We start from the raw sequence: 107,980 nt of genomic DNA, 5'->3' as shown, positions 1-107,980 counted from the left end.
AAATTTATTGCCTGTAAATAGAATACTTCGCAGGGCACGCAAGGAATACGTCCTACAAATTGCCAACCTTTGTCTATTAACCTGAAGCGTAGGTGTTCACGTGCCTACAATATTTTTTTTTATTTTTCTTATTCCACTACAAGTTAGCCCTTGACAGCAATCTCACCTTGTTAACCACAAGGTGAGATTGCTGTCAAGGCAGATGCAGTGTAACATGGCAGCGGGCTAATCTGGCAGTATGATAGTCATACCACTAATCGGTTTCCAAGCCACATCGCACCGGAACACTAAATCGCCTAGCGGCACGTCTTTGTACGTAGGGTGGTTACTAGCCACGGCAAAAGCCTCCCACGAGACCAGACTAGAGAAAATTCGGAAATTATAAATTTCCAAATAGTAAATTTCAAAAACAGATAGATTTAGATAGATTGCAAGTCATGGATCAATTATTGGGTTAGATATTTTTTTTTTGTAGTCATCATAACTACAAAAAAACAATGGGGATTAGGATAAGCTCCTCCGGATTTACCATCCGACGGTAATTTATAAAAATATTGACTAAGATAAAAATATAGAATAAACATTTCTTTACACCACTTGCCCGATGGTGCCATGTTACAAAACATGTTATCTAGAGGTAAATTAAACATTTATTATCATTTCGATTTAACGTTACATCGACTGGAAAATAATTTTGTAGATCGATGTGTTAATAATTGAAGAATTGCTGTGAAATTTATCTATTTGGTGTGGAGTATCAAGTTTGTAGAAATTATAAACTGTACCGTTTACATGCATACCGGTTTTAATTTTCACGAAATATATCAAACTTGCGTACCCAGCCCGCTTCGCCGGGTTAGATTTTGCTTTATTTTATTTAAACAATAAACTTACATCATTAAATTTTTAATTTAAGTCTCATAATATATTAAATCATTTATTTCTCTCAGTATTTATTCTCTACTATTCTCTTCTCGAGCGGGTGAAGATCATTATCTACACCCATGTACACCCATGTACACCCATGTACACCCAACAATAGAATATCATCATAGTAAATAAAAGCTGTATTTGACAGTTCAAAAATAGGAGCGCTCCGATCGTCGTTAAACTTTACAGGATTACTCGCCAGGTCAATCCGGAGATTTCTTGAAAGTTTCATTGAAATCGGTCCAGCCGTTTCGGAGCCTATACGGAACATACCCACACACTTTCTCTTTTATATATATATATAGATAGATATATATAGATAGATAGATAGATAGTGAAGAAGATAGATTAAGCTTAATTTTCCCATTGAAATAAATTATCCAAATCTGCTGCTAAACAATGCCCAAGGACTTCTAGCTACATCTAGTGATGGAGCCGGTGCATTATAGTAGCCTTTAGCCAAGTCCACTAACGATAGTGGACATTCGAAGTTATCACACGACTCCAAGAGGACCCCTAAGCGATGTGCTGCGTCATAGATAGCATGCTCCATTGGTTCTGAAGGAAGAATCTTCGCCATCGGCAGACTGAAAATTTAAAATTTATATTTTATCATCATTCATATGTTTTTTTTTTTAATATATATCCAAGTGCTTGACTGCAATCACGCCTGATGGTAAGTGATGATGCAGCCTAAGATGAAGCGCGCTTGCCTAGAAGATGAATATATTCACTCATTACCGGCTCACTATGAGGATGGGTATCCTTCTGCAATGTGAAGGGTTAAGGCCGTTGTGCACCACGCTAGTCAAGTACGGATTGGTGGACAGGACCAGTGGCTTCAACTTTACTTTCGGGGCACCGAGTTCGAATCCCAGCACGTACCACTAATTTTTCTAAGCTTTGTGCGTTCTAAGCAGTTAAATTAGACATCGCTTCAAAGGTGAAGGAAAACAGCGGAAAGTGCATTCCTGTGAGTTCTACATAATTTTCTCAAAAGCGTGTGGAGTCCACCAATCCGCACTGGGCCAGCGTGGTGTACTATGGCGTCTTACCCCTTCTTATTGTAGGACGAGACTCGTGCCATGCAAACCGTGCCAGTAATGGGTTGACACTTATAATAATAAAATAAATACAATAAAGGAATAAACTTTTTAATTGGACCTATGTAAGTGCATCTATTGAATTAACAAACAATCATACAAGAAGATACGGCGGAAAAATCACTGGGCCAACGTCCAATATTTCATTTTGAAACAAGTTTGAAATATAAATTAAATTATTTAGGACTCTCATAGGTTTATTTAAGGTACTTACGTAAACATTGTCCTAAATATTTCTTCGACCATGTTCCCTCCGTGAGGGACGAGACGTTGGGTCGTCTCACAAAGGGTTTTCAATATACATTGCCTGCCGTTGTAGCCCATACTGGAATATACGCATTCATTTAGGTTAAAGGCGTACATAAATTAAGGAGTTGAAACAACATAGACTACATATACGAGTAGGAGTCTTATGCTTAGTAGGATAGCAAGATTTAAACGACTAGCAATTAAAACCTAATACATAACATAACATATCATTGAAACCTTTGCCTCAGGCTGATGGATTCTGGGCTTGTATGCCCCACGAAGTATTGCTCTGTTGAATTTTTTCCACTTCCCACAACAGGTGGGTCATACGACCAACCTTGTGGAGTAACCTATTATAAAAGTCTCAGTATGCTACGACTAAAAAGTATTTATTCACCAAGAAAAAGTGGTTTAATTTTTAGTACCAAATAAAAAACGTAATGAGAAAACCCACGTAAACTAAACAACCCATTTCTGGACACAGTGGCAATGGCCGATGACTTGACTGCAATCTCGCCTGATAGTAACATAACATGACATAATATAACATAACATTACATAACTGCTTGTAATTAATGAGAAGTAGGTATTATTTTTTATAAGCATTTTTTATAAAATAAATAAATATACTACGATAATACAGAATTATAAATAAATAAATATACTACGACATTACACACATTGCCACATAGCCCCAAAGTAAGCGTAGCTTGTGTTATGGGTACTAAGATGACTGATTAATATTTCTATAAATATAATACACATAATTACTTATAATATACAGATAAACACCCAGACAATGAAAAACATTCACGTCCATCACACAAATTTTTCCAGTTGTGGGAATCGATCCCACGGCCTCAGAAAGAAGGGTCCCTTCCCAATGAGCCCCTCCGCCGTCTGTTATTCTTATAACATAAATTGCGTGTTTGCTGGAATATTTAAAATGATGTTTTGTATTTATAAATTAATAACGATAGATTGTCATTCACCCAAATAGTAACAATATTTTTTTTCATATTCATGCTACATTTATTTAGGGGGTGTATCGATTAAAACGGGCAGGTGTTTCGCGTTGAATCGATACAAAAGCACTGCTAAGGTCGACGCATGGTTCTAAAATTCGGGTCCAGGCCCCAAAATCTTTTAAACTCTTGATTCATTTTTATTTTGAAGTTAATAATAATATTATTATGTTATATATTATAATAAAAGCTTGATTATTATGAATCACATTACTAAGCAATTTATATTTTGGAGGTGCAGCAGACGAAGATAACGCCTCACGTGTATTTTTTACATTTATTCAGAACACAAATAAGGGTAAAAATTGATATAATACCACCTTCATCAATGCCAATGGTGCCAATAACACAAAAGTGAACATACATTGCACACATATTTTCATAATAAAAATACATTAATATATACATTATCAATACATACATTTTCCTTCAATTTGATACCCATTTTGAGGAAAAAAAATGTAATCGCCATTTTGTGGCGGCGGCTATCTTGGAAGTTTCAAATACAAAAAGTATGCAGCGTGCATAAAAAGTAAAGTAATCCCACTAAACAATGGGAGCGTGCGTAGTAGTGCGATATACACAAACACGAATACTGTTAAAGAATCAAATATTTTGCTTACTCACTTATCCAGAATGATCTCCAACTTCTCATACAGTTCCCGCCTACTCCTGCGCATCACCACCGGCTTCCTGTGCTTCTTGCGCCGGTAGAATAGTGCAGTCTCAGTGTTGTTTGGCAGCTCGTACGCGATGCCCCAGTTCATACCGAAGGTGAAGGTTCCGGGAGCGGTGGACGGTGCAGGTTGTCCTATAAGACCCACTGTCATACATCCTGCGCACTGAAAATCGTTTGTCATTTACTAGTTGCTCTAGTAACTGCTTCGATGCGCATAAACTGAGATCTAATATATATCTACCTATGTTTTTGTTATTTATTTTTAGTCATCCAAGATAGAACCTCAAGCCTTTGCTTGGGAAAAATGGGAATAATTTTAAAATTAACAAAATTTACGTCCATATGAAACCGTCGAAGTTTCATTTAAATTTTAAATTTTCGTCAAGTATTTTATCTGTTATTCGTTGTATTTGATGTCGTTCATTGTTGAAATAAGTTCAAAATTACTTGATTGCCTAAAAGAAGTAACTGAATCCAAAGAAGTATAACTCATATAAGTACATTTTTTACTTTAGTATGTTAGGGCCTATAAATATAAAATAAATAACAAAAACTTACCGAAAAACTCGACCCTTCAGGAAATGCAACATATCGTTTCTTCCTCGAAAGAATTTTCAAACCATTTCCATTTTTCTCTCCCTGAATCATTTCCGTGCTCAGTAAACCCAAAAATACTACAATGCATACTAGCGAAGACATATTTCAAATTTTTTTAAATAACCGAAAAAGTAAGGTAAAAAATAAAACACTCAAGAAAGTAAAATTCTAAAGTACTTTTAGCATTGGCCAGTTATCTTCTAGTATACAATATCAACATTTTATATGAGCTATAAGATGCATGACGTTGCACGTTTAATACAGTTTCCATACTAAAGTGGTTTGAACGAAAATGTATGTCAGGAGTTATGAACTTATGTATAACGGTTAAAATAATTTTCACATTCCAGATACCCAACACGTTAATGAAAGATAAAATGTCGCTAAAGTATGCCAATTGGTTGGGTGAAGTGGTCTTAATTTTGTTGCTAGGGTCTAATGGTACCATAGATTTGCACTGATGAAAATAATTACTTACTTATAGGTTTAACTGATTGATAAATTTGATGTTATGATAACTTTCTTAACTTAACTCTAAAGATACTAAAAAGAGCAAAGTTATGAACTTATAAAAAAACCTACCTACATTCAAGGTTTTGGCATGCCATTTTCACTGCACTATTTTAGTTAATTGGTAATTTTCTGAATTTTCCGGTGTCTCAATGTGACAGAAATGAGAAGATCATAATATGATCCATAGAAAAACCAACGTAGCTGTGTAGTGTCCTCAGTAGCACTTAAGCCGATGGAAGTTGGGGTCCCAAAGAGTAGCTAACTGGCACCGACAAGTGCAGTATTGGTAAGGTATACATAAGGTTCACTACATAAAAAAAGACGTAGGTAAATAGGTTTGTCAGTCGTATACAAGCAGAGCGTGACGCGTGAAAATCTCTACAAAAGACCTATATCCGGCAGTGGACGTCCTTTGGTTGATATGAACTCAAACTATTCACAATGTTACTATTTCCTGATAAAGCTGCTTAAACGCAAGTTGATGCGTTTTAACGATTTCCCATTTCACGAGCTTTTAATAAGTTTCCCATATAAACTTTTATGCGCTATTCTACAAAATATATTTCAACTCACTTTAATCAACAACCTAAATACAACGGTCGATCATTAGAAAAATGACGTTGAGATTATTTTTATATACAATTTCATCTCCTACTTAATTACCTAATTTAATAAATTTTACAATATATACAGCCTGTATTAAGGCCTTCAAACAAAAGAACAAATTTTCTATATGGATACATAAAAAGATAGATTTGGTGATAATAACAGGAAACCACGAAAACGTGTTCTCTGAAGCTAAAGGCGGGTCCGTGATTAAAACACAAAAGATTTAAATGTATGGAAAGATGTCAACCACATTTTCTTTGATGTGATTTTACACGGTTGATATATCCAATTTGTAGCCAAAGTGCGGTCGCATTTGGCGTCAATATTGGATATATCGAATCAGGCAAGAAGTTTCTTTGTAGATACTTCCATTATATTATGTAATGGTTGCTGTCCATGGGAAAGGTAATGTGACTTTGCTCTTAGTAGTGTAATCAACAGCCTATAACAGTCCAACGCTGGACTAAAGACATCTCCCAGCGGAAGGGTGTAAATAATAAACCCCCGTTTAATATTTACACATATATTATTTTGAAATTATTTCCAGTTGTGCGCCAGTTCTCTGAGAGTTGATAAAGCTGTGGGAGAAGATTAATTTTTATCTTTTCCTCGGGGAGATAATTGTTTCCTGTCCATGCCACGCGTGCCGCAATGGCAATTTGGGAATTTATAATTTCTGATTTTTGTCTGGTCCGTTCTATTGAGCGGCTTCGGTTAATACTCTACTGGCTAGTACTCTACTGTAAGAAGTAAGTCTGAATATCGTTTTATTAAAACTGTCATTTTCCTAACAGCTTATCCTGCATTATCACTTCTAAGATTGTAGCTTATAGCTAACTTGTTGAAAAAAAGGTTTTACAAATCTTTTGCACTATGAGCTGTCGACTCCAAGGTGCCACTCACTAAAAAGTAAGATTCCGTGCCGTGAGCGGTGGAATCCTTATGTTGCTGACATCCAATCAACTCGCACGGAATGTTTGTCATCCCTATTTCTTATACGGACCCGGGATGCGGGAAGCTCTTCCAGCATCCATTTTGCCAGACAAAATTGAATGCTTTTAAGATGCTGAATATTCCAAAATTAAGTGACAAAAACTTATACTAGGTATTATTAAATAAAACGCCAAATCGCTTGGTCGCACATCTTTGTCTGTAGTACAATAACTACATACACAAGATTAAAAATTCCCAAATTGCCCACGCCGGACATTGAATACGGGACCTTCTCTTATAAGACCACAGGCACTGCGCCAAGGAGGTCGGCAGTTACATGCTGTCCACGGGACTAATCAAGTTGTGAAAATTTTCGCGCGATCTAATTAAATGTAAAGGTAGCAGCATCGCAGGCTGTCTTTCCACTCCAGAATACAAGCTATTTTCTTCTTCGACTATACATTAACCTACTAAGTGGGATCCGCTTTCCTGCATATTCTAGCAGACTTTTCCCAGTGTTAAGCAGACAATATTATGACTTTCGTAACTCTCAGATCTGCGCTCACTTTGTCTAGCCAGCGCTTTTTTGGTTGGCCGCGAGTTTTACATCCAGGCACTGCAATGTTGAGGCATCAATTACCAACGTAACTTAAGCAACATGGCCGCACCATTTGAGGCCGGCTTCCTGCAAGGTTTCGCCATTTTGCCCGAGCAATGCTCATACGGACTTTGACGTCATGGTCAATTCTACCTGTCTCGTACAGGACGGATCTAAGATATCTTAAAGATTTCCATTCGACTTGCGCTTTTCTAAGACTATAAGAATATTTTCTTTAGAAAATAAGAGCTATAGCCAAATTTCGTCAAGAACAGTGTAAAGGTAAAACCGAACCTAGAAAACATCAAAATAATCAAACACACTTTCTCAATTATAATATTAGGTATATATTTTTTCCACTACAAGTAACTCTTTGATTGCAATCTCATCTGGTAGCGGCGCGTTGGTAGGATAATGACTAGCTTCGGACAAATGATCCTATGAAATCAGACTTTAAAATCTGAAATGACAATTTACAATTTGAAATTTCAGATTTTTTTAGAATCGAACACGGGAAATTTGAGAGCATACCACCACAGTGTCACGCTTGGCGAGGGAGATCGTCAAAATCCAAATATATATTTTAAATAAAACACACGTATTTGTAAACTATATTCTCCTTCTCTGTATTCATGCAGTTTAATCTTTGGAACGATTGATCTGGTTTTGACGGAAAAAGTTTCGCCAAGTCCCCGACAAGTCCCCGTATTGAAGCACAAACAGGTAAAAAACTTTGCTGATTTAGGTTGCTTTGTACTGCGGGAAAGGCTAAATCAATTTTGACCAACCCTTTTTAATGTCGTAGAAAGAAGATCTTGCAAGATGGCCTCGCCCAATTGGAGGGTTTGCCGATAATTACCACGCTGGACAGACGGTTTGGTGACCGCGGTACATGGAAATCCCCTTAGTCGCCTCGTACGACAATCGAAGAAAAAGGTTGGTGACAACTGTATCTGATCTGCCGTCACCCGCGGCAAGAAATATAAAATGGTGATTCCAAACCAACAAACGTTTTTATGTGACTTACTCACGTATAACAGGAAGTTTAATGTCCCATTTCTGAGTGAACACAAGTCCTACTTTATTAGACCACTTCATATTATCAGGGTGGGGATCTAATTTGTATACTGCTGCCGACGTAAAGCGTATACTTGAATAATTTATGAGTACGGGTTGTGTGTAGGCAGAAATGTGATCCCATTTTACTTGGCGATACTGAGGTGTTAAGATAGAGTTTAAAAACCAAAACCCAGGCACTGCTACATACTCTTTGAAAATATGATCAAGAAAAATGGTGGTAAGTAAATAAGTTCAAGATTCTTGAACATAATTTCAAGAATCTTAAACTTATTAAAAAAAAGGTAAAGTACAATTCAAATTCGCGAATACGTAACTATTAGTGTTTTATACACTAATAGCTACTTGGTTTGGCTAATTAATAATTATCAAGCGCCTTAAAATCATCCAACCTAAGTATGTTTTTTTGAGCATTATTGCGGATTTTACATAACGAGAAAAATGAAACAATACTTAAATTTACATAAACTCCATTTTTTGCTTTGCAACTTTATCGGCTCAATATTTAAAAAACACTATTTTATGTTTCGTTCATTATGAAGTAATGGGAGTTTTTTTTAATTCAATGTTCGTATTATGCCAAAAAGGGGATTGGGTGGTTTCATGAAAGCACGGAAAAGTGAAAAATGGGAATGATCATGGAAACTGATAAAAGTAGAATAGGTCTCTGACTAATATTTTTATTGAACTCTGTGTCTTAGAGTACGACATACATAATACTTAAAAATTATTGAGATGATATAGACATATTAAAAAACTGAAAACAATATTTTATAATCGTTGAGTCTGAATATTTTATGGAGCACTGGCACAAATGAGTGATAGCCTATACTACAAGGTCAGCTGATGCGAACTTGGCCTCGACTGCTCTGACAGTGACGAGTGCCTGTCACTTTATCCCTACTCCGGGGCCGACCGTCACGCGACATGCAAATCGCAGTAACAAAAGTTTCACTTCAAAAACTCAAAAATATTGTCTTAAATGTTTGTGACATTTAGGAAATCTAGTAACTACAGCTAATCATGGTTTACGAGTGCCCAAAGTTATTTGTACACTTCATGTTATCATGGCAGAATCTTATTTGTGTAGTGCTGACGTAAAGCTCACTCTTGAATTATTTATGAGTGAGGGATGTCTGAAGGCAGAACGTTGATTATATTATTTATCATGTGTATATCCGATCTGAACGGGGGCCGTTTTTACATCCTGTACTTGAATTATTGATCAGACTAACGAGCAAAAGCATTTGTCGGATAAAAAATGGCAGTGGTGTAGTTAAAAACGGTCAATTATAATTTGAACACGCTTTAATAAGCGTGACATCCTATCCTATCCTATCCTACTAATATTATAAATGTCAATGTAAGTTTGTTTGTTACGCTTTCACGCAAAAACTACTTAACCCATCCTCAAGAAACTTTGTACACATAATCTTGGACGTGTTAGAAGTACTATAGGATACTTTCTATCCCGACTTTAAGCTCGGTTCCTTTGGGAGAGGGGATGAAAGTGTTTGACGATTTTACACCATAGCTTCGACAAATTATAGCCGATTTAAATAATTATTTTTGTACTGTAGAGGTTGTAATATGTGTTTAATTTTGCCCAATCTTTGTGTAGATCTGATGAATGTGGTTGGAGATAGAGGACAGAACTTCTCAGCGGACAGCAGCAAACCCCTCATTTAAGGCTTAGCGATACTGAATACTTAAAATTTTTTTAGAACTATAACTAAATCGAATGCCACATCAAAAACCAAAATCAAACGCAGACGAAGTCGCGGGCAACAGCTAGTATATATATATCTTAAGGATAGGATTTTTATGTCTCTTGCAATGCCTACCCTTAAGTATTTTATAAATCGTACTGGAGATTCATCATTTTATATCATCTACCCCCTTAGTGCATACCCCGTGCATACCCTGTATGCACGCCAGTGAGTACAGAGCATGGGTCGTTTGGGCCGTATTCCCCCACGATGGCATAGTTCGGATTGGTAGACTTTAAACCCCGTTGAAAACATTATGAAGAACTCCCAGGCATGCAGGATGCCTCATGATGTTTTCCTGTCAAGTGATACTTAATTTCTTAAAAATTAGAATTGAAATTGGAAATCGATCGAAAAATAAGGTCGATGACCTAAACATTAGGTTGTCAGGAGTGGCGTGCATAGAGGGTTTGCACGGGGTATGCAGATCATATAAAATGAAGAAAATCTCCAGTACGAGTTATAAATACGGGTAGGCTTTTTATAACTCTAAAAATGTTTCGCTTTTTTTTCGTAACTCGTACTGGAGATTTTCTTCATTTTATATCATCTGCATACCCTGTGCATACCCTCTATGCACGCCACTGGTTGTCACTGCTACCTACTATATATTTGAAATATTTAAATTGTGACATAACTGTTGAGATATAGGCCGGACTCCTCAATGGGAAACAAATCACTTGCTACAACTGTAACAGTTAAGACCATACTTGCAATTTCAACAAGAACAGATAACTAAGAATTTGATTTAATTCATTCCTAGATGTACCCTGCGGCTTCGCCCGGGTAATTTTGGGAGGCAGCGTACTGCTACATAGTCTACACCTATAGTCATATATGGGATTTTAAGATTTTTTCACAAACATTTTTTATCTTACGTAATTTTTTTTTTCAATCAATAGTACTGTTATTTCTAATACCTCCAACAACACGTGTTTAAAGTTTCATGAAGATCGGTTCAGTAGTTCCCGCTCGAAAGCGTAACAAAAAAACTTGCACTCACATTTATAATATTAGTAGGGATTGTTAAAATTATGTGCCGTCAGCAGAATTTGTTTCAAAAAATATTTGAGAAAATACCAGAGCAAGAACTTTTTTTTTATTTATTTGAACTCTTTATTTGTATACCACAACATTTAAAATATAACAAAAACAGAAACATCGAAAGAAGTAGTAATACAAAAGGCGGCCTTATCGCTTAATAGCGATCTCTGCCAGGCAACCTTAGAATTAGGAAAAAAAAGAGGAGAATAGACTGCTGGTGGTACAAATATTAAAATACATACATGCAAATAACTACATGCTAATACATAAACTAGTGTGCACAAATAGATAAAAAGTAAATAATATAATAAATAAATAAATATAAAAATAAACTAATATATATAATAACAACACTTACATAATTAAATACTTTTAACATACAATAAATGAGTAAGTACATATATACATACTATTAAAAGTCGTTAACAATATAATGGGCCTTAACTGCTCTTTTAAATATCGCCAGTGATTTGGATCGTCGTATGCTCAATGGAAGCGCATTCCACAATTCCACAGCTCGTACGCTAAACGAACGCTTATAAAATTTTGAGGATTATGAAAATAAAATTTTATGAATCATTCTAGAACTAAAAGGACAAATAACATTTAAAAGGTGTCTCAACTAAGAGTCGTCGAGTATAATAAATCGTTTAAACTGCGACATTGTGTGTGCTGGAACCAACTTAATACCTTCTTTAAGAAGACATTCCTTTCATTTTAAAATATTATCTACTCTTGTAACATAAAACATACCATAACGTACTGTTCAGGATTATGGAAATGATGTAAGGAATGCATCTTAACTTCTTTAGCTGGATTGTAAGTAACTTACACAAAATTAATTCGGTTACTTTTAAGTCTGTTATAGATGATTTCTTTTTAATTATTATTTTTTGTTTTAATTTTAATTTAATTTAATTAAACTTTTACTTTGGGTTTTAGATTAGAACAAAACTTGTTATTATTAACATTTAGACAAAACTACAGTTCGAACTATAGTTGTTACCTGTTTTGTTTACCTAATAACAATATATAATGCTGAATTGTCGGGTCCATTCTGAACTCACAAGCGGTACTCTATGGCCTGTCTAAGATGATATACTTTACAACATCACTTAGTATTATAAGAATATATAAAATAGGTTAACATTGCGTGTCGTAATGGAATGCATCAAAATATTCACCATCATCATCATATCAACCCATTAACGGCCCACTACAGTACAGTCTCCTACCACAATGAGGAGGGGTTAGGGCCGTAGTCTACCACACTGACCCAGTGTGGATTGGTGGACTCCACACACGTTTGAGAACAGTATCGAGAACTCTCAGGTATGCAGGTTTCCGCACGATGTTTTCCTTCACTTTTTCAGTCAATTAGAAACCAGAAATCTTATCGGTTGAGCCGATAAAAAGTTTTTGCGAGACATTCGCACGTTGACTGATTTTTGTATTCAAGATAGAAGAAGACGATAAATATAAAAAAAAAGGTACATATATAGAAGAAACATACGTTATCTATCGGCTTGCAAGGTTTTGTAAAAGTTAACAGCTTTTAGAAAGAAGTATTACAGAATGGTAGTCTTTTTTACAAAATTTTATTATAATTATACAATATTAAAACCTGCAAGTAAAGTGATTATTTACATAATTAAACTACTAATACTTCAGTTTATTCAAACTCAAAACGAAATGAAGCAGGGAAAAAGGGCATTCATAGACTTGTTCGCAGTAATCTGGGTCCAAAACTTCATTGTACACATTTGCCACTTCTTCGGTGAAATCTTCTTCATGTATTGGAGCACTGGAACAAATACGTTGAGGTTAGTTTCTGATATAAAAATAATTAATGTCTGAGAATAGTATATATTATTAGAACTTTGAAACATACTGGCTAGATATGAGCCCTATTTAATAGCTGAGGTTAAGATCCATCGAGCAATCTTAGACTTGCATCTATTAGTAGACTTCGGTTGTGACTAGTTATGCCTCACCAACTAAGGCTTCGCGCCAAGCTATTTAGCGTTCTGTTAGAAACCAATCCTGTATAAGATATTGTGCTTTGGAATAATCTGTATTATTTGTATTTTCTTTTTTTATTATACATTTATATATATATATATATTTAGTTATTATATTATATTTATGATTATGCATGTCTATTTGTTTTCGAATATATATGTATATTATATAATTGCTCTATCCCGCCCTCTTGCACCTGTTCCAAAGGAACAAGTGCATGGGAGCCAAAGGTTACCTGTAACAGATTGCTTGCGGCAACAAGGCCGCCTTTGCATGCCTACAATTTATGTTCTTTTATTTTATATATTCTTTATTTTACGTATATTTTTATGTATGTGTGCAATAAAGTTTTTCTTCTTCTTGTTCTTCAATCCGATAACACAACTTTCGTGCCCCTACTAGATTGGCCCCTACCACAGAATTAAGAAAATACAGTACACGTTGTACACGGCTAATATTGAAGCATCAAAAACCACTCCACTTTGAAAGAGTTTCTCGTACATGCGGTTATTTACTTCATTCCAGTTAGCAGTGTACAGTAATTGTTTTGCATCTAATGTTCCAAATGTTTACCATAAAATGGGCAATTTGGAAAAGATTTTTAGCTAGCAATATTCCGCAGGTGTGAAGTGAGACGTGCGCGGGGCGTTTTCACTGTATTTGGACATAAAGCATTGCATGCAATAATGGTTGAATAAGGGTTCTTTATGTTTCTAATTCTGTGCCCTTTACCATGTTTGACTAAATTATCTCTGGCCATCAAGTGAGATTGCAGTCATGGCTCCAACTAGTGGTGTAATCTTTGGCAAGCATACCTTGGCCCAAAATGTATGTATGCAAAAAGTGTTTATGAAGTAAGGAAACGGTTTTGCACGTAAAAGCAAAACCTAATTTATTATTATATTTTCGTTTTAAATAATATAATATTTCGTTTTAAACTTAAAACCAAATTGTTCGCCACTTGATGCCACTACATACCACGACAATATAGTAGTACGTTTAATAGGAAAAAAAAGAAACCAGTAAATTGTTCATATCTACATTATTTAACACTACATATGTCCACACAGGTACGTAAAATAGTTTACAAAAAGCTTCGTTACGTAAAACTTGTATAAGCTTAAGCGGTACATACACTTTTATTTGGAATTTTAACACATACGACACTGTATTTGATGGTTGTTTTATTATTTGTTGTATTAAACCGATTACAATAAAGTTAATTAATACAACGAAGACTGCATTGTTTCGCAGTTTAACTCTTTGACTGCCATCCCCCGGTTATATCCACTGTTAAGGGATACAATTTACAAATTAAAATACAAATTTTTTTATATGCATAAAACTTTGTAGGTATACATGTCTAGTCATAATATATGACATGCAAATCTTAATTTAAACAAATTCATTTATGTAATAACTAAAAAACATTAAAATAAACAAAATCAAAATAATCAAAATAGTCGGCTGAATATGTAATAAATTAATTTATAAACATGGAATGTCAATTAAAAAATAACATATAATATTAGTACCTAAATAAATTATATTTTATTATCCAAGAACTCCCTTACCGAGTTATAGCATTTATCAACCAACCAGTCACTTAATTTAGCCTTGAATTTCAATAATGGAAAATCTTTAATAGCTGTAGGCAATTTGTTGTAAATCTAAATGATATTATGATTACAACTTTTAGTTATTACTGGATAAAGGTTGACAATAGGGAAATGGCGACGTTTACCCCTGTTTAAATTAACTCGTAAATTGTTTGTTTGAAAAATTTATTCCACACACATTTTATTAGAAACGGGTTAAAGGACACAAGTTACATAAACAGAGTATTATAAAAAAAAAAATTACGAAAGAATAGTATTTGTGTTATAAATACGACGGTTTTACCTCAAAGTTTATCGCAAAGATAAATAACTAGTATTTATGGCGGTTTTGGTTATTTTTCCCGCGTCCACGTTAGTAACGCCTCTTGGTGCCTTCGAGATAAACTGCGCAGTAGGTGGTTGTAATATATCAAACCAAAATCTTACAAGGGCGTTATATGGGACGGAGAATTTTATTCTCTTTTCACTGAAAGATTACGCAGTGTGTACGGCTATTAAACATGTGTACAGCGAAGCAAACTTTGTAAAAGTCGATCGATCATATTTTAATCATCATCTTAAACACAATTTGACGGCCGATTGGCGCAGTTTGCAGCGACCCTGCTTTCTGAGCTTAAGGCCGTGGGTTCGATTCCCACGACTGGAAAATGTTTGTGTGATGAGCATGAATGATTTTCAGTGTCTGGGTGTTTGTATGTATTTTCTAAGTATTTATGTAGGTATATATTTATTGACCCACCATGCTGCTCCAATGTGTGTTGGTGGCCTCAAGTGAGTATTCATCAGTTATCAAAACATATGGATAGTCCGCCAACCGTCAGGAGTGATTACAATCTACTCTGTTAATTTAAGTTCTAATCGATTAAAAAAGTTCGCCGCGCCATTTATCTGAGAGCGTGTTGAGCCATCCATTTCTCTTGATTATTATTATTATAAAATCCAATAATTTGCGGTGTCTGGGCTTGTCATCGGCGTAATCAATCATAAGCCACGCAAACCGCACTGGCTGATACGACACCGCTATTAATATGACCAATTATATGTTACTACCTCGATTGTTAGCTATAGATTTTTTTTTTTATTTATACACTTTATTTGTACACCACAAATAGTAAAAAAAGAACAATGGACATAACAAAAATAAACTTAAAAAGTAGGATACAAAGGGCGGCCTTATCGCTTAGTAGCGATCTCTACCAGGCAACCTAAGGATTAGGAAAACCAAGGGAAACCGATTGGTGGGGTGTATAATTATTATATACATACTTACGAACAATTACACACTAATACTTATCAAGATTACACATAAAATACTAATAATAATAAATATAAAAAATAATAAACTAATATATATATACTAAAACATACTTAAATATGAGTAAGAGCTGTTAATCACTGTCGTCTTTATTGTTCAAGATAATGGGCTTTAACAGCATTTATAGATCACTGGGTTCTATTCCAAATTTGAAAATTATGGGTCAGAATTTGTTAATGAACTCCTCTTTTAAAATTCTGAGTAACTATTTGTCCGGAGTTTTGGTGGCGTCAACCCAGTGTCTCGAATGGTACGTTGACGTCAGTCCCAATAATTATCACTTACATGTGATTAATTAATGTTCTACTACATATTAAAATTTTTTTCATGAACATTTTGTCTTCATAATGTATTATGCTAGTTTAGCTAGTCTAATCTGTTATATATATATTTACACATATTTATACACTTTATACATATATTTACTGTTTTGGTTTTTTCTTGTTTTCACTTTCAATTTGTGCAATCAGGACTTTATCTATCTATCTATCTGTCTTATCCGTACTATGAGCTGTCACAATTATCATCCTAAATTACATAGCTCATTGCAGTAATTGTTTTGCATCTAATGTTCCAAACGTTTACCATAAAATGTGGAAATTGGAAAGTTTTTTACCTATCAACATTCCTCAGGTGTGAAGTGAGACGTGCGCGGGGCGTTTTCACTGTTTTTGGACATAATGCATTGCATGCAATAATGGTTGAATATGCATAACTGGTCTTATCCGTACTATGAGCTGTCACAATTATCATCCTAAATTACAAAGCTCAGTTACCTTTAGAAGAAAAGCTTACAGATTTTAAGTGCTGTTAGATTTTATTACTAAACCGATTATTCATAGTAACAGTACTATAAACACGTACAATAACCACGAACACAGTTAACATGGGCAGGAGACAATTTGCTCCCCGGTGTAACTAACCCAACTGGTTCCTAACTAATTTATCTCCGTATAGTTTCATTATTTGTTAAATAATACTGACTAAGACCCCAACCTTGTTGTACCATAATAACTCAAGACTTTTAGAGCGTTAAAGGAAAATAGGACCTAGATAACCACTAGATCCCATTATCAAAATAATGTCTTCTTCACCTCATCATAGCATATTCTACTTTATTTCCCTACACCAGGCATTCATATCTTCATTAAACGGCATAGTGGTTTCACTAATTATCTCTCGTTACTCTTAGTACAGGAAGAAGTCTTTATGGTATCAATATATCTTATTGAAATAATCGCGGCCGATTGGTGCAGTGGGCAGCGACCCTGCTTTCTGAGCCAAGCCCGTGGGTTCGATTCCCACAACTGGACAATGATTGTGTGATGAACATGAATGTTTTTCAGTGTCTGGGTGTTTATCTATATATAATAAGTATTTAAGTATATTATTCATATAATTATTCATCAGTCATCTTAGTGCCCATAACACAAGCTACGCTTACTTTGGGGCTAGATTGCGATGTGTGTATTTTCGTATATACTCGTATATTTATTTATTGATATAATGGTAGTTGCTAGCCCCAACGCGTATCGAAACGGCGGACTCCTACCCGAGCTCGGACTTGAAAATAGTCGATTGTAATTTCCATATTCCACTTCTTTAAAAGTTCAAAATCAGTAGTGCGTATTTTATCTCTCAAACGTTTGCCTCCACAATGCCTTTACACATCATCCGTACTACATTTCATATGGACCCAATACTAGCACACCGGCTTCGGTGCTGAGCGTCCGAACGCATCGCCCCTTATAGTAGTCGCATAGCGAGGCGGGCCTTATGCATATATGAAAAATTAAACTGTTAAAATATATTTATTTTATAATGCCATGTTTTAGTACGTCTCTAAACTTAACTATTGAGCCAGGTTTGATCGAATTTGGTTACGAAATAAAATTATGAGTCCGATTTTACGTTCTTTAAAAATATTGTTTATTTAGTGAAGTAGGGTAGATTCATTACAAAATAAAAATGTATCATCTACTACAGCTTTATCAACTCTCAGAGCATTGGCGCACTAGTGGAAATAATATTCAAATAATATGCGTGTAATAATAAATGAGGGTAAACTTCTTGTGTTCGATGTCCCCGTGCTTTAGCAGGTGGATATGTTATTTATATCCCCTGTCAGCGGATATAACTTTTCTCTCCCGTGCCTGCAATCCCACCTGCAGGGCTACCTGCAGGTGGGATTGCAGGCAACAGGCGCCATAAATTAAAAAAAAGGCATCTTATTTATACTATTACTTTGGTATTATATAACGGCCAATTGGCGCAGTGAGCAGCGACCCTGCTTTCTGAGTCCAATGCCGTGGGTTCGATTCCCACAACAGGAAAATGTTTGTGTCAAGAACATGAACGTTTTTTTAGTGTTTGGGTGTTTATATTATAAGTAGTTATGTATATTATTCATAAAAATATTCAGTCATCTAGGACCCACAAGCTACGCTTACTTTGGGGCTAGGTGGCGATGTGTGTATTGTCGTAGCATATTTATTTATTATATTTTTTATTTATTATAGGAAAAACACAATAAATAAATAAATAAATATATTACTACCATACACACATCGCCATCTAGCCCCAAAGTAAGCGTAGCTTGTGTTATGGGTACTAAGATGACTGATGATTTTTATGAATAATATACATAAATACTTAGAATATACATATAAACACCCAGACACTAAAAAACATTCATGCTCATCACACAATCATTTTCCAGTTGTGGGAATCGAACCCACGGCCTTAGACTCAGAAAGCAGGGTCGCTGCAAACTGCGCCAATCGGCCGTCAATGGATGGATATATATATTATAAGGTCTCTTTGAAGCCATCATACAATCTGTAATTACTGCTCGTGTTATTGGCGTAATGAATCAAAAGCCCCGCAAACCGCACTGGCTAATTCGACGCCGCTATTAATACGTCCATTAATGCCTCATTGGCTTAGTTAAGTACTGTCCCTACATACCAATATTGTTTTATTGTCTCGATTTACACAATACGTTATGATAGCTCTTTATTTGCAACCTGTCTGTAGCCATAGAGACTGTCTGTAATGGCAATTTCAAAAAAATTACAAAGTTTTCTCCAGTCTGGTGAGGTCTGCTCGGCTTTGAGCGTTGCTAGTTGACACCATACCAAAAAGACGTGCCATTTAGCTATTAAAGTTTCAATTCGATGCCGCTAAGAAACCAATTTGAGTTATAGATTATACGCGACATGATCCTAACTGTTAGCCCTTAGCCTTAAAAAATTACTTACTTAGGTGGTTGAAACTAAATGCTATGTTTTAGTGCAATTAAAATATATATAATTGGTATATTTAAAGCCATTAGACATTTAGCCTAGGGGCTGTGGCTTTCTTTTCTCCAACCATACAAAGTTTTGCCCGGTAATGACCACGCTGGGCAGGCGGGTTGGTCACCTCATAACATTACCATAACGCAGGTGAAACCGCGAGAAACAGCTAGAACGATATAAAACTCGGTAGTTAACTAGCATCAGCTAGTGTAAAGCCATTGAAATGAATATTATGAATTAATCCGAACACGTATAGATAAGCGTCACGTACGCGGATTATAAGGCAATTAACTTGATACGGAGAACATTCGACATGAAAACATACGGGATTTAATACTTCGTAGAACAATTTTAATAAGATTATTATCAAGCTATTGCATAGCTTCTATCGCGGGCCTTGAGCGTGGAGACCGAATCCAAAAATTCCGTAAGGAAATTAATCTAACACCCTCCCACTCCGACCGGCACAGCGGTGATACTTTTTAGTTTTGCCATCAATCGATGAATAGCAGATCTTTTAATTGCATAAGTTGATAAAAAATGCTGTGCAATAGCTTTACCGCGGCAGTCCCCGAGCACACGTCTTTTTTAATATTATTGAAATTTACTCTCACGACCGTGTACAAGACAAATAGAAATAGTGCGCCAAAACAACATTAATATACTTACTTAAATACATAGAGATTAATTATAAATTCCCAAATTTCTTTATTGCACACATACACATACTAACAACAAAAATTAACAATAGATAAACTTGAATAATGCGATGCAACGCTAATCTATCACAGACAACCATTGGCGAAAGTAGTTCTAATAAGCAACGGGTTGGTGCGGCAATAAGACTTTGGCCCTAAAAAATATTGCAAAATATAAAATAATCCTGCGCGACTTAGTCCGACTATAAGTCAACCTTAAAAGATATTTCGATTTATCGAAACTGTTACGCAGCGTACGCAGCGGAAGCTCTCAAAAGAAAAGAAACCCCGATTTTGAAACATTATTCATTGGTGCTATGGGTCTTACCGTGATGGTATATATATATATATGGTAGGATTGCTTTCAGCACTAAAGCCGCCTTTGCAAGCCTTTTTTTTTAAATATTGAGTTTGTTTGCAAAAGTGTTTCTTCTTCTTCGTCAAAGCAAACACATTCCTAACCTTTAAAACTAATACCAAGGGCTCAGTGCAATATAAATTCGAATGTTTACAAGTATAGAACGCGTGGCGTTAAATGTCAGTGTGTACGATAATTTTACGCTTAAAATTATCGTGTGATAATTAAAATTTCCCTCGCCTTAATATTTTCTATGAATTTATAATCTTCCTATAGTTAATCCAATCCATCATCATTGTCATTAATATCCCATAGCTGGCCTCACATCTCACTGGAATGAGAGAATTATAGCATTGACTGCCACGCTACTCTGTGGCAGATCGCGTAACGTGTTCTTAAAGTCAAGGCGCATGGGTGGCCACCGATATTTTTCTTAACGCCAGCTGGTTGATACTAATAGAAAAATCAACACCAACATCTCGTGATCCTAAGCCGCAAATTCTAAGTACTAGACCACCAATGCAATCCTCTCCATACTAATATTATAAATCAAAAGGTAACTACGTTAGTCTGTTATCTTTTCTTGCTCAAACCCCTATTTTTTATTCATCATCTTCGTCCTGTGTGTTGGGACCGAAAATAATAGAGTTTTAAAGAAAAAATTTTTTTATTCTGTTTACGCCACCAACCACTTTTTCACACCACATAAAGTTTTTTTTGTAAAAGTCTTACATTTCTGTAAACTTTTTGCATGCTACTGACGGATTAACTGTTAATGTAACATGTATCAAAATAATAGCAACCTTATTTTTACACTTAACAACAGTTTTTGACGTAAATATTGGCAGTACTTGTGTATGCATCGATTTCAAAATTTACGTCATAAAATACATTTCCAGAGCATGGTACCATAATTACGAGTATAATTTAACTAGTAACTTACGTTTTAAACTAATTTTACATGCCTTTCTAACCATGCGACTATTTCAAAAATATAAAATAATTATTAGTGAAGGATTATTTTTTGAATTTCGGTTTATTATTATTCAATGTACATCTTATGTCGTATATTGCAAATCTCACACATCCGATAAAAGTATGGAAAAAATGTGAAAGGAACGAAAACCTTTAAGAACATATTGAACGTAAACACTTCAAAAGAGAATATGATAACATTGTATCTGATTGTATCGGTTTCCTAATAAGCAAAACACTCTGCGGAGCTTTTGAAAGGCACTCATGGCAGATCCTTGCGAAAGCTTCTCAGCTTTAAATAATGCCATTCAAGTAAAGTAGGAAGTTTTAGGTATTCTGTGACGTGTGAATAAGGATGCTTTTTACCTGACTGCGGTTACTCAAACGAAAGTTATTTATGTTTAAAGAACTAAGCGTATGTGTATGATTTCAGTATACTGTTGCAATTTTCAATCATTGTTATTTACTATGTTCGATAATATTCAGGAACCTTCGATTTAAGAATCAAATTTTAAAGTTAATTATTTTTATCAACCTTTGACAAAATATATTTTAAGATAGTTATTTAATTCTATTACCAAATACTCAGCAGTGTCTACTGGAATAGTAATATTTTTTTATGCTTCCCGAAAGTTTAACTAATAAAAAAAAACAAAGTTTTCGTTAAAGGTAACTTTGACATTTTTCTATAGAGAAAATTTTACTGAAATATCGTAAGCGGTTAACTATTCAGTCCGATATATTGTCAAGAATAATATAATATAATTTCTATGAAGAACTACATTGATTATTAATACTTTAAGGTCTTACCACCCTTGGCGCACGCTAAGTAAAGAATTAGAAAACTATGAAACCTATATTAAAAGGCGATTATATTTCGATATAATGTGTTAGGGTTTAACATTCACTGATATTCTCCTCATCCAATTCATACGAGAACGATACGTACACCATCTGTTGGTACAGTTTTCGATAACATTAAACCTAAATTCTTGTTGTCTAATTTCCTAGACGAAAGCAAAACTTCGTGTTGCTTTATTGTTTACCTACCTAGCACAGTGTTAAGCGCTGCGTTTTTAAAAGTAAAAATTCCAGGAGTTCCCGTCTGAGATAGTTTGGAAATTTATAACTTCTAAATTTTCTCTGATCTGTTGATGCGGGACACTTCGGTCATAGCTAGGTTGTTACCATCCTACCGCCAAGGGATTAAGCGGTCCAGTAACATGCCGTAGAACCCGATTAGGGGTAGGTAATCTATGGGTAATTAGTTTTTTGCTTGATGCCCATTTATTGGTGCTCAACTGAAGTCGAATCGGTATTTTATTAACTTACGTGAAAATAGCCCGTAAGAGGTCATGGACAAGTGATTTTCCCGGTGGAGCCAAATTACTTCTTGCTTCGCAAATACTTCTCAATATACATGCGCGTCCATTAAGGTTGTGGCTGAAAATATCAAAAATCATTATAACCATCATATATAATATATATTTTTAAGATTTGCAATAATTCTAGGACTCCCCGGACAAAGGCCTATGGATATCATCATCATCCTCATAATATCAACCGGCCCACTATATGGGCCTACCTACAATGAGAAGGGGTTAAGGTCGTAGTCCAACACGCTGGCCTGGCTCCACACACCTTTGAAAACATTATGGAGAAATCTCAGGCATGCAGGTTTCCTCACGATGTTTTTCTTCACCGTCGAAGCAAGTAATATTTTGTTTTTATTATTTTTAATTAGTGTTTTTACCTATACTTGGAGGAATTATCAATTTTATATGCCTTTCACATCAATCTTATAGCGACTGTAGCGTCATCTAGTAGGCACGTTGCAGTTTCGATCTACTTTTTCAAAGGTCCATATTACAATGAGACACGTTTGAAACAGGAGATGACACATTGCTTTTTTTATATTTTTATAATTTTTATTAGTGTTTTTACCTACACTTGGAGGAATTATCAATTTTATAAATTTTAAATGCATGTAAAAATTTTCGGAACCGACAGGATTTGAACCTGCGACTCTCGGGCAATCGCGACCTGAGCGCTTTCACCAATTAAGGTACGGCTCTCCTACCGTCGATACCGAAATTAGTATATGCCTTTATTTAGTTTATGCAAATTTTTATATGCATTTTAAATTTATAAAATTAATATTTTGTTTTCTTAAACACACATAACTTAGAGGTGCGAGCTGGGATTCGAACTCGGCCCCTCGAAAGTGAATTGAATGTCCACTGGCCTATTACCGTTGCAATGGGCTTCACCGATGGATATACTGAGTGGAATAAATAAAATGAAATACTCGTACATCTTCGTCACTATCACACTTCTGTAAATAGAATAATGATCACCTAAAAGTTTGTGAAAATCCATCAACATTCACTGGCGCATATTATACTTCTCCCAGTTCGGATTGGTGGACTCCACACATCCTTGCGAACGTTATGAAGAACTTTTAGGCAAGGTTTCCTCATGATGCTATTCATCCCCGTGTAAACAAGTGATATTTTATTTTTTCAAACATGCTATGTGCGTGTACAGCACCTCTAGCTGGGTTCAAACTCGGCCCCCGAAATTGAAGTCCACTCGGATTTCAATTGCTACTTACTTACTGTCAAAAATCGAAACCTTAAGAATGGGCCAAGCCATTTTAAGAAATACAATGTTTTTTTTTCAAGAAATTCAATGAATTTCTTGATAAATTTATGTCATGGGATAATCGACATTCCCAGCATAAAAACTTACATGCAAAACCTGAGCTTTCTGTAGAAAAAAATATTTACAACTCACTATTCAATGGCCTTCTGAAGCCGTTCCCAGAACTCTCTTTTCTGTCTGTGGTGGAGCTTTCTTCTGTAGTAAGCATTAGTGAATTTTGCGTCAGGAAGAGGGAAGAGTACGTCGATCTCCAGAGCAATGTTCCAGCCCGCTGGCGCGTGGGTCATGAACGCTTTTACAAGGGATATGGTGATCTATGTGGGAACAAATCAGTCACTTAATAAATAAAAGAACACCCGGCAAAGTTTTTTGTGGGCTTCTTCTTAGACCAGAGTGTGTTTAGAACCCTTGTAGCTTTAGTTTTAAGGTTACGAATGTAGTTATCGCCATCATCTCACATCCAGTACATATTTTTATATGAAATGTACGCATCAAAAGTATCTTTGATTTCAACTTTCTATACTCACACTCATTATCGAGAAGTTTTTGTTTTATCTTATAAAACTTTATAACTAATATAATTTATTGGCTACGTGTGAAAAGAAGAGTATTCAACTCTGGGATAGTGATCGGCTCATCTTAGTTTTCTCTTACCACTCGCTACACTCAGAATTTTAAAAGTAGCATACTTGCTTAGCTCGGTAGTTACTCTAAATTCCTCGGCAGTGACTAAATACAGCAATGCTCAGGGACTATACTTGCACTAAGGTATGTTAATATTTTTTTATATAATAGTCAATAATAATAATAAAGCCTTTTATTATTGAATAAAACTTAATTGCTTAAAACATCAATATTCAAACTATTATTTAAAACAAATGTTCCTTATTTTTCTTATCGTAGATTTTTCTTACAGTAGAGTAGATGTTTCGCAGTTCAGTAGGTACGCCCTTTGGACGAGGCCTCCTCTATTCCTATACATGCATCTCTATCACGTGCCGGTCTTTGACACTTAATTATTTATATAGCTGAATATGAAGTGCGTAAAGATTCACTTTTAAAAGCTATAGTGAACGTTAACAGCTAACCATGTGACCTTAAAGAACTCAACCTGAGTTACAAACTGCAACGTTGGTAACATAACAGCTGGACAGGAAAATCATAATCACACAATCAAACAATCACAATCACACAATCACGGTCATACAATTACAACCCCAACTAAACAATCATACTTCACACAATGATAACCATACAATCAGATTCATACAATCACAATCACACAATCACAATCGCACAATGACAATCGCACAATCACAGTCACTCAATCATAACCACACAATCACAATCACACAATCACAATCGCACAATTCCAATCACACAATCACAATCATACAATCACAATCACAATCGCACAATCACAGTCACACAATCACAAACACACGTCGCACATCCCAACGCATCGCACATATTTGTTAATCTTTCGATAAACGGGTCTAGACTTGAACCTGTATAACTAAAACTGGAATAGCTAGTCATTAGCTATCCTTGATTTTGAATGCTACGAGATTTGATTGCCAAGAGCTGTTGCCTTTTAACTCTCGCTTTATAGATATTTTGTGAATAGGAAGTTGTAAGCGACAGCTGGCAGGTGCATAGACTCACTTCCTGTTATTGCCTTCTAAAGGCACCGGACTGTGCAAATCGCTTTTGCGAATGAGCTTTCGTAGGGCTGTAACTAACAACTAATGTTAAGGTTAAATAAATATAATATACTACGACCTTACACACATCGACATCTAGCCCCAAAGTAAGCGTAGCTTGTGTTATTAGTACTAAGATCACCATGATTATCATCACATCAACCGATAGACGTCCACTGCTGGACATAGGTCTTTTGTAGGGAGTTCCAAGTTCCACGGTTCTGAGCCGCTTGGATCCAGCGGCTACCTGCGACGCGCTTAATGTCGTCTGTCCACCTCGTTGGGGGTCGACCAACGCTGCGCTTACCAGTTCGGGGCTGCCATTCCAGCACCTTGGAATTTGATTTTTGATTTGCAATTGATGAGTTTCTTAATGACAAGGTTGCTTGGAAGCATCCGGCTCCGCTTTCATCTCTCACAAGATAAAAAAATGAATGTTAAAATGTAAAATGTAAATTTTTGATGTTGGAAAAGAGCAACTGCTGAGTTTCTTGCCGGTTTCTTCTCGGTAGAATCTGCCTTCCGAACCGGTGGTAGAGTCACTACACACGGACAGACATGACGTTTCAAAAGTGCTTGTATTAGGCCTACTTGAAATAATGAATTTTGAATTTTGAATTTTTGAATTTTGAATTTTTTTGGGACCCCAACGTCCATCCCTTCTCTGAACTATGTGCTGTATATGTTATTAAGATAGCTGATGAATAGTTTTATGAATATAATATACATAAATACTTATAATAACCCTGACACTGGAGAACAATCATATTCATCACACAAACATTTATCTAGTTTTGGGAATCGGACCCACCGCCTTGGACGCAGAAAGCAGGGTCGCTGCCCACTGCGCCAACCGGCTGTCAAAGGTATTCAGAAAATAATCCAAACTAATCAAAAAAAATACTAGCGAAAGATTTTCGTTAAAAAAGACTAGCGGTACCTTATAATTTTGTCAGCTAAAAGCATCTGCACGGCTAGCATGGACAGGAGACAATTATATCCCCGGGGACAGCATGAAAATGTATCTTCTCCCACAGCTTGATCAACTCTCAGAGCGTTGACGATTTTCAGTTCCCGTGCTTTAGCAGGTGGTCATGTTATTATGTCCACCTGCTGTCAGGGGGTAAAATTGGGGGATATAATATTTGACTCCTTCCTGCCCCGCTGGTAATTTATGTAACCAGGAAGCGTACAATGTGGTAAATAGTAAGTGACAAATCAGAGAAAATTGAGAAATTATATATTCCCATATTATCCTTCCATTTATAAACCCCGCTAGGAAGGTGGAGAGAATGTTGGTTAAACTCGTTCAGAATTTTACTAAATACGTATAAAAGATCTTCCGATTGACACTTATAGCATAAAAATATATTTTTTTAATTTATTTCCGTCGGTCTGTTAACAGGAACTTTTTACGTAGAGGATTTCAGAGTGGGTTATGAGTAACCCACTCTCAGGCTACGTTTAATTTCACAAAACTACTGACGTTTTGTTTCCGAAATATAACCCAAATTTTTAGGATATCAAGGTATGTTTATATACACTGTCCTTTAAAATAATACTGCTTTACGCGTTGCTAGTAAGGATGAGAGTCTTGATAAGAAGGTTGGTGAAGCTCAGACTAGACTTTGATACCAATCCCCATTTCACCCTTTTATCTATATATATAAAAGAAAGTCCCGTTAGTTACACTATTTATAACTCAAGAACGGCTGTACCGATATGGCTGAAAATTGCTGGGTGTGTAGCTTAGAACCAGGAGACGGACCTAGTATACTGTTTATCCCGTTCGACAGTCCTTATATATATATATCTATATCCTACAACTATAAAACAAAGTCGTGTTAGTTACACCATTTATAACTTGAGAACGGATGGACCGATTTTCATTATTTTTGATTTCTTTGATTCCTGTTAATCCGGAATAGGAGAATAAGTATTAAAATACAATATTTTTTTCAAATTTAAAATCAAAACAATTATCTAGCCGTTCATTAGTAACAAATCACAACTGACAGCGCACGTCAAGTTGTCTAATCTTAAAACTGTTGATGTGACCTATAGAGAGGTTCCGGAGTAAGATAATTTTACGTATTCTACTTTATAAAGACATTGAAATGTAAAATATATTAAGGCGAAATAAAATTCGCGGGGATAGCTAGTTTTAGATAAATTATTTCTAAGTAAATCCTTGTTAGCAAAAACCGATCAGGGGTGTAGGTTGCAAAGGTTAGAGGTACGTACTCTCACATACCAGCAAGTGAAATAAAGCTAGCTTGTAGAGGAATAAAAAATAGAGTCACAGATGCTAAGAATTTTCTCGCCAGATTCATTCCCAGAGCCAGAATTCCAGACTCTTCCGTAAGCGTACTGCCATGCATGCCATCGTATGCCGGTAAAGGATTCTTTTGATAAAATTCACATACTTTGAAACATGGATCTCGATCCGCCTCTATTGGAACTCCGTAAAACTATGCAGCCTTCATACACTAAAGTTTTAAATAGTAGGGTAGGGAAGGACGCGTAACTCTCAGTTAGGGGCATTAAGAAGTTATTATCTGTAGAATCCGCACACCTCATAATTATAAGTTAAAATGCTATCAGAACTGTGTGTTAACTGTATTGTTACTCCAGTGACTTCGAATCACGAGGTCCTAGGGTCGGTACCCAGGTCGGGCCAAAAATTAACAGTTAGGCCCTTTTCTTTTCGTTTAGTACCTAAATAGTAAATTGACATTGTTCTTAGTCAAATATTCCTCAAATAGGTCCAAAGATGACACTTATGATGAGTAGATGAGTTTTTTATTTATAAAAAATATACACGCGGTAGTGAGACGATGGCGATAACTACATTCGTAAACTTAAAACTAAAGCTTCCAGAGTTCCAAGCTATACTCAGCTGGGTTTTTGCCTCCGCTCTTAGGAATGCAGGTAAAGTAGCTCCGGGTTTTGTCACTAATTTGTGATGATTATCTAAAAAGATCGGCAAAACGCATTGAAGTCGTGTGATGGGTTTCTGCGTTCTGAAACCCATGGGTCTATTTCAATCATGAAGCATCTTCATCTTGATAGAATTCCGCCGGCGACTAAAGCTCGAGCGCGTTATGTCGGGTGCTGATCCGTTTTTGTCGCTTCGATAAGTTGCTTGGCCATTTTGAAAGTTGTTAATTTTTAGCTTGATAAAAAGTTGTGTAGCCTTAAAAAGCCCTGAGCTCATCTTAATTTCCAACCCATGCTTTATTTGTCAAAATTTATTGCTCTTACTGTGATTTTAATGTGATAATTTGCTCGAGATGAACGAAGCCGCTGGAAGAAGCCAGTATTTTATATCCAATTTATATTTTATGATATCCATATCAATTCATTACATCGTAAAATTGAAATTACTACCAAATTAATCGCCGAAATACCGATTCCAATATTTGATTAGAATCGAGGGTTGTCAACGGATATATCACCGGCCAACTAGTTTATAAAGTAATGTTCATATTTAACTATTGCCCGCGACTTCGTCTGCGGTTATTTCGAGTTTTTTTAAAAAACCCACAAGAAACGTTAAATTTCCCTGGATAAAAGAAGCCTATGGCCGGAATTTTTTTATTCTCTTAATTTTATTAAAATAATTATCAGCAACTTTTTCGGGATAAATATTAGCTTATGTTCATCTCCAGATTTTGATATTAATGATATTAATGATTTTGATATAATGCCTAATTTCGCCGAGATTCATTCCTTACCGATGTTCAGCTTAACCGTTAGGCTTAACGGTTAAACTGAAAATTGGTAACGAATAAATAAATAAATAATAATAAATATACTATAATATTACACTACGACACACGCATCGCCATTTAGCCCCAAAGTAAGCGTAGCCTGTGTTATGAGTACTAACATGACTGAGGAATATATTTTTATGAATAATATACATAAATACAATATACAGATAAAACCCAGATACTAACAACATTCATGTTTATCGCAGAAACTATTTTACAGTTGTGGGAATCGAACCCACAACCTTGGACTCTGAAAGCAGGGTCGCTGCCCACTACGCCAATCGGCCGACATAACAAATACGAATACCAGTAGGTTAGTGGAAAATATGGAAATATTTTTTTTAATAAACATTCTAGTGAGTGAGTGAGTGAAGTGAAGTGAAGTGAGTTCTACTAAAAAAGATATAATGCCATTCTTTTTTTGTCGAATGATACAAAAGTATCATTAAGCAAAAAATCCTTATTATTTAATTTACATAAAGTGCAAAAGACGTTTAACTTCAAAAAGTTACTAAAATATAAGTCAACTTTAAAAAGGTTATTAAGTAATTATGCTCCTTATTTCAGGACATCGAACCTACTGTCACACGAACTGATAAAGTGCAAATTTACCCAAGGTTACTCAAAGATTTCAAAGACCAAACGCTTCGTTCGGTCAATTAATGGGTTTTCTTAACGGGTTCTATATAGTTGTCTAAGCTTACCGTTAAAGGACATTTTATAAAGTAATAATAGTTGGGAGTTTTCCAAGAATAGCATAAAGTTTTGTCCTATGTACTAAAGAGTAAAAGTTTTATTAAATCGTAATTTATGAGCTGCAAACAATCAGCTTCAAATAAGTTTAAGGGGACAAAATAAACTTGTGATACTCAGTTGTTTTTCTATTTCATAAGTAAAATTTTATAATGATTTTCAATAGGTAGGTTCCTTATCCTTATGAAAAGATTAATTTATTTATTAGTTAATTTATATGTTTGTTTATTTAAAAAGCAGCCTACTTTCTGCCTCCTAGGTAACTCTAAGTATAATAAAGGTTTAAATGCAAGATTCTCGTAGACCAATTTATTATTGTTTACACTTTATTTTATATAAAATATTTTTAATAATATTAATATCATCGGTAGACGACTTACCACAAAATTTGATCCATCTGGGAATGTAAGATGCCGCCTTTTTCTTATAGAATCAAGCGATGTTTTAACATTGGGACACCAATCTGTTTTATTCGCATTAACAATCACAAGCACTAACATAGAAACAATGGCGACAAGATGCTGACACTGCATTATTATTATCACAACAATAATTCTCTAAGAGCTATAACCAACTCAGTCTCACTGCATGAAATCTTTCTAACAAAACAAGCTCGCGTGCTTCAACATACACATATCAGTTTATTTACTGTACAACTTAGTACGGAGGTACTTAAGAGGTAACAAGCTCTTTATCGCAATTCAAAAATTACATTTTAATTTATTATTACAATTCACGTCACTTTAGGCTGTGGAACTTATGGATAGATTATGCCCCAGTGCTTCTAACGCTGATCATTCATAGAATTAGCAAATCCGTCTGTTAAGTGAGTGACCTAAGAAGCAAAAAATAAAAAGGATAGAATTAGCTTCAGAAAAAAGGAAAGGAATGGAAAGAGAGGAAGTGGATATTAAAAAAACTACTAAGCATTTTCTTCCATTTTATTTTCATTCTCAATAGAAAGTGTCAAATAAAAACCCGCGTGTTATTATTGTGGTTGGGCATCTCTTAATAATTATCTCTGTAACATCGGGAAAATAAGAAGTTTCTAACTCACAAAACCTCACATTTTCAATCGAGTTATTGGGAAGGTAAACGGATAACACATAATAACTTTAAGCAAGATGCGTTGCGCTCGGTCGACCTTCAGCCACTTTATAGGTAAATATTTTTAAAATGGATAGACTACGATGGAGTTTCATGATTATCCAATATTCTCGTATTAAACTGATTTAAGGCTAATTTTCAGCTCTCAAAATAACCGTCGTAAAACAATATTTCAATCGCGTTTCTAATTTAGACAGCCGGTTGGCGTAGTGGGCAGCGACCCTGTTGTCTTAGTCCAAGGCCATATTTGTTTTTTTAATATCCGGGTATTTGTCTGTATATTATAAGTATTTATGTGTATTATATTCATAAATGCCAATGTGTACATCGTCGTAGTATATTTTATTTATTATTTATATATAATTTCACTGAAGGAAATTGTAATAACCCAATATATACTCAAATATCAAGTAATTTTCCCTATAGTTTCCAAATAAATAATTAAATGATCATGGTCATTTGAGTGTTTTAATCACTTATCAGTTCTGTAAGATATTCTCAATACTATGATTATTTGTGTTGACAGGTATTTTAGTGGCCCATTGATTTGATCAGCTTTTCAGATAATGGAGGTTTAACAATGATGTTAATCAATTGAATGCGTCATTAGGTTGTATTGACGTAGTTGCTTGATACTTGCTTATATAATTTGCATATGTCATTTAACCGAAAACGTAGGAATCTAAGAACTCAAAGTTCTTAAGTTAATATAAATTTGTTTACATTTTGTGAAAATAAACAAGATTATAATGCCTTGATTGTAAGGTGGGTATTGTAATGGAGTAGTTTTGCGTCGTCAGATAATATAAATTAGTGGTCAAAGCTAGTATCTTGACGTTTATGGAATAAAAATATAGCAAGAAATAAAATTATAATTTTAGGCTTTATTGCGTAATGTATAAAGATGAAAAAAGATCGATATTCTCTAAAATAACTAACAATCCTAGTTGTTGTAGAGTTAGGTTCTTTAGCTAAATGACAAAGCTCTCAGGAAATTATCATGGACAATAAAAAAGCAATACTATTTGAACCCTTATAATTTAAGTCTCCTGTCTCGTGCGTTTTAAAGAAAAAGTTTTTTTTCATAATATGTAAACACTTTAGGGGAGGTGAAGTTTTTAGAACTTTATCGGAGAAGGATTTTCACGTGAGTTGCAGAAAGTAAGATAGACAGAAACGGCAAACTTATGAAAATCCTCCAAATCCAAAAAGCCAATAGATAAATATCTGGCAATGAACTTCCATTGGTTAAAACAACGACGAGGGTGATATAAAAACTGCGGGAACCCGAAAAATTTTAACAGCTGATGGTAGACGCAATACGGGTCGTACTAGATCAGTAAACAATATCACGTGAGTTGTAGAAAGTAAGATAGACAGAAACGGCAAATTTATGAAAATCCTCCAAATCCAAAAAGCCAATAGATAAATATCTGGCAATGAACTTCCATTGGTTAAAACAACGACGAGGGCGATATAAAAACTGCGGGAACCCGAAAAATTTTAACAGCTGATGGTAGACGCAATACGGGTCGTACTAGATCAGTAAACAATATCACGTGAGTTGTAGAAAGTAAGATAGACAGAAGCGGCACACTTATGAAAATCCTACAAATCCCAAAAGCCAATAGATATATATCTGGTAATGAACTTCCATTGGTAAAAACAACGACGAGGGCGATATAAAAACTGCGGGAACCCGAAAAACTTTAATAAATGAATTTTAGCAAATTTACGATCGGAATATTCAATGCGGCCCAGCATTTACACCAATCTGGTAAAGCTGAAACGGTTGTCAGTTTTTCATAGTCGCGAACCAAATTGAAATCTATCAATTGCTGTTCCTTTTTTCCCTTTGTTTACATTTACTAGTTCGATACAGAATGTGAAAAAGAGATATCAGATTAAAAACAAATTGAATAACTAACTTATGTTAGTTTTTTTTAACAATTTTTTCATTTCGATATTTGTTTTTGAAACTGATGTCCAATATAAATTGTTAGGGGAGTGTGACGAGTGCCCAAAATGTTTTGAAAGTTTTGGAAATAGAATTACCAGATCTGTGAGAGGGCAGGCAAGCTCTTCTATTCATCTATAATTGTATTGCTTTTTCTGACAGGATAAACTCTAGTTGTCCATTTAATTAACAGCGTTTATTGTACACAATCAACAAACTTGAAATGGAGATGACCCCAGTTAGCAATTGTCAGAAAAATTATACAATACAGAGCTGAAAAAAATATTAAAAAACCGAAGATCCACCTTATTGTAATGAATAGATGAAGATAAATGATAACGTCACTCTTTGAAATAAAGATACTTTTATGTTACATTATTTCGTCTATTATAAATGCTTATATTATAATTTCGAAATTGGTTATGTTATTACATTTATTTATCTAGTTACCTTTTATTTGTATACCACAACATTAAAATATTCAAAATATAATAAAAACATGAAGAAAGAAGTAGAATACAAAAGGCGGCCTTATCGCTTAATAGCGATCTCTGCCAGGCAACCTTTGAATTAGGAAAAAAAAGAAGAGGAGAATAGACTGCTTTCCTCGGCTCAACGTACGAATCTTGATGAATGGCAAAGATGGGTAAAGTTTCCGGAGGATATAAAAATATCTGATCTTCACGAAATTCTCCATACTTTAACTAAATCTAACTTATAATTGTGATCATCGATATGGTGACTACCGATGCTGAAAACAAGCAAAGCTTCATGGACGGATGCGCCAAAGCAGTATATGGATAAATACATTATGTTGTAGTAGTAGAAATGAGACTGTGATTCCCTCCCTTAAAATAACTACTTTAAGCAAACACAATTGCTAATCAGAATTTATCAACTTTTACGTGAATTCGCGTCCACCTTTTAGAAAAAGTTCTTTACTGTTAGACAGAATTAATTGCGCATTCATATTCTTTTCTCTCTCTACTCTATTCTATTCATTCGTCGGCCGTTTGGCGCAGTGGGCGACCTGCTTTCTGAGCCCAAGCCTTTGGATTCGATTTCCACAACAGGAAACATTCGTGTGATGAACATGAACGTTTTTCAGTGCCTGAGTGTTTATCTGTAGTTTATAAGTATGTATGTATATTATTTATAAAATTAATCATCAGTTATCAGTACCCATAACACAAGCTACGCTTACTTTGACAAGATCGTGTTGCGTGTATTGTTGTAGTATATTTTTATTATTATTTATTTATATTAAATTTTACGTAGTATTGATGTTTTATAGAGTGCGTCAATGCGCATGTGGAAATTTTAAGGAATATCTTTACTATTTCTACCAAGTAAAGCAGGCCCGTTCGCTGACCCGGGATGTTTGATCAAGGAATTAGACCGACAGGCTACTCCACTCATTACGTTAGTTTAACACCTTCGTGTATTTCCACTCGAGCGATCCAATTTACGCCTTACTGCTTGAATATTAATGTTGACATTTGCATTTCGCGATACGTGCCGAAATTTTCTGTCCCCAGTAATTTGTAGAACTATCTGAACTGTACACATTTCTCAACCTTCCGTAACAATTTTTATGTGCTTAAACATTTTATTTACGGCATCAAAATCGTGAACCATTTATTGTTATATCCGATTTCGTTACACCTTGCCAACTTTAATGAATATACGAAACTTTTTGATATACGATTGATTACGTCATTGTTTATTCTGTTGCGATTTTTTTTTTTTATTTATTATATACACCTTTTAGATTTTTACGATTCGGCTACAAAAAAGAATATATTTTTATTATGACTATCGACTATGTTAATAAAATTGATGTTTGCAATTTTAGTATGGTACTTTTAAAACATCGAAAATTCGAATTTCGGGGTTTGGCAAAGCAAGTCTATAGTAGTAGGTTTTAGTAGCGTTTTTTTATTGTGTAGACACATTAAAAAAACGTTTGGTAAGCACAACAATAGCTTATTTGTGAATTTAATCAAACTTTAGTAGTATTATAAATTATAATCATATTTCAAAAGTTACAAAGCATGTCCTACCATGTATACGTATAACATGTTTTCATGATTTGAATTGAATTGATATAAGTTTATAAACAAGCCCACAAACCAGCATTAAATTAGCGTGGTGGGTTTATGCTCTAAACAATATCTATTAAGAGAGAGGATGACTGCAGGACATTATTGGGCTGGAGACGATGATGTAATAACATGGACACAATATTTAATTTTAATAAATCTTAATTTTCAAATACTACAAAATAATATATATCAAATGTATTTTTTAACAGTTTGCTTGCATTGAGGATATAAACTGGGACAATCTCCTTTCGCGTTGTGGGCTTCATCGTAATCCCTATATAAGTCACCATCCGATTTACGTCGTTTCGGGAGCCTGAAATATGGAGAGGGAAGTCTTAAATATTTGTATTAGAGTGTTTGGCATCTAATTAATTAATTAATGATTAATTGATGCCGGCGTAAAGGTGATTTTCCCCTGACTTTTTGCAAGGTAATTTTAACGACTTGGGCAAGTTTACAATGCTCGGAGAACCCTAAGGATCGTTGGGATCCTAAGGTCCACAACGAGGTGGACAGACGACATCAAACGATTCGCTGATAGCCACTGGAAACAAGCGGCCCAGGACAGTGGATTTTGGAACTCCCTACAAAAGACCTATGTCCAGCAGTGGACTTCAATTGGTTGAAGTGATGATGGGAAAGTTTAGCTCTTATGGAAAGTGTAAAGTATTTTTATTGCCATAATCGTATAAAGCCGTATTGGAAACCGTTGCAGGATGTGTTTCTTGCATGCCTTGCGAAGTTTTACCCTATTTAAAGGCGATGGATATAAATTTACCATCTTGTCCATTAATGTATAAATAAAATTGTCGATTCGCCAGGTTGTTCCTATGCTGTTCAAAACCTTTTACCTGTCAGAGAGAAAGCCTGGACCCCGCAAACTGTTAAAAAGGCTGACGGTGATGAAAATCATTATATCGACCCATTGCCGACCCACTACAGGGCACGGGTCTCCTCCCACAATGAGAAGGGGTTAAGGCAGTAGTCCAACATGCTGGCCCTGTGCGGATTACCTTTGAGAACATTACAAGATGTATTTTTTGAGATGTAAACAGTTAATTAGTTATTATATACGTGCAACATCATCATCAACATTAACCTTGTATTTCTTTATTTGGGAGATAGTCATGGTGAAATTTGTAAACCCAGTAACTTTATTATTGTTTTTATAGCCAAGGTATCATTTTATTTAATTCTATGATGTCTATTATTATAAGACAAAAATCTTCTATTAATGTATATTCTACTACTCACTAAACGGGGACAATGCATTTAAGTGATAGTTAATGTTGTAGAATATCTGGTTGTTTATATGTGTGTGCACATGTGATACATAATCAAACATAGATATAACCGCAGTAAACACATAACAAAAATAAATTTACCCAAACTTTATATTCCACACCGCAAAAACGGTTGTCAAAATCCTCCACATACAAGTATAAGCACAGTCCTTTATCAAGATAAAACATAACAAATAGCATAATAAAAGCAAATGGTTGCAAATAATAAAAAAGACTCACGTAAATGTGGCTCTAAAGATTTCCTCTAAAAACGTGCCTTGGTCTGCACTACCCTTCCCAGACTCGCATAGCAGGCGTAAGACGCATTCTCTACCCGTCCACCCTATTCTGAAAAATGCAAAAGATATCGTGGTTTTTTTAGGGTTCCGTAGCTGGAGGATAAGTATATTTAATCTAACTTGTCTTATGAAAAGATTGTAAACATATCTTTGCATTTTTTTTTGTGTAAAGTATGCTTTGATAAATTTTACTAAACTAATAAATTGAAAAAATCATTATTCTACAAGTAAAGTTGTGGAAGAAATATGTAATTCGCTAGTTGGTGGTGGCGCCATTTTAAATTTAAAATTTGTCATAGTGCATTACTAGTCACACACTACTTTTTTTACAAGTCAAACCATCTCATTTCACACCCATATTGAAGGAGTTGTAAGAAAATTAATTGAATAAAAAGGTTAGGTAACCTTGGTCGAGCTAGAAACACTCTTTTTTATGTGACAAAGCTTTTTGTTACATATATTATAAGTAATCAAGTTGATGTTAACATCGAATTTCAAGTTACATGTACACGCTCAAAATATTAGATTAGTTTTATACCAGAACTTCCCCACGCTGACTAATCTATGATATGATCTTTAATGATTTATTTTTTACTACATATAATCTACTACATAATATACTTGTCAATCTATAAAAAAACATTGCCTTTATCCTAATCAATTCTTGCAGCTTAACAATCTTGTAATTTTCCGCTGCTTCTCTTAATATGAAATAAATTTTGGATGACGTTAAATATTAGATGGTACGGAACCATCTAAGTACAAAATTTTACTCACACTTTATCAACTTTGGATACACTTAAAATCAATGCATAAGCTTAGTAAATATACGAAATAAAGAAATGGATATAAAAGGATGGGCAGAAATTCCTAAAACGTAATCCTTATTGAGTTTCATATTTTATTAGTAGGCATAATCGAATTTTATTTAAGAATCAAAAATTTCAATTAAGTTACAAAATAATATTTTATTTATTGCATATAATAATATTGATAGCATTGCAATTGGGCTAGTAGAGCGGCAAACGTTGTTATTAATATTATATTCATTTAAAAATTATTTATTTTCGATTTAATATTAATATGCTCAGGCTAGCAAATATTTTCAGAATAAATGATATTGAAGATGGTCCTATAGTAATATTTTTAAATATTATTATAGGACCATATTAGTAGTTTTCGGATATTGAAATCTTTCATCGATTCATAATTAACAAGCTTGACGATGAAAGTGACTATGAAAGTGTTTGACGATTTTACACCATAACTCCGACAAATACTATAGAGGTATATGTGTTTAATTTTGCCCAATTTTTGTGTAGATCTGATGAATGTGGTTGGAGATAGAGGACAGAACTTCTCAGCGGGCAACAGCAAACCCCCCATTTAAGGCTTAGCGATACTGAATACTTTAATTTTTATTAGAACTACAACTATATTTAATGCCACTTCAAAAAACCAAATCAAACGCAGACGAAGTCGCGGGCAACAGCTAGTAAACTTATAAAACAAGTAATAATTAAAACATGTTCTTTACTTTAAATTTTAAAAAAATACGTCAAATTCAAGTAATACAAAATTATTATCTCCGTTTTTGTTAAGATTTCGCTGTATTTTCTTAGCGGAAAATTCGTATTGTATAATCCTTCGCTTTGAAAGTTGTTTGTTGAGAAAGTTGACATAATACGAAGCTCACGGAAATATGAGTTTTAATCTAGAAAAGTCCTCAGAGTAGTAGTAAAGTGGAAAACATTATCGTAGATACAGAAAAGTATAACGCGATTTTGCGCGATTATTGATGATTCTTTAAACATTGAACTCACAAAACTAATCACTATCTCGTAGATTTGTACAGAGACGCACTTAGAAGCCTCATGGTAAACGAGTAGCTTAGTGTAAGTTTTAAACTAACTTCACTGTAAATAAATACATTTTTTTTTTTCAAGTTAGCCGTTCACTGCAGTCTGCAATCTCACCTGGGATATGATGATGTAGTCTAGATAATAACGGGCTAATTTAGTTGGGGTATGGCAGTTGAATTAAGTCCATAACCCTACTCGGTATCTACGCGACATCGTACCGGAATGCTAAATTGCTTAGTGGCACATCTTTTTCAATAAGGTGCTAACTAGCCACAATCGGAGTCTCCCATGAAAGCTCACCTGAGAAATTTCAGAAATTATAAATTCCCAAACCCCACCGGGGATCAAACCTGGGGCCTCCGACATAAATCCACAGCATCGAGTTGTCAAAAATTCCGTGAATCTATAATTATTTGGTATACTTACGCTTGTATAAACGTTTCCAGTTGCCCATAAAGGCTTTGTCTTCCTCGCCGATGGAAATTGACAGCATTTTCGTCAAGGTCATCAAAAACTCTCAAACTCTTCTGTTTAATATGCAATTCTTTAATTGTTGTAACGCTTAACTCGTCTAGGTCAGCCAAATGCTCATCTACACTTCGCTTTGCAAATGCTGGATTGACGATAATTTTCCTAAAACAAAAATCTATTATCTTGAACTGTTACTTGGATTAAAAGGTTAAATAAACTTGCAGTGCAATACACTAGACCACACAAAATAAGCAATTGATATCTTGGGTATGTCTCTAAAAAAAAACAATTGTATTAAGCGAAAACTTGTAGAAAAGTCCTATTAAAGTATAAATGATTACGTAAACGATAAAAAGCTTGGATGTGTACTATTGCTCTAACCAGGTTGCTTCCTAAATATTTTTAAATGACAATGTGAGATTGTGATAACAAAAAGAACACCCGGCTAGGCTTCTTCTTAGACCAGGGCGCGTCTGGAGCCCTCGTAGCTTTAGTTTTAAGTTCACAAATGTAGTTATCGCCATCACTACTATATACACATGTTGTATATAATCAACGCATCAATAGTGCTATCTATAATTCTATTTGTATAAAGAAATATTTGACTTTGACTTTGACTTTGGTTATTTCATCACGTAAGTTGGTTATTAACACGGGCCCAATTCTCTTTTTCATTCTAATCTCCAAACCGTCACAAGCAGAATGAGTAACAAACAAATTGACAATGGAAACATTTTGTGACAAAGGAAGTGTAATTTTCACACATTTGCGTCACATAATATACCCAAGACTTTCCTTAGTTACTCTAGGCCTAATAATCTTTGGAAACACTCCATCCCTTCAACTAATTCTATGCCAAAAATCAAGTTGATATGCTTAGTAAGAGCGTGATGGACAGACAAAAACACACAAACACACTCTAGGATTCTTAATAACAGTAAGGATTATTGTAAGAAAGCTATGTGTTGCAACGAATCTAGAGCAAAATACTAGGTCGATATAGGTGCCTTAAAAGAGACAAGGAGAATGCTCTAAAAATCTTCAACTTTTCATAATTCGTGCAATTAATTAAGACACCTTAGAAACTTCACTCAGTCGATTTTCAGTAATAGTAGATTGTGCTACAAGGACATACAACATTACATTTTATCCGAGATGGCCACCTGATTACAATCTGAGCCGAAGGCGAGGCATTTCATCCTCGACTTAAACATCAACCATATTTAAGTCGAGGATAAAATGGGTATTGTGAATACGACTGAATGATTTGAATGCGACAAGAATAATTTGAGTGCGACAAGTTTACTTGTCGCACTCAAATTTTAAAATGGGCAAACGGTTCTTTTTCAACCGCAACAGCGAGCGTCAAGATACTATCCACGCATTTGTAATACAAAATAGTATGTGCAACAAGTGCGACATCGATTACCCACTCAAGCGAGTGACCGCATTCGCTTCTCTCGTGCGTTCAACTTCGCTTTCGTGGGCAATTGACAACTTGTCGCACTAGTTGCACAATATACTATTATAGATCGATTAACTCCGCCATCCATTACTGAAGCGGTTTTGTTGGAGCTCGACTTTACATTCGGGGGGCCGAGTTTGAAGCCTAGAACGCACCTCCAATTTTCTAAGTTATGTGCGCTTTAAGTAATCAAAATATCACATGCTTCAACGGTGAAGGAAAACATCGTGAGGGAACCTGCATGCTTGAGAGTTATACATAATGTTCTCAAAGGTATGTGGAGTCCACCAATCCGCACTGGGCCAGCGTGGTTGACAACGGCCTTAACCCCTTCTCATCGTGGAAAGGGACCGGTGCTCTGTAGTGGACTATTTTTGGATTGATATCATGATTAACTCCGCCAAAATACGTACTTTCGATAAGGGACCTTAGAAAGTACATTTCCTTTCTCGTCCAAATAGTATAAGAGTTTAGACACTCCGTCCCTGTTCTGTGCGGTGTACGATAATTTGTCGTGTTTCTTGAGTTTAAGGAGCAATTCCGGGTCCGTGGGCAGCTCCCACGCCAGCGCAGCGGTGTTGCCAAACCACACGATGTCCCCCAACTGGAGGTAGCCTTGATTTTGGGCACAAAATACTGAAACAGAAGATTTTTTTATTTAACTTTTCTTGGAACCCTAAGATTTTTGTTATTAATGTTATCGTTTATGTATAACTGTCTCTGAAACTCGTCTATATTGAATTTAAATGGGACCATTTCGAAATTAACTCATTTCGAACAAAAAATAATTGCGATAATCAGTTCAGTAATGACAGAGGTTAGCCCGAATATACTTAGAAAAATAACATTACTCATGGCAATATCTTCTGATGCTGAATTATTTATAAATAATGCATTTAGTTATTTTCGTACAAAGAGAGACATCAGTTACTCAATTTGGTATATTTTTATACAGATTTTTCTTTAATCTCTCATCAATATCCTATCATAGTCCACTGCTGGACTAAAGTTCTCCTCCAAAAGAGGGTTTGCCCGTAATGACCACTTTATTATAATAATAATAATATACTACAGCAATACACACATCGCCATCTAGCCCCAAAGTAAGCGTTGCTTGTGTTATAGGTACTAAGAAGCCTGATGAATATTTTTATGAATTATATACATAAATACTTAGTATATACATATACATTTTCCAGTAGTGGGAATCGAACCCACGGCCTAGGGCTCAGAAAGCAGGGTCACTGCAAACTGCGCCAATCGGCCGGCTTTGGGTAGACGGGTTGGTGGTAGCAGTAGATGGCAGTTGGAACACAGAGGACGATGCTGCCCGTTTCACCATTACATTCCCATAGACACCTCGATCGACACCCGTGGGAAAAGAAGGGATGGGTAACAACTGTATTCTGATCTTCCGTCATCACACAATTCATACCTCAGTTAAGTTAATTTAATCTCACTATTGAAATATCTGCCTTAAATTTAAATAAATTATTATATTATTACCGCAAGAATAATGCAAGAAAGTCCATTTACATACCTAATTGAAAAGAGCTGCCATCAGGAAATATCAGGAATCTTTTACGTCTCGATAGAATTCTTGTAGAATATTTTTCCTCGTCGAGACTGTTTGTATTTGGTTCCGCAGCTAAAACGATTTCTAGTGAAACGAGTATAGCGATAGTAAGACTTCTTATCTCCATTCTTAGGTCAACTCTCCATCTATAATCAATAAGAAGGTAATCAAGTGTTTTCAGAAGTAGCAGAGTTCTTCCGGGGGAGTACTAATATCATGCTTATTTCTGCTGTTACTGTGTTCCGGTGTAAAGGGCGTGGTTGCCGGTATAATTAACGGTAAAAGTAAAAGGTACATGAAGCTTAACTTAATGTAAAAATAAACTTAATTTTTTTAGATTTAATTTTTTTTTTTTTACTTTTTTGAAATTTGTAATTGTAGTTTGATATTTATTTTATTTAATTAATTAATAAATTTTTTTTTTTTTTTTTGTATTATTTGCAATTTCAATTTGATTTAAGTTAGTATTGATTTAAGATCCGAGTCTGTACATATTTGCTTATCTTCACAGTATTTTTTGTATTTTTGTTTTAATTTTTGTCATTTTTGTTATATGGGTATTTGGCCTGAGTTAAAAGCATTTATTATTATTAGTATTAACACCTACGCCTCAGGTTAATGGACACAGGACGGTACTTTGTAGGACGGTTTCTGGAATGCCCTGTCAGTTGAAAAGTAAAGTAAACTGTACAAATTTTTTCACTAAAGTCATGGGTGCAGGTTGTCTTGAATGCGAAACTAAATAGTTAGAATAATTAGAGACCGTAATTATTCTAACTATTAGATTAGAATAGTTAGAGACCTAAATAACTAAACTTAGACGGTATCTCACATTCCGTTGATCGAAGTATAAAGGGAAAATGTCGGTGAAATGCACGTCCCAGGGTCAGTTCAAGCTGCATTTTTCCGTAGTGGAAATAACAATAACTTTAGCATTATTATAAGCTGGTATAATATATTTATTATACATAGCTTAGGTTAGGCTTCCTTTCTGGGGGACCGAGTCGGTCGCCGTCACGCATTTTCAGTTGCGTGCATAGAGGGTATGCACAGGGTATGCAGATGAAATGAAGAAAATCTCCAGTATGAGTTATAAATAATTAAAGGTAGGCTTTTTATAACTCTTACTACTTAAGTTTTTTGTAACTCGTGTTGGAGATTTTATATCATCTGCATACCCTCTGCATACCCTCTATGCACGCCACTGAAAATGCGTGACGGGGACCGACTCGGTCCCCCTGAAAAGAAGCCTAACCTAAGCTATGTATAATAAATATATAATTGGCATTTCTAACTCTTCGGAGCGAAACGCGTTTTTAAAATAAGCTATTTAAATTTCACTAGCTTTAAGCACATCGTGAGGAAACCTGCATGTCCTTTCTCAAAGGTGAATGAAGCCTACCAATTCGCACTTGGCCAGTTTTGTGGACTACGGCCTAAACCCTTCTCATTCTGAGAGAAGACCCTTGCGCTATAGTGGGACGGTAAAGAGTTTATAATGACTAATAAATGACAGAATTTATTATAACTCTCGTTTGCCTTGGTACAACGTTGATACAATTTGGTAAACAATAATCGATTGTAAGATGTTTCAGGATAAAAGGTCTTTACCTTTTCTAAGTGCTCTTGAAGCAAGGTAAACCGTCATTTCCCGCCTTTATTAATAACAGCTTTTAAATCGCTAACTAAAAATTGTGGTGCGTAGAAATATACTAATATAAAAAACTAAGCAAAAAGTTTACTTTACATTCATAAACTCATGTAGGTATTATATACTTAATACTTAAATATATTAAAAAGAAAGTGTGTGGGTATGTTCCGTATAGGCTCCGAAACGGTTGGACCGATTTCAATGAAACTTTCAGGGAATCTCCGGATTGACCTGGCAAGTAATCCTGTAAAGTTTGGTGACGATCGGAGTACTCCTATTTTTGAACTGTCAAACTGTCCAATACAGCTTTTATTTACTATGATGATATTCTATTGTTGGGTGTACATGGGTGTAGATAATGATCTTCACCCGCTCGAGAAGAGAATAGAAGAGAATGAATACGGAGAGAAATAAATGATTTTATATATTATAAGACTAAAATTAAAAATTTAACGATGTAAGTTTATTGTTTAAATGAAATAAAGCAAAATCTAGCCCGGCGAAGCGGGCTGGGTACGCTAGTACTAAATAAATATACCACGACAATACACACATCGTCCCAAAGTAAGCGAAGCTTGTGTTATGGGTACAAAGATGACTGATGAATATTTTTATGAATAAATAATAAACATAAATACTTATTATATACAAATTACAGACTAGACACTGTTCATCACACAAACATTTTCCTGATGTGGGAATCGAACCTACAGCCTTGGACTCAGAAATTAAGTCAAATAAATTAAGAATACTCAAAAGACTTATAAAAAAGATGAGTTTTATTAATATAAGTGTAATTCCTGTTAGTAGGTCACTTCGTTGCTATTGTTATTTCAACAAAATAGAAAGTAGAGCCTTTTCGTGTCCCGGGGCCCGGACAAAGGGCCCTCCATTAGTGGGAGGGTTTGGAAGACTAAGATATCACGGGTTTTTATCACACTTATATTAACTTCAATACTAACAACGCAATTGTAAACAACCCTGTAAAAAAAATCCTGGTCAAATTTTATAGCGTCTTTGTTTTAAGACTGAATTAAAAGTATTCAAACTGCAGTTTAATTTCTAAAATTGTTTTCGTTCTATTTATTGGGGCTAGGTCTGGTCAATCAACGGCTGATTGGCGCAGTGGGCAGCGACCCTGCTTTCTGAATCAAGGCTGTGGATTCGACTCCCACAACTCGAAAATGTTTGTGTTATGAACATGAATGTTTTTCAGTGTCTGTTTGTTCATTTGTATATCATAAGTATTAATGTATATAATATACATATTATAGACAATATCATAAATTATTCATCAGTCATCTTATTACCCATACCACAAGCTACGCTTACTTTGGGGCTAGATGCCAATGTCTATATTGTCGCAGTATATTTATTTCTCAATTACTAATAATAAAAAAAAATGTATTAAAATCGGTAAACAAAACTAAAACCTTCTGATCCGTAATCTCACTATCGTGTAATTCTCATGTAATGTACGCATCAAAAGTGCTACCTATGGGCCTACTTGAATAAAGATATTTTTGACTTTGACTTTGACAAGCATATTGACTGCTAAACCATACGAGGAAGTTTAGTTTATTAGCTTCGTTGAAATAACGAAGAAATTGTCTAGAATTTCACTTCAAAAATAATCTAGGAAATATTTACTCCAGTAATGGGGCAGCTTAGAACTCAACTACTAATGGACCGTCCTTTGTCCGGGACGAAGGCTTTACTCTTTTATTTCGTTAAAATAACAACCTCTACGCTGGAATGGGAAAATTAACAACAATTAATCCCATTTTCAACTAACACGGCTTGCTGACTTCTGCGGGGCCTTGAATCTTTATCACACTGAAATCGTATGACATTTTTAAATGCATTTCGCTTCTGGTTTTAGGCGGCTAAAAATGCTGTACGTACACCGTTATTATGACATAAGAATCTTAAGTACATAAGAACTAGAAAATAAAAGATTAGAAAGTCTTTATACCACATGCACATACAGTGGCGTGCATAGAGGGTATGCGCAGGGTATGCAGGTGATATAATATGAAGAAAAACTCCAGTACGAGCACGAGGGAGTACGAGGGATAGGCATTGTAAGAGTCATAAAAAGCCTACCCTCAAGTATTTATAGCTCATACTGGATATTTTCTTTTGTTTATATCATCTGCATACCCTGTGCATACCCTCTATGCACGCCAATGTGCACATAGAAAACTAGGTTAACGTAACAGACGATAATGCTAAATATATACGCAAAGGCGGCTTTATCGCTTGAAGCGATCTCCTCCAGATAACCTTTGGTTGAAGAAACATGTTACACGAAACTGGATAGATATGATAACAAAATAGATTTCAATACGTTAAATTTGGCATAATGAATGAAAAATTGCGGTAAAAATAAAAATAAAATTTAAACCTGTTTATCGTAGATAAAAAATACATGATTGTTTTATTCTCGATTGAATTATGCTTATCTTAATTATGGAAGATTTTTGTGCTCCAGAGGGTTGCACTAGCTTTTTAATAAATATTTAAAGAAAGGGGAAAAAAAAGAAATGTCTATAATGTTAATGGAACTTGTAGGAACTGGGTGAACGTCAGCCTTGCAGTTTTCATACGCACCCTTAATATAATAAGGTTTCAACTTGTTTTTAATTGCTTCAGGTTTTTATTTTTTATTTCTTCTTCATAAAAATAGGTAGTAGTAATAGGTAATTTTTCTTAAACACAAGGTAGGACGTACCCCAATACCCTCTTTCCATAAGCATTACTAAATAACGTACGGTTAACGGTTAAATTACGTACGTTAAAGTTCATAAGTCTAACATTCTTGTCTAATCTTTGGTTTTTTAGGCACTTTATTTCTCTATGAAATTATAATCTTCTACGAAGATATTCGAAAATCGAAAACAATAATTAAACTAAAGTTAAAAAAAAAAAAAAAAAATTACTCTGTATAAAAAAAAAGGATGTATAAATATTTTTAATTTAGTATTTTATTTTAAAAACGTGTTCTAAATAAAAATAGTATACGTGTAAAAATAACTTACCTGATTTGTCGAAAACGGCAATCTCATCAGCTCCTTTACCTTCAGTTCTATGGCAGAACTCCAATGCTTGATTCTAAAATTATAGTTGAAGAACATTAACTCAATCTATAAATATCAAATATTGTTAATTTTTCCACTCCTTTTGTAAAAAAACAACTCTAAAAGCTATTACAAATAAAATAAAATATTGTATTAGTAGGTGCAATACAAAAAAAGAAGATTATCCGTCTCAAAAATATGTGTTCTAATTCAAAATGTGGGATTATTAAATTCAAAAATTCTTAATTCATGTAGGCCTATAACAGTCACTTATGAAGCGTTCATGCATACATGTTAATTTATTGAATGGTATGGAGCTGAAAGTTGAAACCTGCGCTGAAACATTAAATGTACTTACATTTATAAATATGCGTCGATTAAAAACCCCTTTGCTAGAATTCGATTAAATAACAATTTCCCAATGCTAAAGTTTCGTTTACTTTTAACGTTAGCAAAAGAGACACAAAGTAAGCAGACACGTGTCCTGGAATCGTGTGCACTTATTTATCACCTATAAGCTATCCAAAGACAATATCGAAGCTCAGACAAACAGCAACTGATCCCGTTCTCTTATTGGCAAGTCGGAATATCAAGTTTCTAGAACAACAAGAATAGGCGCAAATTTGTTTACATACAATTAAGGCCTCCGATACCAGTTCAGTACAGTCGGGGCAAAAGTTGTATTAACCCTTTAATTTTTGTTTTGATGACCTCTCTGGCATAGTGACGTGTACTGTGGTATTTGTAATGGAAGGCCCCAGGTTAGACTCCCTCCAGGGGTAATAAAAAAGTTCGCAAAGATATATAGATAAATATATATGTTTTATTTATATATTTGTATAATTTAAAAGATTATTTATTGCACTACCTACCTCTTTTCTATGTTTTTTCCTTTTACGCTATTGGTTGCTTGGAAGAAATCGCTATGTAGCGATAAGGCCACCAAATTGTACTCTCTTGATATGTATTTATATCTCTGTAACTACTTTTTTTCTTTGGTGTACAATAAAAGTGTATTCACTCATTCAATCATTCATTCAAAGATAAAACCTGACCGACAAAATAAACAAAAAAATTTCAATTTTTTTTTCTTATTTAGAAGCAATATAATTTCAGAGGTACTTTAAATAGGTGTTTTTATGGAATTATTTTTTATACATCATCATCATCATCTAATGATGATATGATGTTGATATGATAATTCATATCAACACATTACTGGCCCACTAGAGGGCATAGGTCTTTCACTCAAAATGAGAAGGGGTTAAGGCCGAGAACTCTCAGGCATGCAGGTTTCCTTGCGATGTGTTCCTTCACCGTTGAAGGATGTGATATTTTAATTGCTTAAAACGCATGTAACTTACAATAGTTAGAGATTCGTGCTGGCTTTCAAACTTAGTCCCTCGAAAGTTAGACATATTTAAGTAGATGTCCCATTATAATGTAATAAATATATTAAACTAGGGCGACTAACAAAATCCTATTCAATAGTACCCATACAATACGTGTTTATAGTAAACGAATTCATTAATCATGATTGAGCGAAACATTGCCACTTCGTTAAAATAAAAAATTGGCGTATAATCCAAACTCCTCTCGTTATCGTGTACATTATTATAAGGCTTCAAAAGAACGATGCCCTTTATCTTTTGTTCATCATTTTTACAAACCATTAATCTTTTAGTATTTCCATTAACCTTTAAAAATCTACCGCTCGCTTTAATACAAATACTTAAGTTAAATTCAAGAATATAGGTAAGGCATGGTAGCAAAAATAAATAATATTAGTTACGTTTTAAATACTTTATGACCGTCTAACCGTGGGTATTCTTTACATTCCGGCCAAGTTTTAAGTAATTAAAATATCACTTGCTTCAGCGGTGAAGGAAAACTTCGTGAGATAACCTGCATGCCTGAGAGTTCTACATAATGTTCTCAAAGGTGTGGAGTCCACAAATCCGCACTGGGCCAGCGTGATGGACTACGGCCCTAACCTATTCTCATTGTGGAAGGAAACCCGTGCTCTGTGATAGGCCTGTAATGGTTTGATGTGATGATGATGAGTCGTGGTATATTTAGTTCTTAGAGGACTTTGCAAGGAGAAATCTCTTAATCAGACATAAATAAATATCTATTGTTCAATCCCCACACAAAAAAATTCATGAGCATCAGCTGTTTTAAATAAAAATAAAATCTTAAATTAAGAACTCGAATTGTGCGCGCGAATGTACTCGATAAAAAGAGAAAATACAGTGAGATTTTTTTTTAGCTTTCCTAAATACTAGGCTTAAGAGTTAATAATATGCTTAAACTACTTTTTATTGCATGTGATATTACTATGGATTTAATTAATTATATTATTGATATTGAATTTTAATTTTGATTTGGTTGATTTGATTTAATTTTTAATTTATTTATTGCACGCCTCGTAAGCGAAGCATTGAAGTGGGTATTACCGTCAGTATACGCAGAGTGATTCTCTAACATAAAATCTCACTTTTTTTATTCTTTATTGCTTTTATAAGTGAATATAAATAGACAAATGTTGAGAAGAAACACTATTTTTAACACTCATGATATTTTTAAATGTCATTTTACTTTTTAAACTAATTAAAAAATTGTTTAAAAAGTTCTGTCTTGGACGTCCTTGTGTTTGTTTGTGTCCCGTATCTTGTGGTCACGATAAAGAGCGAAATACTTCACGTATCGATTTGGTTTCTTTTTTTCGTGCGGATTGGTGAGACACACCTTTGAGAACAATATGTAGAACTCTCAGGCATGCAGATTTACTCACGATGTTTTCCTTCACCGCTGAAGTAAGTGATACTTTAGTTACTTAAAACGCACATAACTTTTTAAAATTAAGTTTTACGTGCGTGGTTCGAATCCCAGCAGTGGTAATTAAGGAATTTTTGACGTGACAACGTCTTATAATTCGATGGAGCCGGCTACACGCACGAAAAAACATGACGCATGCGGCGTTACCTCGCTCTGAGGCGTTCCATTCAAGGCTTGAAGTGCAAGCGAGAGCGCGGAACGAGCGACAAAGAGGCACAGTCAGCCTCCGCGTTCGACATCTGTCTCTCTCCTACTTGAGTGAGCGATGCCTCCGCGTGGACAGCCGCTATACAATAATACATTTAAATGTTTTCGGTAAGGATGAAGTGCAGTGAAAAGTAAATGTGGTGTTAATTGTTTATAGCAACGATAATATCTATCAAACAAATAAAATTAAAATTTTCTTTTGAAAAATGCAACCATTCCATCAGTATTTTCTTACGACGTTGTCACGTTCAAGTATCGTCAGTAAGCCGACTTTACAGACAACCAATTTTTTATTTCTGAATTTTCTCTGATCTGGTTTGGGAGACTCCGGTCGTGGCTAGTTTTTATTTTCCGTTACAAGCCGTATATAAAGTCTGTAAGCTGTTACAGACTGTAATCTCACGTAAGCGGTATGCGATGATGCAGTCTAAGATATTGGTTTGTACGCGACATCGTACCGGAACGCTAAACGGCGCGTATTTGTCGATACGGTGGTAACTACTCCCACCAGACTAGAGCAAATTATGAAACTATAATTTCCACAATTATCTCTGCTTTCACGTTTTAGTTTCACGCCAGCCATAATTAAAGTTTCCAAACCAGAAACTTCCATACCCCTAACAGGTTAGCCCGCCACCTACTTAGACTGCATCATTACTTACAGGTGTGACGAAACGGGCTAACTTGTAGTGGAATAGGAATACAAAAAACATAAACTGCGCCTTTATTACAGCAGTACAAATAAAACGTTTGCACGCAACTGTACTTCCGAAGAAGGTGAATAAAAAATAACGCTTCCAATATACTTTTATTAGTTCTAATTTAACTGTACAGGTACATCGACGTCTTCGCATGCGGGGTACATTGAAGCACAGTCGTCTCGAACTGAATGAGCTTTGTCGTAACCCCTGTGATCTTCTGATTGGAATTGCGTTCCTTTTGGCAATCTGTGAAGCATAATAATTGTATTATTAAATTTTTTGTCAGCCGATTGGTGCAGTGGCCAGTCACCCTGCTCTCTGGGTGCGAAGCCATGATTCCCACAACTAGAAAATGTTTGTGTGATTCGCATAAATTTTTTTATCTGTATATTTTAGGTATTTATGTATATTATTTATGGAATATTCATCAGTTATCTTACCAGGTATTCACAACACAAGCTACGCTTGAGCCGTGGGTTCGATTCCCACAACTGAAAAATGTTTGTCTGATCATGAAAGTGTTTCAGTGTCGGGGTGTTTATCTGTTTATTATCAGTATCTGTGTATATTATTCATAAAAAAATATTCATCAGTCGTCTTAGTACCCATAACACAAGCCACGCTTAATATAATTGCCGTACACCAAACAAGATATATATATCCCAGCTACCATCCTTACAAATAAGTATCAGGTACTATGAGTAAGTGACGAATAAGTCTTCTTTCTAAGCTTGTAGCGGAAAAGATAACATAATGTTACGAACACAAAGTTACAGGACTTGGTCCACAAAGCTATATCGCTATGCTATGCTATATAAAATATTCAACAGCCATCTTAGTATCCATAACACAAGCTACGCTTACTTTGGGGCTAGATGGCGATGTGTGTATTGTGGTAATATATGTATATCTCTATGGTTTTATCTAAAACAAGCTTCAAAGGCATGTCTGAAATTCAATTCATAGTTGGTACTAACGTAAAGACAACTCTGAGCATCTCCTGCAGGAATGTGCCTTGCCGCGTGGAAGCTTTCGCAGTCTCGCATAGTTTGCGAAGAACGCACTGCGGACCGTCGCCTCCTAGCCTGGAACAAGTGTTAGTACGGTGAAATGGCACGTAAAACGTATTCTCAACTTCCATACTAATATAATAAACGTATTTTTTGAATACAAACATGGATGGATGGTTAGCTATATTCGGCTCAATTAATGCCCTGAAGAGTTACTGACATAGCTCAACGAGTCGCGAAGCTAAAGTGGCAGTGGGTGGCAACATAGTTCGGAGGAGGGATGGACGTTGTGGCCCTAAGGTGATGGATTGGCAGCCCCGCACTGGTAGACGCAGCGTTGGTCCACCCCCGACGAGATGGCGCGTCGCAGGTAGTCGCTGGATTCAAGCGGCGTGGAATTTGGAACTCCCTACAAAAGACCTACGTCCAGCAGTGGACGTATATCGGTTGATATAATTCTGATGATGATGAATGCACTGAATTTGATGAAATAATCACATTTACTAACATAGCTTTCTGGAAGCGGTGACAGCCCAGTTGTTAGGACTTAGGATACTTTCAGGCAAATTTGACTTTTTTTTGCTATGTGCGTTTTAAGTAATAAAAATATCACTTGCTCCAACGGTAAAGGAAAACGTCGTGAAGAAATCTGCATGCCTGAGAGTTCTCCATAATGTTCTTAAAGGCCTGTCAAGTTCACCAATCCGCACTGAACCAGCAAGGTGGCAACGGTAAAGGAAAACGTCGTAAAGAAATCTGCATGCCTGAGAGTTCTCCATAATGTTCTTAAAGGCCTGTCAAGTTCACCAATCCGCACTGAACCAGCAAGGTGGCAACGGTAAAGGAAAACGTCGTAAAGAAATCTGCATGCCTGAGAGTTCTCCATAATGTTCTTAAAGGCCTGTCAAGTTCACCAATCCGCACTGAACCAGCAAGGTGGGCAGTACAGGCTTAACCTTTCTCATTGTGAGGAGACCCGTACCCTGTAGTGGGCCGGAAATGTGTTGATGTTTTGTTGATAGATTTCTTGTTGTGTCGGCAGGTCAGAATATAGTTTCCCTGACCGATTTGAACCACGGTAGTCAATCTACAGAGAGACTTTCCAACTACGCGGGAGATGTTAAATGGCACATATGTGTGCGCAAACACGGATGCATTCTTTATTTCTTCACTCTCTTACGTCCGCTGAGACAACAGTTCTTACACAACTGGAGAGAGATCAGGCGCACGACGCAATTTCCAAACTCCGGGCTGGTACTAACTTATTGATAGAAAAAAACCAATACATGGGTCCGATCGGAACCCAGGGCCTCATGGTTTTCAGTCGTCGTACGAGGTGACTAAGGGAATAATATTTCGGAGAGCGGGCAGCATAGTCCTCTGTGCTATTAACATCTACTGCGATCAGCAAACTCCCATTTAACCAGCGTATTGATTATTTTTATAATTTTTTTATTTTACTCCAAATTAGCCCTTGACTGCAATCTCACCTGGTGGTGAGTGATGGTGGTGGCGGGCTAAACTGTTAAGGAGTATGGTAGTTATACCTCTAATAAGTTTCTACGTGTCATCACGACGGGCAACGTAATTGCTTAGCGGCACGTCTTTGTCAGTAGGATGGTAACTAGCCACGGCCAAAGCCTCCCACCAGACAGACCATAAAGAAGTAAGATTATGGGCATGCCCTGCCGTTGTGAGAGGATTTTAGTCCAGCACTTATAAGCTATTTACGATAGCTATTATCTTGGAGATTATTTTCAAAACGCTTTATAGGTAGATCATTTTCACGCCAGCCATAACTAAAGTTTGCATAAAAGGCGAACTGGTAAATTAATTTATCAATTATTTTGAAATATATATTTTGTTTAATTGCTACAATCTTTAATGAATTAATTAAATACACTGATGGTAATTTTACGTTCGCTATCTTAATCGTACCTACATTTCTGATGAATTAATTAAAGCCCAAATTTTAAGATTGTATTTCAAAGGTAAAGATGTTGTACCGGATATTATAAGGGGGAGAACGGAATTTTTACTTTAAAACTCAAGCAATAAGTAATAGACGGCGCAATTCAAAATGTCACCCACCACCTCGATGAGGAAAAGAAGCATGGGTTGCCTACACCAATCAGCACCATCCATGATGCCCCACTACTGTGGGTGTTGTTTCAAACAAATTACATCTCATGGATTGGAAATGAAAACGTGTAAAGCAATTTCAGAAAAAAATAAAGGATTGGAAAAGGGCATATTGAAATTTGCAGGTGAGACATGATTTTTTTTTGGTTATTATGAGTGAGTTAAGTGGTGATAATTCAGCCTTTAGGGCTTCGGCTTTCCTTCCGGGGGGCCGAGGTTGATCCCCTGCACGCACGGTTAACTTTTTGGAGCTACGTGCGTTTTAATTTTAATAATTGCTTTCACTGTGAAGGAAACCAAGAAAACCTACATGTCTGAGAGTTCTCTTTTATTTACGTTAAAAGGCGAGCGAAGTCGGGGTGGACCCTTTCTGACAGAAAACCTATCACGGAACAAGAGAAAAGTAACAGTACCTATAGGTTAGGGTGTACACAAAAAAAATGTAAGGAAAGGAAATACGAAAAGTAACCATAAAAAACACTAGATTTTAAAACTATCTATAACCAATAAATATACATACATATATAATAAGAAAAAAATAATTTTATGTAAATTATATAAAGTATACTTTCTTTCAAACAAACTCTTTTTAATTTATAATATTAAAAATTGGACAGAAGCAGGCGTTACTTTGTAGAATTCTATGATATATTATGAAATTTAAGCTTAATTTACTACACTCTGTGAAAAGGAATAGAATCTATATGGTGTAAATTATAATTTCTTGAAACGTTATACTTCATACCATACAGATCTTCGGCACGTTTCGCTCCGAATCCCCAAGAGATGTTGACTATACATTCTTAAAAATTATTCATTGTAAAGTCAAATCGTGCATACCCACATTGTACCCAGATTGCTGTAGATCTGTTTGGTGTGAAGTCTAAGGATTGAAGAAATTATAAATTACGCCATACAGATACTGCTGCTTTTCGCGGAGTATAGCAAATAAAATTTAATTTTCATAATTTATAATATTAGTTAGGATAGTATACACAAGAAGAGAGAAAGCTGTTTTGAAAAACCCAATTTAAAAACTTACGCCGTAATAAATGGCGCTAGCTTTTCATATAAATCGACTCTGCTGTGCCGATGGAACTCTATGCTGTCGCGGTCGAAGTTATTTTTCTTCAGATATTCTCGCTGCAGCTGCCTTTTGTGCATCTGCAGTCTATCTATCTTTATCTTTAATTTTTCTTTGAAACTCGTTTTATCACTGACGCTCCGTTTGGCGAACGCCGGGTTTATTATAGTGCGTCTGAAAATGAATAATATAGTATATAATAATATAATTTATTCTAGTGTTACTAATGCGATATTTCGGATGAAGGTTCGTTACTCAATCAAACAAAATGGATAAAATTTAGCTTATGTAGATTATTTATTCCTGAAAATGTACTGCATGCGTGGGATAGATTTGTTTTGTTTTTCACAAAACAAAAGATTGGCATAGATCGATCGTTTTGAGGGTTCTGTATCCATAGGGTATATTATTAGAAGTTTGGCTTGACGGACCGTTTGTCTGCCTGCCTGTCTGCCTGTATGTCAGTCTGTATGGCTGTGTGCTGTCTGTCTGAAACCCCGCATCTCATGAACTGTGATAGTTAGACAGTCGAAATTTTCCCAGATGATGTATTTCTTTTGCTATAACAACAATATTTAAAAAAAACGATATATATTTAGGGGACTCCTATACAACAAACGTGGTTTGGTCTTTTTTGTTCAATATTAAATAAATAAATATACTACGACAATACACACATCGTCATCTAGCCCCAATGTAAGCGGATCTTGTGTTATGGGTACTAAAATGACTGATGAATATTTTTATAAATAATATATGTAAATACTTGTAATATACATATAAACACCCGGTCACTGAAATACATTCATGTTAATCACACAAACATTTTCCAGTTGTGGGAATCGAACCCGCGGCCTTGGACTCAGAAAGCAGGGTCGCTGCCCGTTGCGCCAATCGGTTGTCGATTGATAATGGCAACAGGTAGACACTTTAATATTCAAAAAATATTGAGTTATGTTATTCAGTAAATAAATTAAAATAAATATTTAAGGGGGCTCCCATAAAACAAACGTTTGCATAGATAATGCCACGGAACCCTTGGTATGCGAGTCCAACTCGCACTTGGCCGTTTTTTAGCAAAGTAGTTCAGGACTCAGAGCATAACATTAACTTACACATCAAAATTTCGACGCAAATAAAGTCGCGTGCAAACAGAAACAAGATATATAATATAAATATATTACGACAATACACATATATCCATTAAGCCCCAAAGTAAGCGTAGCTTGTAGGTAATAAAAAAAGTAACCAAAAAATTACTACTTTTTTTATTTTTTATTTATTCATTTATTTAACCGAAAAATACAAAAGTGTCATATTGAAAGGGTGTAAAACATAAACTCTTAAGAGTTTTACCGTTACACACTGCGCCATCAACAATCACTGGTCGTATATATAACTACATGCTAAATTCTAAAATTATATTTAGGTACTAAGATAATTGATGAATAATTTAACTACATATTACATATCATTTAACATTACTTTATACTACATACACACGAATTCGTTGATTCACTGGAGGTAGTATTTATTTAGAGCGATTCACAGTATCGGTTCGTATCAGTAATGTGGATAGGAAACGTTTCATGCGAGTTGATTGGATGTCATATCGGATATGTTATAAGGATGATATATAAGGATTTAACCGTTCACTGCGTCTCGCTGTTTTATGGAATAATGGTGACAGATTAACTACATTGTAAAAAATAAAGTTATATTTTGTTTCTAGAATAGAATAGAATTTTTTTATTGCAACACAACACAATAGGAAAAACACAAGGAAAACAGTAATAGTATTTAGTGTTAGGGTGCAAAGGCGGCCTTATCACTAAAAGTGATCTTTTAAAGGCAACCTGAGCGTGCGAAGCCGACGAAAAAGTGGAAAGTGGGTGGTACATAAAGGATGTTACAAAATATAAAATAAACTTACATGAACATACACATATTACATCTTAACTACAAAAATACCGATATAAATTTATATATACTATAATAGATATTCATGCTATTATAAACTTACATAATACTCAATTAAATAGATAAGCAATAATTTTTTAAGCGATGTTTAAACAGGTGAATAAATTAGGAATGACGTATTTCCCTAGATTACAATTATATTATACTAGCGTACCCAGTCCGCTTCGCCAGGATAGGTTTAGCTTTATTTTATTTTATTTAAACATTAAACTTACATCATTAAATTTTTAATTTAAGTCTCATAATATATTAAATCATTTATTTCTCTCCGTATTCATTCTCTTCTATTCTCTTCTCGAGCGGCGAAGATCATTATCTACACCCATGTACACCCAACAATAGAATATCATCATAGTAAATAAAAGCTGTAAAATTCAAAAATAGAAATGGTCCGATCGTCACCAAACTTTACAGGATTACTCGTCAGGTCAATCCGGAGATTCCCTGAAAGTTTCATTGAAATCGGTCCAGCCGTTTCGGAGCCTATACGGAACATACCCACACTTTACCCTACTTTCTCTTTTATATATATAGGAGATAGATAGATTAAAATAGTTCTAGATTAGTTATTGTTCATATTTTTAGTATCTTGACGACCTCCTTCTTGTTGTGGCCTTATAAACGGTGGTTCCGGGTTTGATTCCCGGCAGGGTCAATATTGTAACTACCCCAGCCGGAAAATCAGCTTGCAGTGAATTAAAAATTGGAACAAAATTTAAATAATAATAATAATATAATAATAAAATTTTATTTCAGGCATAGCCCGTATAGTGTGCACTTAACAGTTTTTAAAAATAACATAAAATGAAGCACAAATTAAATTAACAATAATAATAATAATAATAATAATAATTAAAATTAATAAAATACTAATAATTAAACACGAAACAAATATTAAAATAAATAAATATAATGTTAGAATAATTATAATGTTAAAAACCAATGGATTCAATGTTATGGGCGATGAAGTAACGTCAGCTATAATTTCTTGGTGTATATAATACATAAAAACTATTCGGACTATTAATTGGACTACTTAGGGATTTTAATATTTAAGGACTACACATGAACAGTTCTTATTTAGAGCTACACTTTTATTAAAAAATTCAAAATTCATTTTTAACAAGTAGGCCTAATATACTTTTGAAACTGTGTTTTTAGTGACTCTACCACCGGTCGGGAATGCAGATTCTAACGAGAAACTTAGCACTTGGTCTTTTCCTTGAGTGTAAATGTTCTTATTAAACACTACAGTCGATATTTTTCACAAGTTTACAATATATAAATAGCTTTAAGAACAAACTTACCTCTTATAAGGCACTTTAGCAATCAGCTTTCCCTTATCATCCACGTAGTACACATTACTCTCATCTACTCTTCTTTTAGCGGTTTTCTCATACTCTTTCAGCATAAGAAGAAGTTTCGGATCCGTCGGAAGATTCCACGCCAGCGCCGCTGTATTGCCATACAGGAAAATATCACCTATTGGTATGAGAGCTGAGGTTTGGACGCAGAACACTGTAAGCAATAAAATCCTCACATGAACCCACTACAGAGCACGGGTCTCCTCCCACAATGAGAAGGGGTTAAGGCCAAATTCCACCACGCTGGCCTAGTGCGGATTGGTGGATTCCACATTCTATTTTCCCAAGTACCTACAATATGAGTACCTTTAAATCAAGAGTGAACAGGCATCTTTTAGACTAGCACGGCCTTAGGCACTCACCATCAGATGTGATTGAAGTTAAGCGCTCGTGTTTATAACATTAAAAGGATATAGAACTCTCAGGCATTCAGGTTTCCTTACCATGTTTATGTTTTGGAGAAATAATATAATATAATTTTTACCGAAATTATTGATTAGTTCAAGACGTTCAGGACTTCAATTAGGGAAAATATAACGACTTATAGCTCCGATAAATGATCACTAACTATAAGGTCTCATAAAAAGGCTCAGAGTCACTTAGCGGGTGATGGACACAGATACATTCGCAGTGTCTCCACGTGACCAAATCAGGAATGAGGAGATCCGAGAGACCAGAGTTATTGCTTGACAAGTGGTTAAGCTGAGATGGCAATGGAAGTGGCACATAGGTCTAAAATTTGATGGACATTAGGGTCTGATGGGTGGTGAGCTTAAACTCTTCATCCTCCTGTCTTATGATAAATTAGCTCTGTGCCGGAAAATGAGAAATTAATAGTCTGTTTATGAATACTAGCTTTCCTGTGCTACTTCGTCTGCACCAAATCGGTTATTGCCGGAAAACACGAATAAAATGACATTTTTTGAAAATGAATCCAAACTAGATCGATTTACCGCCCCCTGTATACTAAATTTCCAATTATATATATACAAGAATTGCTCGATTAAAGATATAAGATATATAATTGGAATCTCTGAATCCGCTTCAACGATTTTCATGAAGTTTAGTATACAGGGGGTTTCGGGGGCGAAAGATCGATCTATTTTGGATTTATTTTAAAAAAATGTCATTTTATTTGTGTTTTCCGGCAATAACCGATTTGGTGCAGACGAAGTTGCACGGGCAAGCTAGTATTATATATATGCAACAATTTCTCGTTTAAAGATATAAGATACCTAATGAATAAAAAAGAAAAAGACTACTTTCATTATTTATCATTTTATTTAAAGAATTTTAAGCTACACAGCCAACCAAGTTATCGTAAAGTGGAAGTTCCGTAATTCAATACAAATGGGATAGCGGAGTCCTTTATGGAGGACCATGGACTTAAATTGAATCAATTCTTATTCTTTTATTCCTATAGGTAGGTACACCCTTTTAACATTTTCCTTTTTCAACGTAACGTGGTTAAAAGGCAGGCAGTAATAATTGCGTTTTGCTACAAATCTCGTTGATCCATCGCAGTATAATTTGTTCAGAAAAAAGTGAAGTTTTTAAATACTGTTATTTATTTTTACTAATCTAAATGCGAATTTTGGTGTCTAACTTCAAAAACTCAGAACTTTCTTACGAACTTGCAACCCCTTTTATCCCTAAATTTTAGTCTAGTTTTAAAAGAAACCCATTTTTAACTAAGACTCAAAAAGGACGTGGTTTTATAAGTGTGTGGTATATGTGTGTGTGTTTGTCTGCTGTGGCATTATAGCTCTTAAACGGATGGAGCGGTTTTGATTATGGTTTTTTTTTATGTTTGTTGAAAACCAGTCCAAGATGGCTGCCGCTACAAAATGGCAGATAATAAGTACCTACCTACCGCTATAAGTACCTACTCCTCTTGAGTCTTGCGCGAACTCCAATTTCTCTTGTTAACCTATTTTTTGTCATGCCACTTTTTGTCAGTTATCTTCATATACAGAATTTACCTTTACTTATGCTTTACTAAGAGAATAATAAGCATTCAAGCAATTCGAAGAATCAGAAAATGTAAAGTGTAACAGGCATGTGAAGGTGTGTGGTACCGTAGTTCTTGACCGGTAGGACTGGTATCTCTCTGTGCAAACAACGACTTAGCAACACAAATTTACCAAGAAACTCGCACAGACTACTAAAAGATAGAAAGAACTTTTGATAGCAGTTATAATTTTCATGATACACAAACACACATACACGCATACGCGCACAGAATATCCCAACAGTAAATATGTAAGCTAAATTTACTGTGATATCACTATGTTTATAAAAAGCGGGACTTTTTATTTTTTTGCTACATTTGCAAGAAGCTCCTATTACCTTCCTTCATATCGTTAAGGAGCAAGGTAGGTATAACGCGATAATGTTATTTTCTCTGTTCAAGTATTCTTATAAAATAGGGCTTATACGGATCGGCTTTATATTGGAACGGCTGTCTATATTTTTCATTTGGTCTGAAGAGTACATACCTAATTGAAGAGAACTGCCTTCCGGAAACACTAAGAACCTTTTACTCCTAGAAAGCGTCCGTTTACGTGCCTCGTTCACTGAACCATTCGTTGAAGTTTCATTGTACACTTCAAAACTGTTTAAATTCTTAGTAGTTTCACTCCACAAAAGTGCAACTAAACCACAGAAAAATATAAGACAACATACTTTTAACACAACCTTAGAAACCATATTAGAAAAATATTTAATCATCTGTGTCATCGACAAAAGAGGTACTAATTCAAAAGTCAATTTAAATAAAAACTATGCAGTTCAAAAATCGAACATAGTTTCCACATGACAAACATAAAATGGACTAAATACGTTCAACACAACTTGTTGGAGACGCAAATATGAATAAATGAAAGAGCAATTAACATGTTTTGTGACACCTTGTATAACAGTTATTTCTTGTTAGAAATGGTTTTGAAAAAACAAAAAAGACAATCAAATTTCTATGCGACAAAAGAGCGTGATCAACGAATTAGGGGCGCGTGTTGAATTCAAAGCGTTGCCAACATAACGCTTTAAATTCAGTTTAAAAACGAAATCAGTTATTTTTCTTTCAGAGTTTATATTGTATGTATATCTACAATATGGTTATAATTGAATTGTAAGGAATATTAAGATAGCTTTGTGATCAGGTGGGAACAATCATAAATAATTATGATAAGACTTTTGTTAAATAACATTTACTTTATTGCTTTATTATATGTGATTTTTGTGATCGCCAAATATATCTCCAGTTTAATATTACTTTACACTCCAAGTAGTTTTATGTAGAGAAATTTGTAAAATGTATCGTTCACTAAGTTTATCTTATGATTAATAAATAAATCAATACCTTATAGTAAACATTTAATCATACAAAGATATGGCGATTTCACGCAAATAATAGCAAGAAAAAAAAACAATTTTGTTTTTCTGCCATTACGGCAACACATCCTTAAAATATCTTTATTATTTATCCATAACATAAGCAAATGCATCAAAATGTAAACAAAACATACTTATAACATTTTAGTTTGTCACACATTTTTTTCACTGTACCTTTTAATAAATTACTCAAACAAGTCTTATTTCCCAAAGTAAAACTATTTAAAACAAAAATCTTAATTATTTTTCGTAAATAACTTATTAAAAAACTATTAAAAATCGGAAGATGAAACCTAATACGAGTTTGTCAAACAGAAATTGAACGAATTCTTAGTGCTGTGAAATTAAAAGTGAATCATAGAGTGAACGATAGGAATGAGTTTAGTCGATTGTATAATTTGAAGTCGTTTTGATTAAGATTGTACATCTGTTTTTAATGGCAAATGTCAACAAGTTCACGGCTAATTAATAAAGATTTTCATAACTTATTGTGTAATTTTTAGATTTGTCCTACAATTTACACAATATTTGTGAGTTTGGAGCTAATTATTATGTCCAAAGTAATGGTATAATCTAAAGGTCTAAATAATATAATTCATAATATAACAAGGTAATGTTCAATCATACTTTTTGGCAATCGATTTATGAATTTATTCATTCAATCGGCCGTTCATAACTACTCTGCCAATGTTCCCAACACTTGAAAAATTTGATCACGTGACGCCATATTTGTTTACCTTTAGTGCTTATGCTTATGGTATGAACTTAACTTGCAAACGGGTCATAGTGTAAACGCATTTTTGTACAACTCTTCTAGATATTATGTTAAAGGGTGCCTTTTCCAGTACAAGGATAAAGTTCTTCACAGGAACCTTTGGCCGAATGTGCTGCATCGTACTCTACGTCCACGTCGTCTAGATTATAAGATTTTGGTAATCTGAAAAAAAAAAAAAAAAATTAATTTATACTGGATCGTGTAAAGCAGAAAACTAGATGACGCTAGAGTCGCTATCAGACTGATAAAAAGGCACATATTATATATACTATTAATTACTGCATCGATAGTATGAGAACCGTAGCTTAGGTGGTAAAGCGTTTAGGCAGCGATTGCCAGTTATTCACAGGTTCAAATGCTGCAATTTCCGAAACTTTTATGATATATATTTATAAATATATATTTTATAAATAAATTACTATACTAAGACTATATACGCAACGCCATCTAGCGATATAGCTTGTGTTATGGGTACGGGTAGCTGAAGAATATATTTTCTAATATAATACACCTACTTTATAACTATATCATATATATAAAAATTTACGAAACTGACAGAATTTGAACTTGCGACTCTCTAACAATCGCGGCCTGAAAGCTTTTACCAATTAAGCTACGGCTCTCCTACCGTCGGTACTTCCTCCAATTGTAGGTAAAAACACTAATAAAAAATATAAAGTTATAATACACATAAATACTTATAATATACGGATGAATACCCAGACACTGAAAAATTCTTGTTCATTACGAAAACATTTTCCAGTAGTGTAAATCAAAGCTACTGCCTTGGACTCATAAAGCAGGATCACTGGGGCCCTAACTGGCTTTCAAACTTCACTAATAATAAAATTCAACTTGCTATTAGATTCACAATTTTAATTTAAGACTAACTAAACAGGTTAATGTTTGTATCTAAAGCATCTTAATTGTAGAGTATAGTAAAATTATTCAGTTTGATGAACATGGTAAGGAACGACGATCTACGAAGGATGGCTGGCGCAAATTGGATGCAAATACAGACAAGGCGGCTTGAGTAATACAATAGAGGTCTATCTAGCCCTTGATTAAGCCTTAAAGGTAGTATTATAGCTGTACAGCTGAGGAAATTTCATCTGGTATTAACACCTACCCACGTATCATGACTGCAGTCATATTAGACAATTATGAATTCATGACGACATTTCAACTGTTGCCCGTATTCGGTATCTCTTGCGGATTTATACAATCCACGATATTGTACTATATGCTTCCACCGACGCCCTGTGACTAGTTCAATTCACCACTAAATTATGCTATTATATTGGAAGAAAAATCCTATGATAACAATAAGGATTAAAAATCTCAGGTATGAATGGCACTAACTTCATAGCTTAATATAAATTTACTGTGAGATGGCGATAACAAAAAAAAAAATACCCGGCTAAGTTTGGTGTGGGCTCTTGTTAGACCAGGGCGCGTTTGGAGCCCTTGTAGCTTTAGATTTAAGTTTGCGAACGAAGTTATCATAATCCCCTTACAATTATGTAAACATAACATATGAATGAACGCTTCATAACTGCCTGTGATAGGCCTACATGAATAAAGAAATTTTGAATTTTAATTTGAAACGTTCTTTTTTTTCTCATAGAGATAATAGTTTTTTTTATAGTAATTACGGACCAAGACGGCGTAAAACGGCAATAAAACAAGCAACATTTTGCAGGGCATGCCAGCTACACGTTCCACAATATGCCGCCCTGCGTCTATCGACCTGAGGCGTAGGTACTAAGCCTAATATGCCTGTTATCACCCTTCAGACCGGAACACAGCATTGCAACAATGCTGCTTAGCGGCAGAAATAAACATGATGGTTGTACTTCCCCGGACGAGCTGTCACAAAAAGCTGTACTACTACTAAATTCGTTACCTTTTCAATGGAAACAATGAGATACATTTTTTTGCAAATTAAGTTTATATGACGCTTTGTCAATGCTATGTGCACTTGTCATTGACGTGCATATCAGTCCATGTGTTTGTGTGTGTGCTATGTTTAAAAAACGTGTAATGTGCATGTTGTTAGTGCTCTTAAATAAATAAAATAATAAAATAAATTTTTTTTTTTTTTGATCGCATACACCAATGAAGTTTCCACCACTTAGTTTAAAAATAAACGATAAAGTTTACCACAAAATGCTAAAGGATCAACTGCCAAGCAAAAAAATAAATAAGAGCATAAAATAATAACAGCTTTAAAGAGCGTTTCTATTGCCGCAAAAATGGCAATTTTGTCGTAAAAATTAATGTCCGTCTCACTATATACTTTCTTTTAAATTGTGTGTTAAAATCTACTTATATATATTATGGATATTTTATATTTATATAATACGTATATTTAATTAAATTATATATGTATTTGTATCTTTACATTTTGGTAATTATGTATCAACACTATTGGCACAGTCCCGTTCTCTCGCTGTAAGTCCTATCTACAAAGGTTGCCTGTAAGAGATTGCTTGCAGCATTAAGGCCGCCTTTGCATGTCTACATTGTGTACTGTATACTCCTTACTGTTTCTTTTCCTGTATGCGTGTTTCTTCTTTTTATATGTGTGGTTGAAATTTTATATTACTTGCTTTAAGGGTGGAAGAAAAACAACGTGTGAAAACCCTACATGTCTCATGTCTGAAAGTTCTTCATAGTGTTCTCTAAGCAAAGTCTACCAATCCGCAATAAGCCAGCGTGGTGGACGCCTAAACCCTTCTAATTATGAGAGAAAACTCGTGCCCAGTAGTGAGCCAGTGATGGTTAGAAATTGATACTAAATGAATAGTAATAGTAAGGCAAAACTCAAACCCCAAAAGCCGTGATAGCTCAGTGGGTAGGACTTCGACTTCACTTCGATCACTTCACACGGGTCTCCTCCTACAATGAGGGTTAAGGCCTTAGTTCGCCACGCTGCCCATTGGTGGGCTCCACACGCCTTTAAGAACATTATGTAGATCTCTCAGATATGCAGGTTTCTTTACAATGTTTTCCTTCACCGCTGAAGCAAGTGATATTTTAATTACTTTCAACGCACATAACTTAGAAAAGTTAAAAGTGCGTGCTGGGATTCGAACTCGGTCCCCCAAAACTGAAGTCGAGTCAAGTCGCTATCACCACTTCTCATATTGATATATACTCGTATCGTATTTATAACACTTTTCTTTTTAGCGCAATCAACTTTTGCCACGAGGGCAAACTACCGCCATTGTTTGCTAAATATTTAAACGAACCCGTAAGTTAACTGTTAAGCGAGTTAACCTAAAGCCTGGCGAGTAAATTACTCAGCGCTTAGATATTCATCCCCAGTTCCGACCTGCAGCTGTCGGTTTTGATTATGTTTGCATACGCTCCATGGTAATTTACAACGGCAGGACGTAAACAATGAAGGTGAACAAAATAAATATAAATACTTTTACATTGTTGATTTTGGAATTCAGCATAATGGGCATTGTTGGACTGTCGACTCTACGTACGTAATCAAATCATAAAAAGGATCCGTAGAAAAACCAACTTTTTTGTATTGGATTTTCCAGTAGTAGAGCTCAGGTTAGCCATACAGCCTCGCAGACTTTTTTGTAGGTATAATGGTAACTTTAAACTTTAAAGCTCCAAGTCGGTAAGACATCTTTAAAAATTATTTTTATTTTTCCAACAATATACGGAAAAACATAATAAAATATACACTAAAACCTTCCGCAAGAGTCACTCTGTTTATCAGTGAAACCGTATGAAAATCCGTTAAATATTTCACAGTTTTTCGCGCCTAGACAGATATAAACGCGGCGGGAGACTTAGTTTAATAATAAAGATAAAGATAGAACAAGAAGTTTGTTTTGGACATTTAACATAATTAAAAAAACTTTTTACTTATTAGCGAGTTGATATGAGTTTGCGATTTTAACCACATGTTACTGATAATTATTGACCACTAAGTGCTATCCAAGTACACAAAGCCATTTTTTTTTTACTAGAAGCTGCCACAGAGAATTACTTGACAGAAAAGTCCAATAGGTAACCTACCTATCCAATTATAGCTCTATCAGGGAATTTAAACATCTTGACAGTATCATAAACACCAGGTCAAGAGTTATATTATATAGAGCTTATATTTTTTAACCACATATTACAGATAATACACATTATTGACGACTAAGAGCTATCCAAGTACACAGAGCCAATTTTTCTGACTACAAACTGTCACTGAGAACTACTTGACAGAAAAATCCAATAGGTGACCTACCTAACAAATTATAGCTCTATCAGGAAATTTAAACATCTTGACAGTATCATAGACACAAGGTAAAGAGGTATATAAGATAGAGCTCATTTTTTTTAACGTAAAGTGTCCTTTACTTTAAATTCACACTTATTTATAATACCAATAAATAATAATAATACTAAATATACTACTACAATACACACATCGCAATCTAGTCCCAAAGTAAGCGTAGCTTGTGTTATGGGTACTAAAATAACTAATGAATATTTTTTATTATGAATAATATACATAAATAATTATAATACATAGATAAACACCCAGATACTGAAAAACATTTATGTTCATCACACAAATATTGTCCAGTTGTGAAATCGAACCCACGGCCTTGGACTCAGAAAGCAGGGTCGCTGCCCACTGCGCCAATCGGCCGTCAATGTGACTTACGTGAATACTACTCTCATTATTTCTTGAAGAAAAGCTCCTTGCTGATCATTATTGGAATGTCCCATTTCGCAGAGCATCTTTAGCAGGCACACTCTTCCATCGACACCAAGACTGAAAAAAAAAATTTATTTATTAAGTCAAAATCCACATTTTATTCCTTAAAACAATAATAACATTCTATCATCCCTATCCCTACTTTAATATTATAAATGTCAATGTAAGTTTGTTTGTTACGCTTTCACGCAAAAACTACTAAACCGATCCTCATGAAACTTTGTACACATATTCTTGGAAGTGTTAGAAGTAATATAGGATACTTTTTATCCCGTCATTAAGCTCGGTTCTTTTGGGAGAGGGGATGAGTGTTTGACGATTTTACACCATAACTCCGACAAATTTTAACCAATTTAAATAATTATTTTTGTACTATAGAGGTTATATTATGTGTTTAATTTAGCCCAAACTGTGGTTGGAGATAGAGGACAGAACTCCTCAGTGGATAGCAGCAAACCCCTCATTTAAGGCTTAGCGATACTGAATACTTTAATATTTTTTTAGATCTACAACTAAATTTAATGCCACATCAAAAAACAAAATCAAACGCAGACGAAGTTGCGGGCAACAGCTAGTAATCTATATAATACCAATAATATAGACGATTGCTAGAAACGAAGACTTGGGCGGTGTTCCTTTCCCAGCTTACTATAATTGCTTATAGCAGTATTAGTTTAATAGACGCTTTCAGTTTAGAAATCTTATCCTTATTTTATCCTTTTCTTTTATCTAAAATAGATTCACAAGTGTATAAAGATAAGTTAACCTATACTTGCATTTTCAGAACGGGAAATTAATAAAATATCACTAGAGCGTAATAATTTTTGTTGTTAAGTTAATATTTAATCAAATACTGTTGTGAAAAAGTCAGTACTACTTTGAAAACTGAATCTCTATATTCATTTTTTTTTAGAGATTTGTATATGACAATAGTATAGTCACAGATAATGTTTTTTAGCGCCGAATACTAATACATCATATTATCAAACCATTACCAGCCTGCTGTGGGGCACGAGTCTTCCACAGATGAGAAGGGTTTGGGCCGTATTCCACCACTGGACCATTGCGGATTTGCGGACTTTACCCACCCTTGAGAACACTATGAAGAACTCTCATTCATGTAGGTTACCTTCACCGTTGAAGCAAGTGATATTTTAATAACTTAAACCGCACACAACTTAGAAAAGTTAGAGGTGCGTTCCCGATTCGAACACGGACCCCCGAAAGTGCACTCATAGACCTACTCACTCACGCCGCTCATATCATAGAGATCATAAAGAACAATGTGATTCATTAATTTACATCACAATTTTTGGTGGGCAAATCCCCACACAAAAACGATTGTATAGATTTAAATAAATGTAGAGAAAACTAACCCTTGAAGAAGACCTTCGATGTGTTGATACAAGGTCGCTCGACCGCGTCTATGGAAACCAACGTTCTCCATATAGTCGCCTTTCAAAAACTTGCGCGTGTGCTTTGAGGCGTGCATGTTTCTTCTATCTATTTTGTATTCCTGAGCTACATCGGATCCGTCCACGCTACGCTTCGCGAACGCTGGATTTACTATAAACTTCCTGGAATACATCGACGATTTTTATCTTTAAATCCTGCAGTAGCAAATTCAAGCGTACCTATCTACTGTAAAGATTTATTTTGTATGCTGCTTTGCTTGTGTGGATTTGTATCAGATCAGACAAGACGCTTACAGATTTTATTATTACTTTTGTGTAAACTAAACGTGTGTTTCTTCAATTTGCAAACAAATAATAATAATAAATATACCACAATACACACATTTTCTCCAGCCCCATAGTAAGCCGAACTTGTGTTATGGGTACTAAGGTAACTGAATATTTTTATAAATAATATACGTAAATACTTATATTATACAGATAGAAACCTAGACACTGAAAAACATTCATGTTGTATTTGTATCTCTGTAAATTTTCTCTGTGGTGTACAATAAAAGTGTATTCATTCATTCATTCATTCATGTTCATCCCAAAAACATTTTGGGATGAACATGAATGTTTTTCAGTTGTGGGAATCGAACCCACAGCCATAGACTAAGAAAGCAGGGTCGCTACCCACTGCCTCTATTAGCTGTCAAATACAAAAATGTTGCAGTACCACATGGAAAACAAGTAGGTACTGCATTTATCTTCTTACAGGCAGTAGGTATAGGACAAAACTTCAAGTAAATAAAATAACTTTTATATCTATTTTAAACTCATAATTTTATGAAGCTAACTGCCTCGTGATCTAGTCATTATCATATCTAACTTTCTTAACGAAGTCTTTGGTTCCCGGGCCGAGCTAAAAAATTGCAAGGTTTGAAATACAGACTGAAATATTAATGAAATTATTTAGCCTTTGTTACTTCTGAATATAATCATAATCGTGTCAGTACTTTTAGAATAAATCGATTACAAATAAACAAACAAATTTCTCTACTTCATAATATTAGTTTAGATATAAATGTAAAGAATATTTTACCTTTTATACGGTTCTTGGTGTATAATTTTCCCATTATAATCCGTGAAATAAATCGTCTTCGTGTCCATCCTTCTGTGAAGAGGGTCCGCTTTGTGGTTAAAGGGGGAGTATGGGTCTTGCGGGAGCTCAAACGCCAGGGCGGCTGTGGTGCCCCACAGGAATATATCACCTATAGTTATTAAGGCTGGATAGGTGGTGCAAAAAACTGAAAGATAAACAAGGTTTTAGTAGCGTTATGTTGAATGACCCATAGTCTTCCTCGATAAATGGACGATCCTACACATAAGAAATTTAAAATCGGTTCTGTAAATTCAGAGCCGACAACCGATGAAACCGATCTAACTTTACCACTTTATAATTTGACGGCCGAGTGGCGCAGTGAGCAGCGACCCTGCTTTCTAAGTCCAAGGTGGTGGGTTTGATTCCCACAGCTGGAAAATGTTTGTGTGATGAACATGGACGTTTTTCAGTGTGTGGGTGTTTATCAGTATATTATAATGTATATAAAAATGTGTATAATATTCATAAAAAAAATATTCATCAGCTAACTTAGTATCCATAACACCAGCTACGCTTACTTTAAGGCAAGATGGCTATGTGTTTATTGTGTTGTAGTAAATTATTTATTCATTATTTAATATTCTTGGTCTGGAGTAAGTAACGATTAGAGCTTTTAAGACTTTTTTTATTACACTACAAGTTAACTCTTGCCTGAAATCTTATCTTGTGATCAGTCTAAGATAACTAACCTTTTTGGGTTATGGTAGTTTCATTAAACCCATAGCAATAATCAATTTCTAGACCGCATCGTAGCGGAACAATAAATTGTTTAGCTGTGGAGATCGAACCTAGGAACTCTCCACTTAAAAGGCCACAGCACTGATCACTGCGCCAGAGAGGTCGTCAAAGCTGTATAAAACGTTTCGGCAGAATCGTGTAAAACAATAGATCGCATTCATCAATCCAGGGTGGATGCAAACTGTTGAAACACTCTACGGCGTGATGATGACCTCTCTGGCACATCGGTGGGCGCTGTGGTAAGTATGAAGTCCCAGGTTCTATTGAGAATCTATAAATTGTGAAAATTAAGCTTAATTTGCTATTCTCCGCGAAAAGAAGGAAAATCTGTGTGGTGTAATTTTTAATTTATTCAATTTTTATACTCAACACCAAACAGGTCTTCGGCAACGTACCTTCTACGTTTCGCTCCTAAACCAGAGCATCCTCAGAAGATGTTGAGTTAACAATGAATAATTGTTAAGAATTTATAATTACAGAACTTACTCGGATCGAGTCTGGCTTGCGGTCTGGGTTGGGAACATTGTGGAGAAACCTCAGGCATGGTTTCCTAACAATGTTTTCCTTAACAGTTAAAGCTAGTGATATTTAAATTGCAATAAATTAAAAAAAAATGTAATTTAACATCTCACCGTTATTAATATTAAATAATTTTAACAAAAATCGAAATACCTACCTAATTGAAACGAACTTCCTTCCGGGAAAATAATAAATCTCTTCCTGCGAGATAGAACTGTAGATTCCTCGGTACAGATATCTTTAATGCTTGATATAATAACAAGTATGCACCAGAATTTAGAATTATTTAATACAAAACAACTCATAATTATATAAACATTAGAATATAATAGAATTATTAAAATCGATAAATCAAAGTTTTCTTATAATGCGACTCAAAAAAAGTTTGAAGGTCTTTCTTTTCGGAGATTTGGGACAGTACTAAGTGGGTATATTAGCTTATCCCCAAACGTGGATAGAGTATGAAATGTTAATCACGACCGTCAAATAGCCGAACCGTTACAAAATGTATACAGGATGATTTTATTTTTTAATAAAGAAATACATTTAAACATCTATTATTAATTTAGTACAAACTTATATATTATTCAATAATAAACTAGGTACCAAGCTCTGTGATTTCTCTCAAAAATATAATATTGGATGAATGCAGGCTTTACTTTGCGGAATTCCATGATATACAATGGAAATTAATCTTAATTTTCTATACACCGCGAAGGCAGGAGAATCTGTTCGTTTCGTTCCGACACCACAGCAACCTCGGATGCTGCTTACAAGCACAAATTAGCATGGCGATGTCACAAATAGCTCAACTTCTTCTGCACTCTCTATGGCTACTAGGTAGGTACGTATTTAATTTTCCTTTTAATTGTTTTGAAATCGGTTTTCAAATGAAATGTTACGCCTTAACTGCGATCTCATCTAGTGATAACAGCTTACTAATGTGGTAAGAGTGAACACTATATTTGAATCCATTTCTTTAAAGCGCCATACCTATCCTTCGTAGTCATATTTACAAGAGATTAACCGCTGTTTGTAATATTAATCGCATTACAAAACGACAATATTTTTCCAGTTTATGGGCTAGAAACCTTTGATTAATTACGCAATGCGGAAAAATTACTTCACCTATCTTCAAGTATCAAAAGTTGCTGGACTCCGCAAATTCAGTTTAATATTTCATGAAATGATGAAATATGATTGAAAGATGAAATCTTATGCCACACGCCAACGCTTCACTAGACTTCTTCATCATGGACATTTTAACCGGAATGTAGGTTCGCAAAGATGTGACCCACCACAGCTAGTGTTTTAGCGAGTAGTTTATGAAACAAAATATATAAACAGAAAAAAAAAATAAAGGTCAAAAATTTACATCAGCCCGTATATTCAACTTGACCTGATATATTTAAAATTAAGGTTAAGCATAGAAAAACTCGTTAATTTCAAATTAAATAGGCCCACTTGTTCCACTCAGCATTTTCAGTAACTCTATTTTTCAAGCATTGAAAGTCGCGAGCCAATCTTCGCTTGACGTTAGTATCTCGTTATTAAAATAATAACTGATTCTGATAAATTACCTCCAGGGTAAGTTAATTTGAATGAATAAATATTTCCTTATGATAATCATTATTGAGATTGTATATTATTATAAATTGTTATCTCTTTGTATTTGAAAGTAATTATCCACCCTTGATATTAAAAGACGTGATGACTACGTTTTATTATTGTTTAACATGACCAAAATAATAAATAAACTACGAAAATAAAGACATCGCCATCTAGCCCCAATGTAAGCGTAGCTTGTGTTATGGATACTAAGAAAAATGATAATTATTTTTATGAAAGACTAGCTGTACCCTGCCACGCTTCGCTGTGGCACAATCCTTGATGCGTATTAACATTATATATCTTGCTAAAATTTCAGCTCGATCGGTTCAGAATTATTTGAGTTTTTAAAACGTACACAAACCAACATAACATTGTTATATATATAGTTATACATAAATATTATATTAACAAACATAAACACCAGGACACTAAAAACATGCATGTTCGTCAACATTTTCCAGTTGTGGGAATCGAACCCCACAGCCTTGGACTGGCCACTGCGCCAATCAGCCGTCAAACTACTGACTGTTATATTATTTCTGCAAAAGATCAGATAACAAAGTGTTTATACCTCTCATCCATAAATATTATTCATTGCAAGTATTTTATAGCTTTTTTACAGTGTCGACCCCTCGGAGTCTTAACTCTTGTAATAGACTTTAGTAATTGGGTGGTAAAATTTAATAGCGTCAGGGCAAGATGCTCAATCAGGCCATTAGCTAATTTTACCAGGAATGTCAGACTCAGGTCAACGCAGTTAATTTGCTAAATTATAGTATACCATTACGGATAGATCTCTTGACGATATTGCCAGATGTTATGTATTTTTTAATTAATTTGTAATTTATCCTTAGCTTAGTATTCCATGAGAAGTACCTATACTTTATATTAGAGTACCTCTATTTATAAATTGCTTTATCGACCAACTATTGTCGGCCGACTGGCGCAGTGGGCAGCGACCCTGCTTTCTGAGTTCATGGCTGTGGGTTCGCTCCCATGAAACTGGAACATGTTTGTGTGATGAACTTGTACGTTTTTCAGGGTGTTTATTGGTTTATTATTAGTATTCATGTATATTATTCATCAGTCATCTTAGTACCTTATCTTACCCAAGCTACGCTTACTAAAAGGCTAGATGGCGATGTGTGTATTGTCGTAGTTGATATATATATATGTATATATATTATATTTATTCATTAACTGTCCCTTTTCACCACATGCATATTGCACTATAAATATACTCTAAACAAAAAAACTTATGATTTTTCTTCTTCTATACCAATGCAGGTAGAAATGTAAGGATTATAAGTACCTTGTGCGATGTGTGTATTGTCGTAGTTGATATATATATATATGTATATATATTATATTTATTCATTAACTGTCCCTTTTCACCACATGCATATTGCACTATAAATATACTCTAAACAAAAAAACTTATGATTTTTCTTCTTCTATACCAATGCAGGTAGAAATGTAAGGATTATAAGTACCTTAAGTACCTTGAAGGAATTACTGTGTATTCGCGTTAATTGAAATAATGGAAATCCGATTAATATCTTCAACCTTTCCACCAACCAAAGCCCCGATTCTCTACATAATTTTCGTATCATATCATACTAATACGTACCATTTCGGATCTTAGAATTAAGAGCATACAGAATTCTTGTACACGACTAATATTGAAGCATTAAAAACCACTCCAATTTAGTAGTTTTTCTTGAACAGCTAGGCGGTTAGTCACTTTAATTTTAAAGTTTACAGTAATTATTTGACCTCTAATATTCTAAACTTTTACCATAAAATTAGGAAAATGGAAAAAGTTTGTTGACTGGCAACATTCCAATGGTGTGAAGTGAGACGTGCTCTGGAAGTCTTCTGTGTTTTTGGACACAATGCATTGCACACAATCAGTGGCGTGCACAAGGTTTTTGACCAGGGTATGCATAAAGAAGGAAGATGCAATAAAATGGAAAAATCTTTCGCATTTAACAGATATACAAAAATTTAAGGGTAGGCAGAGTTTTTGTACATGTATGAAGTGCAAGCCACTGCATGCAATTATGGCTGAATGAGGGCTCTGTATGTTCTAAATTCTGTACCTAAGATGATATCGGGCTCTAAAGTCACTTAAACAATTTGACTCAAACATACTAACATGCAAGTGAAGTTAAACAAAAGCTTACAAATATTTTGACGAGCAAATTATATCCACTGATGCCGAATTTCAGGTTATTCTGTTAACAAAAAACTGACTCAAAAGTTACTTACAAGATTAAATCTGAACTTAAGATAAGTTAATGAAAGCTTATAAAAGGGCAAAGATGATCACAATATCTCAAGTGATACAGGAGTCAATAAGATTTCAATAACGGGAACGGGGTCAAAAGTTTCTAGCGATATTCGACAAAAACATACTAAAACTCAAGTTAGTGATGAGCTAATAAAAACATTTTTTATTAGTTTTTCTACATATACTTGGAGGAATTATCAATTGCTATAAGCCTGATGTAAAAGGCATATATTAATTTCGGCATCGACGGTAGGAGAGCCGTAGCTTAATTGGTAAAGCGCTCAGGCCGCGATTGCCAGAGAGTCGCAGGTTGAAATCCTGTCAGTTCCGAATTTTTTTATAAACATTTATATTTATAAAATAGCTGATAAGAAGTCATGATAAACTAAATAAAAAAGTGGTACAAAATTTCGACAAATCTGACCAGAAACCTGGCTCAAAAACAACTTGCCAAATTTAAACTAATCATACTAACTCTCTTGTGAAGTTAAACAAAACCTACTAAAATGTCACGATGAATGCAATGAATAATGTTTCAAGTTATGCCAAATTTCAGGCAAGACTGATATCTTGAACAAAGAAAACTTTCAAGAAACGTAAACCTTATGTTAAGTGAAATAAAGGTTATAATGTCATGATGAACAGAATATCTCAAGTGATTCTATTTACCTATGCCTGCCTTATAATTTTTGTGCTCTTTGAGTTCAGTGAAGCGAACACAACACTAAGGCAAAAGCGATATTTAAGTTTCAGGAATATATCGCGTTTTTTCGTAAGTACCATCCTTTTTTAATACGAGCTTAAGGTTTCTGGATTTTAACCATGGCAAATAAACCAAATCTCAGAGAGTTTATTATTTATAGTGGTAAACAAGGCATTTTTCGCCATGGCGTAACCTTTAACTTTTTAAGACCTATATTGCGCCTTTTTAATTAATGAAAATAAATATACATGCAAGGAGAAAATGGTGAGTAAACCTACACCCTGATCCATAACTTTCTAAAAGGCGTGTGACCGAACTCGTCTCGGGAATTATTATCTCCATGCTTGCAACTTTGTTGTATTCCGGTCTGAAGGACGCGGTCGCTGGTTAAATTACAAGCATATGTCTGACAGGTTTGCGGCACTTTTCAGAAGCAAAGCATGCATACCATATCTTGCTTGCTTTAAGTTTTGCTCTTACTATCAGGTAGGTTAACTTGTTGGTCCGTCAATTATTACATAAAAAAAAACCTTCTCATTCTAGAATTGAACCTAACATGTAATCGATCCCGGCATTCTCGAAACGAAAGACCAAACATGAATTCGCTGATGGGTCATAGACATAACGGTTCATAACCACAAAATGGTCATAAATACAAGTCAAATAATAAAGTGTGCCGTAGACCCCAAACTTGAGTAAATATCGTTTGAACTGTATTTTCGAATATTTCTTGCTACTAGTTGCCAGCGCGGTTTTGCTTTGACATCATTTATTGTATTACTAACTTTGGAATCAGAAGAGTTAAGTCCCTCATTTCTGAGTTTGTTTATGTTGCTGAAGCTCTTAAACATTTTCAAAAAAAAAAAAAACATTTATTTCAGGTAGGCCTAATATAAGCACTTTAGATACGTCAAGTCTGTCGGTGTGTCTGACTCTACCACAGGTTTGGCAGGCAGATTCTACCGAGAAGATGCCGGCAAGAAACTCAGCAGTTGCTCTTTTCCAATATCAACAATTTACATTTACATTTTAAAATTCGTATTTCTATCTTGTGAGAGATGAAAGCGGAGCCGGCTGCTTCCAAAGAACCTTGTCATTAAGAAATGTACCAATTGTGAAGTAACCTCGTTGAAATAAATGTGTTTTAACACATTCTTTAAAGTTTTGGTAGGTCCAAAATTAACTTAGGAATCATATTATAAAAGCGTATACTCAATCCCACAAATGACTTCTGCACCGAAGATATCCAGAAGATATGCAGATATCACGAAGTGTTTTGTAAGATTATCATTATCGGATGTCAGCAGCTCGTCTTTAAGTTCGAGATTATTTTGACAGCCGACTAGCGCAGTGGGCAGCGGCGACCCTGCTTTCTGAGTCCAAGGCCGTGGATTCGATTCCCACAACTGGAAAATTTTTGTGTGATGAACATGAATGTTTTTAAGTGTCTGGGTGTTTATCAGTATATTATAAGTATTTACGTGTATTATATGTATAAAGATATCCATCAGCTATCTTAGTACCCATAACACAAGCTATGCTTATTTTGGGGCTAGATCGCGATGTGTGTGTTGTCGTATTATATTTGTATTTATTATTGAATATAATGTCAAAAACATTATATCCCATGTGCTGACGGCAAATTAGAATACAATTGTCAGCCCTCCTTCACGCGAGTGTCTTAAGAGGTGACTGAGGAAATATACCGAAGAACGGGCAGCAGCTAACCAACGAAACTGTCCAGCGTGGTAACTATTGGCAAACCTTCCTTGGAGAGAGGCCTTTAAGACTTTAGTCCAGCAGTAGACTTTTATGAGCTATTGAGGACTGCTCAAAATGACTGATGAAGCTTCATCATCAGCATTATCATACCATTACCGGCCCACTACAGGTCACGGGTCTTCTCCTACTATGAGAAGGGGTTAAGGCCGTACTCCACCACGCTGTCCCCGTGCGGATTAGTGCACATACTAATACTGTTTTTAAAATCTTTATATATATATTTCTTGTGTGCGTGTGTATGTCAATGAACTCCTCCGTGAACTGAATTTTTTGGTATGCGTTTAGGTGGCACTCTGGATGGTTAAGATCCACAAAACAGGCCGACAGATGGCGCTGGGGTCCGCTAGTATAGTCAGTTCCTATCTTTACATATTGTAAACATGCTTATCATGCCGCATCTGTCTTGTCTGTCTGGGCGCAACTGAGAAACATATGAATTTTCATACGGTTTTAGTGTATATTTTATAGTGGTTTTTTGTAAATTGGCTGAAATATAATTATGTTTATTAAATATGTCATACCGACTTGGAGCTTTACTGGTGTACACCGCCATAATGATTGATGATAAAAATAATGTAGGTACTAAATGTTTAAAGTAATCTTTATTATATACAAAAAGTACGCTAAAGTATATGTCTAACTTTTATGTTTAAGTCACAATAACCACTTTTTGTTATAATCTGACAATGAAAACACGGGTACAAACGAAAGATGGTGACATTCCTAGCATGATATTAATACGTAAATGTTTATTAATTAAGATTGATTTATGTACCTGCAAATTCCCTTTTGAGTTATACAAATTGGACCTATCCAAGTGTTTAGAAGTTACGACGGGTATAGAAATGCTAAAAGCAGGAAGAATGCCGCGAATCTCCCGGACGCGTATAATAAAGTTCGGAAATAAAACTGAACCCGGTGGCGCTGCAATTAAGTTGTAGATTTTTTTAAGATATTGAAACCGGTAATAACCGATTTGTTGCAGACGAAGTTGCGCTTGTGAGCTAGTAAAACATAAGTTTAAGTTACTACTTAGTTTAAATCAAACACAATAAAACTTAATTTACACCTGGTACTACATGGTAATAGTGCCAGTAGTACAAATGTTTTTAGATCAATCTACAGTAACCGTGTGGCGTTAAAAAAAACAAAAAATAAAACTTTTATTCTTTTTAAATAATAACAGTTGAGTATTTCAATAAAAAACACTTTTTATTTTTTCTGTGTTCTAATAAAATTAGTTTTTGTTTCGGTACTTTTATTTAAGTGAATGCGTTCTGTATGAAAGTGTTTTAGCACAACGATGAACCGCACGTATCAAGTTATATTAGTGTGTTATATTTGTTTTATTGCTGCAATGTTTCTTGATTTTGGTGAAGCGAACGAAACAAATAAAGTTAATAGACAAAGAAGATATTTAAGTTTCAAAAATATATCAAGATTTTTCGTAAGTAGCCATGGGAATCATGTTTAATGAAGTGGCGATAGCCTAGTCGGCAAGAGTCCGGTTTTTATTTCCAGTGGACCGAGTTCGAGTTATGTGCGTTAAAATACAAATTCAAATATGCTTTATTCATGAAGACCTTATTACAGGCACTTATGAAGCGTTCATACATTTAACATGTTACACTAATGTAAGTGATGGTGATGACTGCATTCGTTAACTTAGAACTAAAACTAGGAGGGTTCTAACCGTGCGCTAGTCTTAGAAGAGCCCACAAAAAACTTAGCCAGATTTTTTTTTGTTACCACCATCTCATAGTCTAGTTAATGTTGAGCTATAAAGTAAGAGCCATTTATACCTAAGCTTTTTTATGACATAAGTAATGCTTAATATTATAGCAGGATTTTTCTATTAGCTTACCTTTTATATTAACTTTGAAATTATTGAGAGATATCTCAAGGATTTCATCTGGTGACTTTTTATAAAAATATATACAATTACCCTTAAACGAATTACTGATTTTATGCAGCCTAGTTTATTTTTACTTCTAATATCAATATAGTTACAGTCCACTTTCTTTTTTAAAATTTGTTATATTTCTATGTACGTTTTTAAGTTAAACATTTTAATATTGCTTTCTTTGAGTTTGAAATAAAACATCGTAAGGAAACTTGCATGCCGCTCATAAATCAATTTGCACACGTCCAGCGTTGTGGGCTATGGCCTGAAACCCTTGTAATTCCGAGCGGACACTTGTGCTCTGTACTTTGCCATTAATGAGCTGATGATGATGATGATGATACACATTTTGTGCATGGATTTTCAATAACTTCTCGTCGTTTTAAGCGAGGGCCAGCGTTTAAATTTGCGTCCTGCGTGTAAATGATTGACAAATGATTTTCACAACAAACTTTGCTTGAACGCGTTCTTATTATCATTGGTCATTAACCACGCTTTAAGTCGAAAGATGCTCAAAGCTTGGCCTACTTTGAGGGATCTCTACAATTCATTGCAAAAGAAAAGTTTGCCTTCAATTAAACATAAATATGACGCTTTTGTATATCTAAAAAATCGATTTTAATTATTATAAAATAAACTTTGCAGATCCGGTTAAACTTCAAAGCGAACATGGTGCCATTTACCCAGATCTTTGCCCAAGCTTTGGGTTTCCGCATGAACTGGGATGACCCTCCTGACTCCTTCCGTCCTTACAGACACCTCAGTCGAAGAGCTGTTTATGACAATTTAGAGATACTGTTGAACAGGTAAGTTTATTTTCTTTTTTTCCATCATCATCCTTGCTTTGTTTCCATCATCGACCTATTATTTTCAAATAATTGCACAAAAGCTCTTATAGCAGAAAGGTTTTTGGAGCATACACCATACACCCATCATCATCATCATATCAACCCATTTACATTAGAGCACGGGTCTCCTCCCATAGTGAGAAGGGTGTAGACCTTAGTCTACCACTCTGGCCTAGTGCGGATTGGTAGACTTCACAGGCAGATTTACTTCACCGTTAAAAGAAGTGATATTTTAACAGCGTTAAAACGAAACTCGAACTCGGCCTCCCGAAATTAAAGAAGTCTTAATAAGGGTCTTAAGAAGATGGGTTTGAAAATAACCATCTCCGTTTTATTTTCAAACCCATCACCACGCTCCAATGTGATTTGGCGGGCTTTAACGATTCTTATTACAATATGTAAGTGATAGTAACCGAAACCGACGATTTAACATGCTTTCCGACCCAAATGCATCCAAGGCCAAATGCACAGTGATCCATAGTTGACCATACTAACAGTCAAGTTACAAAAAAAAACCAAGAAAGAGTCGTGTGATTGGTCCCACGAACAACGCAAACGTGAACGCTGCTAAGAACGCAGTTATGACGCCGCGTTATTGTTTTCACTTTATAAGTTGCTGACTATTGCCCTGGTTCTTCATCAGCGTTTATTATGGTTTTTGCCAAATCCCGTGAAAACCGTTTAGGATTGTCCTGGGATGAAAGTAACATATGTTACTCTCCGTCTGTTCAACTAACTCAATGCCAAATACTAAGTTGATTGTTTACTTAGTTAGAACGTGGAGGAAGGACAAACAAACAAAAGCACTTTCACATTTATAATATGAAGTAAGATCCAAATTTTTTTACAGGAATGGGTTGGACGGCTTTCAGTGCGTTCGCCGAGCTATATGTGATTTAGAAGAAATAAGTGAACCAAAATCTATCTCGTTCAAAATCCTGAAAATGATCTTTAGGTAACTTATTACATTTATTAATAATGCTCTATGCTACTATCATTATTCTTAGCCAATAAGTACCCCACTATTGCGAATCTTCTTTCAGCATTAGAGGGGAATTTAGTGCAGTGATTCAACAAGATTGATAACCTCTCTGGTGCAGTAGTTGTTTTATGTGGTTTTAAGTTGGTGGTCGCGGGACGATCTTCGTCAGGGGCAAACTTTCTGGTCTTGCCTGATGGGGGGCTTCCGCCGTGGCTACTTACCACCCTTATAAGAAAGACGTTGCCGCAAAGCGATTTAGCATTCCGGTACGTCGACGTGTAAAAACGATTAGGGTTTAGTATGGCATACTTTTATGGAATGATATTATGTTTGCACTGGTATTTTTGCTACGTATGACGTCTGTAGATATAAATGGAGATGTATAATGTCAAACAGAATCTCACCCGACTGTAGTCGAGAGCCGACCTTATCCCTAATTGGCTTCCATGCGTCAACATACCGACGGTACTTAGTGGTATTTACAGACGCTGTCATCCCCAGACACGTTCAGACACATTCAGGCACGCGTTTGTACATTCCCAATGTGAAGCCAAAATACATACTAGCTGTTGCCCGCGACTTCGTCTGCATTTGATTTTGTTTGTGATGTGGCATTAAATTAAGTTGTAGATCTTGAGGTATCGCTAAGCCTTAAATGAGGGGTTTGCTGCTGTCTGCTGAGGAGTTCTGTCCTCTGTCCCAACCACAGTTTGGGCAAAATTAAACACATATTATTACCACTATAGTACAAAAATAATTATTTAAATCGGTTATAATTTGTCTGAGTTATGGTGTAAAATCGTCAAACACTCATCCCCTCTCCCAAAGGAACCGAGCTTAATGTCGGGATAAAAAGTATCCTATATTACTTCTTACACTTCCAAGAATATGTGTACAAAGTTTTATGAGGATCGGTTAAGTAGTTTTTGCGTGAAAGCGTAACAAAAAAACTTACATTCACATGTATAAAATGAGTAGGGTAGGGATAGGGATTATTGGATTGCATTGTATGGCTACTACTAAAAGTAAAGGAGAGCTCGTCCGGGAAAGTACTACTGCCATGCTTATTTCTGCAGCATTATTTTTATTATATTTATATTATTTATTTGCACACAAATTCAGAAGAAGAATTAAAAAAACACATAGACCGAAGCAGTATACAAAACGCGGCCTTATCGCTTAGTAGCGATCTCTTTCAGGCAACCTTAGGATAAGGATAACAAAAGAATAACAGACTGACTAAGACAAATACTAATAAAATAATACATAATATAATAAATATTAAATATAGTTATTGCAATGCTGCCAAACGAAGTTTTTGTATTGTAAGCATAAGTGACGTTTGACAGCAATGATCGCGAGATTAGACTCGTAATCACCCTGCCGCGGTCGGTGTGAAAGGCGTGGTTGCCAGTTTAATTACAGGCGCTAGAGGTTTAATGCCTTTGCCTTAAATTGATCAAGCACGGGTAGGACGTGTTTCTGGCACGCTCGTGAAGTACTGATCTGTTATATGTTTATAGGCAACGGTTTACCGTCAATAATTACTATAAGGACCAAAGTGTGCTGTGTGTAGAAATGAATTGAGCTTTATAAAGTCAAACAGAATATGACCCAGGTTAACTGGGAAGCCGTTCTTATCCCTAATTGGCGACCATGTGATAACATACCTTAACGCTACTTAACAGTACCCACAGACACATACAGATACACGCGCTGCCACAGACAAAATAATCCCAGAGTGCAAGAACGTGTTATTTAGCTAGATGGTATTATTTTTATATAACATATTACATATGTATGGAATAATATTGTTTCGATTGCATTGCTACTATGGAGGGTAGAGGTAAGGAGAGTCATCTTATATGGGAGAAAAGTTGAAAAAGTGTCCAGTGTATGCGCTAAATAACAGTTCAAAAATCCTCCACAATGGCGCTGGTGGATGCACAGGGTATGGTATGAATGTAGCAATCGTAGATGAATTGAAGTATGCCGAGTTAAAAAATTTAATGTCATTATCGACTAAAGTAGTTAATTATTGAGGATTTCAACAACTTACGTTGTACAAAATATTGTGGTAAATATAACCTTACTTCCTTGTATCTCCATACTTCCTTGTTTATTTTTCAAGCCTAATCTAACAAAATTTATATTTGGCGCTTATTTTAAGAGTTACCCTGATGCAAATGTGGCGCCATCCTAATTTAATACATTTAGACGACACTTTTTCATATACACAGATGACTCTCCTTACCTCTACCCTCCATAATTGCTACATAATCATAAAAGAAGAGCTTTTTGTGATCTGTCACAAGCTCCTCCGAGGAAATACTACCGCCGTGCTTATTTCTGCCGCAAAGCAGCATTGTCCGTAAATTGTCACTACAAGAAAAAATTTGAATTTAGAATTTTTATGTCCAACAGAATATAACAGGTAGTGGAAAGCCGACCTTATCCCTAATTGGCTTCCATGCGGCAAAATACCTGAGCGGTAACGCTAACGGTACTTTGCCGATACTTAGATCTAACTTAGGTACTTCGGTTGCGATATAGTGGCTTGTAACATGTTGTGGTTAAGAGTAGTTCTACTGTAACACACCCTTAATTAATTCATACATGGAATCCTTCTGAACTTTATGTCTCCTTAGTATTTTGATTAGAAAGTTTAACTTTAGATCCGAAGGTTCCTATTATTGAAGATATTTATTTAGGTATTGAGTGTTCTGTCATTCGCAGTAAGCTCCAAAGAGTAAGGACAATTGCTTTGTCCACCCTCGTGGCACGTAATCGTATGAAACCACGAGTTCGCACTCTCAGCCCACACGTTTGACATTCACTTAAATTTTTGTAGTGCCCAATTTTAGCAGAAGACTCCAAAGAGTGAATGTGAAAAAGAATGTCGTAAGTGACAAAATAGTCGTCACACAAGGTTTAATTACTAACTTGTGATATGTTCTTACGTTACGTTACGTTAACGTTACGTTACCTGGCCGAGATCTCTATTAAGCGATAGACCGCCTTACGTATTCTTCGTGTTTCTTATTTCCTTGTATATAATCTTAATTTTAATGTGGTGTACAAATGTTCTTTCTCTTTGGTCATTCCTTCATCACTAAAGATCGTGGTCCTGGTGAGATCTCAACTTTGAGTTGGTAAATCGTCTCCATCGGCTTATGTTGGAGGCCATTTTGGCGAATTGACAGAAGCTGCACGAATTTGATTTTTTCAACTGGTCTGCCCATCTTGTTGGGTACCGGCCTCTAGATCTTTTGCCTTTCATGTTGCCCGGTACTATAATTTTGTCAAGGCTATCATTCCTCCACCGAGTTATGTGCCCGAAATAAAAAAGCCGATATATATAGAGTTATAGAGTCGAAATTCCAAATCCTTGTCTCCTATGAGAAAATGTCTTTAGAAATAAAAAAAAGAGGCAGTCAAGATTTTTCGACTGGTAAATTCAAATTCAAATTCATTTATTTCAAGTACTACTAATATAAGCACTTTTAAAATGTCAAATCTGTCTGTTTGTGCTCTACCACCGGTTCGGAAGGCAGATTCTACAGAAACTCAGCAGTTGCTCTTTTCACAAATCAACAATTTACATTTTACATTTTAACATTCATTTTTCTATCTTTAAAGCTGAACCGGGTGCTTTCAAGCAACCTTGTCATCAAGAAATTCATCAATATTAACCTCGCTGTAATAAATGTGTCTTAACTTATTCTTTAAACTTATGCATTGCTAAGTCCAAATAAGATATACTGCAAAGATTAAGACACAATCGATAATCATGGGATTGGGCTCCCTTTATTTATGTCTGCCTATTACTTTTTCCAGAAAGCATTCATCAGCAACGGATAAATGGCATAACTACACACAGGAAGACTGTCGGACATCAATCAACGCATGCCCCTTTTCGACGCTGGAAATATCCCCCTACACCGATATTTAGGGATAAAGGATAACATATTAATAAAGCAACTGTGTAAATACTCTTCCGTAAATCCTCAACAATCCCATACTTTTATTTCTAAGTTGTAATAATAATACGAAGCGGTGATAGCGCATTTGGTAGGAACTCGAATTGCACTTTCGGGGTGGCGAGTTCGAATCCCAGGTCGCATGTCTAACTTTTCTAAGTTATGTGCATTTTAAGCAATTAAAATATCACTTTGCTTCAACGGTGAAGGAAAACATCGTGGAGCTCACCAATCCGCACTAGGCCAGCGTGGTGGACTACGGCCTGAACCCCTTCTCTTTGTAGGAGGAGACCTATGCTCTGTAGTAGACCGGTAATCATTTTATGTGACAATGAAGAATATTAATAAAATGATAGTTTTTATTCGACCAAAGTAAAATTGTTTATTTTCCTAAATTACCCTGAACCTTTCAATTAGGATATCCCGTGACTTGGGGATCAGTGCCTTCCCATATGTGCATCAATATTAGAGAAAAAAGAGAAAGCAATAAAATTAAAACGAAAAAGTAAAGAATAACAATTTTGTTTGTTTGAATATTTAATTGCACTCACACATTTATTACAACTTTATATCTAATATCGATCCGAAAGTAAATATTATATAGATATTTGCCTTTGTTTATTGCTGCCGCTATACTAGATGGAATAATAAAAAAAAATGCTCCGATGATTCCAAGGGAGGTATATAATACAAAAGTAATAAAAATATAATACAAAATGGCTAACATGAAAAAGTTACTAATGAAGGCCTTACAGTCACTACTCGCCCTGAGCTAACGAGCCGCGTCTCGCTGTTTTATAATCAAATCATTTGTTGGATGTATGACTGACTATTCATACACTTTTTAATTTTTTCGTTCATACAATTTTGACATTTTTAATAAAACAACTCTTTGTATGAATAAAAAGTTTTAATGAAAACAAATTATTTTTATCCTTTGAAATTGTGACAAAAAAAACTTAATTTGTGTTTATTGATGTACACATTAATTAAGCTTTGGACAAATATACCAGCTGTTGCCCGCAAGGATATTTTCAAAAGGACTTCATTTTCTTTTAATGCATTAAGTTAGTGCTTGGAATAAGTTCAATAATTAATTTTAACAATATAATCTAATAACACTGGCGCTAATTTGTCTGATCTTACACACCTTTATTTTTATTATGGAGAACTCTCAGTCATGCAGGTTACCTCACGATGTTTTCCTGTGCCTCATGTGCCAGTAACTACACCGGCAAATACGCTTTTTAGACCAGAACATAATATGCTGCTTACTGGTAGAAATAAGCATGGCGGAAGTACCTACCTTCTGATACTACTACTACTTGAAATCGTTCCCATTGTTCTGAAAGTAGCAAACCAACTAATTAATATATCCTGAACTGTGTTTACGCCTTCGGCCTTATCGCTACATAGCGAACTTCGGAAGAGATCGCTATGTAGCGATAAGGCCGCCTAATTGTAAACATTGTGTAAACTAGTTATTTATAATTTTTCTGTATTTTAATGTGGTGTACAATAAAAGTGTAATCATTCTATTATTCACAATCAAACATACGCAATTTCGCATTTAAATTACAAATTAGTATGGATTTAGCCAATGTTTAGAATGAATTTAATATAATGGATTAAAATCGATTTAATATTCAATCGGGAGCGAGAGTACCTACTGAACTGATTTGCACCAAAGTAAATAGGATACTGGCACCGATTGTTTATGTTTCGCTTGATAAAATTAAAGTGGCATACGAGTACCTAACTAATCGGAGGGTTATTATGCAACGTTTTAAAGAATAGATTAGAATAGAAAAAATTGCAACAAAACACTAAAGGAAAAGACACAAAGTAATACACTTAGTGCTAGAGTGCAAAGGCGGTCTTATCACTAATAGTGATCTTTTAAGGCAACCCGAGCGTACGAAGCCGATATCAAGGTGAAAAGTGGATTGTGCATAAAGAATAAAATAAAAAGAAAATAAAATAAACTTACATTAACATACATACTATATTTACTTACAAACTACAAACTAAAGAACCGATCTATATACATTTTTTGTCTTATCTGCGACCTGTGTTTAATAATGTGAGAGGTTTCACAGATATATTTTATGTAAAGAAAAAAACTTTTACTTGAGGTGTATGCCCAAGTAAAAGGTTATTTCTAAAAAAAACAGCTTTTTTAAATAATGCACTGCCTAATGTCTTCTTTCAGAATGGATAGGTTTAAGCTGTAGTCCACCACGCTGGCCCAGTGCGGATTGGTAAACTTCACACGCCTTTTAAAACAGGCGTGCAGGTTTCCTCACTATGTTTTTCCATGAGATTTTTAATCACTTACGCACATAACTTAGAATAATAGCTGGGACTCGAACTCGGTCCCCAAAAAGTGAAGTCGAACTCCTACCACTGGGCTATCCGCTATACCAACGGAGTTTTACTGTGATCAAAAATAGTAACATATGCTATTTTTGATCACAGTAAAACCCGCAATATACCCGTACGAAGAATGCGGGCTATACCTAGCGAAATAATAATTATATGTTAGTCGACCATAACTATTAGGAGCGCATAACCAGGTTATATGAAAATAGTGACTAAATCCACCAATAATAGCGGTATTTGGTGGACGCTATCACGAGCCGCATCCCTGGGGTGCGAGTGTACAATCAGCGCGGGATTAACTGATTTCAATGCTATCGGAATTTATTAGAGAACATCCATTTTGTGGTATTGTCATTAGTTAGTTGGCTAAAGTACTGGATTACTGGCCTATAACTCTATTCCCAATTTGGCAATTTGTTTATCGGTGGTTTAGTAATCACGTATTTTAAGGTAAGCGTGGTGACAGGAGCTTCGTCTATGACAGGCTATTCTTATATTTATAGTTAAAGACGTTTCTATTTTTATCAGAAGGAATTGTCGGTTTTTGACGACCGATTGGCTCAGTTTGCAGCGACCCTGCTTTCTGATTCCAAGGCCGTGGGTTCGATTCCCACAACTGAAAAATGTTTTTGTGATTAGCATAAAGTTTTTCAGTGGCTGGGTGTTTTTCTGTATATTATAAGTATTTATGTAAACAAAATGTGTATTCATAAAAATATTCATCAGTCATTTAAGTACCCATAACACAAGCTACGCTTACTTTGGGGCTAGATGAAGATGTGTTTATTGGCGTAGTATAAAAGAAAAAAAAATAAAGATTTCACTTAGTGACTATTATCTATCCACTGCTGGACTCAAGGCTTCTCCCAACGGGAGGGTATGCCTATAATCACCACGCTGGGCAGATGGGTAGTCGATCGCAGTAGATGCTAGTAAACAGAGGAGGCTTCTGCCTGCTCTCCGTTTTATTGCCTTTATCGCCTCGTACGACATCCGAGGAGGGGTGTTGACAACTGTATTCTGATCTTATCTTAAATTTTTTTTTTTTTGTTGTCAACTTAATAGTAAAACAATTTACGACAACTAGGTCACTCACCTCATCTCAAGCCACACAGAGTTTATTTGACAAGGTATAGATTAATGATTAATGATATTCATTTTAAAAACAATTTTTTTTTTTTTTTTATTATCTAAATTGTAATCACAAGTCAGTACACAACAGTTCGATAGCAAGTTTATGATTACAATTTGTACATAGATGACATACCAGATCCCTACCCCACGCAACATTCTCTCTGATAAAGTTATTTTAGGAGATCTTAATGAAAATCCCCATATCGACCCATTACCGACCCACTACAGGGCACGGATATCCTCCCATAATGAGAAGGGCCGTAGTCCACGCTGGCCCAGTGTGGTTTGTTGGACTCCACATACTTTTGAGATCATTTTGTAGAACTCTCAGGCATGCAGGTTTCCTCAGGATGTTTTCTTTCACCGTCGAAGCAAGTGATATTTTTAATTACTATAATAAGCACATAACTTAGAAAAGTTATAGAGCAAGAGCCCGTGAACCCAAGACCTACGTTATTTTATAAAAGCTAAAAGTTTGTCAGTGGCTAGCAACACAGGTAAGAACGATGTACCATTATGGAGTTTAGGTTATAGTGGCTTTGGCAGGTTAACGGTACTAAAGGTGTCTAAAATACCGATCTAATTACATCAAATAATAAAGTCCAATTTTTCGGTATTACCTTCATAAAATGCACGTATCGATTTATCTGATTATACCTGGCTACCCACACGTTACCCAAGGTACCCGGAAAAGAATAGGCAACATAACGTTTGCATATTCTATGGGCTTCATACTTTCGATTGGTATAGAATTTGTCTAATAATCAAACCGGGGAAAAGTTCAAAAAAATACATTTGTTTAATTATTAATTAATCATATCCTGGACTGAAATTTGTTTATATATTGCATATTAAATTAAATATAAAATACGTCTCATCAAATAGCCATCTCGGTGACGGTCGTTTAATATCGGGATCCTATACTATCAGAATATCATTAAAAAACACGGCATTTATTGCCAGACACTGAATATCGTGGCAACCCCTTGCCAGACACCGTTAATGTTCATGAAATTATAATTTCACTGACGTTATAGAAGTTGAGTCCTACCCACTGCGCTATCAACGCTTCCTTAATGATAAAATATACAAATATTTTTTATCCAGGTAATATTGAAGTACCTACATAGGTACAACAGCAGGGAGCAAAACACAATCACAAGTTCTTTTTTTTTTGTAGTGACATTAAACAATTTGACAGCTTATATCGTGGTTGCCTACTCAAGTTGAGTTTTTCTTTTCACTCCGCGCTTTTTAAGTAATTTCAATTCGCCTTATCTTTTTTTTTTGTATATTCTGTCATTGACCGACCTGATTAAATGACACACAATTGTAATACCAGAATTGGGCCAACGGGTTAGTGACCTTCTACTGCAACCAAGTCATAGATTGTAATATCCTTCGCAATACACTTGTTCCTTGTCGGTTTCAAATTTTCACTTGTATATTTATTTTTCAATTTCAAACCACATGAGCGTAAGTTAAATACTACTGAAATCCGTATATTTGGAAAGCGATTTCCCTAAATATCTCAGCTTCTAGCTTTAATATACCTAGAAATATCTGAGAGACCAATTTATACCCGATATACGGAGTCTTATCGATATTGGATGCATGTACAAGCCCTATAAAATTTTCTCCTCTAAGCATTGCATATACACCCCCATAAAACCTTCCATAGCGAGCCTTGCACCCATCATGTAGTGGATAAGCAGACTTAAGACAAGACATGGGAATTTGATTTTTGAAGCTATATTTCAAAAAATCAGATAATGAGAATAGGCTCGTGTCGAAAGAGGGTAATAAAACTACGTTAGGCTCGTCTAAGATGGTGGTGCTACTTTATAGTTTTAGCAAAGAGGAGAGCACTACGTTTTTTATTTTCTTATTATTATTTATCATGACATTGATTACTTTTTTTGAAATAAGAATTTGTGGGGAATTTTTGGCGCATTGAGTTCTTCAGTTGTTGTTGTTTGAGATCGAATCGATCAAGCTGACCAGCTTCGTGTCAAACTTGCCGCGTTTCTTACCTCAACATTCATCGGGTATTTTCGTAATATTATAAATAAATAAATATACTACGACACATTGCCACCTAGCCCCAAAGTAAGCGTAGCTTGTTTTATGGGTACTAAGACAGCTGTTGAATATTTTTATTAATATAATACACATAAATACTTATAATGTACATATAAACACCCAGACACTGAAAAACAATCATTTATGTCATATATTAAAATTGCGGAAGCGGTGATAGGCTAAAAGCTTGATTTCACTTTCGGGAGGCCGAGTTCGAATCCCAGCTCACACCTCTAACTTATTTAAGTTATGTGCGTTTTAAGTAATTCAAATATCACTTGCTTCAATGGTGAAGGGAAACATCGTGGGGAAACCTGCATGCCGGATAGGTATATTATAATGTTCTCAAAGGTGTGCAGAGTCCACCAACCCGTTCTGATGATGATGATATTCAAATGAATAACAATACACATAAAAATCGTTTCCAAAGAAGTATCTATGCCATAATAACTTATTACAACTTCAAGTGATTGTTCAAAATGGTTTGGTATAGATGTTATATTAAACCTCTAATCGTTTTTTATTCGGCATCGTACATCAGAACGTGTAGGTAGATAGGGTGGTAACTAGCCACCGTCCTCAACTAATAAATAACGTCCATAGCCCAATTTGTAACATAAATACTTTGTCGTGTCTAAAGTCTGCGCAAAGTTTCAGGAGTGCCGGAGCGTGACCGGGGTATGAGGCTCACTTAATTTACTGAAGTGATGTTCCATACAACAAAGTCTTTTACGAGTTTTTATGGCGAATACGAGAGATACATTCCGACGAACTGATTTTGATGATCAATGATGCATGGAACTTTTTTTTACAAAAACTGTTTACATTATTTTTAACCGGCTACAGAAAGATGGAGGTTATTTTTCTACTATATGTCAATTATGAACCGATTTTGAAATTCCTTATAATGTTTGGAAGGGAATGCTATCGAGAATGCTTTTTTTCCATTGTCATAAAGTCAGGTTCTAAAGAGGGGATCATGCAAATCAAGGGAAGTTTTTAAGATCGTGGCTTTACCGAATTCGATTTTTTGTGCAATATTTTTATTAAACTGTTTTTACCTGAACTTGAAGGATTATTTAGGAATTAGGAATAAAAAAAATTTAAACAACTAAAATAATCAGTAATGTCTATAAATAGCATTTAAACTTAACTACATAACGAAAATTATACTGAATCGATGTTAATTTTTACTGATGATTTTTGTAAAGCGAACCGCCGAACCGAAGTCAGAAATATATTAAGAATAATATATCTTTTAGATAGAATGAAGAATTGAAGAAGAATTATGTGAAGAATTACATAGATTAGTAATAACTTAAGCTATTTCAAACCATTTAGTTGCAATTGACGTCTGATTGGCGCAGTTGGCAGCGACCCTGCTTTCTGGGTCCAAGGCCGTGGGTTCGGTTCCCGAAAACTGGAAAATGTTCGTGTGATGAACATGAATGTTTTTCAGTGTCTGGGTGTTTATATATATATTATAAGTATTTATGTATATTATTCATAAAAATATTCATCAGTTATCTTAGTACCTATAACACAAGCTACGCTTACTTTGGGACTAGATGGCAGTGTGTGTCGTAGTATATAAAAAAAAAAAAACAGAAAAAGAAGAAGGTTTTTATCGGGTCAACTTCATCATCCTTAGCCTATTAATATCCCACTACTGGTCACAGGCCTACTCTCTGACATAGAGATGATTCTAGAGCATAGATCCGCCACTCTGCTCCAATGTGGGTTTGTGGCTATGGTTTAACGTGCCCTCCGATGCATGGAGGTTGACACCACCGAATTCCCAACTAGTACTGATTCTGCAGTTCAAACTCAGGATCCTTATATTAAACACTAAAACGAGGCAGTTTTATAGGGTATGCAGTGATTTTAAGTATGTATGAATTGCGCGCTACTGCTGACATGCCAATATTATCTTTTAGTCTGGCTGCAGAAAGAAAATATTTTACACAAAGAATCTTCAAGGGGAACATTGGAATACAAAAATTCTATTTAAACCTTATTAAATGTGCAATAAATTGCCTATATTTTTCACTTAGCGTAAAACTAACATTGCATTAAAACCTTGTCAGTTTGCATGCAACGCAACTTTACAGACGCACACTGAGTTTTTTTTCTTGTTCCACTACCTGGTTCTTATCTCACCTGGTAGTAAGTGATGATGCATTCTAAGCAGTGGCGTGCACTTCATACATGCACAAAAGCACTGCATACCCTAAAATTTTTATATAACTGCCATTTGGAGGAGGATTTTACCATTTTATGACATTTTACTTCTTTATGCTTATCCTGATCCAAATGTCTGTGCACGCCACTGATTCTAAGATGGTAGCGGGCTAACCTGTTAGGGAGTATGGTAGTCATACCCCTGTCAGTTTCCACGCGACATCGCATCGGAACGCTTAGTCGCTAAGAGGCTGGTCTTTGTCGGTAGGGTGGTAACTAGCCACGGCCAAAGCCTCCCACCAGAGAAAATTCATAAGTTATAAAATACCACATTGCTCCTACCGGGAATCGAACCCAGGAACTCCTACTTAAATTCACAGTGCTCATCGTTGAGACAGGCAGGTCTTACTTTATCTGTAATAAGTCTCCAAAATCCATACTTATCTTATAAAGAGAGTAGATTAATTTTGGTTAAATCATAGAGTAACTCGAAACTAATAAATGGATCCAAATCTCTTCTTTTGCTGATAAAATATTATGGTGGTGGATTCATTGCAAAAAAACAGATTATCGTTTTAAAAGTATATATTATATTTGCTTATAAAGATGCCTTTTGGAGTAGAGACTTTGGGAACGTGGGGACCGGAGGCAAGAGCCCTTTTCAAAGAGTTATCGAAAAGGGTTATCGAGTCTACCGGTGATCCTAGAGCGGGCAGTTAGTTACCTTGGCCAACGAATTAGTTTGGCCATCCAAAGGGGCAATGTTGCCAGCATCTTAGGAACTGTGCCTCGCTGCGGTGGTTTCGAGGACGTTTTAGATTTTATTTAGTTTTAAATAGTTTATTTTAGGTTATATTTATATTTTTTAGGATATAAAGAAACAATATTACTACAATAAAGTTTCTTATAAAGTATATTTTTTTAACTTATATTCTTAGTGAGTTATATAAGCTATACTTCCGTATTTCAGTTTAAATATGATCTCAGCCAGAAATAATTGTATTTGTGAAGAAAATCAGAAGAAAAACAGATTCTTTATCCGGTTGACCATATTTTTTAAATTAGTAAAAAAATGCAATTTTCCTGCAAGTTAAAGATACTTTCTAACCGTCATTACTAGACACAATATTATTCCTTACTAAAAGGGATGTTATTTGGATGTGTAGTTTCGGTGATATGGCAAAATTAAAATCAGTTTGTATTTAATCTGTGGCGCTTGACCGTGCGGTTTGCGGATAAAGCGATACTATCCACAAAATAATTTGGAACGCTATATCAAACCGCTCTTCAACCAGGTTTGCACTCTGGATCATAGAAAATTTTAAAGCACGCTAACGCCATCTTTGAATTGTAAGATCGAGCAATCGACCTTCAAGTCAATGCTCAGACAAGGAAAACGCCCATTGAACGATTATTAATAGTATATTCAATTAAACATCCACCAAATATATTTTTCTACCTTATTTAAAAATAAGCCAGGTCTGTGGGCATTTCTTCTTGACGGCCGACTGGCGCAGTGGTCAGCGACCCTGCTTTCTGAGTCCTAGGCCGTGGGTTCGATTCCCACAACTGGAAAATGTTTGTGAGATGAACATGATTGTTTTTCAGTATCTGGGTGTTTAACTGTATATTATAAGTATTTATTTATTATATATTCATAAAAATATTCAACTGTCTTTTCGTTGTTTGTATTGTCGTTGTATATTTTTTTATTTGTATAAAACTGATGAGCACCAATATATCCTGCTACATATCCTATTCATCCCTCAGCGCAGTGATTATATCCAGTATGCCCTGTCCCTGAGGGCAACCGCTGTATATGTAGCCGCAGTCGAACATCTGTCGTCCTGCGGTCGCCGCGTCACGGTACATTGACATCGCTTCCTCCCAGTCTGGATCTTGCTCTTCGAAGGGTGAATGGCCATAGTCTGGGCTGAAATAGAAACAATAACGTAGCAATAACGTAGCAATAAACTCTTTTACTGAATGAATGAATGAACGAATGAATACAATATTATTGTACATTACACAAAAATGGTAAAGAGAAAGTTTACACAATGTATACAATTCGGCGGACTTATCGCTGCGCACACAAATTTTCAGAAATATTTAAGAATACATTGAAAAAGTGGATATTGAGCAATGTATTTTGTTTAATTGATGAATTCCTGCAATTTAAGCCTCAAAACTAGATTGTTTATATATAATAGACCAAATTTTGTATGTTGAGGTTGCCTGGCCGGATTTGTTTTTATTTTGTTAAGAACATTTTTTCACATATACATAAAAATAAATATATTTCATTTTATTTCATTACGATTGTTCTTCCGCGTTTATTACGGTTTTTGTCAAATCCCGTGAGAAAAGTTGGTTTTTTCTGGAACAAAAAGTAACCCTTGTTACTCTCCGTCTTTTCAGCTACCTCTATGCCATAAACCAAGTTGATCGGTTAATTAGTTAAGAGAAGAGAAAGACAAATACACAAAAACAGTTTTGCATTTAATATAATAGTTGGGACTTTATAACATATGTAACGAAGTAGAAATACGTTACACAGGAACTATTCGTGGACTCATTAGTAGAGCTAATAAATAAATAAAATAAATAAATATACTACGACAATACACACATCGCCATCTAGCCCCAAAGTAAGCGTAGCTTGTGTTATGGGTACTAAGATAGCTGATGAATATTTTTTATGAATAAAATGCACATAAATACTTATAATATACAGATAAACACCCAGACACTGAAAAACATTCATGTTCATCACACAAACCTTTTCCAGTTGTGGGAATCGAACCCACGACCTTGGACTCAGAAAGCAGGGTCGCTGCGCACTGCGCCACTCGGATCGGATACATAAATACTTATATAATACATATACACCCAGACGCCCAGACACTGAAAAACATTTATGTTCATCAAACAAACATTTTCTTCACGGCCTTTGAATCAGAAAGCAGGGTCACTGCACTGCACCAGTCGGCCGTCAAATAACTTATATCTAGGTTTATTATTAAATCGTATACAATATTTTTGTTGCATCTCTGACGGGACACTAACATATTACTAACCGTCATAACACTGGATGGACTATCAATTATCCAGGATCGCAAACAATATCAAAGTACCAACAAAGAATTTCCAAACAAGCTCGTGTCTGGATTTGTGTTGAAACTTTGACCGAAGCCAAGAAATTTCATATGCATAATCTTATGAATATTGAAAAGCGACATATCGTTTCCCAGCTTATTAGCTTTAGTCTCCCGTAACGGTTAGTGGCTAAGCTTTCCCTCAAGTTCATGATGGACAGTTCCACCTCAAGCATTTATTACTAAACCTTTATTAGTAATACTGGACTGGATCCATTTATTTGTTCACTGGGAGAGTTTATAAAGGTGACCACGTATTTATTAAGTTATGAACATTATTAGAACAGAATAGAATAGAAAAACTTAATAGCAACACAAGACAACCGGAAAAACACAAGGAAAACAGTAATAGTACTTAGTGCTAGGGTACAAAGGCGGCCTTATGATCTTCAACAAAAAATGATCTTCTAAAGACAACCTGAGCGAGCGATGCCGATAAAAAGGTCTAAAGTGGATGTTGCATACATTATTTTACAAAAAATTAAATTAACTTACATGAACATACATACTACATTTATATAATATCTACAATAATTCCGATATTATTAGTTTTAGTGTTTTTTTTTTTAATTAGCGTATTTATCGCATTAGGTTTAAGCCTGTGATGATATATTAAGTTTCGTGAATTAATAAATAAATAAATATATTATTAACTTTGTACTGATTTATTTTATTTGTAAACTAGCTATTGCTGCCTTCTTTGTCCGCGTTCTTAACTTTTTTTTTTAAACTCTCGTGGGAATAGTTTGTTTTACTGGGACAGAAAGTAGCCTATGTTACTATACGTCACTTAGACTAATTGTCAGCCGTCACTGTTAAATCAAGTTGATACAAACACACTTATGAATTTATAATAGCAACTGTTGCCCGCGGCTTCGTACGTGTTTTTTTGGTTTTATGCGAGAACTGTACATTTTCCCGGGATTAAAAGGGTATAAAGGAGTATCAAAAGACAGGGCCTTAGTACACTGACTTGGATGTCGGGGGTGTTTAATCTTTTATTTTTACAAAATATCTCTTTTTTAACGAAACTGAATACAGTTATCATTCTGATATTTTGCTTGAAAGTTACTATGGAACTTATAAAATAAATCCCTCCCGACTTAAAGGTTCTTTCCACGTTACCGCGAAGTTTGCATAAATTCTTCTTTAAAGCCCTAAAAGACGTGCATTCTAGTTGCAGCGCCTCTATTTCACCGCTGGAGGAAACTGAAACACGATAAAATATACAAGCAGTGGTTTTGATAAGGTGTTCCACACGTTGCTAAACGAAAACAGGACTCTAATATTTGAATCAATAAATAAAAATAAAAATGATTTATTTGGGTAAATAAAATTACTGTTAATGCTAATGGCTGGAACCTTGGTTTTAGCGTGATATCCTATATCCATAATCGGTAAATGTTGAAATATTTTTTCAAATCGGACTAGTTCTGAGATCATCGCGTAAACATCACTTAAACAAACAAAACAAACTCTTCATCTTATTAGTATAAGATTCGAATGGGTATCTGTTTGTTATTCTATTATTACCTTTATTGAGCTAAACTTTTGCTCCGATGTTTATGATCACATATATAGAGTTTTTGAAAGTTATAAGTGTAGCCGGTTTTACCTTAATAAATAATGATCTTGAGGAAATTTCAAAAAACTATCTCTCAGGAAAACCATCAAAAAAGATTGTTGTTTTGTTACAACCCAATTGGGTTTTTGTTACACCATAATAGAAATATAATCTTCTAAATTTAAAATGAAGGTTTTTTTTTTAAATAAATACTCAATATAATTTTTTTTTTAATTAATACACTTTTTTTTAAATTTTACTGTTAAATATGTACTGATAGTGTTCTTTTTTCAAATTTATTTCAATTCTTTATTAAAACCGTTTACCTTTCTTTCTTTTCTTTTTACCTTTTAGTTATAATAATAACGCAACGGGCGACGCGGTTGTTTGATACTGGAGCAGACTGAAAATCAGCGCCGAGCATTGTGCCATTGCACAGCATAAGGCTAAGTTTGCGGCCATTTGTCATATTGTTAATAATAAATTGGTAATAATTTTGTTCAAGTTCTTGTACTCGACGGCCGGCTGGCGTAGTGGGCAGCGACCAAGGCCGTGGGTTCGATACCCACCACTGGAAAATATTTGTGTGATGAACGTGAATGTTTTTCAGTGTATGGATGTTTATCTGTATATTATAAGTATTTATGTGTATTATATTCATAAAAATATTCATCAGCTATCTTAGTACCCATAACACAAGCTACACTTACTTTGGGGATAGATGGCGATGTGTGTATTGTCGTAGTATATTTATTTATTTATTATATCAATAGAGTGTGGCAATAAAGGATTATTATTATTATTATTTATTATTATTATTATGAAATAAAATATTTCTTTGGGAAAAACAGCTAGTTGTAGGTTTGTTACAGCTGCCAGTGACTGAATAACGACTCTCTCTACTCGCCATTGACGTTGTTGCCAAGTCCGTCCGTACATACGTAAAGTGCTTGGGGGAGACTGCATATCCCTGTCGCATTCCACGCTGCAATTGAATTGACCTCGTTTCTCATGCTGATCTTTGCATGATGCAAACCGACATATAACAACATTGATATATTTGGGATTTTCAGCGTAGGTAGATGCTACTCTAGCAGATTGATGCAAACGGCAAGATTTTTTTTAATTCCCAAAATTTATAGCTCTATGAAAGCAATGAAGGGGTTTGAGTTTGAGTGCGTGTACAAAAAAAGTACTATTTACTTTGCTGCTTGAAACGCACCTGAAATGAGGTGCACACCTTAGCGGTTTGTAATACACTGGATATAAATGCGTGGATTAAAGCTTTAACTACTGGTGATTTCGTTAAGACAATTGCAGTTCAAGGAGCTATGTTCAGGTAACGGTGAGATATAGTACAGTTATCACCAGCTCTCCTCTCTCTAATTCGTGACTAAAGGAATATAGCAGGCAACGGGCAGCAGCGTCCTCGGTGCTACTTCTACCATCCACTGCGATCACCGACCCGCCTGCCCAGCGCAGGTGCCAGCGTTAGGAGAGGCCTTTAGTCCAGCAGTGGACTTTTATAAGATTATGCATTATTATTTAATGGTAACGGTTGTATTGGATAGAATATTGGATAGAAGCAGGCGTTACTTTGCGGAAATCCATGGTATATTATGAAAATTAAGCTTAATTTGCTGTATTCCGCTAAAAGCAGGAGAATCTGTATGGTGTATTTTATAATTTCTTCAAACCTAATTAAGTACTTAACAATTATTAACATACGCATGAGATGTTGACATTGTAAAGTCGACATCTCATGAGGATGCACCGGTTTCGGAGCGAATCGTGCGTATAGAGTACATTGCCGAAGATCTGTTTGGTGAGTATTATAAGGATTGAAGAAATTATAAATTACACTAAACAGATTCTCCTGCTTTTCGCGGAATATAGCAAATTAAGCTTAATTTTTATATGGTAACGGTTGTTATATTTTTTTTTTTTTTTTAAATGCTCTTGTGGTTAATGCTACCTATTAAACTAACCTCTTACAATTTTAATGAGGAGATATACCGGAATTACAGGGGCATACAGTAATTTTACCACAGCCGAAGATTTACTTTTGAAATCCCTAAGAGGGCTTAGTATCATTGTTACGTAAAACAGTATTATTCTGATATGGTAGACGTCAAAAAATTACTTCAGACGATCTTTACGGACAGTTTAAAATAATACTGCCTTAAGAGTGTTTAAGCTATTAAAATATCGATTTGCTTTTACGATGAAGGAACACACCGAGGAAACCTTTACGTCTCAGAGCTCTCCATAATTTTCGCAAAGACGTGTGAATTCTATCAATCTGCACTAGGCCAGCGTGGTGGTTTATATCCTAAACCTTTCTTATTTTGAGAGGAGATCCGTTCCTTGTAGTGATAGTTCTGACTATAATATATTGAATAGTGTTACAGTAATTTTAAATGGTGGTTAAATATCCAACCTTTTAATAACTATAAATTCATATTTGCTAGATATTTATTAAATTGATTAGGATTTTACAAATACGCTAATAATTATTAATTAATTCATAGATGAAAACTGTTAAAACTTTATTTGAACCAATGTTCATTACATTGAGTTGGTGGGTATTTTGATATAAATACAGGTCCATTTTCAATACACTTCAGTCCTACAAGGACTCGAACGATGCAAAGATACCTCCCGGTGTTATAGTCGTTTATCAATAACAATAAATAAAATAAGAATGATCATCAAATATATAAAAATGCAAATCAAATTAATAAAATATCTTGTATTAATCAAGTTGGCCAAAGTTTTATTACTAACCCACTTTATGAAAATAACTGCAACACAATCAAAGCAACGAACTCAGAACATTATTCTAATTTTGTTGTTTTAAAGCTAAACAATCTAAAACATTATTATAACGTGGCTACTTCATAACAAAACACAAACAGTATAAACAACCCATAGAAGTACCCGGCTTCATTCTAATATACTGTCTAGATTTACGTATCCCACTAAAACAAAAGCATATAAGCTTGAAGAGGTTATAACAGCATCATTGTGCTTTAGATCTAACCCATGGGAATTCATTTTTCTGGGATAATAGGTAGTCTGGCGGCGGTATATACTATACTCCACCTCATGGACTACCTCCATACCAAAAATCAGATCAATCTGTTGTTCTATTTCTGCGTGATTGAAAGACTAACCAAGAATCACACTTTCGCAATTATAGTACCTACGAGTAAACATCTTATCCTGTTGAAAATGTTGACAATGGTAGGGACATAATGGTACATGAGGTATGGATACCATTTTCTCCCCGTGGGAGCTCAACAAGTGAAGCATCGGTGCGTTCCTAGGGGAACCCCCTCCCAATTTAACCTGTGGGTGGCAACCGAAGCGGTTTTCATCATTATCATTATCAACAAAATCAACAACAGCCCACAAGCGTCTTCTGCTGAACATGGGCCTTTCAAAGAGCGCGCCACCACACACGGTCTTCCGTCTTTCTCATCCAGCCACTTCCAGCCACCTTTTTAAGGTCATCTGTCCAGCCGGCTGAAGGTCGTTCACACTGCGCTTACCGATTCACGGTCTTCGTCAACCGTGGTCCAATTAACATAACTTTTCGGAGCCCTGTGCAGTTTTTAATTCAAGCAATTAAAACAATTGCTTATAAACATCGTAAGGAAAACTGAACCTGAAATGACTGCGAGATCTCCGTAATGTTTTCAAAGGAACAGGCCATTAGAGAGTGCCATAGTCTCATTCCTATTGGAAACCTGTCCAGTCAGCTAGACTTCAACTACATGGTTGAAGTCCAGCTGACCCCGGAGATGCAGTCACGGAGGACAACCTTAATCTCTTCTTAGGAAGTCCGGATCAGTGCAAAACTTGGCCTGAGGACATAGTGTACTGTAGTTATAGCGAAGCGAGACTATTAATTCCGTCTTAGGATAAATTTTATTTTAATATTTATGTATTGTAATTAAATAAATATACAAAGACAATACACACATCGCCATCTAGCCCAAAAGTAGATGAATAATTTTATGAATAATATGCACAAAAACCTAATAAAATACAGATAAACATTGAAAAAACATTCATGTTCATCACAGGAACATTTTCCAGTTGTTTGAATCGAACCCACGGCGTTGGACTCGGAAAGCAGGGTCGCTGCCAACCGCGCCAATCGACCGTCGATTATAATATTGACTTTTTTATTTAAAGGTCTCATATTGTATCTTACTTTGTACAGTTTTTTAGGAGTTTTTAAATTGAGACCTAGTTGCATGAAACAATAAATAAATAAAAAGGTAGACTAGTGTGTCGGTAATGGGTTGATGAATACGACCCAGCGCAAGGCATAGTAAATAAATAAAACCTCCGCACTTATTACTCACGTTAACAATATATGTAACATCTCTCCAACTAAAGCTTCCTCATGTACCGGATATTGAGCTGCCTCGCAAATAGCTCTCAGCACACAATCTTGGCCGCCCATGCCTTTCCTGCAAAGTTATAGACAAAGTTAAATTAGTTCAATGGAATAAATAAGTTCAATTGATTTAATAAGCGTAAGCGGTGATAGCCCAGTGGGTAGGAGCTTAGACTACACTTACGGGGGGCCGAGTTCGAATCCCAGCACTCAGCTCTAACTTTTCCAAGTTATGTGCGTTTTAAGTAATTAAAATATCACTTCCTTAAACGGTGAAGGAAAACATCGTGAGGAAACCTGCATGCCTGAGTAGAACTATACATGCAATAAAGATTTCCTATTACAATGTTAAGGATTACTTAAAAGATAAAAAAGCTTGGGTGTGAATTTCTCTAACTTCATAGCTCTGATAACAAAAAAAATTACCCGGCTAAGTCTGTTGTTGGCTCTTCTTAGACCGGACGCGTTTAGAAGCCGCGTAGCTTTAGGTTTAAGTTGGCGAACGAATTTATCACCATCCCCTTACAATCAAGTAAACATATATGTATGAACGCTTCATAAGTGCTTGTGACAGGCCTACATGAATAGAGAATTTTTGAATTTGAAATTTCGAATTTAAGAGAAAAATAATAATAAATCTTAAAAAAACTACTTACATTTCTAACAAATCAGCCACAGATTTATAAAAGACAATCCTTTCCTCTCTCCTCGATAAAATATCAGCATCTCTCTGCTCCCTCGACACGGTGTTAATGAAATAGTACTGGGACAGTTGTGATATGTTTTGGAACTGAAGGTATTGATATTGGAAGTTGGCAGAAAATAATAGGTTGATATGGTCTTCGTTGGGTACAGGAGCTGCGAAGCCTATGAGAAGCTAAAAAAATAAAAAGTTGATATTTTTCAATGTTACAGTGCTCGGCAGTGAAATCGACCCATTTGCCGTCACGTAAAACGGCATGACGCTCTCATCCTGTCATGCCCTCACTTTTACCGTCCATTTTTTTATTCAATTCCATTTTTAAATAATGACGGACGCCCCCAGCAAGATGCTTGGAGACCTTGTTCGCCAGTCTCTTTTCTGAATACCGAAATTGAATTGAAATATAATGTTGAACAACGTGGGCTTCAACATCATCATCCACCAGGCCTTCATAGTAGAGGCCGTTTTAGAGCATAGACATCTACAACGGTGGCTTTGTATTTATTTTCGTGATAATTGTTAGTAGTATTTTTTGAAAACCTTCAAATACGAGTATGTCGAAGCCGTATTTTTCATTACATTATTTAAAAAAGATACCTTAACTTGGTGATTAATGTTTGATTATTTGAAGGATAGCATAACGCAATGAAGCGTTTTGAAATTTGGTTTGTCTATCTTTGTTTACCCGCCCGGATAATTTTTCAGAACCTATCTTCACGGGACTTACAGAAGTTAGTAAAAGATTAATTTAGTCCGAAATAAAGTCAAACATTTTATTGTAAATTATATTATAACAGCGTCAATATCCCGAACTTCTAAACAGAAAATCCCGGAAATCGAACCCCGTGATCCGTACTTATTCGTGCTAAGTTTAAGACCAACGAGGCAGTTAGTAGTTCTACGTTCTGGCAATCAGTGCAGGGAACTTGTTAGGAGTAAAGTTCTCATACAACGTTCTAAACTGTAATTAACGTTCCGCAATGGGTACATGAAATTAATTTACAATAAGCTGTCGTTAACAACGAATTTACTAGCGAGCATCAAGTCTTAACGCTGGTTTCTGTCAAAGGCACATAATTAGACGAAGTATCGTTTCCAAACTACTATTATAACAGGATTTGATACAAACAAATGTATTTAGTTGTTAGTAGGACAAACGGTGATAACGCATTGGGTAGGAGCGCGACTTATCGAGTTACTTTTCTAAGTTATGTAAGTTTTAAGTAATTTGAATATCACTTGCTGCAACGGTGAAGGAAAACATCGTGAGGACACATGCATGCCTGAGAGTTCTGCATAATGTTATGAAAAGTGTGTTGAGCCCACCAATCCGGGCCAAATTCGTCCAAAATATTATCGTGGTATGTACCCGTTGAACTATATTTAAGAAGTTTTGATTAACCACGAAAATTTTGTATTATTAAAATTAAGCTTAATTTGCTATACTCCGCGAAAAGCGGGAGAATCTGTGTGGTGTAATTTATAATTTCTTCAATCCTTATACTCCACACCAAAAAGATCTTCGGCAATATACCCTCTAGGCACGTTTCGCTCCGAAACCGGAGCATCCTCAGGAGATGTTGACTTTACAATGAATAATTGTTAAGAATTAATAATAACCTTAACCATAATTCGTCTCGTCATCTGTGTATTATAAGTATTTATGTATGTTATTATTAAAAAAAGTCGTCAGTCCTCCTAGTACCCATAACACAAGCTAAGCTTACTTTGGGGCTAGATGTCGATGTGTGTATTATCGTAGTATATTTATTTATTTATTCTCCTATTGCAATTTATAATTAAATCTCAATACAAGGAATAGCCCTTTCTTTAAATAATAGAATAATAAAGAGATGACGCGGGTTGGAAAGATGTCTAAGGTATGCCGAAAAATAAAATCGTGAACAATACTGTCATTTGTATTCAAGGAAACTTGTTGCATTGTAGTCAAAAGTTTTAATATTCATATTAACTGACATAATATGTGACAGCTCACGCTGCATGTAACCGAAAGCTTCGCGATGCGACAGGAATTTTGTAAATAAAAAGTACATTTTTCGGGAACAATTTCGTATGGCGCCATTTGTACTACTTTATATTCCACAAGCCAAACATGACGTGGTGTCGTATTTATCTTTTGAAATAATATTTAACATTTTATTTTTAACTAACTAACTAACTGTTTTCAGATACGTTATTTTTAATCATCTTTTACAATTCTTTTTAACTGATCCTTTTGTGGGACAAAAAAGTTTTATACTTACATAAAAATAATCAGACTATTGCTTGGGGAAGATGGTGTACACAGGCTGTATACGTATAAACCTTTGCTATCATTTATGAAGATCTGCATTTCGATACTGCTGTCAAATTCATAATTGGAATATTTATATACCAAGCTTTTTTTTTTTACAGTATTAATTGACGGACCAAGCAGATGGCCCACCTGAGTGGAAAACCTTCGCCTATAAACAGAGCAAGACAGAGTAAGGAGCACGTCCTGCAACATGTCGCCCTGTGTCCATCAATTTGATGCGTAGGTGTAATTACACGCACATGTGGCTTAAACTCATCATCATCATCGCATCAACCCATTATCAGCCCACTACAGAGCACGGTTCTCCTCCTACAAAGGGGTTAAGGCCACCGCGCTGACCCATTGCAGATTGGTGGGCTCAACACACTTTTCATAACATTATGCAGAAATCTCAGGCATCCATGTTTCCTCACGATGTTTTCCTTCACCGTTGAAGCAAGTGATATTTTAATTGGTCGTTGGACTATATTTAAGCAAAGCAAGAGATATTTTAAATTACCTACATTTAAAAACTCACATAACATAAAAGTTGGAGGTGCGTGCCGGAGATCTAACCGGAGAGAGAGTCCGCAGCTCTGCGGTACCACTAGGCTTCAATGCTTTATAAATAGTTTTTTTATTAACTTAACTCACCTTATAAGTACCTCCATAGGGATAAACTAGTGGTAGGCCATTGATTTGTCGCTTCTCCCTGAAATCCTCGTGGATCGACTTTGGTGATTCTGATGTTATGCCATAACCGATTATTAAATATAATGTTACTACGACGATATACCTTGAAATAACAACGTTTTTTATAATCTCAATAGATGTTTCGGTAGAATACAGCTGTTTGAGGCGTTAATGTAGTTATCAAGATCAGTTACAACATTCAAACAATCCAGTTTCTAGACCACCTTCTGAACTAGCCGAGCGTATTAGTCTTCTTCTTTCAAGTATCCACTACATATTAAAATTGTTTAAGAAAAAACGCTCTCATAAGTTAAGCAGTAGATATTATATTTTTGTTTTACTGTCAGACAATTCCGATTGATAGGGAGATCTGAATTCAAATCCCGCCAGTTACTGTTTTTTTTTGAGCTAGACTAAATCCTTAACAGATTAAAAAATAAATAAATTTACTACGACAATACACACATCGCCACCTAGCCCCAAAGTAAGCGTAGCTTGTGTTATGGGTACTAAGATGACTGATGAATATTTTTATGAATCATATATATAACATAAATACTTAGAAAATACATATAAACACCCAGACACTGAAAAACACTTAATGCTCTACACACAAACATTTTCCAATTGTGGGAATCGAACCCATCGCCTTGGACTCAGAAAGCAGGGTCGCTGCCCACTGCGCCAGTCGGCCGTCAAAGATATGGTGGAACTGATGGATAATCTAGACGTTTAAAAGATTGGACGTGCTTGTCTAGGAGATACCTATTAACGTTCTATTGCCTGTTTTCACTTACGACGCATAAGGCAATGCTTAATTAAATTACACCTAATCTTAAAAGATTATTCCCAGACGTAAATTTCACCAATCGATTTTTACTAGACAACTCATATAACCGAACTTGTCTATGATTCTTGCCGCAAGTTGTTGTATTTTATGTTTATATTCTCATATTTTTAATTTTTATTATGTATTTAAGGTAATTAAAAAAACTGATATATACTGATATATAATGATAAATATTATATTTTCTGTGAATTGTCAGTTTAATCGTTCGCTAAATATTTCGCGACGCTGAATCGGTTTCGTAACTCAAGTTGCTCCTAACGTCGTTAGTCGTCCTCTAGGTGTTGGTAAAACTTTTTTTTTCTTTATTTAAGCGTTTCCTAGTTTTGGTATACCCCCTTTAGAGGGGGCAGTCCCACGTTATCTCCGTCCTACCCAAGGATCGGAGGTAGCAATAAAGCTTTTCCACCACGCCAAAAAAGGCTAGAATTTAGGCCTTACATATTCTAAATATCAAAAAATTACATAATAACTATAAATTCATTTATTGCAAGTATATACTTTATAAGCACTCTTGAAACATCAGACTAGCGGATGAGGAAAAAAAGGCGGGAATTGTTTTCGGTATAACCACGACAATGGTACAATGTCTTACGCTGCGAAGGTAAAATAGTAACGTATACTCACAAGATTGTTCTCAGCGCTGTTACTTTAAACATTATTTTGTATATTATCGGAACATTCTCTCCTCTTACCTTTGATCGTGCATGTTAAATGAGTCTCAAACAAAAGCACCGGGACGTTACACAACCAGCCACATCTTCCCCGGCAAGCCCTGTGCGCAACCTAATCGTCAAGTTTTGTGAGTAAATTTCAACACTGCTTTAAACGAGTCTAAACGATTCAAAAGATGAGTGCATACTGGCTTCTTACTTCAATGTATTTTAAATGTAACTTACAAAGGGCCAATAGCGCGAGCATTTTTGGTACCACGCCCATAAGTAAACAGCTAGACGGCTTATTTTTTTTGTAAATATTGTAATTATAATATTGTGTTTTTTAAATGGAATTACATTTAATATAACATACTATCTGTAATTAATCATTACTTACAGCTTTATTATGGTAATTATGCTTAATTAATAGGTGCTTTAGTCTTTAAGTAAATGTTATCTTAGCTTTTAATATTTGTGTCTTATGTATGGATATACGGTTCTGTGAAATGATATTGATCAATACGGAATTTCTTAAATAAATGAATAATTTAAATTTAAA

At 35.1% G+C, this 107,980-nt stretch overlaps 6 protein-coding genes across 7 annotated transcripts; 1 reads left to right on the top strand and 5 right to left on the bottom strand.

Annotated features, from left to right (window-relative positions):
- Window positions 1-1,306: 1,306 nt before the first annotated feature.
- Window positions 1,307-4,634, bottom strand: LOC120632902. The gene is made up of 4 exons (XM_039902939.1): window positions 4,545-4,634; window positions 3,935-4,149; window positions 2,248-2,358; window positions 1,307-1,517 (listed from the first exon to the last, which is right to left on the bottom strand). The coding sequence occupies exons 1-4, from the start codon at window positions 4,632-4,634 to the stop codon at window positions 1,307-1,309; spliced, it is 627 nt and encodes a 208-aa protein (XP_039758873.1).
- Window positions 4,635-12,785: 8,151 nt separating this feature from the next.
- On the bottom strand, window positions 12,786-30,841 carry LOC120632756. Its single transcript, XM_039902745.1, has 4 exons — window positions 30,689-30,841; window positions 24,209-24,390; window positions 22,745-22,855; window positions 12,786-12,930 (listed from the first exon to the last, which is right to left on the bottom strand). The coding sequence occupies exons 1-4, from the start codon at window positions 30,839-30,841 to the stop codon at window positions 12,786-12,788; spliced, it is 591 nt and encodes a 196-aa protein (XP_039758679.1).
- Window positions 30,842-35,666: 4,825 nt separating this feature from the next.
- LOC120632901 lies at window positions 35,667-61,199 on the bottom strand. The gene is made up of 9 exons (XM_039902938.1): window positions 60,989-61,199; window positions 58,434-58,644; window positions 55,105-55,320; window positions 51,888-51,995; window positions 51,062-51,156; window positions 41,271-41,493; window positions 39,348-39,554; window positions 37,001-37,108; window positions 35,667-35,790 (listed from the first exon to the last, which is right to left on the bottom strand). The coding sequence occupies exons 1-9, from the start codon at window positions 61,197-61,199 to the stop codon at window positions 35,667-35,669; spliced, it is 1,503 nt and encodes a 500-aa protein (XP_039758872.1).
- Window positions 61,200-62,708: 1,509 nt separating this feature from the next.
- LOC120632899 lies at window positions 62,709-72,225 on the bottom strand. Its single transcript, XM_039902937.1, has 6 exons — window positions 72,209-72,225; window positions 71,373-71,461; window positions 69,899-70,103; window positions 68,776-68,976; window positions 67,346-67,456; window positions 62,709-62,820 (listed from the first exon to the last, which is right to left on the bottom strand). Exons 1-6 carry the CDS (start codon window positions 72,223-72,225, stop codon window positions 62,709-62,711), a joined length of 735 nt encoding a protein of 244 aa, XP_039758871.1.
- A 6,682-nt stretch (window positions 72,226-78,907) lies between these two features.
- Window positions 78,908-85,289, top strand: LOC120632478. Its single transcript, XM_039902262.1, has 4 exons — window positions 78,908-79,051; window positions 80,153-80,313; window positions 81,206-81,310; window positions 85,175-85,289. The coding sequence occupies exons 1-4, from the start codon at window positions 78,908-78,910 to the stop codon at window positions 85,287-85,289; spliced, it is 525 nt and encodes a 174-aa protein (XP_039758196.1).
- Window positions 85,290-94,787: 9,498 nt separating this feature from the next.
- On the bottom strand, window positions 94,788-107,556 carry LOC120632749. Of its 2 annotated transcripts, none has more exons than XM_039902739.1 (5): window positions 107,461-107,556; window positions 105,880-106,021; window positions 102,883-103,103; window positions 102,192-102,299; window positions 94,788-95,029 (listed from the first exon to the last, which is right to left on the bottom strand). In XM_039902739.1, exons 1-5 carry the CDS (start codon window positions 107,472-107,474, stop codon window positions 94,852-94,854), a joined length of 663 nt encoding a protein of 220 aa, XP_039758673.1. In that variant the 5' UTR covers window positions 107,475-107,556; the 3' UTR covers window positions 94,788-94,851. The 2 variants fall into 2 exon arrangements, with proteins under 2 accessions (XP_039758673.1, XP_039758672.1); XM_039902738.1 differs by lacking the exon at window positions 107,461-107,556 and adding an exon at window positions 107,393-107,435.
- Window positions 107,557-107,980: the final 424 nt, after the last annotated feature.

The sequence above is a fragment of the Pararge aegeria genome, chromosome 20 (assembly GCF_905163445.1).
Source record: "Pararge aegeria chromosome 20, ilParAegt1.1, whole genome shotgun sequence".
NCBI classification, from domain to species: Eukaryota; Metazoa; Arthropoda; class Insecta; order Lepidoptera; family Nymphalidae; genus Pararge; species Pararge aegeria.
The sequence above is the reverse complement of the archived record's forward strand: the minus strand, read 5'-3'. Positions and strand labels throughout refer to the sequence as shown.

Excerpts from the sequence above, each read along its gene's own strand:
- LOC120632902 (XM_039902939.1), bottom strand. The coding sequence starts at position 4,634 with ATGATTCAGGGAGAGAAAAATGGAAATGGTTTGAAAATTCTTTCGAGG. Across the intron at positions 2,359-3,934 it reads TTGGAGATCATTCTGGATAA|TATGGGCTACAACGGCAGGC; the intron begins GTGAGTAAGCAA and ends CGTATATTCCAG. Across the intron at positions 1,518-2,247 it reads ATATTTAGGACAATGTTTAC|TCTGCCGATGGCGAAGATTC; the intron begins GTAAGTACCTTA and ends TTAAATTTTCAG.
- LOC120632756 (XM_039902745.1), bottom strand. The coding sequence starts at position 30,841 with ATGCAGTGTCAGCATCTTGTCGCCATTGTTTCTATGTTAGTGCTTGTG. Across the intron at positions 24,391-30,688 it reads CAGATGGATCAAATTTTGTG|ATCACCATATCCCTTGTAAA; the intron begins GTAAGTCGTCTA and ends GTTCCCACATAG. Across the intron at positions 22,856-24,208 it reads CTTCAGAAGGCCATTGAATA|CCACAACCTTAATGGACGCG; the intron begins GTGAGTTGTAAA and ends TGATATTTTCAG.
- LOC120632749 (XM_039902738.1), bottom strand. The coding sequence starts at position 107,424 with ATGTTTAAAGTAACAGCGCTGAGAACAATCTT. Across the intron at positions 106,022-107,392 it reads ACAGCGCTGAGAACAATCTT|GTATATCGTCGTAGTAACAT; the intron begins GTGAGTATACGT and ends TGTTATTTCAAG. Across the intron at positions 103,104-105,879 it reads CCTATGGAGGTACTTATAAG|CTTCTCATAGGCTTCGCAGC; the intron begins GTGAGTTAAGTT and ends TTATTTTTTTAG.
- LOC120632901 (XM_039902938.1), bottom strand. The coding sequence starts at position 61,199 with ATGGTTTCTAAGGTTGTGTTAAAAGTATGTTGTCTTATATTTTTCTGT. Across the intron at positions 55,321-58,433 it reads GCTAAAGTGCCTTATAAGAG|ACGCACTATAATAAACCCGG; the intron begins GTAAGTTTGTTC and ends ATTCATTTTCAG. Across the intron at positions 41,494-51,061 it reads TGCTTCAATGTACCCCGCAT|TATTTTGTGCCCAAAATCAA; the intron begins GCGAAGACGTCG and ends CTTCTGTTTCAG.
- LOC120632478 (XM_039902262.1), top strand. The coding sequence starts at position 78,908 with ATGAACCGCACGTATCAAGTTATATTAGTGTGTTATATTTGTTTTATT. Across the intron at positions 80,314-81,205 it reads TTAGAGATACTGTTGAACAG|GAATGGGTTGGACGGCTTTC; the intron begins GTAAGTTTATTT and ends ATTTTTTTACAG. Across the intron at positions 81,311-85,174 it reads ATCCTGAAAATGATCTTTAG|AAAGCATTCATCAGCAACGG; the intron begins GTAACTTATTAC and ends TACTTTTTCCAG.
- LOC120632899 (XM_039902937.1), bottom strand. Across the intron at positions 68,977-69,898 it reads CACCAAGAACCGTATAAAAG|GAAGTTTATAGTAAATCCAG; the intron begins GTAAAATATTCT and ends GATGTATTCCAG. Across the intron at positions 67,457-68,775 it reads ATCGAAGGTCTTCTTCAAGG|TCTTGGTGTCGATGGAAGAG; the intron begins GTTAGTTTTCTC and ends TTTTTTTTTCAG.